This window comes from Carassius auratus, chromosome 1 (assembly GCF_003368295.1).
Source record: "Carassius auratus strain Wakin chromosome 1, ASM336829v1, whole genome shotgun sequence".
NCBI classification, from domain to species: Eukaryota; Metazoa; Chordata; class Actinopteri; order Cypriniformes; family Cyprinidae; genus Carassius; species Carassius auratus.
The window spans coordinates 17,621,382-17,738,242 of record NC_039243.1 but is presented as its reverse complement, the minus strand read 5'-3'; the positions used below and the strand labels follow the sequence as shown (position 1 = coordinate 17,738,242).

Sequence of the window (116,861 nt, the reverse complement as noted above, 5' to 3'; positions counted from 1 at the left end):
TTCAGTGAAAGGTAAATATTTAGTTTTTCTTCACAATATTCGTGCACTGTATGCTCCTTCTTAAATAATTAGCTTGATACTAAAATCTTACACAAGGGGGCAGCAAAGCTAATGTAAATACATTTTGAGGTAATTGACCAAATTTTTTAAAAACACATTTAAGTACATGTTTGTTTTAATTATTTACATTATTATTCATTTTGTTTATTTATAGACACTGAATTTCAAAAATAAAGCTAGGTTAATATTAGTAAAGAGTGTGACATCTAGCCCAGGTGTCCCCTTTATATACATTATAAATCTATATGTTGCATTCGATTAAGTTATACAAGTGTGCTCGGTATCTGTATAATTATTTGTTTAAAATAAAAGGTCATACATGTTTCAGTATGTTTTTTCTCTTCATTTTATTCAGGTAATAAAATAGTTTGTTCTGATGGCACTAAAGTTGCAGAAATTTTTCTTTTGCCCACTTTAAGAAGCAGAGAGAATATTCTATGCTGAACTTCGAAAGTAAAAGAAGAAGAGACAGAACAGGCCGTGTTGTCATCATTTGTCAGGGCCAAACTGTTATTGTTCCACGTGTTTTAAAATGACATCCAGTTTTCTCGAAACTCCGCCTTTCAACACAGCGCAACGAGACACTATTGGTCAGACGCGCTGTCAATCAAACAAAGATGGTCGTGCCTTCTAGTTTTGTACTGTATGGTCTTTGATTTGAGTGACATCACCAGTTCCGTCCCAACGCGGAAATGTGCAATATTTGTTATCATAATATAGGATCTGTTGTCTGGCATGTAGCAGACATATGATGAACCCTAGCAGTAATGTAAGTGACTGAATATGCTGCTGTGAAGTTTTTTCCGAAACTTTGTGATTATGGCGTTTTGTTTGAGAAGTTTTGAGCCCGTTCGACCTTAGTGTATATTTACTGACACGGACCTAGAACACGCCAAAACTTCAACCTCAGACGGACCTGTCCGATTCAGGGAGAAATTATGGACTGGAGGCATTTGCTGCTGCTGTTGCTTTGCTTCGCTGGAATAGTGTCACAGGTAAATACGGGGAAATTGATCTCATGTGTTTACCACTTTATGTTGCTGGTCACCACAGGGAATGCACGGGGACAGGGATATGTGTCGATCTATTTTTGGATAAGCAGAGGCGGGGTGCTCTGGGGTTCTTGGAATGGTAATTAAAAAGTAATAAATAAAACAAGAAAAATAAAACATGAATTACAGATTATTATTCGTTATTAATATATTATTTTATTATAATTAATAAAGTAATATAGTATATAGAGAATGATAATGAATAATGCGTGCGAGTGATTCATTTTGGCGAATCGATTCATTAGGATGGTTTGAACGAACCTATTAAAAACCGATTCACAGATTCTTTAGGTACCCTCCGCAGCGTTTAATATTCATTTTGTAGTGAAATTGTTGGTGTTTTAATTTTAGATTATCAAAGGATTACTGTAGTACTGTAGGTTGCATCTGTATTAAATATGTGGTAACTATGCCATTTTTTAGGAAATTGCATATTTGGTAAATATTTGTAATGATATGGTAATATTGAAAAGTACAATTATATAATAATAAAATTACTATTATTTTTTTCATGATCTTCTTTAGCACATTATACTACCCTCACAGTTTTATACCTAAACAAAACTGTCCAGTACAGTAACGTTACAGTGACTCGTTTCGAACGGGTCATTAAAAATAATCGGTTCAAAAGACCGACTCTTTCATTAGTTGACAGATTCAAGCAACATGTATGTTAAAGCTGGAAATACGAGTCTAATTTTTTCAAAGCTCATTTCAGTTTGAGTTTTTACAATAGTGTCACATTACCCGAAACTGACCACGAGACATGCATATGCGAGCGCTTAATAGGCTTTGTACTGGAGAGCTCGCGCAGTCCATGACGTATTGTTCCCAGAGCGCGCGCCTGTGTGTGTTATTACTGTGAATGTGTGAGAAAAGAGTGTTCAGTCAGTGTTAGGTTAGGTGATGCTATTAGATCATTTCTTTGAATCACCTACTGGCCCATGTGTTATAATGCTTGACCTGAGGTTATAGCACTGTTCTTTTATGCCCTCAGGATGAATAATTTTAAATTCAAACTATTGTATCCCCTAAAATAAATAATGATTGTATGCCTCAATGATATAACAGCTTAATGTTGTCATCCTACAAGTAAATTTGATACCTTTTGTACTGCTGTTTTTTAGTGGATCAAGGCAGTTTTGCAATGTTTCTGCAAGTTCTACAGTGAACTTTATTACAATACAGGGTGGACATGGACTCTGTGGGTCAGATAGAAATCTTACTGTAATGAACTAAATATGTGACTAGATTAAAAAATGATATTCAGAACCATGACAAACAGTTGAGTGATATTGACTCATTCAGAGTTGTTCATCCACATCTTCTCAGTCATATATTGTCAGGCAGTTTTTTGGTAAATATAGGAGTGGTGTTAAGAAGGATATCCTGGTTAATAGCCGTTGACTGTCAACCATGCTCTCTAACACAAACACACATGATCCTCCGAAGCTATAGTAGTGAGAACCTCATATGTTTTTTTTCTTTGTAAATAACATATTTGCTATACCCTCCCCCTGAATCTAACTCTTATAGACATGTTGGAGTTCAGACATATTAGATATAAAGCTAAATGTGATTAAAAAAAACACACACACACACACGCACGCACTCAGTCTCAAGAGAACACACACTGTGGATATTTCTGGATACATATCAGGTAGCGATTAGTTTAAAATAATTTGATATCTGCAGTGTGGAGTGTGAAATAATGTTTTACTGGTTTCTCTTTCAGTGTGAGGGAGGAAGTTCAGTTTCTCTCCCAGAATCTCTGCTCTTTGTTTCTACACTGGATGGAAGTCTGCATGCCGTCAGTAAACAGACAGGAGACATTAAATGGACGCTGAAAGAAGGTGTGTGTGTCTGTGTATGTGCATTATGAAAAATCATGATAGAAAGAATATTATTATATTGTAGTGCTGTTTTGTATAATTAAGAGAAATGTTTAAAGGGGAAAAAATATTCCATTATATATTTTTAAGAGTAGTGTAATTGAAGAATTAATATCTGCCAAACAACTTTAACCATTTTACTCTCTCTCTCTTAGATCCCATCATACAGGTTCCCACTTATTTCCAAGAGTAAGTGTTTAACAGCTTCAGAAACTGAATGAATGTACACTACCATTTGGGCTCATTAAGATAAAAAAATAAAAATAAAATTAAAGTCTCTTTTGCTCACCAAAAAATATGTTAGATATATTAGACCAGTAAATTTGTAAAATAGTATTTCTATTTTAAATAAACTTTTTTTTTTCTATTTCACTTTAAATTTAAAATATATTTAAAATTTGATTGCAAAAGTTAATTTTTCATCTACCATTACTGGTTTTCAGTGTCACATTCATTTTGAAATAAGTTATGCTTAATATTTAAAATATAACACGAAACCATCACACATTGTTTTCAGCATTCTTTGATGAATAGAAAATTCAGATAACACAGCATTTATTTGAAATAGAAATCTTTTTTAAAATTATAAATCCTGTTATTGTCAATTTTGATCCGCATAATGCATCTTTGCTGAAATAAGTAGTAAATATAATATAAAATAAAATATTAATACATAAAAAAATCTAACACATCTTACTAGGGTCAGTGTCTTGATCTTTAATGAATCTGTGATAACTTGCTTTTTCTCTGAATCAACATTTATTAATGACATCGCTATTGTATACTATTACTAAACCCAATTTAGTTAATGTTTTAAAATTGCACTCAGGTCTCACACCATTCTGGTATGTAATGCCCACTCTTTGTGATCCAACTTTAAAGTTATCTGTTTCCTCTTGAAGGCCAGGCTTTTTGCCAGATCCCAATGATGGCAGTCTGTATGTACTCGGTGGCAAGCGCAAAGAGGGTCTGATGGTGAGTCTCATACGCAGGGGTGCGAGTGTGTTTGCCAGAGTTACAGCTCAGTCAGTTTTATGAATCTTCTCTGCAGAAACTCCCGTTCACTATTCCAGAACTGGTCCAGTCTTCTCCCTGCAGGAGCTCCGATGGGGTGCTCTACACAGGTAATGTCAAACACATTTGTATTTGCTCGTAATGTTTTTGGTGAAATCTGTGTTTGATATCTGCATTTTGTGGTAACGATGGTTTTCTAGGGACATTTATATGAAAAAAAATGTGATTTCTTGTCCAGTGTGATCTTTTAAAGTTTATGGAAATTAATAAAAGCTTAAAAGTCATGGACATACTTGTTTGACTGAGCAGTGGGAACCATGATAGCATGTTCATAAAATGATCTGTGAAAAGCTCCAAGAGTACACTCTTATTTATTGTTCTATGTATATTTTCCCAGGTAAAAAACAGGATACTTGGTTTGTGGTTGATCCTCAGACAGGAGAAAAACAGACGAGTCTGAGCACCTCCTCTTCAAACTCCATTTGCCCCTCTGCCCCTCTGCTGTTCATTGGTCGCACAGGTCCGAACACATATACATAAACCTTGTCTTTGAATCATTCCTGAATTGCATGTGTATATATAATACACACACACTCACACACATATAAAGTAATACTTTCATTCAGTAAGAATGTGTTTAATTGATCAAAAGTAACAGTAAAGACAAAAATTATAAAATAAAAATATCCGAATATTTTTTTTTAAATGTTAAGCGGCACAACACTAATAAGAAATGTTTGTTGAGCATCAGATCAGCATATTAGAAGGATCATGTGACACTGAAGAATGCTGAAAATTCAGCTTAATTTAATCACAGAAATAAATTACATTTTAAAATATATCAAAATATTTTATATTAAAAATAGAAATAATCTATAAATATACATGTTTAATAATAAATAAATAAATGCAGCATTGGTAAGCATTATATTTTTTCTAAAACTTTTAAAAAATCGTATTGACCGCACACTTTTGATTGGTTGTAATGCATGTTTCCCTGTGTATGTCTGCAGAATATATGATCACCATGTATGATACAAAGACTCAGGAGCTCCGCTGGAATGCCACCTACAATGACTACTCAGCGCCTCTCTATGATGACAAAAAATATGAGTATAGTAGGTTCCCTATCAGGCATGCACTGGCCAGTCTATTGAATCTGTGAATTTGTAAGTATTTTAGGGGTATTTTTCAATTTCATCAAATTTGCATGTGTCTATGTATCACAGAGATGTCACACTTTGCATCCAGTGGGGACGGCCTGGTGGTTACTGTCGATCGGGACTCTGGTGAGGTCTTGTGGATGCAGAAGTTTGATTCTCCAGTGGCGGGGTTTTACTTGTGGAGTCAGGACAGTCTGCGGCGAGCTCCTCATCTCACAGTCGCAACAGAAACCCTGCGTTATCTGACCTTCACTGCAGAAAACACACAGTCCCACACCATGAAGTGGGCCTACCAGTTCACAAAAGAGAACCACAGCACTAAGACTCAGCTAGTGTAAGACAGTTTTACAGTTTTTTTCTTTAAGGGATAATTCACCTAAAAAAAAAATCTTAAACTTATAAATCTTATAAATCTTATAAATCATTAACTCACCACTATGCAACAAGTCAATTGACTACCTTATTATAAAGTATTATTTTATAGTAATATAGTGTGTGTATATTTTGATAGTCCTACTCTCTATGTTGGCAAGACGGACTCTCATCTGTATGCTTCTACCTCTCTTGTGCATCAAGGTGTGGCAATTGTGGTAAGTTCTGCTCTCCAGTATTCAAAACCAATCGTAAAATTGACTTCTGATTAACCTTATCCTGTTTCCATATCAGCCAAAAGGTCTCACTCTTGCACGCATCGAGGGGCCAATCACAGCTGGCGTCACAATGGGTAATGGGCGGCCCGAGTGTGAGATTACACCCAGCACTGATGTGAAATATCCACCGGGAAGCAGCAGCTCCCTGCAGAATCAGTGGCTGCTGATTGGTATGGCCAGCTCTTCAATGCATTTATTTTTGTATCGCTCACATGCATACTTAAATATGTGTAATTCAAGATAAATACAAATGCAATGCTGCAACACCCACAGTTTAAGTTCTAGCTCACAAGTTTCAGGACTGAGGTTTGAATATTTGAGAATAATAATACCCTCCATCACCTGAAACCATTGGCCTATGCTCATAAAACTGTTGGCCTAAAGTAGCGATGTTTATCTGTAAATGGATATGTAACGATAAAAACTCCACATACATCGGGAAGAAGGAGGCGGGAACTGGCGCACAATCAAAACATAATTTTAATATTCAAAATAAATACAAAACAGCGCGTCAGCCCCTCACGGCGACTGACGCGCACAAATAAAAAGCAAACACATAAACTAATGTCCCAGGCCTGGTCCTCTCTCGTCCTTCACTATAGTCGATCCAGTTTTATATCCTTCCATCTCCTACGTGGGACTCGATACCGACGGTGGGGCGCAGGTGTAACTCATCTCCAATCACTACACCTGGCCTCACTCCTCGTTCCCACGCCTCTCGGCCCCGCCCCACTCGCCACAGGATAATGATGTCATTTTATTCATTCAAAAACATATATTCATTATATTAATTATATAAAAATGTAAGTTTAATTAAAAACAATCAATATATCACACATAATTAATCAAAAATATATTATATTATATTATATTATATTATTTGTTACTACCTTTAATGTTAATTTAGTCAATATCTCTCTCTCTCTGTGTGTGTGTGTGTGTGTGTGTGTGTGCGAGTAGGTCACCATGAAGTCCCTCCTTCGGCTCACACCACAATGTTGAGAGATTTCCCAGAGAATCTGCAGCGCTCTGGTGATGTCATCCCACCTCAAGGTTCTGGTTCTTCTTTCCGTCCTGCCTCTCACCCTGTGAGTCCAATGCACAGTTGACTCCGAAATGAAAAAGTCTGTCATTTATTCACCCTCATGTTGTTCAAAGCCTGCATTATTTAACCTGCATTATGTTATTGCTTTTGTGAAAAACACATAAAGTGATATTTTGTATAATGTTTGCACTGCTATTTTCCAAAAACTGTCAAAAAGGTAATAATGCCATAAAAATACCATAAGAAGCAATCTATACATAAAGGTATCAATAAAGTAACCTATGTAACTTTTGCTTTATATTCCAATTCATAATGTTAATTTGAGAGCTGTACTGTACATCCTTAAATTAAATTGTTAAATAAATTGTGATTTTGAAGACTGATTGGCTGTAGGCCAATGAAAATCACATAGCATAAACTTGTCATCTTTTGTTCACAGTTGCCACCGGTAACAAAGCCCAGCACTTCCCCCGTGTTGCCAGACTCCTTGACCTCTGACCCCATGACCGTGCTGGTGATAACACTGCTGCTGGGAGCCTGGATTGCCTTCCTGCTAACACACAAAAGGGTGTGTAGTAGAGAGTGTGTTTTGAATGAATTAGTATCAGTATCAGTGTTCCTCTAAAGTAGCCTTCTGATGTTAATGAGTATATAATTTATTTGTTTATTAATTTGTTTATTATTAGTAGTGACACCATCTTAGGTGGATAAATATATAGGTGGATAATATTTATTATATACTTATATGTGTATGTACATCTATAAATATGCGGGAAGTCGTGGCCTAGTAGAGTTTGACTCCTACCCCTAAGGTTTTGGGTTCAAGTCTCGGGTGGCAATACCATGACTTAGGTGACCTTGAGCAGGGCACTGAACCCCCAGCTGCTCCCCGGGCGCCGCAGCATACATGGCTCCCCACTGCTCCGGGTGTGTGTTCATGGTGTGTGTGTGCACTTTGGATGGGTTAAATGCAGAGCACAAATTCTGAGTATGGTTCAACATACTTGGCTGTATGTCACGTCACTTTCACATAAGTGTGTATATAATATAAATAAACAAGTATAAAACTTCTCGTTCTTTTCTTTTCGATAAGCCTGTCAGAAAATCCCAGAGATCTGAAGAGCCAGTGGACTCTAACCCCCTGCCGGTGTTGACCAATCAGAGCGCTGCCACAGAGCCCAACACTCCGTCCTCAACCTCATCCTTTAACAACAACAGCCATTCAGAGAAGACTAGTTCTGTTGCATCCAATCAAACTCAGCCATTCTCAAGCAAAGACTCCGCCCCAATCACAACAGCTGCTCAATCACAAAGTACGGAAACTATTCTATATCTATATCAACTATTGAACCTTATTCATGAAACACAAAAACAAATTTCTGTGCAAAACCTATTAAATTCAAACTATTCTTAAAGGGGGGGTGAAATGCTATTTCATGCATACTGAGTTTTTTACACTGTTAAAGAGTTGGATTCCCATGCTAAACATGGACAAAGTTTCAAAAATTAAGTTGTACGTTTGAAGGAGTATTTCTGTTCCAAAAATACTCTTTCCAGTGTGTCACAAGTTTCGGAAAGTTTTTTTCGAGTATGGCTCTGTGTGACGTTAGATGGAGCAGAATTTCCTTATATGGGTCCTGAGGCACTTCTCCCGGAAGAGCGCGCGCTCCCGTATAGAAGAGCACTGAGATGCTGAGCACAGACAATCACTGATCAGAGCGAGAGCGTCGCGAAATGTCACAAAAGAAGTGTGTTTTTGGTTGCCAGGGCAAGACAACCCTGCACAGATAACCAAAGAAAAAACAGCATTAAGGGACCAGTGGATGGAGTTTATTTTTACAGAGCATCAACAGAGTTGTGCAAGTGTTTTTGTTTGTTCCCTGCATTTCGAAGATGCTTGTTTTACAAAGAAGGCCCAGTTTGACGACGGATTTGCGTATCGTTTATTTCTTAAGGATGATGCAATCCCAAGGAAAAAGGGTCACGATCGTGTGTTGGAACCGCAGGTGGTGAGTAAAACTGCTTCAAATATCTCTGCCTCCTTGTTAGTGCGTCCGCCTCCCATCGGAGACCCGGGTTCGAGCCCCGCTCGGTGCGAGTCGTTGCTGCTGCTGCTCTCGTTCAGTTTCAGCCTCGGGATCTGATTCTGGATCATAAATAAATGGCTGAATCTGACTGTAAGCCATGGTTTGTTTTGGATGATGGTTTTTCCCTCACGGTAATGTCACAGCTTCCAAACGCTCTCAACGCAAAAGCCAACTGGCGCTCGTGATTCTTTAGCTCCGCCCACACGTCACGCCTCCAGTCGGTCGTGTTTTTCCCGGGAAAAATCGGTACAGACTATCTTTCTCTTATGAATATAATAAAACTAAAGACTTTTTGGAGTTATGAAGGATGCAGTACTACTCTATAGGTACTCAAGATTAACAGGATATTGAGTGAAAACGAGCATTTCACCCCCCCTTTAAGTAAATTATTGCTTTTTTTATGCATTTCATGAATGAGGCCTATTGTTCTTTCCTTTTATCTAAAATAAGCAGTTTATTTCATTTACAAATCAGAATGTATGTAATTCACTATAATTTAAGCCTTTGTGTTTTTTAAATTGTGTGTAACTCATATTCTTCAGGTGAACAGCCTGACGTTTTGGAAGTTGGAAAAATCTCTTTCAGTCCTGTTGAGGTGTTGGGCCATGGGACAGAGGGAACCTTTGTGTTCCGGTGGGTTATTATGAAAAGTGATGCTAGTTTTTCACTGGTTTGTTTGGTTTGGTTGGTTGTTCTTTATCCTTAATTCACCACTGTTATGGATGCAGGGGTCATTTTGACGGTCGGCGTGTGGCAGTAAAGCGTATCCTTCCAGAGTGCGTGGAGTTTGCAGAGCGAGAGGTTCAGCTCCTCCGAGAATCAGACGAGCATCCAAATGTCATCCGTTACTTCTGCACAGAGCGGGACAGACAGTTCACTTACATTGCCATAGAGCTATGTGCCGCTACACTCCAGCAGGTGTGTTTTAGTGAGTGTGTGTGTTTGTAGAAACACAACAGTGCTTTTGAATGTGGTATTCATTTGCTTTCTGTTTTTCACTGTTTTATCATGATTTTTAAAGTTGGTCTACATTGGGGCAGGAACATCAGAATTTTATAATTAGAATTGAAAATTCAGCCAGTGTCTTAAAACCATGGAGTGTTTTTGTTTTTGTTAGTTTTTTGTTATATTAGTATTATTAGACTATTATTATAGTATTCATTAATATGTTGAATTTTTTTTTTTCATTTTTCATTTTATTTTAGTTTTTGTTTGTTGCTTTTATTAGTTTTTTTACTTTATTTTTATTTCACTTAACATTCTACTGAAAGTGTTTCTAATTAATAATAATAATTAATCTAATATTTATATTTTATTTTATTTCAGCTTTATTTCAATTAACGAAAACACTTTTAAAGTTTTAGTTTTAACAATAACAACATTGAAACCATGTAGCCACAACAAAAATTTGTCTTTAATCCCATGCAGTTTTTTTTTGTGTTATTAATAAACGTTCTTGAAATTAATCTTATTTTCATTTCAGTTTTAGTAATGTTAATACTTTAAAAATGTCTAATATTTATATTTTTCAATTTATTTCAGCTTTATTTCAGTTAACAAAAATGCTTTTTAAAGTTTCAATTTGACTTAACAATAACAAAACGTAATTAGATTTATGTTTAAAACAAACTGCCAATCCAACTTAAAATACACTTATATTCAAGATTCATTCTCTGACAAATATGCAAAACACTTCACATGTTACAGATTTGACAACACATTTTAAAGATTTCTACTGACAAGCAAGACAATAACTGTGATCACAAATAGACTTTGTGCACTACTAATACAACTGTATTTTTGTACATTTTTAGTATTCAATTTCATCTGTATAATAATAATCACAACTGATTTGTTTCCATGCACTCTGATTGAGTTTTTCTGTTTGGTATGCAGTATGTGGAGGACCCAAGCTGTCCTTATTCAGACCTGAACCCAGTGTCCCTGCTGGACCAGACCATGTGTGGCCTTAATCACCTGCACTCCCTCAACATCGGTGAGTCACTGTTGCCATAGCAACGATTTCAATCATAACTTCCTTCCTGTAACTTCTTAAAATTGCATCACAGTTGCACATGGTAGTGTTGCATTGCACAAATGTTTATTAAGTGCCATCAAAGTAATTGGATAGTGACAGTACATATGCATGCAAGCAGACGGACTCACCTTCATTTGTAATGTGTTCCTCTCGTGCTCAGTTCACAGGGATTTAAAGCCACGTAATATTTTGCTCTCTCTCCCGGGGGCACTGGGTCGAGTCCGGGCGGTGATCTCAGATTTCGGCTTGTGCAAGAAGCTTCCAGATGGTCGCCATAGTTTCAGCCTACGCTCTGGAATACCAGGAACCGAAGGCTGGATTGCCCCTGAATTACTCATAAATGCTCCAAAAGGGAACCCTGTACGACCATACAAACACACACACACACACACACACGTCACAAGTTCAGTTTAAAAAACAGATACTGTTGTCTACCGAATTTTAAAAACTTGCTAAATAAGATATATTCTGTATAAGTTTGTCTCATTTTCCCTCTATTTTTCTGTCTTTAGACAAGTGCTGTGGATATATTTTCGGCCGGATGTGTGTTTTATTATGTGACGTCCAAAGGACAGCATCCGTTTGGTGACACTCTACGGCGTCAAGCTAATATCCTCTCTGGAATCTATAACCTTGACCACTTTATGGAGGATATACATGGTTTGTGCATGCATGATTTTGAAGTATATGGATGTGCACTTTCCGTTTGTAGAAGTGTCCGGTTTTGTTTAAACACTGTTATGACTGACTTAAAGGGATAGTACATCCAAAAATAAAAATCACACAGTATCATTAATTAAATATTCTTAGCGTTAACTAATATAATTATGTTGTTTGGCTAGTTCCTACTGATAAATAAGATCTAAAATCTTTTTAATGAGTAACAGTTTTCAAAATACGATTGTTTGAACACTATTTGGCATTTTAACTAATAACTGTGTTGCTTGGCTGATTAACAAGTGTGAATGAATAAATCAGATCTTAAAGTTTTTGATACTAGTAAAGCATGAAAATACCATAGTATGTTTGCAGATATTTAAACATGCTAATGTAACATATTTGTTTATCTGAAAAACAATTATACAGTCAGTTATTCTCTTTTGAAAATGTGCGTTCTGGCCCGGAATGTCGGTCTTTGTTTTGGTTTGTGAAACCCGCCCACTGCCAGTTTACCCAGTTGTATTTCGGCACCCCGGGTTGCCAGTTGGCGAAAAAACACAGTGTATTTCTTTTCATTCAAACACTCATATTTGAATAGCTTCTTAACGTTTTCTGGCTGTTTTGGTGTTTGTAGAGGATGTGATTGGCAGAGATCTGATTGAGCGGATGATCAGTCCTGAACCAGAGACGCGTCCTTCAGCAGCGTCCATCCTCAAGCATCCCTTCTTTTGGAGCCCAGAGAAACAGCTGCAGTTCTTTCAGGTGTGTGTTTTTGTGTGTTCATTGTGTACAGTGAGAAAGTGCAATGCTGAAGTTGTTCTTTTGGCTCTAGGATGTCAGTGACAGAATAGAGAAGGAGCCAGCAGACAGCGGTATAGTGACCCGTCTGGAGAACTCGGGCAGATCTGTTGTAAGAACCAACTGGAGGATGCACATATCAGCACCACTGCAGGCTGGTAAGCACTGCTACCACTGTACTTTTCTTTGACAGAAATATTGAAAAAAAGTGGAATGTTTTAAATGTATATAAAATGACAAATGTTTCAATTCATGTTCATGCATGTCTATATATTTGCATGCCTAATATAAAACTATTTCAATCTGGCAGATCTTAGAAGATTTCGTACCTATAAAGGAAACTCTGTGAGAGATCTACTTAGAGCACTGAGAAATAAAGTAAGTGTTTAGAACTTTTATGTTTTTATGTCAATAATCGCATAAAAAAACAATTCATATTGCACTGATAATATATTATAATATACACTATCATTCAAAAGGGGTCCGTAAGATTTAAAAAATATTTTCTTGAAAGAAGTTTCTTATCAAAATGTAAAAAAATCGTTTAAACAGTAAAAACAGTAATATTTTGTAATGATATTACAATGTAAAATAACAGTTTTCTGTTTTTATATATTTTAAAATGTCATATTTCTGTGAATTTTCACTTTTGATGTTTAATATGTGTTAATTTCTTAAAAAAAAAAAAAAATCAGTCTGACCCAGACTTTTGAATATAATATAATATAATATAATATAATATAATATAATATAATATAATATAATATAATATAATATAATATAATATAATATAATATAATATAATATAATATAATATAATATAATGCCTAACCTGTCTTCTAATGTTTTTAACAGAAACATCATTATCATGAGCTCCCACCAGAGGTTCAAACTGCTCTCGGTGAAGTCCCTGATGGCTTCGTGGCATATTTTACCTCCCGTTTCCCCCGGTTACTGCTTCACACGCATTCAGCGCTTAGCATCTGTGCCCCCGAGAGACTCTTTCACCCATACTACCACCATCCATAGAGACGTGCTTGTTTGTTCCTACACTGGAGTGGAGAGGAAAAGTAAGATCCTTAAGGAAATGGAGAACTTGACGACTCAACTAAACACTGTCGATGTATAATCCTGCACTTCAGAACTGTGAGCACATTTCGTTGCAAGAGCACTGATGACAGATTTTACCTAAACATTTGCTGAGCGAAATTTACCCAGGTTTTTTATGTCTATGCTTTTACAGAAAAAGGTTTTATAGGTCAGATTAACCAGATGAGTTACTGAGTGTATTAATGGGCTTTTACAGAGCTGCCATTGTTGCTGCTGGTTTTATGATGTGAACCAAAGAGCAAAGAAATAATAAGGCCATATTTTCCACCAATAAATTGGCAGATGTTCTACCATTTCTGTCAGTTTTATTTTAATTCTGACATTTAACACAGAAGATTACTGAATTGCCAGCCAACTACTTATATTCTTAATAAGTAGAAAATTAAATGATATTATTTTTATATTAAGGACATTTTTATAGGATAGTTCACCACACAATTCTGTCATCTGTCAACTGTATTTTCATCCACATGCTGTTCCAAACTCATGACTTACTTTCATCCATGGAACACAAAAAGAGAAAGTATTAAAGTTTCTAAATGGGGTGGAAATATTCTCTTTAGATATCATAAATGTGGTTTATTTTGTGCAGGATGTTCCAGGTGTTCTGAAGCCATTCAGTAGCTTTATGTGAGATTATGACTGAGAAAAAAAAACACTGAGTACCGAGAGTACCCTACGCAATTGCATGGTTTGCATTATGCCTTAACGCGCTACTGGTTAAGCTTAAAGAATGATAAAAGCCAGCACTACATCCATTGATATCTGCAGAAATATGAAGATCTTTGATAATTAGGACTAAAAACTAAAAATGCTAATTTATTATATTAGTTCATTTGTACACCAAGTGTACATGTATATGTATTTGTGTGATTCGGATAAATTGGGACTGGGGTTGGGATTTTTTTTCTTTGGTTTTGCTTTGTGTGGCTTGAATTGCAGCTTTGTGCTACATTTATGGATCTTTTACAGTCCATCACACATTGCAAGCATCTCCATCTCTCAGTGTTACAGCTTCAAAACATTAATATTGTGTTTCCTTGAAGTATTTTACAGCCTGCTGTACACTAGTTGGATACTTCTAGTTTAAAAACAAAATGATTTATATATATATATATATATATATATATATATATATATATATATATATATAAATTAAGCAGTGAGGATTTTTGCCACTGGAAATTCACTCAAATCACTGAATGTGGCAATACTAGTGCCTTTGTTTTTCTACCCATTGATGATTACATTTATACTGATTGTTTTGCCAAAAATATCTTTGTATCTATTTGTAACAGTGGCACAGATCCAACAACTGTAATACTTGATTCAGATTAATGTTGTTGCAGATGTGTTTGTTGTGGATTTCTATTAAACAATGGGAAAAAAAAAGATCCTTTCAGGTGGTATTAACATTATGTGTTACAAGGTATTACAATGTACTTCAAAAAATATCATGCTATTACCATTGTGTATGCGCACAGACATGTTAGTACCATGCATCTACAAAACACTTCAGTTATATAATCTTGCTTTGTTTTGAGCGCCAAAATAAATGAAGTGTACTTTTACATTTTTGATTGAGTTTATTTTTATATATTATTTTACTCTTATTTGCACATGTTGTCTTAAAGAAACATAAGCTTAAGGTCCATATGCTTGTGACATCAAGTCATTTCTATAAATCAGCAAACAAGCAATATGTTTGGATTTGTTAAGAATTTTAAAGATTTTGTCTCTTCTGCTCACCGAGGCTGCTTTTATTTGTTTAAAAAAGTACAATAAAAACAGTAATATTGTTAAATATTACAATTTACATTAAAATTTATTAGTAATAGTCTATTTTAATATCTTTTAAAATGTAATTTACTTCTGTGATGGCAAAGCTGTTTTGTTATATAAATGTATCAGCGGTCACTTGAAATCAAGTTAAGGCAACCTGACAAAAGTTTTAAACTACTAAATGATACTAAATGCACTTTTACAAGTACTTTGAATTGAATGTGTTGGCAGGGTGTGTACACAACCGCCCTATGATAAAAATCCACAGTGTGTTTTTTTTTTTATCTACTAAAATCTTCTGCAGGAAAGTAATGGGAGTTACCAGATCAAGGTGTTTTTACACCATGATACCTAATTGGTTGATGTAATAGTGATGTTAGGTTTAGGGGTGAGGTTGGGTTAAGGGGGATAATTTAGATTGCATGATTCAGAAACACCCAGCAGTTTGAAAACACCCACATGGTGATAAACGTCCACTTTTGCTCTGCAGAGACCCAAGTCTCAAATTTTTACCCATTTGTCAAATCAAAGCCGATCTCAGATGCCTGTCTTTGTGACATCACAAAACAGGCCCCTCCCACGATAGTTTGATTGACAGTGGCGTTTCAGCAGACTGGACTGGTGTCTCAACCTTAGAGCCCTCCCTGAGTGAGCGGTCACCAGTCCGCCATTGTTTCACCGCTGGAGCAGATGCAGACAAGAATGACTCCTAAGGGATTGAGGCATTCTATTGTTGGATGTAATAAACAGCAGTCATAATTTACTCCCGATATCTATGTAACTGAAGACGCAGTGGATTACGTTTGTTTCTTAAAGAAATGCACACCAGATTTGCCAAAATGTTCACGTGAAACATTCGTGGTCCAGCTTCACCTACAGAAGGGAGTATAAAGGGTTTAAATAAATCTTTTTAAATTGCCTTTCCTAGTGTGCTAATTAGTAAGTCACAGATCAATGGCTAAAGTAAACGGTCTCTCTGAGAGCCACTGGAAGAGAGGGGCGGGGTTAGAAGAGCTCATTAACATTTAAAGGAAAATGCTACAAAACTGCCTGCTCTGTCTGAAGAGAGCGGTTTTTGACAAGGTAAAAAAAAAGTGGCTTTAGATTACCATTGAGAAATTTTAACCACGCTGTTACAGATTTTTAAGAGCCTAAAAAATAAAAATAAAAAAGTCCCAAATTTCTGAACAGTAGTGCAGATTACCTTAGAAAACTCGACATGAAACTAAGTTAGACACCATTTCCAAAATACTAAAACAAAACCGACGAAATTGAAATGATTGAATGAACAATGTTTCTTGTTGACTTAAAGCATTTTCAAGACGCTCATATTTAAACTCAATTATAAACTTGTATTTATCATTAACAGTATCTAACAAACAAAATTTCTCTAAAACAATCTTTATTTTGGAATACCAAGTTATTTCAAATATTCTCTTACACATTAAAAGATTAAACTCCAAAAGCTTTTATACAAAGAACAGACAAGTTCTAAAACATTAAAACATGTACAAGAGCATTCACATGATACAGAGAGCTGGCATGGTCAAACTCCAACCCCAAAAAACAAGTGACAGTAAGAGTACACAACAGATAGAACTGTACAAGTTTTGCTGCTGCAATATTTAAGGGCCCTCAAACTCAAGCAGAGTTGGTGGTGAACACAAAGTTATATAGTTTGTGATGTCAGTGGGTTAGCGGGCAGATGTAGCGGCTGTGGCAGTGCTTTTGCAGGCCATGAGCTTCTCCACCATGTTGCGAGCGTAGCGTAAACGGCTGGCCAACTCTTTGCAGCATCCGAACTCCTCGATTAAGGTCATCTTATAGGTGTAGAACTCTCGCTTCTCGTTGATGTACGTCACTGCTCCCATCAGGGGACACAAAATAAGCTTAGTGTGGTCCTGGAGGGCACAAAGAGAAAATGGTGAGTTCACGGTTTCAGTTTGGATACTTCTGTATTTTGTTTAACATCAAAAGTGTCCAGATGCAGTACTTCCTCCATTTAAGACATGGCAGTTTCTCACCTGGAAGAAGTTGATCTGCACAGTTCCGTTGCTCAGGTGTAGCACGATGGCACTCTTTGTGCGGAACCAGTGGCGGAGGTAAGGCAGCCGGGTCAGTTCATCACCATCACGGGGTGTTATGTTCGCCCCAGCCTTCAGCAAGTGCTCGCTCATGTAATTCCTGAAGTACTTGAGAAGTGTAATCTAAACCAATAAAAGAAAGAGACTTCAGCAATCCTGGATTACAGAAAACTTTGTTCCACTATTTCCAGCATAAACAGACCTTTTTAGAGAGCGAAGAAGGGTAGGAACGAACACTGAGGTAGGATTCTAATGAGTTGCGGTCAATATATTGTAGACTGTCACCATCAGTGTACATGATCAAACGTGTGGAATCATTGAACAGAACGCCTACGCTGTTATCACACAGCTGGTAACCTATAAAGGGCAAAAATACATTAGCATATGGACAATATTTTTAGACCGCATGTAAGTAACGGTTTCTGAATGAAACTTGCACAAAATAAATAACTAAACATTAAAGCACTTTTTCCATCCTGTGTGTTCCAGAAAACAATCTTCACTTACTAGAAAACTGCTGCAAAATATCAGTTATATAAAGAGCAGAGTCCTGCACGTGGGACGGATGAACAGCTTATATTTGATGTAACTGGTGGAATATTTATGTTGTCATTTGTGGTGTTTAATTCAACAGGGCATTTTTTAGATATTTGCTGATAAACAGCTGCTTTCAAATGGTTCTGAGCTTTCTGGGTTGAGTGATGTCTACAGTGAGACATCGTGATGGACAATGACATCACGATGGGGAGCAGGCTTAGGGGTGTGGCCGAAGCGTGAATACATATGCAGAAAAGGTCCTTTTCTTGGTCCTACGCCTTCCACAGAATATATAAAATACATTTAGGCCACTTAACTTAATGATTGCTATCAGGATGTGAAGAGACTTTAAACCAACATAAAAAAATGTTTCTGAAGCCAATCACCGAATGCACCTTTAACAGTATTGTGTTCTCAGGTAATAAATTCAACAAGTCACAGTAAAGTTCTTCAGCAATGAGCCACTTCTTCATTTCAACCAAACAAGTTTTAAATGTTTCTACTTTACATGACAAAGTAAAGTTTATCCTGCTTACATGTTTGTATGTTTTAGTTTTTACACAAAAAAAAATTTTCATTGGAGAAATGCTAATGATACGGTTTAGAGGGAATAAAGAGTTAGAACAGTTTTTGTGGTATATTTCAGTTACTGAGATTTTAGTGCAACATTAAATTCAAATATTAAATACTGGCTTGAGTATATCAGTGTCAGCATGGGGTCTTACCAAGGCCATATTTGTCAGAGTAGTCGACCCATTTACTAATCCAGAAGACAGGAATACAAGCAGGGTCCTCGGTTTCCTCTATAAAGGGAACGATCAATCATTGCAATGTGCTTGTCAATAGTTTTGAACATGTACACCAACTGACCATATTTTCGTGGCTTTGTGTAAATGCACAAAGTATAGTTATACAGATTTTTGCCATCACAGTAGCTCCAATTCCCATTAAAATACAGCAACATCCCTTATGTTCCAAGATGCAAAAGAATCCATGTGGTTACCTTGTCTGATGAAGTCTCTCTCAGATGGCCTGGCGGTGTTGAGACTGGCCAGCTGTTGCAGCAAGTCACTTAGATGACATTCAGGTGGTTCAGCTCCATCCCTGCGCAAAATTTATTGACAAATTCATTAAATACAAATATATTTCCCCTAACCCTACATTTATAACGGACGCAAGCCTGAGTAATGTATATTAAAAATCATGGTTTTAATACTACTGGCAAAAATGTGCGTTCAAAACTAGATTTAAAGAGGCAACAGTTTGCCAACATCTACACCAGGGTTCCTCAGATCTTGCCCTGGAGGTTTAGCTCAAACCCTGATCAAACTCACCTACTTGTGATTTTCTAATGATGCTGAAGACATCGATTAGCATGCTAGGGTGTTTGATTAAGGTTAGAGCTAAACTCTGTAGGCAAGTGGATATCGTGGGCCAGATTTGAGAATCCCTGATCTACACAGATAAAACAACTAACCTCTGCTGAGGATCTTCCCTTTGGGGCTGCTCCATTTTCCCCATTTTCTCAATTGGACTGTCTGTTCCTTAACACCCAGAAGTTTACATGCAACATGAAAGGGTTTAAAATGTAATTTTTCATATTTCTGAGTGTCAATATTCAATGAAGCAGGGAAACACTGAAATCCAACATAGCTATTTAAGTAAAGTAAACTAAATACTACAAGAAACCATTTTTTAAAAAGTGGATTTATCTACACACATACCTTTATTAAGTGACGAGAGGGGTTTGCGAAGGAGGGCGGGATCCAGACTGGATGGGGCGATGGAGAACCTGGGAGGTACAGTGAGACAGGAAGTAGGCAACCGCAGAGGCGCATAACCGGAGGTGAAAAACTCATCGGCCAGCAGCTCGGACACAGAAGGTCTGAGTGTAGGTTCAGCATGCAGCATCCGACGAATCAGAGCAGCAGCAACTGGATTAATATGCTAAAGACACACACAAAAAATAAATAATAATAAATAATAATTTAATATGCAACCAATCTGGTTTTCACACTGAAGGAGGAAATTCTTTTTTCACTTTAGTTGCATTAAACTTTCCACAACCAAAAGCTAAAAAATCTAGCAAGTTAGTCACAATGAAACATTTCAAGGTTAAATCATTTAATGAAAAATAAGCCCAGACAAATATTCACAATAATATTTATACCATACATTTAGAAAATAGGATTTAATTTCATGCCAACTCTTTGAATCACATATACTTACTCTTGGAACAGTGTACTCATTCTTCTTGATTCTAATGTAGGTCTCCTTAAGACAGGACGTCTCAAATGGTGGCTTTCCAACCAGCAGTGTGTATCTGATTGATACATGACCATCAGCAATCATACATGCTCATTTATAAAAATGAATCATTATGCAATAACGAAATTCCATTAGAGAACTAGTGTTTTCTGAAAATCAAATGCTTCCATAGTTAATTAATCCAACAATGGACTTACAGAATGCATCCCAGTGACCAAACGTCTACTTCAAAGCTGTGGCCTTTCTTGCAGAGCACCTCTGGGGCAATATAGTTTGGAGTGCCGCACAGTGTCTTCTTTCTCTCTCCATCAAACTCGATCTTTGTGGCCAAACCAAAGTCCCCTAAAGAGAGAGAAATGGGACCAGCAGTCTTGATTAAAAGAGGTCTGGGATGAAATAAAAAGGCAAAGGACAATCATTGTTTGCATACCGATTTTCACATCCATGTCATCACTGAGGAACAGATTTCCAAGTTTAAGATCACGGTGGATGACCCGGTTGTTGTGCAAGTACTGACAACCCAGAATAGTGTGACGCATGAAGTATCTGGCCTCAGGCTCCGTCACGGCCTTCCTCCGCTTGTGCAATTCAAGGAGAGACTGTAAGGAAATAAAACAAATGAAGCACCAAAATCTAGAGAAAGTGGGAACTTCAAACAACTTTTATTACTCTACTTACACACACACACACAAAAAAAAAAAAAAAAAAAAAAAATTATAATATTATATATATATATATATATATATATATATATATATATATATATATATATATATATATATATATATATATATATATATATAGTAATAATTTCACCAAGAAACCCCTAGTACTAAAAAAAAAAAACTTCCTATTTTTCTGAATTTATTTTTCTGTGGTGGTATTCGATGATTAATGGAGTTTACAGAATCTAAGCATAAAATACACAAAGATGCATAAAAACTGCAAGTGAGGAAAGAAAAATATTGCTGACTGTAGTTTGTTTCACCAATATGTCCGATAAACAGAAAATCAACTGACGTCACATCCTCCAGTTTAAAATCCACTGACAGACAGCGTCAGGGAGAAAGTAACGTCAGAACCACTCTTATTTTAAATAGATCTCGTACAATATATAACAAGAAATAAACAATTGAGCCTAATGAAAACAGTAAGTACCTATTAATTTTAATTTAATGAAATGAGTTAGCTTCAAGCACTGTTGTACATTATCATCCAGTAACAGGAATAGCGACCGTTGACGGTCTGTTTTCAAATCGGTATCCTTGATCTTACCCGTCTCCGACAGATTTCCAGCACCACGTACACGAAGTCGTCATCCTCAAAAAACCCGTGAAATCCCACGACGTGTTGGTTATCGAGACTCTTGTGAATGGCGATTTCTGTGCTCATCTTCTCTTTCTGGTGCGGCTTCAGTAGCATCGACTTCGGCACCACTTTCCCTGCGAAAACCTCCTTTGTGTCCATATCTGTGATTTCGTAGCATTTCGCAAATCCTCCTTTCCCCAGAAAGCGACCTCGCATGTATCTCTTCCTGGTTCTGGGATCCACTAGAATATCAGGAATCTCTTTGAGAGGAGCAGATTTGGGGTCGACGTGAGCCGATGGCTTCGCCGTCTTTGCGATTCCAGCGCTCATCGTTGAACACTTTACAGGACGATTTAAATAGAATAAGGAACCCTAAAGTCCTGAAAAATTTAATAACCGAGGCGAAGTTCCTTGCTTCTTTATCCTGAAACAGCACGCAATTCACCAGTCATCCACATCCGCTGCGAACCACCAAAAACTACATTCAAACAATAACTCCAAAGTGAAAACCCACAGTAGCTTATCTAAAAGATATGTATTCACCTCCCCGAGGCACGCATTGGTAGTATTTCGCGGATAAGAACGAAATTAAACGGGCATAAATGAAGTGCGTCGGCCCGCTGCTCGGATGGGAATGCAGTGAGTCGCTGCTAGTTTTTGAATTGTGCTCGGTTCGTTGTCTCCGCCTCTGATTGGCTGCTGCGATTTAAATTCTGACCAAACACAGCGAAGCATCATGTGACTCGTCGTGCAAGTTCTGAAAAACTTTATTTATGTCTTTGGATTTTAAACTTTAGGAAGCATTGGACAATGCAAAATAGCTTTCGTATTCAATTATATTTTATGATTTTATGAGATAAGTCTCTTTTAAATAAGGCCAACTCTATTATTTAAAGCCCAGTAATTTGTAATAATTAAAGTATGAGATACTTAAATGTAGCTATCTACATTAAAATGTTAATACTTAATTGTGGAAAATATAAACTGATTATAAATTATGTAAATAATTTCCTCTTGACGTATTTTGTGCATTGTTTTATTTGTTTAAATATGCCACGTGCACTTTTGGGTTTGTATACACTTCATTCATGAACATGTGTTTAAATTAACTACAGTTTTTCTTCTAGCCAGTTATCCCACTTGTTTTTAATACTTTTCTGTGTAACTTTGTGCATTGGTGTGTGTGCAAATGGTCATATGAGAGCACATTTTAGATTGTCAAACGAGAAAAATACAAGTGTACAAGTGTGTTGTGTGAGTATAAAGGACAGAAAGCGAGATAAACAGAAAGTCTGCCCTTTTAACACAAAACTAAAACAGGGTTACAAGGTCAGTGAGCAGTAATAAACAATGTTATATTAAATTATTGGACAATTACTAGTGTTTATTTAATGTCTTGTTCAGTCACATGGTATTCAATTAATTCTCACTTAAAATTAATAGCGTTCTTCTAAATATATAAATATGAAAAATAAGATAATGAAAATGTATTTTTTCATTTAATCAAATCATTAAAGAGAAGACATGACTTGGATAAGCTGCGTAGATGTTTCTGAGAGTATCTTGGTCTTTGTCAGTTCTGTGAAGTGTTCACTAATAAGGTTGTTTACTGTTTTTCATGACAGCATTCCTCACGACTTTCTCCTGTCTAGTCCATTCACAAATGCACGCATGCACTCACCATTTCCCGATTAAAACACTACAAGTGTCTCTCTGAAAGGTTGTCATGGCAATTAGATAATTTTAGAATATAGAAAAAGATGGGTTACATGGTCGCAGTGAGAAAGGAAGTACTTAATGATTGCATAAAACACGTAAGCCTCCTTGAAAGCTGAATAAGTTATGCATAGGCTATATTAAACAGTTCCAAAATACATCAACCTTACATTAGCCTACACTGTCTATGATCATAGCTGCCATAGATATTTAGTGACAGATCAAAGTTTTTACCATAAATGTTAACATTTGTGTTTAATTTTGCAACCATCGTGGTTTTTACTTTTGTGTTTGTGCGTAGTTTATCCTCATTGTGGACATGCCTGTAGAACTGATAATATTATTTCTGCTCACTGTCCTGTTAAGAAAGAAATACTTCATGAAATTATGGAATGTTTTTAAGAGGTGAGGAAGAAGTAGAGAAAGGAGAATGTGTTCAGATGGAAGGTGCGGTTTTTACTCATTATCTGCATTGAAAATTTCAGGAAACTGGGGTTGATAAATAAGCAACAACAAAAAATGTATCTGCCACAAACTGTTTTCATGAATTGCCAAACTCACACAACCGGCCACTATAATGCATTGCTTTGCATTTTTATTTTACATTTCATGTTTTTAAGGAATAGTTTACCCAAAAATAAAAGTTTAATTAAAATGTACTCACCTTCAGGCCATCCAAGGAGAAATGTAGCATTACTTCACTTGCACCAATCCTCTGCAGTAATTGGGTGCCATCAGAAAGAAGAGTCTAAACAGCTGATAAAAACATCCCAATAATCCACAAGTAATCCACATGTCTCCAGTCCAAACTGTGTTTTTGCAAGAAACAAATTGTTTAATTTTATTTTTAATTGCTTCTGGCTAAAATACATGATCTCTATGCATAATATAGCTTTCTCTAGTGAAAAGAGAAACATGCAAGTTCTAAACAAATTCATTGGGTTTTGATGTGAGATGACAACAGATGGATTTTTCCACTGGATGTAGTGTTATTATGGATTATGGCCTGAAGCATAGGTTTAAAGTTAAAAATGACTTGATGGATTTGTTTCTCACAAACATGCAACTTCACTCCACAATATATTAATTGATGGACTGAGTCATTTATTTTCTGAGGAAAGGTCAAGACATTAATCTCATGTAACAAAATCCTTAACATGTTCTATAAATCTGATGTACAGACTGATTTTGGGTGTTGGGATAGGTAGGTTTATTGATGCCACTTATTTAATAGCCTAAGTAGGTCACATTTGGTGTTACCTTTTATAAGGTAATGAGTAGCTATTGATTAGAACATAATTTGCATTTATTCACTAATAAAACTATACTTTGATTCTCTTTTAAAGAGAGATTAAATGTAAATGTAAATGTATCATCATGGTACAGGCCCCAGATGTGGAGGAAAAGGTCAGAGAGGGAAGAGAGGGGTATGCAGCAAAACATTTTAAGGATGTCCCAGACTCTCAGCTTTACTTTGACTGCCAACTCTTCTCAGATTCAAATTTGTATCCTATTTTCAGCAAAAAAACATGGTTAAACTGAAAGAGAGTCTCAGACAAGTACAAATAAAGATGGTGAGATTTATGTATTATTTTCTTTCTCTGTCTTGTAATATGTATTTTTTTATTATTCTGAATAAATTATGATTAATGTAACCTTGTAGCTCAAACAATAGAGTGTGACACTAGCAATTTCAAGGTCATCGTTTTGATTCCTAGAGAATGCGTGAACGCAATGATAACATTTAAAAGCAGTGTAAGTTGCTTTGGATAAAAGCGTTTACCAAATGCATGACTGTAAATTAATTCTGTGTTCTGCAACAGCCATGGTAATACATGTTTGTGAATGTGTTTTTTGTTTTAGATCAGTCACCTCTTCTGCCATCATTAGCTTCACTCATTCAAGCTCTTCAAGAGTTGTAGAACTCAGTAAACTTAAAAGCGAATCTTATTCCTTATGTTTTCTTGAGTGCAGGATGCTCTGCTGTCCAAGTATGGATGGGCCATTCTCTCAGAACGCAGTGTGCAACGACACGTTACACGCAGTGTTAGGTGTGTCTCGTTGTTGGCTTGTTTGTTGCTCCACCCCTGGAGATCAACAAAGAGTCAGTGTGTCAGTGACCCAAGAGGGAAGGTGATAAAGCATAATGTTTATGTTAAACACCTGTGTCTATTAACTTTTTTAATGTATCATTCATCTGAAATATTTAAACAAAACAAATTATTTACTTGCTTTTTTCAGGGTAGTGAACACTCTTCCACTGGCCTCTGCTAAGCAGAACATTCGGACTCTTGCAGCTGCAGAGGGTGAAAAAGGTGCTCTAATTGGTTGGACAGAATCTAAAACCCTCATTATATGGTGATGAATTTGGCAAAATTGAGTTTAAAATATATTTGAAAGTGTCTTTTTTTTTTTTTTTTTTTTTTACTGTATCCGCCCTATGTATCCTTTAAGCAATAATTCACCCCAAAATTAATATTTGCTGTAAATGTACTCACTTCCAGGCCATCCAAGATTGTGTGGGTAAGTGATGTAATGCTAATTTCTCCAAATCTGTCCCAGTGAAGAAACAAACTCATTTATACCTTTAATGGCCTGAGAGTGAGTAAATTGTCAGCAGATTTTCATGGCTGAAATATTCTTTTAAACTGTATAGAATTGTTTTGTGGTGTGGTACTAAAGACTAAGCATAATTTAGAGTCAATTTTGTTTGTGTTTTCACTGCGAATTTCAGGAACATGAAACCAGGCCAGCTGCTTTAGACTATACCTGGAAAATACTTTAACCATGACAAACTGCATGAAGTGATATTCTTACAGAGTAAGTGAGTGTATTACTCTTGTGTCAGTGAGTGTGTAAAAGAATGAGTATGTGCCAGTGAATACAGTGATAAACGCTTTCTTTCCTGCAGGGTGTGCTGTGTGTGTTACTTCAGAATTCAGGAAATGTGTGTGATAAAGAGAACAATGAATGCATCTCTTTTTACTCTGATTAACACAAATCCTCTCACTGGCAAACACATCACACTAACCTCTATCAACTATCCTGATCAAGACAAACAGCAAGACTAAAAGCAATAAATGTACTAATGTAAGAATAAATTAAAAGTACATTTTAATCAGAACATATTTGTCTCTTTATCTAGGTTAAAAGATGGTGATATCTTGGGCTCTGGTCTTGTTGGTGTTTTTTTGAGTCTGGTCATCTTGCTGTTTGGGATTTCAGAAGAAGTGTGGCTAAAGTTATCAGTGTGCTGCATGAGTTGTGTCGACTGACCCGCTGGGCAGGACCGGACACACTGCTGACTGGACATCTAAAAGGGGATGTTTGTTTCATTATAAATCTACATGAACAGACCATACATCTCTACATGTTAATAAAATAAAAATGTGTTCGTTAAATAATAAACATTATAAATGTTGCACATGCTGTTTGTGCATCACCAGACAAATATATGTACTGTTTGAATGTGATATGTAAAATATTTTACAAAATAAATATAAATCTGTGCATCGACTTAAACAATTTTAATGTAGGCCTATTTAATGTTAAGATTTTAGCTGAATGTCAAACTATGAATTTTTATTATCCCCGACTAGTATTTAACGAAACATAATCTTATTTATCTGAAAATCAGATGTGGGACGTGTGCGTTTACACACAACATACCGCATTAATAAAGAGAAAAATAACTACTCTTATAGTTGACACGTTTGAGCATGGTCATTGACGATTGAATTTCTTTTATTGTACTGATGTGCTAACCTGAAAGATAGTTTATATATCAATAGTAAAGTTAAACATTTACTAATGTTACAATCATAGATTTTTTTTCTTCTTACTTTCAAATAGAATCGATTCGAGAACTAATTTTGGATTCAGAGTGTCGCGCACGCGCAGTGGCAGTCTCGTGCATTGTGGGAGCGGATTGAGAAATATGGCGGCGCGCATCATTGCCCGGTGTGTCCGATCACTGAACCACCGTGCTGTATATTCCAATCGTATCAATACTGCCGCGACATTAACAGCAGCTCCGCTCACCCATGGCCGAACATTTTCATATCTGACTACTGGACACAAATCTCCGCTGGCTCAGGTTTGTGTTATTGACTCGTGACATCCAATGACCTACCCGTGTCTTTAGTTAGAATGACTTCTGCCTCATTTCGCTTCATTTCAGTATATTAACTATATGCAGCCACAAAATAGGTTTGAACCAAATTAGTTGCATTTACCATTAAGGGAAATGTTTCTAATTTAACTTTAGTTGTATTATGTTTATCATGTTGCTGAATCATTAGACTGGTCTTGTCTGGAATATGTTTTGTTTTTTTAAGTATCTCTTTTGCAGTAATCAGTTCTGGTTTTTATGATTACAATGGTTTATATACATGTATATAATATACATGCAAAATTGTATGTATACCTCTTTGATCATTTGAAAGTGTGTATTTTTAGTTGTCTATATATTCTATGTACTGTGTGTGTATCATATATTTGCTTCATCATTCTATGACATTTAACAAATATATGATTTACTTTTTACCTCATCATAATACTCATGTATCATTGGCTATTACTGAACCGAACCTCAAGTACAGTGCTGTTATTGTTAGCTAAATATGTTAAAATTTAAAACATAAATATTAATTAAAACCTCAAATTTAAAAAATAGATACAAATGTTGCATTGGCAACAATGTGAAATGAATGAGTTTTAAGATGAAGTACTAATATTACTAAAACTGAATAAATAAAGCTAAATAGAAAATCCAATTCAAAGGACTATAAATAATACTAAAATAATACTGTTCCAATTATCTGTCCGAAATAATCTTTGTAAAAATGCATTTCCTAGGATGCTTTGTTTTCTTTTGTAGATCTCTAGCAGCTCATTTCAGGTCTTGCAGTGGAGGCAGTATGGTGACTTGCCCCCATTAACTCTAGAGACTATCCATGACCGTGTCCTCTACGTCCTGAAGCTCTATGACAAGATCAGCCCTGAGAAGGTAATATCCATCAGTTTGATTAGAAAGGCAACATGTTTGACTGAAATATTTCAAATTATCTTCAAATGTACAACATTCAGCGTATTAACTGTTTGATGATAATTTAAAAGTATTTTACTGGATAGCTTCAGGCTACATCTCACTTCATGAAGGATTTGGGATTGGACAGTTTAGACCAGGTGGAGATCATCATGGCCATGGAAGATGAATTTGGTATGTAATTGCATTTAATAGTTTATATTCTAATTGCTTAATTTTTATGTATTATTTGAATGTATTCATGGTTCTTTATGTGTATTAAGATTTATAAAGAGATTTTTATACTTGATTATGGATGTATATCTAGTACCCAGTTGATAAAGTGTTTGCTTTCATGTACAGGTTTTGAAATCCCAGATGCTGAAGCAGAGAAGTTGATGACACCACAAGAGATTGTTCAGTACATTGCAGACAAGAAGGATGTTTATGAATGAGCATAAATAATCATTATGAGTGTAATTACTATTCAGATCTTCTGAAAATTTGTGTCTCTTAAGGTGAACTTTATGCTTATGGATGCTTATGTTTCTGCTGTTCTTCTTTCTTCTTTTTGTATTTAAACGCGTGGTTAAATTGGTGTTCATAATAATGTGGGTCTGCAGCATACTCTGCTAGACACATGCATAAACTCCTCTTTCAAACAATAAGAGTGTGCAAATAATGTGAATAATTCATGTGAATTGTACAAAATAAAGACTTTAAATCAGTTTAAAGAACCTTATTTATGTCTTCAGATCTATGTTATGAATCTGCCAATGTGATCAGTCTGTTCATCAATATATCACGGGTTTGTTTTTTGACAGTTTCTTTGTTTTAGAAAATAATCCCCCCCCCCCCCTTTAAAAAAAATCACATTTTGTTGCTTTGCAGTCTGAAATGAAGACAGACACAGTTTTTGTTTCATCCAGCTGTATTTACTCAGTGCAACTTATAGTATCCAGTGAAATATATAACAGCAACATGCCCCAAAAAATAAAAAAACAGAATCAATGAGTTCCAAGATCACAAGATCCTTCATTCTAATATGCTAACATTCTAATATTTGTTGGTCAAGAAATATATTATTATCAATGTTGAAAACTGTTCTACTGCTTAATATTTTTGTAGAAAGTGTGATGCATTTTTCTCAGGATATTTAGATGAATAGAGGGTTTAAAACTGGGGCATCTCTGGCCTAATGGTTAGAGAGTTGGACTTGTACCCTGAAGGTTGCAGGTTCGAGTCTTGGTGCTGGCAGGAGTTGGGGGAGGAGGTTAACGAACAGCGCTCTCTTCCACCCTCAATACCCATGGCTGAAGTGCCCTTGAGCAAGGCACTGAACCCCCAGTTGCTCCCCAGGTGCTGGATCTATAGCTGCCCACTGCTCCTGGTGTGTGTTCACTTCTCACTGTCTCACTGCTGTGTGTGTGCACTTGGATGGGTTGAGCACCAATTCCGAATATGGGTTACCATACTTGGCTAATGTCACGACTTTCACTAAAATGAAATAAATATATTTTGTTATAAATGTATGTCACTTTTGATCAATGGAATATGTTCTGAATAAAAGAAAAATTAAGAAAAACTTATATTTAGGATTGGCTGTATTTGGTTTGTTACAGCACTGCCTACAAGAAAGACTTTTCCATAGTTGGAGCCAAAAGAGTTTATCAGGTTATATTTGGAAACAGTTCTTAATCTTTATCCCCTGAATTTAACGCTAACAAAACTAATACAATCTTCCAATATAACCTTTGAATGACATCAAATAACATTAGGCTGTTGACATTTATTGCAGTGTGGGCTTAAAATAGTGATACGTTGACATTTTTGTTCACATTTGAACATGGATTCCTTTAATGCCATTTCTAAAGTTTGCTGTATATCCTTCAAAATCTGAAATACATGAAATATTACACAGTCAAATAATCTGCCTGTGAAGCAAAATTCAGTGAGAATTAATGTACATCAAAATTTAGGATTCCAGCAAAACTATTAGATGAGAGAAGAACTTGGTTGATGTTATGTTCAAAAGGGTTTAGATTTAAAATGCACTCCTATATTATGGACTTAAATAAGCCAGTGTTTCCTTTTCAGGTGTAATAAATCCTTTGCCCTCCCTCTGTGTTTATGTGTGTGTTAGTATGTCAGTGTACTTCTGCAACGTACCTCTTGCTGTGATGATGAGAAGGGACGCTTCAGGCATTTCTTTTGTGTGTTTGTGAATGTCAGGATTTCTGTGCATTAGGAAAAGGTTAGGCAAAGTTTTAAATGAAGTGAAAGCTTAATTTGAAATGAAATTATGAAATTTAAAATGAAACGTTTTAGTTTTATTTAATGTCAGAATAACTTTTTAGTTTTTACTTGGCTTCACAAATACAACTCCAAGGGAGAAACTGGTTTGGCCTTGAAGGACTGTCTAAAAATCGGAGCCATTTAACCTATCCTCACATAAACTGTGGTAGGATATTGCTTGGTTTATTTGCATTCGATGCCCAAGTGCTGTCTAAAAAAGTATTGATTTTGAGACACAGACACTGTGCTAGCGATCTCTGAATGACCTTCTATGTTAATCTATTTTCTAGTCGGAATTGACAGCACAAGCTTGTCAGGGGAGCGCAAACAAACACTCTCTCTGTTTTCTCTCACACAAACAACCCAGGCTATTAACCTAATCAGGGAATCTCCTCTGTCCCCTTAACTTTAAACCGCTTCCGTCCCATTTTCCCTGTTAAAAAGATGCCTAATCGTAATCATATGTCTGCGCAGACCCTTCTCGTGCCTGTAAGCGAGCTCGCGCGCTCACAGCAACGCACATGCACGCGCGAAACCCACAAAGTGAGCTGCGGTCGGTTTCTACGACGGACAGAAGGATGAACTTAACTCTTCTATAAAGGTCTTAAAAAAATAAAGAAACCTGATATTAATCGTCGTTACAGATACTTTTAAATAGTATAAGTATTGTTTACATCATATTTTAGGGTTGTTGAATATTCTTTATGGAATTAACTGTGAGAACGGATACCTTCCTGGAATGTTTTGGCTCTCAAAATGCGTCGTTTTGTGTATCTTCTCTTATTTATTTTCGCTCCAGGTAAGACGACCATTTCATTCATACGCGAAGAGATATTTGCATGCCAAACACATTATTGTGGGTTGGCCATTCTACATTCTTTAGAAGATTAGCATTTAATATAGTTTTTAAATAATTTATATTGTGATTAATCTAGACTTAAAATTGACCAGTGGGCCTAATTTTAACATGGTGCTGAATTTTACACACAAAACATAAAACTGTTAAAGTACAAAAGTAATGATACCTCCATCGTAGTGAAAATCATGACCTAACTAAAAATCTGTAATAATTCTTAATATGTGGTATTACGGTGACATTGATGGTGTTTTTCTGTAGGTAACACACTGCTGAACTTGAGGCAAGGCTGTGGAGAAAAAATTATTGGAGAGAGATCCGGCTCAATTCGTTACTCTTTACACCCAAACAGACTTTTATTTAACAGAATTACCAGCGACAGCACGGAAAAACTGTTGGACATTACCTGCACATGGATTATTGATGCACATAAAAATCAGACTTTTTGGATAGACGTCATTTCTGTCGAGGAAGGTGCTCATATTGGAATTAAATTCGGGGATGGCAATACACTGACCTATGAAAGAGAAGAGCGGGCGCAGTTCTCTGGCACTGGGAGAACCATCATTGAATTGAGCTTGAGAAGGACTGATGAAACCTTTGCCACATTACATCTGAGTAAGTCACTTAAAACAACGCCATGTTTTTAGATATGGGCCCATCTTAATAACATCTTTGGACATGCATAATTCCAATACCACACTTCCACACACGGTATGTCATAGTACAAATTCCACAACATAGAATGATTTCTGAAGAATCTTGTGACACTGAAGACTAGAGTAATGTCTGCTGAAAATTCAGGTTTGCCATCACAGAAATACATTAAATTTAAAAATAAGCTGAAATAGAATAGAATAGTTATTTTAAATTGTATAAATAAAATTAAATAATTTAAATAATATTTCATAATTTTACCGTTTTGCTGGAATCTTGTGTCTTGAATAATCTCATAATTCCAGTTTCCATTCATTTTTGTGTGTGTGTTTTTCTCAGGATGGAACACGTCAGAGGACAGTCACACTCTTGCTTTGATTCCTTACACCCGCTCTCATGCAGTGTCTCCCTCTCCAAATGTTTCAAATGATGTAACCTACACCCCTGACATTCCAGTGAGCAGCAATGCAGCCCCTAAAACACACTCTCTCAGGGGTGAGAGTATACAGCATAGCGGAGGTGTGTCTGACCTGGATGATAAGAACAGACCTCTCTTTCCGCAGGAAATCAGCAACAATGGAAAGGAAACGGCTGGAGCCTGGATCTCTGACCTTCCACTCACTGGCACACATTCATATTCTGATACACAAACCAGCTCTGCCCTTGACACACACGTGAACACGCTCGCAATGTTGTCCACCGAACCTTTTTTGGCTCAGTCTTCTACTGAAATCCAGTTACCACTGCTGTCTGTACAAACTGCACCCCGACAAGCAACAGATGTAGCTGCAACAAGTGCAATTTTAGCCACAAACGATGTTGCACACACTGAATTAGATAGAGGAAGTTCACATAACATGCACACACATGCACACAAATTGCACAAAATTAACTCCAAAACAAGTCAAAGAGGTGATCCAAGTTCATTGTTTCGGACTTCCAGCTTTATGACGGTAAATTCACATTATATTCAGCCATTCAACGAAACTTCTAAACAAAAATACTTCCTTAGAGACAGTTCTCACAAGGCTAAAGCAACCACAGTGATGGCCCCAAATAAAGATGTGTTAACAATATCAGAGAACAATTGGACGAGTCAATCTGATTCAGTTTTTTGGATTTCAAGCACAAGTTCAGATGATAAACAGCCTATATCATCAGAGACGGACAGGACGGATCGCTCTCCAAGGTCAATTAATCCAGATCAAAACATTACTGATCAAACAATCTATGATGATTCAGTACTTACTACTAGTGCGCCTACAACGGTATCAAAGTTTCCAGATGTTAATCAAACCAACACATTAGCAATTTCTGATAGTGACCTGGCTGAATACTCGGGTTACTCCACGTCTCCAAGTGAGCCACCAATAAATGTTACCAGTGAGAATGAGCCAGCCACATCAGACGAGTTCATGCACACTTCACGGAACACACTTGCAACTCCAACTATAACTTCTCTGGAAGCATCAACCACCCACCTGTCACACACCATCCAAATTCAGCAAGATACAAGCACCCAAGAAATCAGCTCTGCATCTTTGTCAATCTCTTACCGGACTTCACATAACAATAACAAAACCAGTGCCTTCACCACGTTCCCAAACACAATCCCTCCAGACCTGACCCCTACTAAGAGTCCTAGCACACCAGAAGGGGACAAGGGTCTACTACCATCCGAAAGTTATTGCCTCGGTCTTGCATGCACCCCGTATTTACCATCTACAGTGAGAGGCAAACAAGAAATCCCCATCACCAGCTCCCCATCTATCTCTTTGTCCAGTCCTCAGATGAGCCCTAATGTGACTTCTGACCTCATGGTGGAAGATAGCACTACACTGAGATTTGAGAACCGCACTGATTTAAAGGAATCTGGTGTGTCCCCATCACAAGTCCAGAATACCAACACAAAATCAAGTTTGCATACTGAATCCCCTATTTACACATCTACACCCCAGTATTCACCTCCATCTTCTGAAAACACACAGAGCAATGTAGGATTTTCCGATATAAGTGATATAGTTGAGATTAGTAGTGGTAGAAGTTATCTGAGTCCTACTCAGACTAGTGCGACAAGGTCAGAGATGACTATTGGCTTATCTCCTTTTAATGATATACATACTGGATCAACAGAAATCAGTAATGGCTTTACTGCCCACACTACTGTCACATTGAGGACTTCATCTGACATCACAACTCCTTACATCTCAAAGGCCAGTACAGCTGATGGTGGCATTCAAACCAGCACATCTATTAGTATGACAACTCCACATTGGAAAAGCAGTCAGACCTCTGTGGTTCTTCCACCTTCAATAACTACCCAGCAGATGAACCCACACGCTACTTTGTTCCAGGTCCAGACACACTTTCCAGTGCATAAACCAAGCACTATCAGACCTGCCCAACATATGACCACAAGATCTTATCATATTCAAACAAAAGCACACATAGTATCTACACAAGGAGTCACTCAGACAACTTGGATCCATTCTACTGCATCCAGCTTTGACAGGAAGTGGCCACATGGACGGCATTATTTTATAGTGAAGGACCAGCCAGCAACCATCAAGGGTGAGATACAAATCTGTCACATTTGCTTCTTTGAGACCTATAATTTCCAGAGATATAAACCTAAACTTTAACATTTCCTGAAAAATATCTGTGTTTCTGTTTTTTTTTTTTCTAGAGAAAACATTTCAAGTACTCTTACAGATTGTCCTGGAAAGAGATTATGTCCCTAGTATGAGGTTACATGAGGTAAATCGATTTGTATTACTTTACATACTACTATTCAAAAGTCTGTGGTTGATACATTTAAAAAGAAAATGTTTTTGAATGTTAGTGTACACATACTCATGTCTTCTGATGGTTGATGGTCATATGATTGCCATTGCAATGATCTAAATAGCCATCCATGCCTGCAGGTGGAGACATTCCTGCAGATCCTTTCTGGATTTCAGTATCAACATGTGAACTGGCACAGGTAAAACACTTTGCTGACATATACCGTATATTTGTAATTGATCTTTTTCAATATATGCATTAAAGTCACTTTTGGTTAGCTAAGAGACTAGACATTGCTGTTATTATTGATGAAATTCATCATTCAGTCAGTACTTGGGAAGAAGTTGTTGGTGCATATGAATGAATTTTTCTTTTATGTGTAATCAATCATGTCCTTAATAATTGTTTGCATTTTAAGTATGTGATCCCTAGAGAACCACAATTGAATTGCAGAGTTTGTGAGATTGTGATTTTAATGAAATGTTAATGCAAAATGAAACTAAAGATAAAACATCTTCTTTGAAAACATTATGAATAATTATATTATTATTATTATTATATAAAAAATATTATTATTATAACAATCAAAACATTACACATTTTAGGTTTCAAATCTCATGGAGTTATAAAACGTATTATGTAGTAATATTAGGTATTATATAATTTAGGTAGCTAAATCTAAAATCTACCTGAAAACCTGATCTAATATCTAAATAGATGACGTGTTAAATATATATATATATATATATATATAATGTTTTTTTTTGTTTTTTGTTTTTTTACAAATGAATTTTTTTTTACCATTACTTTTGATCAATTTAATTTGTCATTGCTGAATAAAATATTCATTTCCTTTAAAAAAAAAATAATAATTTGGTTTTGTGATGGTTGTTTTCATAAGTGGTCCAGTTCTGCAAACAGTAGTCCAGTTCCAAACAGTGGAAGCGCTGTCCTGGCTGGGAAGGGTGGAGTCTATGTTACAGCAGGCGGGGTTAAACCCACTCCCAAAGAAAGGAATATTTGTGGGTGGAGTTAGAGTGAAGAATATCACTGTGGGAGGTGAGTGTTGAACAAGATCTTAACCAGTGACAACTATCTTATAAATGTTTCACATTTAATTCTATCTGAACCAATCAGAACACCCATCATACCCTAATATGTTTTCTTTCTTTCCCTCTCAGGCTTGCAGACAGATGTTTGTGAATGGCTGTTTGAATGTCTATCTGGGTTCCAGTGTGTTTCCTCAAAGGGCAATGCCACCTGTACATCTGTGTGCCACTCTGAATACTGTAAACATCAGGGAATCTGTGTCCATCGCCTCGGGCAAAAGCCTGTCTGTCAGTAAGTTACATGTACAGTTACAAGCAGAGTAGTTTAAAATAGCAGATTTCTGACTCGCGGCATAAAACCTGGTCCTAATTGCAATGTATTTTGGTCAAGACCTGCTCATTTATACAAGAAAAAACCATAGAGTTTCCAGAAGGACTGATTAGCCCTGTAAAGCCAGACATATGAAATAATAGTTAGAAAAAAATGCAATATGGTGCAACTGCTGAAATTGTAATATTTTTTAAATGTAGGGAGCAAAACATATAATGCAATGCAATACAATGATGAATGAGAAATGAATGTTTTTCTAAAACATGATGGATAATCAAGTAAACCTAAGTTGTATCAGTCCATTAAGGGTTAACAATATAAAATGTGTTTTTTACTTCATTAAAATCATAAGATTTCACAGTAAAAAAGACAATTTTACCAGGACGTGAAGAAAAATGGTTATAAAAGCCAAGGTCTTCTTCTTGTTAAAAAAAGATTGTGTACAACAGGAAAGTTCATGTTGGTAATTTAGGGGCCTTAACCAAGCTGTCTTTTTCTGAAGGTGTCCTGTTGGGGAGGATTACTGGTTTATGGGTCAGCGTTGTGACTTCCGCATGACCCGGCTGCGTTTGGTGGGCGTGTGCTTTGGTGTACTGGTTGCTGTTGCAGCAGTCATGGCTCTTCTCTCTTATCTCACGGTGCGCCGTTTTAAAACCATGCTAATGCAAGCCAAAGTGGAACAAACACGCAGCAGGTATCACATGTTCAATCATTTAAACACACACTCTCATATACTCTCTGAAGTAGGCTGATTTTGTTATTGGAAATAGTTTGAAGGAAACTGTTGGCCAGTTAAAACAAACCATGGGTTGTGATAGTGCTTCTAAAAGCGGCACAGGGAGGGACGGGGTCAAATGATCACACGTAAAAATTCTCTTATATGTGAATTTGATTAATTTGTTACATTTTCTTTTGTTTCTGTGGACACAGTTATCGCAGATTTAATCACTTTGATGAGCTTTCGGCTCGTTTTTGGGGAAGGTCCTGGACAGGTTCTCAGGACTCGTTGGACAACCCTGCCTACACCCGCTCTGATGAGTTATTACACTTGCGAGCACTAGACCGTACCTGCTGTTACCATGATGATACTCTTTCTGTGGTATCCACATACCACGGTAGTGGAACACACCTCAACACCATCTATCCTCATGGGTAAGATATTATTATAGCATATTATTGAATCAATTATACCACAAATATCACACTACTGTTCAGACATTTGGTGTTGGTATGTTTTTTATTTTTAAGAAGAAGTCTCTTATGCTCACCATGGATGTATTTATTTGATTTAAAAAAGTTTGAACGGCAGTGTAAAAAGTACTATAGTATTACCATAATTGTGAAGTTGTTTATATTATTTTTCCATGTATGCTTGGGCTTACAGTTCTCAGTATGGTTGGGATCTCAGCAACTGCAGCTTGGCGGATGGTGTGGTGGATTCTGGGAAGGCTAGTGACCTGTCAGTCTGTAGCTGGCCGATCGAGCCGATTCAGTGGACACCATTCCCTTTGCTGCAGCAGCTCAACAGGAATACCACCACGGTAAGACATACCCAAAAGTCTCTGGGCTTCATTTGTAAAATGTTGTGTATAAACTGTCCTACATTTGATCTTAAGAGCATTTATCAAATCTGAGTAAGAAACTCTCTTTCAAATGTGAAATTCAGAAATCGCAAATGATCTTGAAATTGTGCGCAGCTAAATGATATCAGATCGCTGCCTTGTAAACATCACCTAATTAATGTCATTGACATATAATAAAGTACAAGTCAACGTCCCAATCGTTTACTTGAGAATTATAAGCGGCAAGAATTGCTTAGTTTTCCAGATACCTGCAGTACTCCAACTCTCTGCCACAAGGAAAAGTGTCTACATCTGCTTAGACCCTGACATGGCATTAAACAATTTTCCATGTCAAACTATTCATATTTTTGTAAATATGAATATTAGCGTGTATTTTAGGGAACACACACTCTAGATCACATCTGTGTGTACACACGTTTTATAAATGAGGCCCTCTATATCTATATTCTTGTAACTGATTAAAGGGGTCATATGATGCTTTTTTAAAGATCATTATTTTGTGTATTTGGTGTAATTAAATATGTTGACATGCTTTAATGCTCAAAAAACACATTCTTTTTCAAATACTGTACATTATTGTTGGTCCTCTATGCCCCGCCACTCTCAAACGAGTCATTTCTACAAAGTCCTTCCTTCCGGCAAGCGCAGTCTGCTCTGATTGGCCAAGTGACCCAGTGCATTGTGATTGGCCGAACACCACAAGCATTCATCAGAAATGTAATGCCCCTTTCCATAATCAGGATGTTAATCTATAAAAGTAAATTTAAAGACAGTTAATAATGTCCTTAGTTTTACCATCAGTTCAAGCCGAAAGGGGAACAGAGTCGATTAAGACAGCTGACTCCACTGTGTGACCCTGTCTCTCTCTCTCTCTCTCTCTCTCTCTCTCTCTCTCTCTCTCTCTCTCTCTCTCTGTCACACACGCAATGCGCAAAACTTGAACATTTGAACATTCAATAGCAAATACTTAACCTAATAACAAAACATACTTACAGTAGCTGATTCAGAAGCACCAGATTGTCGTAGCAAAATCAGAATTACCCCCTCTCCTAGGTTCACGAAATGGTCGTGCATAAAATGTTTTACTGTTCTGGTATAAGTAATCTTAAAGATTCCTAAAATACATCTACTTTTCGGAAGGCCAAATAAAGTGTTTTTGCTTTCACTTAGATACACACAGCACCTCACTGACATGGCTGCTTCAACACTAACTGCGTTTACTGAAACCATGCCTTCTTTCTTTCTGTGAACATTTGTTAGGCATTACCGTTATGGGGGGCGTGGCAGAGTCTTAACTTTGATAAAGAATATCTCTTTGGATTTGGGACTTTAGACTTTACAGATCTTCTTAAGGCACCAAGACCTTGTAAAAATTGAAATCGCACCATATCACCCCTTAAACACATAACTGTTCTTCATGTCCAGGTGAAAGTGTCTCGTCCTCGCTCTTACTGTGAAGGCATGGAACTTGTGGATTTAGAGAAGAGTTGGACAGCTTAATGGACCCTCTTAGAAAACCTGACAGGCTCTGGCCAAGTGTGAGAATATTTCATCTGTTTAAGGAAGACCATTGTTGTGCCAAACATACATACAGCCAATCTAATAAAATCTCTTTTAACTGGAAAAAGACTTTTTACCAGTGTACACTATCATTTGAACAGTTTAGTGATTATTTATTTATTTATTATTATTGCAAATTAATACTTAAAGGTGATATAGGTGATTGTCTTCAGAAAATGTTTTTGTTATACTAGTTGAAAGTCTCTTCATATCCCAATAGCAATCATTAAGTTAATTGGTTTAAATTTATTTATTTGTATTTATATATTCTGTGAAAGGCGTAGGACCAAGAAATGTACGTTCAATCAAAACGCTCTGTCCGAGCATTGTCAATGTATGTATCTGCATATCTCTGCGCACCCTGTTCAACAACCCGGTCTTCCTTCTTGGTATTGTAGTACTCTTGCTGGTTAATTACACGTGACGTAGCCAAGCGGTTCCCAATTCCAGGGTTCCCAATTCCAGTGCTCCCAATTCCAGTGCTCGTGCACATATTTTGCATGTCCCACTTAATTAAAACCCCCGATTCAAATTACCAACTCGTTAGATGTGAGCTACGTGAATGAACTGTGTTCCGATCATATGATCCGTACACTGTGTTCATTGCTTCCTACTCCCTGAGCAGGGATTTACTTCACTTCGGAACATGGACTGGAATTGGGAACCACTGATGTAGCTTATTGTAGAAGGTTGTCTCTGGTATTCTGGTCTGTGAGCATAAATGCATTTAGGGGACGTGGATTTGGACAGCGATTGCAGGGAGGGTGGGATGTTGCTTTCAGTGCAATCAGGCTAAATTGCACTATTTGCACTTTAATTATTAATTAATAAGGGGGCAATCGTGGCCTAATGCTCAGAGAGTCTGACTTGTAACCCAAAGGTTGCAGGTTCAAATCTCAAGTCCAGCAGGGATTATAGGTGGGGGAAGCACTGAGCCCCCATCTGATCCTCGAGTGCTGCATTGGCTGTCCGCTGCTCCGTGTGTGTGTGTTTGTTCAGTTCTCACTACTGTGTGTGTGTGCAGATCAAAAAAAATTTTTTCCAGGTTTCCACAAAAATATTAAGCAGCACAACTGTTTTAACATTGAAAATAATAAAAAAAAGTAGGAATTGATAGAAAATTCTATAATAATTCAGAAGGGTTTTTTGTTTGTGAATAAAAAATACTCCTGCTCTGTCTTCCAAAAATGTGACAGCAAACCTGGTGTTAGCAAAAACTAACACACCAAATAACAGAGGTAGAAAGATGCCATTTTCTGACTGGGTAACAAGTTAACAAGAGGTCAAGGCTCAGTCCCGTGACCCAGACACTAATGTCACCATCCTGTTCTGCATTGAGTCTAAACACAAACCACTTAACCCTGTTGCCCCAGGCCATCTGTCCTATCAATCGTTTTGTCAGTTAATTTTTATTAAGATTATTTGTTAAATCACCAAATCCAATAGAGCACATAAAATGTACAGTAAGGACTAAATGCAAATTGCTACAATAGGACCATGACAATTTCTCTTTTGAGGTAAATAATAACTTGCAATAATTGTTACCATATATTGGCACACATTGAAAGCTTAACAATACTAGTTTGTATGTATTTGCTTTCACAAAAGGAAAGGAACACAATGAGCCAAAACCATATATCACACCATAAAAAAAATAAGTTTTAGTACTGTCTGGAATTAACTTATTTGCTGATGAAAGTGACATGACGTGAAGGCCAAGTATGGAAACCCATACTTGGAATTTGTGCTTTGCATTTAAACCATCCAAGTGCACACACACAGCAGTGAGTAGTGAACACACACACACACACACACACACACTGTGGATACACACCCGGGGCAGTGGGCACTGGCAGCCATGTTTGCTGCAAGGCCAAGGGAGCCATAGGGGGTTCGGTGTTTTCGTGGGTGTTGAGTGTGAATTAACACACTGTTTATTTACTCCCCCCACTCACAATTCTTCTCATAAGGATCTAGAAATGACGGATGAACCAATTTCATATTTACCAGTTCTCAGAAGCGGAAGTCTTTTCTTGTTCCCATTTACTTTTTTAGCAGATATAATCTTCACTCAGACCTGTCTTTGTTTTACACCGGAGTTGTTTTTCTTGTCACAGTACCACTTTGAGATATATATGAGGACTCTTTTACATCGTTTTGCACATGTGAATTCTCATTCCCAGAACTCTGCTCATGCACTGGGCTTTTACTAGGATTTACTAAGTTTAATTTATAATTCTGCGACGGCACGACTCCATTTTCCGGTTTGACTGAATTTTGTCCATGTGCCTTTGCAAACACAAAACTTTTCTCGGTGCGCAACGAGTTCTGTATGCGCGGAAGCTCTCTTTCCGACTTCACCGAGTTCTGCGTGGTGTAAACATGAGGATTTGCAAAGTTGTTATTAGTGATGACGGCGTTATGAAAATGTGCAAAACCATGGCCAGAGCCTATGGAGTTGTGCGCGAGCGCGTGCGTAGCTGTTGGTGGTCCGCGTCCCAGAGCGTAAAGCTGGAGGTCGTTTCCGTGACGGGCCGGAGAAGGTTCGCGAGACCGGGAGTCTGACGAGCGGCTTTGACTCTGCCTCCAGCGGTAGCGGGAACGGTAGCTGGTCGAGCGCCGATGCTGCAGGGAATGTGTGCTGCTTTGGAGTGATCGTTGTGAGCGCGCTCTCAACACACGGTGTGTATCAATGAACAGGTGCACGGTCAGGACGCCTACAGTCTCCGCTATGATGAAGGAAAGAGCGCCGCAGTAGAAGCTCCAGCCGTACCAGTGACTGCGCTTGGATTCGCTCTGGTTGGGGTCGCCAGCGTTGGATGAGATGTACACTATAATGCCAATGATGTTGCTGAGACCTAAAAAAAAAAAAAAAAAAAGAAGTCTCGTAGGGTTTCCTCCGAATAAAACGTGCATCCTATGGAATCTTATGTAAATTATATAGCCTTAACATTGCTTTTTTAATTATACAAATGCAAAAAATGAGTATTCAGGCTATTTTCCAACTCGTTGACAAAATTTGTCTTCAATTTCATTTTCCAGAATCATGAAGTTGCCAAAGTCACCAAACAGAATACTTTATCTTGGCACCAATTCTGTAGTTTTGTATATGAACCATTGCCGGTATCTTTGAATGGAGCCCCTTTTATGCCACATAAAAAAGTCTAAATTATGCGATACCATACCAAGTTATAATTATGACATAAAAAGTCCTATACAAATTTGTCAATGTCAATTTCAACATTTCATTTCAAGAATTTATTTTCAAATAATGTTTACTTTCTATCACATAATTGGGACTTACATAATTGTACATATTTCTTAGAAAAAAACAAGACATAGTTATGACATAAGAAGTCTATTTTGAGATACTAAGTTATAATTATGAAATTAAAAGTTTGTTTATTATGACTACAAAGTCAACATTTTGAAATAAAAAGGACAAGTATGGGGGAAATTGTTGGAAAATATGGGAAACTAATCATAACCATGACATTAAAGGTCAAAATTATAACATAAAAGTAAAAAAAGAATGACAACATTTATATCATGATTTCAACCCATTATTAACTTTTTGTAATGATTATGACATTTATCTAATATTTTTTTGGCACAATCTTAACTTTTTCTTATAATTTCCTCTTTCTGACATAATTCAGCTTTTTTATCTCATAGGCCATAAATTTGACTCTTTGTGTTCTAATTATGACTTCTTTTGTCATAAATATGATTTACTAAAGCATGATTACATCCATTTCATTTTCTTAAGAAAAGTTAATAAATGTTGTTACAGTGCCACCTACTGGTAAAGACTAAAACGTTACAAATAATGTAAAATCTGCTTTGCTATGATCAAACAAGTTTACTCAACCTTATACTGGGCAGCTACTCAAGTGCTTCACCCTGTGACTGCTGTTTGCAGATAATTAATGATTCATTAATGATACATTTGAAAACATCTATGGTACATAGCCATTTAAATAATCAGGTAAAAGTCTATGTGCAGGGACATACCAGCTGAGACAAAAAAGATGCCTGCACACAGGATGACGTTGTGTCGGCTTTTGTAGAACTCACTGGCGGCTACACACACTCCACCAATGAACAGCAGTCCCACACTCATTATAGGGAAAAGACTAGAGGCGCGCACAGCACCTGTCACACAAACACAGCAAAACATTACAACTAATCTCTAATAGTTTAGTCTGTAAATAAGTGTCTCTGATATAAAGTAATTTGCTGGGATTTATCTAAGTATGTATATGTATATATCTCTACAAAACCAAATAGCAGCAATATTTTCTAAACAAATATTTTTCAAATATTCTTTTACAGTTTATATTATATACTCCAATACTCAATGACTCTCGAATGAAATTCAGTACTTTTACACACTTTTCCAAAATGCGTAGAGACCCGGTTTTAACGTGACAATAACTCTAGTAATATGGGATTAACTTGGAAACTATGGAGTTTGCAAGTGCTGCTTTTCACTGTGAGTTAAAAATATTTATTGTGTGTGCTTGACCTGAATGTGAAACATTTGTAGATACTCACGCAGGAGATACTCTGCAGCATCTTGTTCATATTCTGCATCCTCTAGAAAATGATCAATGTTCTTACAAACCCCTTTAAATATGCCTGTAAGAAACACCAGACATGTTCACAATCACACATGCCTCAGTTAATGGCCAATGCCATTTTCCACATGATTGGACTAATGCTATCAAATCATTAACAATATCAATATTCTCCCGTCTAATTAGACATTCTCAAAACACAGACAGGCAAACACTATTTTTCTTTCAAATGGGTAACACATTTCCTCTTTCTCTAAGTGTCATTCCACATATCAAACACAATATGGGCCAGAATAACTATTATTAAAGATCTAAAGCTAAATATACAAGCTAATTAAAGTGGCATTCATTTTAAAGTGGGCTTCCATTGCTTTCTTTTGTGTTGTTGTTGTATAGTCACTACATGGGTGTGTGTGTGTGTGTGAAGTAGATGCCACAATCATGTGCATGCATCTGTATGTTTATTAGCTGTATTTCTGTTGTTTGTATAATTGATGTTATAGAGAACACCAATTGTAGAGAAAGTGTATGGTTTGTGCCAACTACCTTTCATGACTGTCTACTAAATATCTCATACACTCTCCTGCATTCACACACGTAAAGTGAACGCTGCCACTTTGATGCCCTTTTAACAGAGTGAATGCTTCATTACACTTTCCATTAAAAGAATTGACTTTGAACTGATATAGGTCAGAGAGGGTGTGACAGATGGGTCGAAACTAGAGGAACGTGTATCGTGCAAGAAAGTAAAAATAATTCAATCAATAATCAGAAAAATAAATCATCCCACAGGGTTTGATTCGCCTCCAACTTATAAGCATTTATAGTCATCTGACCAACAAGCATGAAAAAAAGTCATGTGTGGTAATGACAGCGATAGTAAGCTCATTGTAAGATATATACTATTAGAGTGAATGTTTACTATATTCACAAGCAATTCAAGGTAGGCCTATTTTAAAGATGAAAAATAACAACAACAAACACATGGTAAAACTATTGTTCAAAGAAAACGATTGCAAGGCAATTTTGTATACCTTTTTGTAAAATAGCTATTTTTACCTAATTTAACCCATAAAAAAGTTTTCTTAGAATGAATTAATGTATTTAGGTTGATTTGGTAATGTTATAGCCTATTTTTGAATACTTTGTTAATTGAAATGTTTAGGTTTACATTATCATTTTTATCCCAGTAACATTAAATCTCAACCAAGTGAGAAGGCCATTTTAGAACATTTATGTCATTTATTTCATTAATTCATAGTATATTTTCTTATATATATATAGTTCATATATAATACCTTCCATGCAGCACTGTCTCCAGAGCCCCGAGTGCGTGAGAACCTCTTCATTCTTTCGGTTGGTGTCATTGTCGTTGACGCTTTTGGTCCTGCAGACTCCACGCGAGTACAGCCAGTAGTCGGTGCCCACCGCGATGGTCATCAGGCTGAAGGCTGCGAAAGCCCCCGCCGTGGTGAGGAGCATCTGCACTCCACGGTTACACACCTTCATCCTGGCATCAGTGTACAATCAGGCCCACGAGCGGCTTATCCACATGGAAATGCATTGGTGTTGATGAACTCTCACGTGTTAGCGACCTTGTCAGTGAAGTTTGCGAGAAGTTTTGGCGCGCGTTCTTCATGCCGTGCGCTTTCACGCGTAAAGTAAGAGCGATTGGGGTCTATCTCCTTCATGAAAGTAAATCCTCATTTCAACGCTCCAAACTTACCTTATACATCAAAAATCAACTCCAAGCAAAACTTTCTCCCAGAAGTCATTGCGGTGAATTCAGGTTTTCTCGTTATTCCTTCTGATAAGACCAGTATGCCCATGACTGATCTGGGTGCATTCCGACAGATCATGGTGAGGTGGATTTGATTGAGGCTCTGATGGATCTCTGCTCCTCACTGTGGATGTAAATCACCGCCTCTCACTTTGCGCTCGATAGTGTAGTGATCAGCACAGATAAACTTACGCAACACAACATTGTGTTAAATAACAAATTTGTCATTTTCATAAGGTCGTTTACAAATACTCAGAAGCGGAAGTGACAATATCCATGACAATATAAATGGGACACTGACTGTTGCTATTATGACATATATGTGTTTTTTTTTGTGCATATAAAATGTAAAATGAACAGTGTAAAGTCTAAATGTACCCTATGTTTCATAATCTACAGTTCCTGCTTTATATAATACTTTGATTCTCAGGGAACTGTTTGTATCCGAGTGACTTACTGCAATGACTGATACATTATATTTAACAGGAAAAACACAGTTGCTATATTTACATTTAGAAAGTTAATTCAGTAGTGTGCACGGCATAATTGTCAATTATATTTTTAAGCATTTTCCCAAATCAGCATTTTAAAATTAATATGAAAATATTATCCTTTCCAGTTTGTAGTTGGTCCCCACTAAAATCAGAATCAGAAATGACAAAAACATATTTGAAATACTAGCATGAATATTACGGGAGATATGCCCCCTATGGCAGTCCAGTAATATCTGTGGCAAAGTAAAAGGGAAAGTTCACCCAAAAATTATAATTACTCCATGATTTACTCACCCTTAAGCTGTGTATATGACTTTCTTCTTTCAGATAAATACAATCAGTTATGTAAAAAATAAAATTATTATGGCAGTGAATTGGGGTGTGAAGCGACACATTTGTGTAAGAAAGATTTCCATATTTAACATTTTATAAACCGCAATTCAATGGCGATTCATGATTCCTGGAGCCACATGGAGTACATATTTTTATGATGGATCGATGCACTTTATTTTGCTTCAACCACCATTCACTGCCATTACTGCATTAGTCTAAAAGAAGAACATCATATACACCTAGGATGGCTTAAGGGTGAGTCATTTTGTTGGGTGAAATATACCTTTTTAATAGAAAAACATCCTGAAATTTTCAGGTACACATTATTCAGTTTTCTTGTGAATGGGTCAATAACCATATGGACCTTGCAACCTCACAACACAAACTTACAAAAACGATGAACACACAGTTAGGCATTTGAAAAAGCTTTAATAATACACATAGCATAAATAAATAACATGCAAAATATCTCTGCCATCACCAGCGATAGCCCTCCCCATAGCCAACCACTGCTGCTGTCTGGATGTGAATGTCATTGTTGACATGCATCTGTCTTGCATAGTATAAAACATGTTTTGGGGGGGATTGATTTTTGTACAGGAAGCCCTTTAAAGCCATGATAAAAACTGTCATTCATCATTAAAATATGATATATTAAAACATGAAACTAAAATATTGACAGGGCCAGGGGTTTACAATATTTTAACGATTTTGGAGCTCAGTTAAGTGAGGGGAATTCACTATCGTAAATATATCTGTTGTAATTACACGAGAATTTGTTGCTGCCGCAAAGCAATTCACCCTTTTTGCGGAATTTCATACCTATTCATCAAACTTACACCCCCCTCAAATGATTAAGGGGAAAATGGAAAAGAAACAGAAGCCATTTACCTTATTATATGTCAGTGAACCTTCAGAATGATTTTGAAACTGATGTTTCAAGGTAAAAAAAAAGAAAAGAAAAACTAAATACATTGTTGTTTTAAGATAACAGCTTTTCTATCCTTCTTTCCGACGTTCACATCTTTATAGTTCAGGCTACAGGTCTTTCAATAACATTTTCCTCCATATACACTATACAATAAACATTATACAAGATATTTTATACATTATCCCCATTTTCCAGTTATCACCTCAGGAAAAGCAGATACTTATCACTGTTTACATGATCACACAATGTGTTTTCGTTTGGAAGACTAGAATACTTATATTTCTATTTCATATATCTTATTACATAATAAAACGTAAATGAATAGAAATGTTCACACACCATAACCCTTATTAAGATCTATGCTACAACAGATCCAACCATTACTGACACACTTGGTTAATAAGGTAACACCGAGTTTAAGAGCAAGGGCTCTACCAGGCATGCATAGGGTAGACTAAAACTCCTTGTGGAGTCTGTTTAACACAGACACATGGCACGTTATGCTTTACTGCAGATTCTCCCACAAAAATATATGCCACATTAGGGTTTCAGTTGTTTGTTATAGTTCTTCAGCTCATAAAGTATGAATCACATTCTCTGCAGCCAGTGATATGCAACCCCAGATGCCAATTCAGTCAGCACTAACACACTTTGTCAAGGATTGCAACGGCATGCTCCTGTCATCGGGTCATGAATACAATGAAAAGAAATGCTGAGACTTAATTCTTTAAACATAGTAAAGTTTGAAAGTGCATTATAAAAGCTTCCAGTCGGTGTTTGTCTCATCATTCCGGTCGGTAAAGTCTCATCATTTTGCAAATCAGAAGTCTGCATTATCAAACGACTGCACTTTTTTGTGCTCTTAAAGATTTGTCTCTCCTAATTCATTATTCCTTTTTTCATAAGCATATTTTCATCTATTTCATGTCATTTGATGCTACAATTACTGCTTTCTGAATTAAACAGTTACAGAATGTTTATTTCTTAGACTGTTTTTAACCATAAAATAGGCATTATGCATACTTCTCTGTAAAAATCCAATTCTGCAACATAAGGGGAAAAAAATAATGAATTCTTTGATAAATCATAATTATGACACGAAAAGTCAAAATTTACATATTAAGTCATTATTGCATAAAAAGTAGACATTGAGACATTAAAAAGTCATAATTATGAGGAAAAAAGTCAAAATGACGACATAGCTCAAAATTCTGACATAAAAAGTTGAAATTGGGAGTCGACAATGAGACAAAGTAAAACTTGTAAAATTAAATAGATGAAAAGTCCTAATTATTATGTTAAAAAGTTGAAAATAGGACACAAAAAGTCCTAATTCTGACAAATATTACTTTGACTTTTAAGGTCATAATTATGAATCATGTCATAATTACTTCTTTTATCTCACAAATATTACTTAGTCATAACGAGCACAGAATTTCAAAAAATAAATAAATAAATAAAATCTCTTCAAAATCATTGTGATGCCTTCTCAAATTAGCTCATTAACTGATTTAAGACTTCTTTAATTTCAGACTTCCATTGATCTGCAATATACCTAATACACTTAATAAACCAAACGGATATGTAAAACAAAGGCAAACTATCAACATATTTCTGGGACTACTAACATGAACCGTTTTCATGTAAAAATGTTGATTTTCAAAGCTTTGTCTATGTGCTTTTGAGTTGCATGTCAGTTCTAAATCAAGCCTGGTGGCCTATGTATTTCCTTCAAGTTATCATAAATAATGCATTTTTAAGAGAATCTCATGAAAAGAAGCCACAATGCTGAGAGAAAACTAAATGCCACATGAATGTCATTATTTTACTATTTTGCTGTAATGCTAATTCTAATGCAAGCTTGTGCTGAAATCTCAGACCACGCCGGAAGATAGCAACCATTTATGTGAACATTTAGCAATATATTCTTGAGGATATTTTCTTATCTAACCACTTACTCATGCACAGGAACTTGACTTTGAATTGATACCAAAATACCTTACTAATTTAAACCAGATTTTAACTTCAAAGTTGCGTAAGGCTTAATTAGCTCTGGAAAAAGCCATTAGTGCTGCATGTTTTTAGGCTAATTCATTTAGAAATGAGGGGCTGCTGGAAAAAGCTGACTGAGTATATGGAGAGAATGTGTAAAGAAAGAGCTAGGATAATTCTCATGGAGATGAAAAGACAAGACATTCTCATGGAGACTATGAATACACTCTTATAACCGTTCTCTCTCCTCTGTTGATTTCAAATCAGAGTTTCTGAGGCTTTGGTTGTGACTGAGTCTAATCCTGATTTGGTTCTGTATGATCCTTCTGAGTTTGCGACTTTTTAAGTGGAGAGAGAGGACAACCAAGATACACAGGGACAAGATAATGCTTTCTGGGTAATAAAAGTGCCTTCTGCTCTCATACCTGAATGGAGCAATCGTTTTGAATTTGCTGTTAAACCTGAATGACAAACTCAGGGTTGGTGTAGGAGAAACCTTGGAATTCATTTTGGTCCAGATTCATAATGAAGAGTTTATCCGTTGGTGTCAGCTCAACCACCATCTTGGTAAACTCCTTGTCGAAATTACCTGTGTCACGTTGATTTTTCTGAAAGAACAAAAAAGGAAGAGAGTTATGAATATGAGGGTAACCTGAATGCAAGGTAAAAGATTAAGTTTCTTAACCATTTACACATTTTTTTTTAAAAAAATGATGTGTTTTACCATTTCGTAACAATATAATACAGTAGGGCTCTACGTTAACATTAAAAAAACCTACCGTTCAAAAATGTTGGGTTGGTAAGATTTAAAAAAGCTTTTTATCAAAAATACAGTAAAACATTTTTTTAAAATATATATATATATTACAGGTAAAATTATTTTCTATTTGAATATGTTTTAAATTTGTATTTATTAATGTAACTACAAAGCTAAAATACAGATTGGTCAATGTTGTAAAAAGTACAATATTATACCATACAAAAATATGTATTTACAAAATGGCTTTTTTTTAAACATCACTAACATCTTAAAACTTTTCCATATATATATTTAGCATGTTGCATTATGTATCACTTGTGCTAGACAATAATTCTAGTAGAAATGCAGTTAAAATTAGGTTTCAAATTCAACATAAAATATCAATTTGCAACCTTTTTTATTTTTACAATGCTATGTGTTTTTGAGATAATCATGATAATCAACAAGAAAAAACTGTCCATCAGAAATTGCATGAAAACTGTAAATCCAACAGCCCACAAGGCCTTCGTGATATCAGTCATTTCAGATGTGAAGCAATTTGATGATGGATTAGAAAAGCACTTTGGAAAAATATAACCAGAAACAAGTATTTAAAAAAGCAAATAAGGTTCTATTGTGATTTTATGTTGACTTTAAGGCAAATGTCTGTCATTTTAATCACATACAAACGGTGAGTTAACACACACACACACACACAAAACATCACAGAGCATAACTAGAAGTCAGAAACAGCGAAAAAGACCAAGAGGAAGCTGTAAAGAGGAACCCACAGCTTGAAGTTACACCAGAATCAAAAACTCAAGACAAAAGGGTTTAAAAGAACTACATGTTTTGATTGCCATTCTGGAAGAGGCTGAATTAAACCACAAATAACATTGAGGGACAATACAGAGCAGAGCAGACTGGACCATAAACATCTAAAACACACCCATCAGAATGAGATGGACGTTCGGACATTAAAGTCCAACCACCAACTGCAGACAAACAGCTCAAAGTTCTGCTAAACACACAAACCAGGAACAGAGAGACAGCAAAGGCCTTTTCATTCAAGACAAAGTCCTACCTTCTGCTAGAGGCCCAAACCAGCTCAAGAATAAGGGCCCTGGAGAGAAGTACCTCTTGAGAGTCAGGTCCCTGTACCTACTCAATAACTGCTCCATCATGTCCTCATGACCCAGAAGACCCACAGTTTGATCACACAAGCAAAACACTCCTTTTGGATGATTGGTATTGGTTACATTATAATAATAAAACATATGTCTGAGTTCAAAAGTTGGTTGATAGCTGCTTATTTTTGAATTACATGAATTGTGGAGATGTATTTTTTTTTAGTAACTTTTCAAATAAATAACACTATCGATATTTAGGGTTCAAAAACTATTCCCTGCTGGTTTGTAGCTGGTAGCCTGATTATCTTCTATATACTCAAAATGCATTATTATACTACCATTAAAAAGTTTGGGGTCATTAAGTTTTTGTTTATGAATTAATATTTTATTTGGTAGGATGCATTAAATTGATCAAAAGTGAAGAAACCAGAAGAACTGTGGGAATATATGTCCAGGACACTTTAAACAACCTACCTGCACAATGTGGAAGAGTACCTATCTATTTATGACATCATTTTCTTCAAGCATACTCATGACATTGCCACAGTTCTTCTGGATTGAGTCTGTCTCAGTTTCTTCATGTTATTCCAGACAGACTGATTGATGATAATGAGATCAGATCTCTGTGTGGAGCACTGGCTACTGTCAGACTCCTTGTGCAAACAAAAATCTCACTGGATTATTACAATTAATGGCAAAAATAATGTTTGCAAATGTAAACTGATACTTCACTGACACACTACAGCAAAAGATATAAAATAACTGGTTTAAAACCATTTTTTGGTTGGTGAAAATAATGGCCTAAGACTTTCGCCCAGTACTGTATATTTACCAGAAAAGCAGCTGTGTAAATGAAATGAAATACTGTCATCTAGAAATTACAGTACATATGAACTATATTTAACTAGTCCTAAAATATCAGTATTCAGAGACTACATTTCGGCACTGTTTGTGTATGCAAGCATAAACAAAGAGAAGGAAAATATACAGAAATCATTCATTTATTCCAAATACATATTCATATATTTTCCTCTGTAAAACAGTCTGTCCACAGTTTCACAGTAATGTGATCAAAACACTTCCAGGCACAGGTAACAAGTCAAAAAAGAAAAAAGAAAAAATCATACATCACAGATTTGGCAGATTAATGTCATAAAAAGATATGTTCCTCGTAAGTAGTTACATCATCATCATATCTGGAATTCAGTTGTTGTAGTCATATCACTATCATTTCCAGTTAGTTTAAGGATGTGGTTATGCTTATCCAAGCAGCACTGGTGGGAAAACAACATGCTGCATGACCAGTTCCTAAACTTTAATCTCTGACTTGGCACAGTTTCACATGTACGACACCCAAACGAAAAAAGAAAAAGTACTAAAATGCGGTGACCCAATAAACATCCTGATCAATAAACCGTAGTCTATGGTGGATGGTTTATGCTTGTGCGAGTGTGTGAGCGGGACACAGAAAGATTTGGCAGCTATATTTGATATTAATAAAGATATGTTTCATCAGAGACAATGAGTCAATGACCTCTTAAAGGGATAGTTCACCCAAAAATCTAAATTTGATGTTTATCTGCTTACCCCCAGGGTATCTGAGATGTAGATGACTTTGTTTCTTCAGTAGAACATTAATTATGATTTTTAACTCCAGCCGTTGCAGTCTCTCAGTCGTACAATGGATGGCAATGGTAACAGAATCTATGAGAGTAAAAAAGACAAACCCAAATTAAACCCTATGGCTCATGATGATAGATTGATATGTAAAGACACTAAAAGGTCGGTCTGTGCAAAAACTCAACAGTATTTATAACGGTTTTTTTAACCTCAGATTCACGCTGTGTCTGAACTGTTAGAACTTTTGTGAATGCACTTCTGAGCAGCAGGTCCCTGAGAGATATCATCTTCTTCTACTTGCTTTATGGCGGATCGCAGACTTATAAGTGCATTACCGCCACCTATCTCTCAAGTGGACCATTGTCACTCCTAATTGAGATTGTAGATAGAGTGTCTATGGTCCATTTGAGAGATAGGTGGCGGTAATGCACTTATAAGTCTGCGATCTGCCATAAAGCAAGCAAGAAGAAGAATATGTCTCACACGCTTGCTGCTAACAGTTCAGACATTGCGCCAATCAAAGGTAAAAAAAAAACTATGAATACTGTTCAGTTTCTTGCACAGACCGATCGTTTTGTGTCTTTACACATCAATCTATCATCTTGAGCCGCAGGGTTTAATTTGGATTTGTCTGTGCATGTTTTTTTTTTTATTCTCATAGATTCTGTTACCATTGCCATCCATTGTACGAGAGACTGCAACGGCTGAAGTCATAATTAGTGTTTTACTGAAGAAACAAAGTCACTTACATCTTGGATGCCCTGAGGGTAAGCAGATGCATTTTTGGATGAACTATCCCTTTAAAACCTCTAGGGCATGTGTAGGTAACATTTCACCCCAAAATGAAAACAAAAATGATAGGAAACATTTATAATAAATAAAATTAAGCATATTTTTAAAACCATTACAATGTTTCTGCATTGAGACATTATCATATTTTTCGTCTGATTCTCAGTAAATTGTCATTATAGTATTGTAATTATGACAATAATGTCAGTAAAAAAAAAATAAAAATCTACATTTATTTTATTATTATTATTAAGGGGTGAAATGTGACCAGGACACTTGATTTATCCAGAAACTCTTGTTTTTGTTGTTGTTGTTGATTTTTTTAAAACCAATAACAACACAGTCTATGATATAACAAGAATCAAATAGTGAAAATCTCGCAAAGCTGTGTCTCTTTAGAGGTTAATTCACAAAGTTAGTCAATCTCTTTCCTAGATCCTTTTAATCAAATAAGAAATAGTAAACAGAAAGGAACAATCTGGATTGAAATTACCTCCATTCCTCCACCAATCTGGTTGAACTCTCTTATTGGCTCATCCAGGCTATGTGATTTCAAGACGTGTAATCTTATTGGTCCCTATTTTGAGTTTGGCTAAAACTGGCTACTTGGATTTCACAGATGCAAAATTTGTATTAATGAACGAGAAGCCCTGAAATTCTTCTTGGTCCAGGTTTTGAATCACTTCTTGGTCAGGAGGGGTCAGGACGGGAGGATGGCGGGTGAAAAAATTATCAAAGTTCTCTGCGTCTCGACCGCACTGTAGAGAAGACGAGAGAAGAGAGATATGGGATGGGAAAATGATGGTATGCCATGAGCAAACAAACAAGGAGTTAATGACAAATGAAAGCCTCAAATATGAAAAAAAAAAAAAAATCTAAATTGTGTTAATAGTAACAGTAATGACAGAAAATGATGAGCACATACCTATATTGCATAACTAAAATACGTGCACATATTGGGAGTAGGGCTTGGCGATATGGCCAAAATAATTTTCACAAATATTGATAGTTATTGCGATAAATTTTAAATCTTTGTTTTTGTACAGACCTTCAACTGTGGTTTTAACTACTCTTTATGGTCAGAACATGACAAACACCACATTTTTTTAATTCTTTACACTTTCCCAGTCATTTTTCCTTAACAAATTAAATATCATAATAAAAAAATTATTTCTTAGATTCTGCATGTTCTAATGAATGACGTTGTTTCAGATCATGAAACAGGTTTGTGTTACCTGACTTTGTAACATCTGTAAAAACATCTGTAAAAAACATACAGTCTCATTTTTATGTAGTAAATTGAATTATTCGGACTGTTTTGAGTTTTATTAAAATAAACTATTGGTCTTCCATAGCAGCATACATTTAAATCATGATAACAGTTAAAACCACACATATAGCACCTTAATACCATGGTAAGAATGTAACTATATGGTTTCTAGGTATTTGTTTGAAAAACAGTAGTCTAAATACATTAAAACACACATTTAAAAGCTAAAGCTTAAATTGAGAAAAAATTATAATGTTCTATTACTCCTTTAATACATTTAATATGTCTAAATGTCTAAATGATGGGAAAACCTCTGACTATCATTGCACACTGTTTCTCCTGTTTTAAATCTAGTTTAAATCATTAATTTGTGTTCTTCCCTGAATGTAGACACTACACAATGGATCTCCCAGTGCTTTTTAGTGTCACATGACTGAGACTCATCAGCGAGTAAACGCATCTTCTCTAGTAGCTTGCTCTTCGCAGCCGTTCGAACTTTGATGATCCATGTGGCGTGGTTCAAATGAGTAGCGTGGTTTCATTCTGCCTTTGGTGCACAAACATTATATCAAACATTTACCAAACTCTTGTTATCGTTTTATCGAGGAAGATTATATCGCGAAAATAATAATCGCCCAGCCCTAATTGGCAGTCAAACGTTTACAAACACCTTTGTGCTCTCATTTGAGTAAAACATTCCATGCACATCATTTTCTGTGTTGGAAACATATTCCTGATGCTGCTAATTGTTTTACTATCACAAAATATACATTTAGTTTTCAGGTGAGGCAGCATTCAGTAAAAAATGTTACCTGTGGAACTGAACAATTCCAAGTATTAAAAAGAAGTGAGCGGATGAAGAGGGACTGTGAAGGGATTGTGAGAAAATAATCAGGGATCTGTATCCAAACCACTTACCTGTTACTGTAACGGGTGAGATCATATTATAAATATTTCAATGTTTATCCTTTGAATTCACCTCACACACATTCTGAATGCAGAATTATGTGGGGGCGGGGACTACTAAAACTTGGCCAATCAGGCCATAGTCAAATGTATTATCAGAAATACATCTTCAGATTTTTTAACCTGACTCAGGCAGCATTGTTACATGGTCATCTGTACATAAAGACTTAGTGTGAAGAGTTATTAATTAAAATATATATAAATAAATTATATATAAAAAGAAAAATACAATGCAATCTCTGTTAACTGCAGGGGCTCAGGAATGATCTGAAAAGTGGGAGACAGACTGAAATATAATTTGAAATCTTCAAAACAACAACTTTACCACTATTGTTACTTTATTACTTAGACATTGTTGCAGCTGTGAAATACCAAAGATGACTTCTGTTCTGTTCTTCAGTGGTAAAGTGCACATGCCAGTATGGTATTACGTTTGTCTTTTTTATTAAACCAAACAAAACTGATTATAATGCATTTAAAAATAAAAGATTGCAAATAAAAAAAATCTTGCTAAGAATAAAAAAAAAAAAAAAATGACAGAAAGTCTGAAAAACTCACTGAGACAATATACTGTATGGTTTGTATGTTTTTCATGAATTTTGGGGTATTTTCATAAGAATAAAGATATTCATATGAGAAATGCTAAGCAGGTGCAACATTTAGCCAAAGTCACAAATAATACATTTCTGCCTCAAAATACAAGATCACAATTGGAAGATATTACAAACACTAGATGTTTGGTGGACAGGTATGGATATATAATGAATTTGTCAAAAGAGTTCACATAATGTAAGTTTTTCTAGCAAGACGTTTGATAATAGAAGGGTAAATGTACATTAGGATTAAACTGACATGGCTGAGAAAAGCTGTGACGAATGGGCAGGAAGAAGAGGGGCTGATTTTAAAATTCATTTTTGTTTTTAAATACATTTTAATTAAGTAAATGTTTTAATCATTTTAAAAATTGTAAAATTGCTTGTTTTATTTCTGTTATTTTTCTTCATGATTATTTTACTTTCTTTTATGTAAAGCACTTTGAATTACCATTGTGTACGAAATGTGCTAAATAAATAAACTTGCCTTGATTGTACGGATTATACTGTAAATCCTGAGTCCGTAAAAGCAGGTTGGTACAATCTGTTAGGCCATTATAGCATGCGATTAGCCCCTGTCATACTTAACGCATTCTTGACTTAGAGAGACTGATCTGAAATTAAAATTTAAAATAACAAATTGTAGATTTCGTTAGGTCATTAGATATTAAGCACTCATGTTAAAACACACCCTCTTCATGCCACAACTGGGACCGTGCAGTGGGTGTGGCCAAAATATTGTAGAAGAGTGAGCCAATAGAAACAGGCCTTTCATTCTGGTGCATTGTTACCGCCCACTGAGATGCAGTTTCACTTGCAAGCAAAGATTTTAGACTCGCAAAAAATGACAAGCATAACAGAGAGCGAAATAACTGCATAGAATATTTATTTGCAATGACAAGAGTTTTGTTATCAATTACTTTATTTTTTAATTAAAACATTATTAGCAAGAACTTAATTTTTTTAAATTACAGTTTGATCAGTTTTGCTCTCAAACATAGGACTTTTGATTGAATAAAAAAGACAAAGTAACTCCATATGCCAAAACCAGCACAGCTGGGGTCATGAATATGAATTCAAGTGATGTTGGCACATGAGCAGTGGCTTACCATTATTCACCTTCACATTGTTCAGCCAAAGCAGCTAGTCGGCCTTGAAACAGCGTGTGTACTGTTTTATTGTTGAAAATTGTTTTATATGTCTTTAAAATTAATACCATTTATACAGTTTAGTGTGGTTTAAGTGTCCAAATACATTCTGAGGTCACTCTATATCCACATCCTGAGTTAACCCGCACAATCCACACAGATAAAAACACTTAAATTCTTAAAATGCTCCATTATTGTAGTCTGCAGCGTTTGTGTGTCTTAACCTGAAAGCAAACCTTTTACTGCCTCACATATTTGTGTTTTCATAATCTTTGCGGTTTAACAGCAGAGCATGATGTGACGCGTTACTTCCTGCACTGAGCAGTTTGGAACCACAGCATCTTGCCCACATTCACCAAATCTTCTCCGAAAATTAGGACACTTCAACATGGAAATATTTTCTGCATATATTATTATTTGTATTTCACTGCAACTGAAATACAATGTGCTAGGAGAAAGAAGTGTAAAAAGGATGCACTCACCTGGCTGATACACACACACACACACACACTTGCATTTGTGGTTTACAGGGACTCTCCGTAGGCGTAATAGGTTTTATACTGTACAAACTGTATTTTTTTATAGCCCCACACACACACAAACACACAGCTGCATTATTACTTACTGCTTTGGGTTTGAAGGGGGGTTGAACTTCCTTGCTTTGCAGTTTTTCCCAGTCCATGTAGCGGAAGAAAGCGTGTTCCTTAATGTCTCGTTCTCCCTCTGGTCCACAGCCCAGGCGCTTCCCTGGATGCTTGGTCATCAGCTGCAAATGTATCAGTGTTTTTTTAATGTATGCAAGCATAGACAAAAATGTCTAAATTGTGTATTTGTATGTGTATTTGCCTACCCCCTTGCATATGGCCACTGCTTCTTTGGACATGGATTTCGGGTAAGACACATGATGCTCCATGATGGACTGGAAAAGCTCATCTTCATCCTCACCATCAAAAGGGGGCTAGAGGAAGCACATCGGCACCATTGCATCTATCACAACTTCATAATGACTTCTGAAAATGGCTCATCCAATCTGAATTTAGACCCAGAACGATAACGTAGCATTAGTTTACCTGTCCTGCCAGCATTTCATACAGTAGAACTCCATACGCCCACCAGTCGACAGACTTGCCATACGGCTGATATGCAATGATCTGTAACACAGGAGAACATATATGCCTTGTGCATAGACTCACTGTAATTAATATAACACAACCATATGTCCGCACACACACCTCTGGGGCAATGTAGTCTGGAGTGCCACAGAAGGTTTTGGTTGTGGCCCCATCAAACATGTTCTCTTTGCACATTCCAAAATCTGCAATCTTAATGTGGCCTTCAGCATCCAGCATCACATTATCCAGCTTCAGATCTCTGCAGAAAACCAGGGAGCAACAACACTTAAAGTACATGTATATTAGTAAATATTTGCTCTGACAACATTTTGAGTATGATAAATAAATAATGCTATGCATCATGAAACACGAGATTTGATTTCATTATTTTTAGATTATTCCTAAAAAATTAACTGGAGTGACAATTTACTGCACAGTGCATAATCAATGCATAATACTCTGTGTATTATTATAATAGATTGTTCAATTCTGGTTTTGTGGTGTTCTAATTTCTTCACTGTGCCAAACTAGTTTGCACTCAGGATACATTCACAAACAAATATTTCACCTGTATATAATCCCCTTTGAATGAAGAAAGAACAAGCCGATGGCAATTTCTGCAGCATAGAACCTGATGGTATAAAACAAAGAGAATTAAAACCAGTTGAATTACTGATCTGACGTATTAATTCATCTAAAAAACAGTAGTATTGCTGGTTGGCATGAACATTAATTCTTAAAACCTGACACATCAAGAACCCAAACTGATGACTGATAATTGCTTTTATAAAACATCAGATATAGTTATATAATGTACACAAAACATTTGGGTTCGGTAAGATTTTGTACCGTTTCTGAAAGACACTGTGAAAAATATTTTACCATTTAAAATTACTGTTTGCGATTTTAATAAATATTAATATGTAATGTATTTCTGTGATGGCAAAGCTGAATTCCGAACTGCCATTTAATCCAGTTAAATGTATAATTATAACATTGAAATAAACAGTTTTGCGTTTGTTTTTAGGAATGAATACATACACAGCATGGGGTTCCTTAAATTTGCCCACTTGTTGTATTTGATACATCAAATCTCCACCGTTGATAAACTCCATCACAAAGTAGAGACGATCCTACAAACAATGACACCACACTTGATCATGGGTTTATCATGTATATCTGTAGAGTACGGCAGTGTAAAGAGAGCGTGTGATGTGTACCATGGTCTGAAAGCACGAGTGGAGGTGGGTGAGGAAGGGCGGTTTGCCAGAGAGAGCGAGAACTCTCTTCTCCACCATAGTGCATTCCACATCATCGTCCTGAATGACCACATCCTTCTTCAAGATCTTCACTGCATACAGCTCATCTGAGCCTTTACGTTCGGCAAGCATCACCTGCAGAAAAACAGAGTAAAGGAGAATGTTTATTGTGATACTGACATAGGGATAGCACTAAAAATTATTTAATAATTAATTAGTAATTGTTAAATGTAAAAATAATTTATTGCAGTATGTTTAATTTATTTGATAATTGATTTACATCATTAACATTTTTGTTAAATATCCCATAAGTATATAATTTGTAAATAAATGTGGTGTTAACTTTCAATCATTCAATCATTTTCAATCGTTAATTTTCAATCATTTACTGATAAATGAGAGTATGGCTATAGAATATTGAATACAAACACTTTTTATTTCCAAACTTCTGACTATTTTTTAAAAAGAACAGAATTTTAATCACTTTTAGAAATAATAAAAATACACTTCCATTCACCAGATTTTTCTATATTTTTGTAGTAAGTCTCTTATGCTCACCAAGACTGCATATATTTGCTTGTTAATAAGGTAAAATGTTATATAATACAGTGAAACATTGTTGCAGTTTAAAATAACTGTTTTCTATTTGAATATATCTGAAAATCTCATTTATTCCTGTGACTGAAAGCTGAATTTTCAGTATCATTATTTCAGTCTTCAATGTTACATGATCCTTCAGAAGACATTATAATATGCTTATTTGCTGCTCAAGAAACATTTCTTATTATTTTCAGTGTTGAAAACAGTTGTGCCGCTTCATATTTTTGTCTTTGATGAATAGAAAGCTCAAAAGAACAGCATTTATTTGAAAAAGAAATCCTATATCTATTCTCCTATTCTCACTTTTGTTCAGTGAGTGCTCAAAACAAGTATACACTTCTTTCAAAAAAATCAATAAATAAAATCTCAATCTCAAAAGGTAACATGCTAGTTTCACCAGCCCTTTTACTAACACGACTGTTTGTGTAAATGAGAATGTGTTCATCATGAATGAATGGTGTGTCTTACTTTGCCAAAGCTGCCTTTGCCCAGCACCATGATGAAGTTGAAGTCTGAGAGCTTCATGCGGTCTTTGTTGCCATTAGCATCATATTTAGAGATGTCATTCTTTGAAGAGCCATCTGTATTCTTAGTGCCAGGCCCAATCTTTGCTCTCTGGAAAATAATAATAAAAAAAAAAGTCAAAAATAATCTGAATATTGTCGAAAAGGGAAGCAAGCTAAAAGTAAAAAAAATGTGTCAACACAAAGGAAAAGGGACGTGGATTTCACCTCAAATTTCTGCCGCAGTTCTTCATTACCCTCCTCTCCATCGGCAGGAACTGGAACATTGAAATACTCCCCTTCCTCTTGGCCTAGCAACTTAAACCTACAATCCAAACAGATGAAGATGATGGTCTGAATCCTCCAGCACTGAAGTCTCGTTTGCAGGTGGAGCCTTATATCTGGTAGTGCTTACCAACTGCTGACACCTTGTTTCTGCAGCTCAGAGATGCCAAAAGACATCGACCCCATGAAGTCATTTCTGCTGGTCAGATCCCAATCCCACACCTCCACTGATAAACGCCTGTCTTTATCTGTATCTTTGAGGTTACTATGGTAAGTAACACAAAGAGGGAAACAGCCATTGCACATGTGAAACATCCACACAAATGAATGCACTTGATTGCAGTTACGTTTATTTGACACTCACAAGTTGAAGTGTTCGTCCCAGGTAGGATTGAGGGAGCACTTGATGGTTTTTGTCTTCTGCTTGCTCTCGTTCTTTGGGTCTGGAACTAATTTAAGCTTCACATATGGATCCGACAGACCGTTTGGATCCATTGGCACCAAGTTACGAGCCTCCTTGACTAGAAATTAAATTACAGAAAAACATTACATGAAATCATATTCAAAAACATCAACTGGAGCACCTAAATGTGCAATTTGCAGTTCAAAGCAACTAAACCAGTGTTACTTTAGTCTTATTTATTTACTATTTAAATATTTATTAATATATTGATTTAGCTTTTATTTTCATATTTTAGATTTAATTTTAAGTTTTAATAAATGTTGTTTGCTTTCGTCATTTTTAGTGTTGCTTTAAATAATTTTGTTTACTTTTTCTATTATTTATATTTCTATATTTACTTAATAAAGAAAAATTGCCTTTGGAAAAAACAAACAAAGTTAAAGCTAAATAGAAATAAAAAAACAAATAAAAATTACAAAAACGTAAAGACATTTTCATATATAATATATATATAGTTAGGTTATTATCTATATATCTATAGATCTATATATATATATATATATATATATATATATATATATATATATATATATATATTTAGGGTATTATATATATATATATAGTTAAGTTATTATCTGCGATTGTTTTTCAGATAATTCGAAAGAATCTGTAAGTTTGCTATAAATTAACAGCAAAGTGTATGAAACTCCTTTCTATATACTCAGCGCTCTAAATGCAGCTCCGAGAGCTGATGGATGGGTGAACTGGTGTGTGGGTGTGTGTGAATGGGATGTGGGGCGATCGTTGACGGATTGATCTCATGTTTCCAGAGGATGCAGTTTCTGCCCAAGGCAAAAAGAGCTGAGAAAAACACAGACTCGTTCAGAACACTTTGTTGCCAAGCTGTGCGTGTGTGTTTTTTTAATCGAGTAATCAAATTTGGCATAGAAAGACCTAGAAATCCTCTTAAGCTAAGCCAAAAACATTGCAAACATCAATTTTATTGCAACATTTCCATGCAATACTCTTGTTGTACTGATCTGCACTAACATGCATAATGAACATTGGCCATATTTGCTTAAAGTGTTAGATATACAAAAACCAGCACAGCTATGGGTTCTCTAGTTTCTGAACAAAGCCCCTTCTCATTACTCCAGTCTTTGTATTCAAGTCCAGAAAGATGAGAAAATTATGATCAGAGCACTTGTTTGAAAAAGCTACCGACTGATTAAAATCACACAAATGACACTGTGAAATCCCTCGCATGGAGCATAAACAGTTTCGATTTTTCTTAGATGTGTATCTCATTAAAACCAATACAACATTTATTGATCCATGTTGGGACCATTAAATTAAAGAATATATTAATATATGTTAGGGCCCAGTTTCACAGAAAAGGCTCATCTTAAGCCAGGACAAAACCTTAGTTAAATTAGAATAATTTAATAATAATTTCAAATGCATTTAAAAACATACATGGATGTCCCTTAAGTGTAACTTTTAATCAATTAAATATTTGTACTATATTTTACTTCAGTTCTATTAAGTTAATATTGTGAGTTTTTGGTACTAAATAATATGTGCAATAATTATAATCCATGAATAGCCATTAAAAATATAACATTTTCTAATATGCTTATTAATTATGTTATAATTAGTGTACTAAAACAGAGAAACAAAATAATAATTCCAGTGCAAAGAAGCGAATTAGAGGCATTTGTTCACTAGAAAAATAATATTTATATTTAATGCCATGTTTTAACCACTAGATATATATATATATATATATATATATATATATATATATATATATATATATATATATATATATATATATATATATATATATATATATATATATATATATATATATATATATATTCAGCTCTACTCTAGTTGCTCTTAAGAGTATTGCCGGTCGTAATTGCTTACTTATTTTCTTAGATTTTGCTTTTGAATGTATATTTAGACATGATCAACTTTCAGTTTTTTTAATGTTACATTTAAAAATGTGAATTACTCACATCCCAGTGTTATTCACATATGTGTACAGCATAACTATTTATTACATAAGGCAAGCAAATACAAAATTTTATGCAATAAACAAAAGTTTAAAATAACGTTTAAAAAAAACACAAGGCAACCAATTACATTCAGTGAAAATCTGTATTCCTTGAATGGGCAGAATTCACTGAAACTCATTCAACCTCATACAGGGAGAGAAATATTGTAGAAAAACTAAATTGTTTTTAATACGACAAATAGCATCTGGTTATGGCTGCTATTAAGGTGTTTCTCATGTTCTCTTAATGCAATTATAGTATAACTATAACGCGCTTCACAAAATACTAATTCCAGTCAGATTTCAACCAATACATTTTAAAAATAAATTATGTAATTTCTCCAACATTCTGGCGAGTGTGCTTGAGAAACACTGAAATGAATGGGCTTGAACGCAGGAACTATGTATTTAGTGGCTGCTGCCTTCTGCGATGTGACTGTAGGCGTATAAAATATAGGTGAATATAACAGTGACAGAGTCGCTAGGAAGGCTCATTTAATGGGAACGGTTCGGCAGGTAGGCGTACAGCTGTGACAGGCAGACACACATAACAGTGTCCTATATGGAAAGATATTACCCCATCTGCAGTTATCCATCTTCACCTGTACAAGTAAACGCTAAGCATCAGCAGCTAATGAGGCACATTGGAGTAATGTCAATTCCACTCTTTGACTGATTAGCTAGAGAAGCTTTCAATCTAGAACTAGTGGACCAATGATGATGCTTAAAGGGGTCAGATTTCAAGTTTTCCCTTCTCTTTGGAGTGTTACAAGCTGTTCGTGAATAGATAAGATCCTTAAAGTTGCAAAGACTAAAGTCTTAAACCCAAAGAGATATTCTTTATAAAAGTTAAGACTCGTCCACACACTCCTAAAACGCCTCGTTTAACCGATATCTACGTTACTGTGCAGGAAGATTTGCATAACACCGCCCAGATGTGTACACAAAGAAAGAAGGTGGTTCAAACCGTATATTCAGATTTGTGCAGCGCGAGGACTACGGAGGACTGTTTCCTGAGAGAGTAGCCTACAATGCCGGTGTCCTGACAAATAATGCTGACTCACAGCCTGTAAATACGCTTTCATATTTAAAGGATTTGCCATTGATGATTCAAACATAAGTTTTGAGAAATGGAAGCTTTAGCCTAAGTTCTGCCAGGAAGACTCAATCACTTCGTCACTAATTACCTTCATCATTATCCAATCACGTCTTTATACTCCTGTATAAAAGATCGTACTTACACATGTTTGAGTTCGCAGATGCCAACGTGACAACAACCACAGATTCCGACGCGATTGTACTTGCTCAAGCTGTTGTGTTTATTCATCTCCTTGCTGTAATTAAGTTCGTGCCCCGCAAACTATCTAGAGTTTGACGTTCCTCTAAGATGCACACGGGATCGTTGGCTTAGCTCCGTGTCGCGGCGATCATCTGCAGTCGTTTGTGTTGGATGATTTACAAGCTTTTCTCGGCAGAGGATGTGAACATTGGCGGAGTTCCGTGTGCTTCCAGGCCAGGGTTGCCAGGTTCTCAAAACCGCCAGTTACTACTATTTTAAAAAAAAAAAAAAAAAAAAAAAAAAAAAAATAGCCCAATCGCGTTCAAAAGGGATTTATCGGTAGAATTCACATTCTAGGGGCTATATATAACACTATTGGGGTCACCTCAAACCCAGGACAGAAAAGGCAACCCACAAAAAAAAAAAAAAAAAAAAAAAAAAAACGGTCTTGGCAACGCTGGTGCTTTCCGAGAAGTCGCGTCAGTGCTGCTTGGGTCTCAACACCTGAAAAGACTTTGGTCTCAGTCAACAAATATTCATCTGTACGCTCACGTGAACCTGCAGCAATGAAGTTTCTCCGGAGCAGCAGACAGAATTAAGGCTGCCAGTCTCTTCGGCATCTCGCCTCCATCACTTCACAAGTCTACAGCATTATAAGTATCATTTTGTTCTATGCACTTGCGGCGCCTGGGCATTAATTTATTCTCTGCAAGGATTTATACTTGCACGTTCAAATAAAACACTGTGCGTTTCGTGCTTGTTTATTGACTTGCACAGCATAATTAAGATGTTGATCATAGTGCATGCAATTTTCTGAATTTCTTCGTAATGAGGCACTTTAAGGCTCATCATAAACGCTACAATCTTTATACTGATAAAGATTTTTCGCATTTCTTAAAAAAAAAAAAAAAAAAAAAAAAAAAAAAACTCTGTCTAGCACACTTGAGATTCGCTGTTTTAATTCTATGCTTTAATATTTGTTTATTCAGTCTTTCATTTGCGTTATTCCTGAAAGTTCATACTCTAATGGGATTCTATGGTTGCAGATGCAGGGAACCGCTGCTCTCACCTCATCTTTACATGGCTTACTCTTGGGCTAGTGAATTATGAACACCGGATCTACCAAGCTGATGCGTATATGGACCCTTCTTTTGAGTCGTAGGTAAGATTCGGCTCAATGCTCCGTCAGCAGGCATATAACTCCACTTGACACGAGTTGCTGATGACCTTATTTCAGAGTAGTGACATATCTCCAGTTTAAACCGAATATTAATTAGCAGGCATGGTTTGTTTGCACTCCTGGTCTCCGTCTCAAGGCGCGGTCACACTAGACTTTAAACATGCGAAATTATTTCGAACGCCACTGCGAATATGGGCGGGAGCAAGATAAAACCGTCTCCCCTCAATTATCACAAGATGGATTATTATGTTTGCTAGCACTGTGTCTTTTGCAACGGCGTCGAAAGCGTTTTATTATATTGTAACGTTACTCTGTATCTCTCTATAAATATATACACCCTAAGGGGAGGAGGGGGAGAAGAAAGAGAAAAAAAAAAAAAAAAAAAAATATATATATATATAAAACGTTGTCATTCCAATGTATCACCTGTTCCCGTCGACACTACAAACCATGCAGCTTTTCTTTTATAAATCTTTTAATGTATTATAAACTAGGACGCTGTGCAACAGCTAAAGTATATAGCGCTTCCTTTTTGAATTTTTGTACAGAGGCCATGCAGCAATGTATCGCTCTTCTACTGGTCCACATCCTCACGTTATGCAAATTCCCTGGTCAGAGTTCACCAAACTTGAACTCTGGAACGCAGCGAAATGCAAAATTTTTCGCATAAGCTTGCGTTTCCGGTCCGACGCTTTCGCATGCGTATGAATGGAAGTCAATGGAGAGAAAAGTGCAGTGTGACCGCCCATCACCCATAACTAACTAACGGCCGGAGGGGCGCGTTAAGTAGGTTCTGCTCATGCTGTCAAACTGACGTCATCAGAAAATTATTCGTTACAGGGTGGAAATATTCAGAATTTGATAAGATTGCTAAGACAAACAATGTTTAATTGTTTACACCAAGATTAGCAATGTGTGCTAGTAAGTCAATTCGATTTATGCGTATTTTAAACTTAACCTCTGATACCTCAACTTAATATTATAAAAAAAAAAAAAAAAAAAATTGGGGAGTGACAGTTAAGGGGTTAAGCTACAATCAAGGCTTGTTTATATTCGCGCATCTACTGGTGTTGGTTCATCACTCTTATTCGGCTGTTGCGGCTTTCACTTTACACTTTTAAACTTTCAGACATCTCGGTTACGTATGTAACCTTGGTTCCCTGAATAGGGAACGAGATGCTGCGGTGACGTCACCACGTATGGGAACACCTCTGGTGTGACGAATGTCTGAAGCCCTATACCATCCCGCCAATCCTATTGGCCAAATGGCGCATAGCACCACCCTGCGCATGCGCACGCATGATATACCTGGGTGCAGCGCGCCATTTCGCTCAGATTTCATGACTGAAGATGAAGAGTTATCAAGGTACGGAACGGCCAGAACCGCAGCATCTCGTTCCCTATTCAGGGAACCAAGGTTACATACGTAACCGAGATGTTCCCTATCATAGGTCACTTCGATGCTGCGGTGACGTCACCACGTATGGGAACGATATACCAAAACGCCTGACGTACCTGATAACTGAGATCAGAGGAAGCATCTGCTCAAGCGGAGAGAACCCGGGAGCCAGGAGCCATCCTCACATCCAGACTGTAGGACTTGATAAAAAATGCTCGGTGAGGACCATCCTGCCGCAGCACAGATATCATCCATAGAAGATCCACTGAGAAAAGCTTGAGAAGAAGCCACAGCTCAAGTGGAATGAGCCTCAATTCCTAAGGGCGAAGCGAGTCCGCGCGCCTCATAGGCCAAAGAAATTGCCTCCACCAGCCAATGGGACATGCGCTGCTTTGTAACCGCATGGCCCTTACTTTATGTCCAAAACAGACAAACAGCTGGTCAGATTCATGCCAAGGGGCTGTACGATCCACATAAGTCTTTAAGCTCTCACAGGGCAAAGACTTAGATCTCTTGATCCAGCCTCAGCAGGTGAAAAAGCTTCCAGGAACACTTACTGAAAGCGAAAGAGGTTAGATGCGACCTAGGAACATAGTTAGGCCTGGGCCGCAGCAGCACCTTCACAGAGCCCGGTGCAAATTCCATGCATGAGGGTGAAACAGAAAGAGCCTGTAAATCCCCAACTCTCTTGAGGGAGGATAAAGCCATGAGAAGAAATGTCTTCAGTGTCAAGAATTTATACGATACGGGCTCCAAGGGCTCAAACGGATGCCCTGATAAACCTAGCAACACAAAGGATAAACCCCATGAAGGACCTCGAACAGGGCGGAAAGGCCTCAGCCGTCGCGCACGCTGTATGCAACGAGAAACTAATGGATGACGCCCCATAGAGGCACCGCCTAAGTATTCGTGGTAAGCTGAAATGGCTGCCACGTAAAACTTAAAAGTGGCTGGTGTTACGCCATCCGAAAAACAATCCTGGAGGAACTCCAGCACTGAAGCCACTGGGCAGTAAACTGGATCCACATTACGATTGCCACACCAGGCTGTAATCAGTCTCCACTTGAAAGCATATAAGCGTCTCGTAGAAGCTGCTCTAGAATTCAATATAGTCTCAGCGGTTCCAACAGAAAGACCGGGACATACTAATGCACTCCGCTCAGTGGCCACGCCCACAGTTTCCACAGATCCGGCCTCGGGTGCCAAATCAGCCCCTGTGCTTGTGATAATAAATCTTGCCTGAGGGGAATCTCCACGGAGAGCCCGCTAGCAGACTGATAGATCCGCAAACCACGGCTGCGTGTGCCATCGCGGAGCCACCAGCAGCAGCTGTTCCACTCTGTCCCGCCGTATTCTGCATAATACCGCTGGGATCAAATGAATCGGAGGAAAGCATACAGACTGGTCCTGGGCCAGCTGTGAGCTAATGCATCCACACCCAGGGGCGATGGGGGGCATAGGGAGAACCATAGCGGGCAATGCGTAGTCATGTTAGACGCAAATAAATCCACTTTCGCTTTGCCGAATACCCACCATAAAAGATTCACCGTCTGGAGGTGTAATCTCCATTCTCCCTGTTCCAGAGCCTGTCTGGATAGCATATCCGCTCCGAAGTTCAAACGTCCAGGGACATGAACAACTCGGATCGACAGAAATTTTCTCTGAGACCAGAGAAGAACATGTCTCGCCAGCCTGCACAGGGGGCGAGAGCGTAATCCTTCCTAATGATTCAGGTATGAGACAAACGCTGTGTTGTCTGATCTGAGCAGCACAAGACGGCCGATCAGCAGATTCGCGAATTACTGGAGAGCCAGAAAACTGCCAGTAATTCCAACCGGTTTATATACCAACCGCGTTGTGCAGCTGTCCACACTCCATGGGCTGATAGCCCTTGACAAACAGCTCCCCAACCGGTCAAAGACGCATCCGTCGTGACGGTCTCTGGGAAAGCTCAATCCCCAGCCGAACCCCGGTAGGAGAAACTCGGTTGGCATCCATAGTTTTAACGACATCACACAACTCCGTGTCACCGAAATCGTCGGATGCGGAAGACAACGGGGTGAAATATTTCGTCTTTCCGCCCACTTTTCCACTGAAAAGGGGCGCATGTGAAGTAACCCCAGACAAATTACGGGGAATGCCGCTGTCAATCGTACAAGTGGTTAACAGATGGACGCCCTGGAGCCGCAACGGGGCCAGAGCTACATCCATGCATTGAGAAGTACGGGGTCTACGACTTCTATAGCCCCTTTGCTCAGCAGAGTTGACATCTCCTGTCACAACACTGCTATTACCATCAGTCTACCACCGTGGAAAGAATTCAGCGGAAAGAGGCGGGCCTCTAAAAAGCGAATTGGTGTATCCGTGACAATTGTGCGTAACACCCATTGAGAAATGCCGGGCAAGCGTTACACGCGACCCAAAACGATACTAGCAGTTTCTCAAATTTCCGCTTTCTGCAACGTTGTCATACACAATGTCCGTGCACGGAAAAGCCTGCGGCATTCGTGCACAGGGGAAGTGTATGCATAAGAGCTATTGCGTCCCGTTGTGTATAATCCTGAACGTGTCTACGGCAGGAATTAGACCAACGAATTGAACATCAAGCTCTGCCGCTAACTAAAACGGCGGCTGTGCGAGCCGTCATAAATGGGTCGTCTGTGTAAGACCCTAGAATCACCCCTCAAAATCTGAAAGCTGGATTGCGCAGTGTCTGAGGGATTATTAGTTATTATTTATGCCTGGCGTCACAGCCCGATCCAATGCTGCTCGAAGCGCTGTTTGCTGCGAGACAGCCAATGTCAGAGCGTAGGGACTGCAGTGAGTGTGTTGGATGCGCATTAGCGGTCCAACAGCACTCTATAGTGGAGGGCACAGTCCCTGGCGAACATGAAGTAAAGCGCATGCGTAAACTCGCTGCGTTTCGTTGTGTATAATCCTGAAGCGTATCCACGGCAGGATTTAATTCACCAAGATAAAAATCGGGCCACGTCGCCATTGCGAGAACGTGGCGGCTGTATGAGCAGTCATAAACTGGCCATCTTTGCCAGCCTTTTGTACCGCCCCTCAAACTCTGAAGGCTGGATTGTGCAGAGTGTCTGAGGGGGTGCTCAAATGATAACTCAATCCAATGATGCTCGAGGTGCCTTAGCTGCGAGACAGTCAATGTTAGAGCATGGGGACTGCAGTGAGAGGGTTGGATGTGCATTAGCAGTCCAACAGCACTCTCTAGTGGAGGGCACAGACCCTGGCAAACATAGAAGGAAAGCGCAAGCGTCAAACTCGCCGCGTTTCGTTGTGTATAATCCTGAAGCGTGTTCACGGCAGGATTTAATCCAACAAGATGACAGTAGGCCACGCCGCTAGCGAGAACGTGGCAGCTGTGTGAGCCATCATAACTGGCCATATTCGCCAGTCTCTCGTGGCGTCCCTCAGACTCTGAAGGCTGAATAGTGCAGAGTGTCTGAGGGGGCGCTCAAATGATAGCTCAATCCAATGATGCTCGAGGTGCCTTTGCTGCGAGACAGTCAATGTTAGAGCGTGGGGACTGCAGTGAGAGGGTTGGATGTGCATTAGCAGTCCAACAGCACTCTCTAGTGGAGGGCACAGACCCTGGCAAACATGAAGTAAGGCGCATGCGTCAAACTCGCTGCGTTTCATTGTGTATAATCCTGAAGCGTGTTCACGGCAGGATTTAATACAACAAGAAAACATTAGGCCACGCCGCTAGCGAGAACGCGGCAGCTGTGTGAGCCGTCATAAACTGGCCATATTTTCCAGCCTCTTGTGGCGTCCCTCAGACTCTGAAGGCTGAATAGTGCAGAGTGTCTGAGGGGGCGCTCCAATAACAGCTCAGTTCAGTGACGCTCGAAGTGCTTGTGCTGCGAGACAGTCAATGTTAGAGCGTGGGGACTGCAGTGAGAGGGTTGGATGTGCATTAGCAGTCCAACAGCACTCTTCAGTGGAGGGCACAGACCCCGGCAAACATAGAAGGAAATGCATGCGTCAAACTCGCTGCGTTTCGTTGTGTATAATCCTGAAGCGTGTCCACGGCAGGATTTAAACCAACAAGATAAACATAAGGCCACGCCGCTAGCGAAAACGCGGCAGCTGTGTGAGCCGTCATAAACTGGCCAAATTCGCCAGTCTCTTGTGCCGTCCCTCAAACTCTGAAGACGAATTGTGCAGTGTCTGAGGGGCGCTCAAATAACAGCTCAGTTCAGTGACGCTCGAAGTGCTTGTGCTGCGAGACAGTCAATGTTAGAGCGTGGGGGAGAACGAGAGGCTTCTCGTAAAGAACCGTAATAAGAGAATGAAATTTTTCCCGAAATAGACACGACTCGATACGTCTAGACGAGACTAGGTCGCGGCGGAGTTAGGCGCGATCCGTTCGGCTAGAGAGGTAGTCAAACGGCATCGCTATATAATAGCATGTCACTAAATCGTGGCAAAAACCCGCGCCGTTCGTGATATGCGCCGATAAGGCTGCTTCCAGGACCTCGAACCTCTTGGTGGAGGTCCGTGAGAAGGGTAGTTTATCCACCGCGTGGATAGCCACATATTAGCACACTGAGAAAAGGGGAAGCGCGTTTCTCCTATCCGCTCGGAGGGAGAGAACCGCTTATGCCGGTCAGAGCCTACTCTGAGTAGAAGCTGCGGTAGACAACATAGTATAAAGCAAACTGCTCTGATTAACGCGCTCGAGTAGGGGAGAGCGAGCAAGTGGAAAAATCCAGTGCATCACTGTACTCATAGTCAAGCCGCACATATCGCCCCTAACCAACACCTCGTGCGGGGCCTCGGCGACCGCAGAAGCGAACGGTGGGGGTTAGACGCGAGGCGACTGAGAAATAGACTCCAGAGCGCGGATTACTTTCTTATTTTACCATAGCCGTAGGCTATCACAGAGAGAACATGAGAGAGGCTGCAAACGAATCTCTCATGAGTGCCTCCCTGTGATAAACCCATATACGGCTCTTACCTTTCGTTGACTCATCGCGTCCGCGAAAGAGGAGTTAACACTGCTCGAAGAAAATCGCTGGAGAACGCGAGATGATAGGGCACAGATGATTCGCTATTCCTGAAGGAATGAAATCTGAGCGAAATGGCGCGCTGCACCCAGGTATATCATGCGTGCGCATGCGCAGGGTGGTGCTATGCGCCATTTGGCCAATAGGATTGGCGGGATGGTATAGGGCTTCAGACATTCGTCACACCAGAGGTGTTCCCATACGTGGTGACGTCACCGCAGCATCGAAGTGACCTATGATAGGGAACAGCTGTGCCCTCAGCCAACCCGGATTCTTCAGTCTGCCCTCCGTTAGCAGATATTATACTAAACGAAGTGCTACGTCAGCTGGAAATCACATTTCTAAGGCGTCGCTCCCTCTACAATCAAGCCTACACGTTTGCATGGTCCGCTTCTAATGTTTTTCCTTCCAATTTTTGCGTTCCTATTCTAATTTCGACCGTTGCTCCTTTCTTGTCCAAAAAAAAAAAAAAAAAAAAAAAAAAAAAAAAAAAAAAAAAAAAAAAAAAATCGCAATCTTAATTTCTCTATTCGCAGACTCCTTGCCAGCATCTAATCCACGCTAAATTTTATAATCAAATTTTCAAGCCTTTTGGTTATTCAGTTCTATTACTACTTGAGGGGTTAGCTAAATCTTCCAACAAATTAAAGACAAATGTCTGCCTATTACCCTGCCCATATTGCAAAATGAATTACTTCCATTTGCTACGGCCTTCCTTCAAAGTACCTCAATATTCTTCTGGAGGCAGTGTTTATCTGCTTTCTACAGGTTATGCTTCCAGGGGAATTCACTTCAAACCAATCAATGTGATCCTGCTCGCGGCATTTCCTTCAGATCTATGATTCGGACCAAAAATTCTTCACACTCTCCTCAAGCACTCAAAAACCGATGTGCAAGGTTCTGGTGTCACCTTAACAATTCTAAAATCAATAATCCTGTCCCTTCTCTGCATGGTGAAATTTCTTAAAAATCCGACCTAGAATTTCTAAAACGCACCAGCTCTATTTTTCCTAACTGAGCCCCCTTTCCAAGGCTGTTTAGAACTCACTTAACCACTGTTCTCAAAGCTGCAGTCTATCTACTGGCCATTCATTCAGAATTGGGGCAGCTACTTCAGCAGCTGAATGAGGGATCTCTACATCAGCTGTTAAGATCATGGGCAGATGGTCTTCCGAAGCATTTGAATCATACATCAGACCTGATTCAAAACCATTATTGAAGCTCAGCAAGCTCTCCTGTAACTAATCAGGTAAATTCATGCAATTACTGGTGGTGGTGTTACTATATCTGTATGGTCTTTCAAGGCCTGTCTGTGTCTGCCTATCGTGACTATTTCTGTACGGTCTATCGAGACCTGTCCGTGTCCGGCTATCATGGCTATTTTTCTGTATGGTCTATCAAGGCCTGTCCCATGTCTGCCTATTGTGGCTATCTGTGTCTGGCCTATCGTGGCTATTTCTGTACGGTCTATCGAGACCTGTCCGTGTCCGGCTATCATGGCTATTTTTCTGTACGGTCTATCAAGGCCTGTCCCATGTCTGCCTATTGTGGCTATCTGTGTCTGGCCTATCGTGGCTATTTCTGTACGGTCTATCGAGACCTGTCCGTGTCCGGCTATCATGGCTATTTTTCTGTATGGTCTATCAAGGCCTGTCCCATGTCTGCCTATTGTGGCTGTCTGTGTCTGCCTATCGTGGCTATTTCTGTACGGTCTATCGAGACCTGTCCGTGTCCGGCTATCATGGCTATTTTTCTGTACGGTCTATGAAGGCCTGTCCCATGTCTGCCTATTGTGGCTATCTGTGTCTGGCCTATCCTGGCTATTTCTGTACGGTCTATCGAGGCCTATCTGTGTCTGGCTATAATGGCTATTTCTGTACGGCCTATCGAGGCCTGTCCGTGTCTGCCTATCGTGGCTGTCTGTGTCTGGCCTATCGTGGCTATTTCTGTACGGCCTATCAAGGCCTGTCCGTGTCCGGCCATCATGGCTATTTTTCTGTATGGTCTATTGAGGCCTGTCCTGTGTCTGCCTATTGTGGCTATTTCTGTACGGCCTATTGAGGCCTGTCTGCGTCTGCCATTGTGGCTGTCTGCGTCTGGCCTATCGTGGCTATTTATGTACGGCCTATCGAGGTCTGTCTGCGTCTGCCTATCGTGGCTAATCATGGTCTATCGAGGCCTGTCTTGCGTCTGCCTATCGTGGCTGTCTGCGTCTGGCCTATTGTGGCTATTTATGTACGGTCTATCGAGGCCTGTCTGTGTTGGCTATCATGGCTATTTCTGTACGGTCTATCGAGGCCTGTCCGTGTCTGCCTATCGTGGCTGTCTGCGTCTGGCCTATTGTGGCTATTTCCGTTGGTCTATCGAGGCCTGTCCGTGTCTGGCTATCATGGCTATTTTTCTGTATGGTCTATCAAGGCCTATCTGTGTCTGGCCATCATGGCTATTTCTGTACGGTCTATCAAGGCCTGTCTGCGTCTGCCTATTGTGGCTGTCTGTGTCTGGCCTATCGTGGCTATTTATGTATGGTCTATCGAGGCCTGTCTGTGTCTGGCTATCATGGCTATTTTTCTGTACGGTCTATCGAGGCTGTCTGTGTTCTGCCTATCATGGCTATTCTGTATGGTCTATCGAGGCCTGTCTGCGTCTGCCTATCGTGGCTGTCTGCGTCTGGCCTATCGTGGCTATTTCTGTTGGTCTATTGAGGCCTGTCTGTGTCTGCCTATCGTGGCTGTCTGCGTGAGGCCTATCGTGGCTATTTATGTTGGTCTATCGGGGCCTGTCTGTGTCTGCCTATCGTGGCTGTCTGCGTCTGGCCTATCGTGGCTATTTATGTACGGTCTATTGGGGCCTGTCTGTGTCTGCCTATCGTGGCTGTCTGCGTCTGGCCTATCGGGCTATTTATGTTCGGCCAATTGGGGCCTGTCCGCGTTTGCCTATCGTGGCTGTCTGCGTCTGGCCTATCGTGGCTATTTATGTTCGGCCTATCGAGGCCTGTCCGTGTCTGCCTATCGTGGCTATTTCTGTTGGTCTATCGAGGCCTGTCTGTGTCTGCCTATCGTGGCTATTTCTGTTGGTCTATCGAGGCCTGTCCGTGTCTGCCTATCGTGGCTATTTCTGTTGGTCTATCGAGGCCTGTCTGTGTCTGCCTATCGTGGCATTTCTGTTGGTCTATCGAGGCCTGTCTGTGTCTGCCTATCGTGGCTATTTCTGTTGGTCTATCGAGGCCTGTCTGTGTCTGCCTATCGTGGCTATTTCTGTTGGTCTATCGAGGCCTGTCTGTGTCTGCCTATCATGTCTGTGTCTGCCTATCGTGGCTATTTCTGTTGGTCTATCGAGGCCTGTCTGTGTCTGCCTATCGTGGCTATTTCTGTTGGTCTATCGAGGCCTGTCTGTGTCTGCCTATCATGTCTGTGTCTGCCTATCATGGCTGTTTCTGTTGGTATATTGAGGCCTGTCTTTGTCTGCCTATCGTGGCTATTTCTGTTGGTCTAACGAGGCCTGTCCATGCCTGCCTATCGTGGCTGTCTGTGTCCTGCCTATCGTTGCTGTCTGTGTCTGGCCTATTTCTGTAAAACTTAAGAAGTTTAATCTAACGTCATTATACTGGTCATGCTAACTCTCTTTCTATTTCTTCCAGGAACCTTAGGATTCACAACTGGTGGGTATACTTCATCTACTTTTTTTGGGGGGGAAGGCTGGCCCCGTCTGGAGGTCTCATAATCCACCTAATTTTGGGGGTCTGCTGCGCCCCTGCCTTCGTCTTCAGGCAGGAAATGCAGATTCGCTACCCTCGGATTACGAACCATGGACGGGGCCTTCCGCCAAAGAAATTTATAATTGTGCTCGCTGAGCTGTCAATAAATGTATGCTTCGTACATTCCTCTATCTCCCGAGTCTTTCTGGTAGAAATGGAAGCTTTAGCCTAAGTTCTGCCAGGAAGACTCAATCACTTCGTCACTAATTACCTTCATCATTATCCAATCACGTCTTTATACTCCTGTATAAAAGATCGTACTTACACATGTTTGAGTTCGCAGATGCCAACGTGACAACAACCTCCACCCTCCCCACCACCACCAGGATGGTCCTGTCCTTACCTTCCAGGGGGGGTCTGCTGCGCCCCTGCCTTCGTCTTCAGGCAGGAAATGCAGATTCGCTACCCTCGGATTACGAACCATGGACGGGGCCTTCCGCCAAAGAAATTTATAATTGTGCTCGCTGAGCTGTCAATAAATGTATGCTTCGTACATTCCTCTATCTCCCGAGTCTTTCTGGTAGAACTGTAGTGTAGCGCTTGTTGTTGGTAGGTTCTCCGATCATAAATGTAGACATGGTTTTATGTTTACATGGCGTGATACAACGCAATGCAAATAAAGACAGTATAAGTCATTATAATCAGTAATTATGTCCCCACTGGATGCTACAAATGCCTCATTTGCAATGGGTTTTATTGGTTTTGTCTCGACATGCTGGGAGACAGCATCACAGTATGTTAAGTGGCATAACATTTTCGTCACACGCTTGAGGCATTTGGCCAATCATAACGCACTGGATAGCTGGCCAATCAGAGTACACCTCACTTTTCAGAACGATGAGCTTTGTAAAAATCGATGCATTTCAAAAATGAACAAAAAACTGTTCTTTTTAGCAACATCATATGACCCGTTTAAATCCGCCATACTTTACATGAAACTCTAACCAAAACATTTGGAAAAGCAAGCGCAGAACATGGAAACAAGAGCAAAGGGAAAACAGCATAAGCATACAAAAAATACAAATATGAGAGGAAAGTGCACAAAAAACAACCTATTTCAGTTTTTTGCAATATGATTTCAAATGTGTTTAAACTTTGGTTTCACATTTAATAATTTTTATCTGTGAATGCAATACTTTCTGTGGAAAATTGATCCCATACACATCCTCCTACGCTGTAATGAATACAGTGAGCAACTGGAAACAAGCAAACGCGTCCTGCTTGGAGTATGTATTAACATCATAAACTGAAAGCAATCTTTCCCTGGATTACTTTTCAAACATTTTAAAATAGATCATCCAAGTCTAATATGATTCAGTGGGCTGTTCTAAAAGACACTGAATGGGCTGCCAGTTTCCCATCCCTGCTGTAGGGTGTTGTGAATCCCTAAAATGGCTAAATCTGAGATCATTACAAGTCAGTGGAATGTCTCCACTATTTTATATAAATATGAGTGTGTGAGTGAGAACTCACCGGTCACGGTGAGAACATTATTTGTGATACTAGCACTGAGATGCAGCCGTCCTCTCCTCTCGGTGTGGTCTGTTCCACACAGGCTGGGAACATTTTCCACGCATCGTTTATGAATATTCATCATACAAGCTGCAGAAAACCACACATAATTAGATTGACAGCATTACACATGCAGCATTTGTTTCTCACTCACTACTTACTAAGAAATGCCCAAACAATCACCGCAGACACCATGACACACACACACACACACACACACAACCACAATCACGTTCAGACACACAAAGAACTAAAACGTGCACAGAACGCTTAATAAACAAATGTATATACTGCATATGAAGTAGTTTAAAGATCCAAAAACTATATATTTTCATATATGCCCAAATTTATGGTATTTTACAGTATAGAATATTTATATTTACGTTTAGGCATTCAAACTTTAATTGTCTTTTAATTAGTTACACATAAGTAAAAACACATAAGTAAGAGGATTTATAGTCTCATACATAATGCAAATTTACATTTCTTGCATCATTTCCAAAGGATCAAAGAGATAAGTAGATCAAACAGTTCATTATGTAATGCATGGTCATAACCAGCAGAGGTCTGTATGAGAGATTTCATTGTTCAGTGTGTGTGTGTGTGTGTGTGTGTGTGTGTGTGTGTGTGTGGGTTTAGACTCACTGTCGCATTTCATCCCCTGGTGTATTAGCCCGTACAGTAGAGATCCACAGTGGTCACAGAATGTGGGGCTGGAGTATGTGTGTACCTTGAACTTATGCTTACTGCGAGGGTCCTGTGACACAACAAAAACATATTTATTTTCAAATTAAGAGACTACCTCAACAATGATCTCTGATTCATAAAAAAAAGCCAGATAAAAATGCTTTGCAATGCCACAGTTCATTCCAGCTCAAGTATAACTAATACCTGTTCAATTTCTGAGAACATTTGAATGAAAATTCACATAAATCACCCATTCAATCCTATAGGAAGTTCAATAAACTTGAGTTTAGAGAAAGGTCAGCTGCACCCACATATTGAAAAAGTAAGCACTGCAACTGATAGCAAAATACACCAGAAGGAATAAAAAAAATAAAAAAATTGCAGTGAATATGTGAAATGGTGTGATAAATTCCTACAGCTAGGGGGCGCCAATGTAGAGACCCAAATAAATAATGTACTGCAGAGATTACTATTAGAAATAAAATGCAGCTACAGAAGTGATTCCCCCAAGTGCAAATTTAACAAAATCAAGTTAATTATTCAGCAGCTGACACTGACTTCAAGCTTTTGTAAAGGAGTCAATGGTCGAGGGGGTCAAGAATCAAAGCTTTCCTACACATCAGCATCACACAACAGAGATTCAACAAATTCACTTGTGAAGTACAGTATCATTCACAGAAAACCAACATAATTGGCTGCAAAGCAGAAACAAAGCACAACACAGGAAATGCGCATGTGCGCCTGCTTTTACACATATAGGGAGGAAGCGCGGTTATAAATAGAGATTAGAGAAGAGAAAACTGATGTCTCTGCCTGTTTGCTTGTGAATATATAATGCAAGCAAACACAAGAGGAACATGATTAGTGTTAGGCTTCATTAAACAGTACATAATCAGTTACCACTGAATAAATATTTAAACTGCTCACCAAGCAGGGTATATACATGAATAAGTGTGTGAGTGAGTATGTGTACTGCTTAGTCACAGGAAGAAGTTTCTTTCAACTGAAAAGGAAGTGTTTTTCACTATCAGAAAAGATTTCGCAAGAGAAGCCAGAAAGGGGGTGGATGAGGGTGGCTTTACTTACATCTGATGCTGGGCCCTTGTCTGCCCCAGGGCAGGAGAAAGCAACAAACTCATGGCAGCGTTTGTGGACCACAAAACCGCATACTGGGGAGATAGAGAGAGAAAGAGAGAAAGAAAGAGAACTTCATTAAAACATATGTACATCATTGTATTAGATGGCAAAATATCAACTAGATATCAATTAAATAGCATCCTATTTTACAAAAGCACAGCATTGGCAAACTTTTAAGAAAGTGTGTTAGGTTTTAATGATAAAACAACAGATATACTGTACAGAATAAATACAGCAAGTATTTTCAGGTTGTCAAATGTTAGTGTAACAGGTTGATAGGAAATGTGACAAACTACACTGCTCTGTTAGTGCTGAGTAAAGCTGAGCCATTTGTTTGCAGATGCCACGTGGTTTGATATTTTGTGATCTAATGCAGTCACACTCAGATATATTTAAGTGCATCTCAATACTTCTTGGAGTAACTGTTTATTTCCCAACTGATATTTTTAAGGAGTTACATCTTCAGAGCTTGAGATAGAGGACATTTGTGCTTCTGGCTGCTAAAATGAATCATAGTTCTTTTAGCATTACTTATAATATTATAGTTTTAAAATAAGCTCTATTTGTATATTTTCCATTTTTAACAATTTCATTATACAAGTTTGTCATTTTATTCTTTTTAATAATATTTATATTTAGCTTTTTTTATTTAGACATTTTAATTTAAAATTATGGTCAATTAAAGTTATTTTTATCTGTATATTTTTTACTTAAGTTTAAATATTTATATATTTATATAAATATTACATTTGAATATTTCTAAGTTCTAATATTTCAATTAACAATAAAAGTTAACACTGACTTGAATCTAAGTAGTTTAAAGGGGGGTGAAATGCTCGTTTTCACTCAATATCCTGTTGATCTTGAGTACATATAGAGTAGTACTGCATCCTTCATAAATCCAAAAAGTCTTTAGTTTTATTATATTCATAAGAGAAAGATAGTCTGTACCGATTTTTCCCGGAAAAACACGACCGGCTGGAGGCGTGACGTGTGGGCGGAGCTAAAGAATCACAAGCGCGAATAGGCTTTTGCGTTGAGATCATGTGGAAGCTGTGACATTACCGTGAGGGAAAACCCATCATCCAAAACAAACCATGGCTTACAGTCAGATTCAGCCGTTTATTTATGATCCAGAATCAGATCCAGAGGCTGAAACTGAACGAGAGCAGCAGCAGCAACGACTCGCTCCGAGCGGGGCTCGAACCCGGGTCTCTGGCATGGGAGGGGACGCACTAACAAGGAGGCAGAGATATTTGAAGCAGTTTTACTCACCGCCTGCGGTTCCAACACACGATCGTGACCCTTTTTCGTTGGGATTGCATCATCCTTAAGAAATAAACGATACTCAAATCCGTCGTCAAACTGGGTCTTGTGAACAAGCATCTTCGAAATGCAGGGAACAAACAAAAACACTTGCACAACTTCGTTGATGCTCTTTAAAAATAAACTCCATCCACTGGTCCCTTAATGCTGTTTTTTTTTTGGTAATCTGTGCAGGGTTGTCTTGCCCTGGCAACCAAAAACACACTTCTTTTGTGACTTTTCGCGACGCTCTCGCTCTGATCAGTGAAATGTCTGTGCTATACGGGAGATCGAGCTCTACCTGGAGAAGTGCCTTAGGACCCATATAAGGAAATTCCGCTCCATCTAACGTCACACAGAGCCATACTCGAAAAAAACTTTCCGAAACTTGTGACAAACCGGAAGGAGTATAAGGTGTACCCTAGTGATTCAGGACAGGCTAAAAACACGGTTCGGGAAATTGATTCATGGTGTACTCTCTTATTATATACATTTTGTACATTTTGAACACAAAAAATGTTACGGACCGCAGCTCTGATTGGTTGTTTTTTACCAGGAGCGGTGTATTTCTGTAAATGGCAATAGGACCACTGGGAGGAGCCAGAGGAGCTTGATTTTTTCACAGATTATCTGTCTCATATTGGTAGCACTTTATTTTACAGTCCTGTTTCTCATGTATATACTATATGTACTTATTATAGTAATTACAATAACTATGTAATAACTAGGTACTAACCCTGAACCTACCCCTACCCCATGTAGTTACCTTGTGTTACCAGAACTTTCTTAGATAAATACATTGTAAGTTCACTATAAGTACATGTTAGTACACGTACTGTAAAATAAAGTGCAACATAAATTATATTAATATTATAACTTATTATTATTAGAATAAATGTAAGGAAATAATGAAACTTAGAAATGTTGATTTGGCAACTAGCTTAAAATAATTTAAAGTTGCAGTAGGTAACTTTTGTAAAAATTTATTTTTTTACATATTTGTTAAACCTGTGATTATGTCCTGACATTGCAAGTCTATTTCAATTAACTATAAAAGTTAATAGTAACAACACTGACATGAATCTAAGTAGTTTGAGAAGCATGTCACAGGTTTATTTCTACACAATACGCTAAATCTACACATTAGCAAAATGTGAAACCACTCTATCAGCAAGTTAAATGTACTCATACTTCATCATGTACATGTTGAGTCTTAATGGATTATATGCATTGAACCTGAGCCAAGAATTTTGTCTTCCGGCTTATATTTGCCTAATCACCCAATTTGACTGTTATTTGATCATAAACCTCACAACCTAAAGCTAGAACCAAATGTTCAGAAAATCTAATACTCTCTTTATGTTTTCAAGTCACCAAAACCCCAAATTCTGTGGTAAATCCAAACATGAAAAGCAACAGCAATGGCTGAAACTCTGCAGTATGGTCGCTCTCCAGGAGCAGGGTTGGAGAACCCTGTTGAAGACATTTGTTGATACAGCATTTTACTACCAAACTCACAATGGTTGATACCCAAAAAGGCAGACATAGAACAATTAGGTATCGTTCTATTCGGTATACCGTTCCAAATCTAACGAGACCAGTCTTGTTTCAGACAAACTATTCATAAATTCTAATTAGGAATGTCAAATTTGTATGACTTTTGACCAGTAGGTGGTGATGTGCTGAAACTACTTATATTACCTCAGGTAAATACTTGTTGTAACACATACCAAGCTTTGTCAGAATTCGCTTTTCTGCCGTTGCGGAGATGTAGCCTCATGTAAATTTATGCACAAACTTCAAATTCATTAATACATGTTACATAAATGGTTTGGTATATCAAAAAGCTTTAGATAACTTTTTTTGCTAGAATGCTCAGAAGATAATCTGAGCAAATTCTGGTTACATTTGGCCCATTGTCTAGGACACGTTCAAAAAAGCTGATTTTTTTTTTTACAAAAAGTTGCAAAAAATCTTGACCCGTATAAATTTTATTTTTGGTATGCATTCAACTCTGTATGAGAACAGCAAACAGAGAAAAATAATTTTGCTTTTAGACCTTATGGTTAAAAAGATATTGCAAATTTGGCCTATTGGTGGTGGAAATTTTTGGCAGCTTTTTGCAAGCATTGTCTGAAGATGATCTGAGCCAATTTTGATCAAATTCAGACAAACCGCCTAGGATGAGTTTGAAAAGGTAGATTGTTCAAATAATTAAAAATTGCGAAGGAAAAATCTTGACCAGTAGAAATTTTATTTTAGGTATACATTTGGCATAAGACAAGGAATCAGAAGAAAAAACTATTTTGCTTCTAGACCTTACGGTTAAAACGTCATAAATGAGAAATAGGAGTTCAAATTTGGCCTATTGGTAGCGCTCGAAAGGTTGAGATAGAGACTCTAGATTTGCTATGGTTGATATTGAGACTGTTCTCTATCTGTGTGCCAAACTGTCCCGTAAGTGGTTCTATGGGCTGCCATAGACTACAAGAGCAGAAGACAAAGAATAAGAAAACAAATGTATGCAATAGATGCCTAAGCACCTTCAGTGCTTGGTCCCTAAATATGTTCATATTTGCCACAGTTATTGATGGGGGTTAAATAAAGGGTGACATTCACACCTAAATCTATGTATACAAATAAAACTAGCATTATGTCAAAAATAACATAACACACTAAACATTTCAACAATGCACATGTTTCCGTGTGAGTTCAGTGTGACTGGAACACCTTGAAAGTCTGGCAGTGTATGATCTTCAGTCGTTTATGATGGACAGTTTTCGTATTTATGATGCCCAGTGATCTGTTCAGATTTTAAAAGTCATGTAGTGTATTCTAGCCTTTACTTGTACGGTTACAATATCTAAAATCTGTGAATCAAGATAAATTTACTCGAGATGCAACACTGATTAAGATATTTAGCATATCTTTCATACAAGTGTATTTTGTCTTATTCACTAACAGTTGTTTTTCCCCTTCTGTTTCAGGCACAAACAAGTTAAAGATAAGATAAGTGAACAAATCTGCCAGTGCAGGAAAAACAAAATACACTTGTCAAAAAGTCTAAATATCACATGCAGTGTTACTTCAAGTAAAATTATCTTGTTAATGGATTTTGGGAAGAGTAGTTTGTTAGAAGGACTCTAACTTGTAGACATACACACACACACACACATATATATATATAGACACACACACACACATTTTTTTAACTATTAGGAGGAAGCTCTTAAAGATTTAGTGATTTAGTGTGTCATTAATAACCCCAGTCATATTTCACCACAACATCAAAGAAAAGTGAAAGTCTCTACATTAATTAAGATTCATAAATATTGTAACAAATGTATTGCTCAATGTTAATTTATGCTTGTTGATGCATCAACTAAGGTCAACTAAGGAAGGTTTTTGAAAGTGTTATCTAGAAGCCTATTTGGTAACACTTTACAAAAAAAGGTTCCATTTGTTACCATTAGATTATGAATGAACAATAAAAAAACACTTCAAGCATTTATAAAATCTTAATTTTAAAATGATTAAAATCAAAAGCTGTATCCGTCAATATTATTTAATAGACTTCTTGCCTATATTAAAGCATACTTTTCAGTAAATATGCTAAACGAATTGTAAAGTTGACTGACAAAAAACTGGCATGACTTGATAGCCTTAAGGAAACAACGATCAGATAAGCACAAACACACACACACCCACACACTCCCACAAAAATTTTTACAGGCCCTTAGACTTTACTCACTGGGATCTAGCATTCATTATTAACTGGACTATTAAATATGTATTGTTGACAAATTATTTATGAGGTTGATAACTCAATGGCAACTGTTGCAATCTGTGATTTCACTGCGAATCTCTTTCACAAAGATGATTTTTCTTTATGTATGTATTTATCTACCTATATATCTATTTCACACACATTTAGTGTAAGTTTTAGCCTTCTGAACAGCTGGCCGAACTTAACAGAACTTAAAAATATATACATGAGTAGATGTGAGGGAGGGAGCCGCAGTCTGGCATGCACTGACATTATGCATAAATTCCTGTAGTTGGAATTACATAAATGAGAAAGCAACGACGGTTGAGTCACAGCAGATAACTGAAGCTAAAGGATCTCCCCTTCACATGTAAACAGTCTATTATATTCGGCACACCCTTCCCCTTTTCTTGAGAAGCATTCCAGGACATTCCCTCTGTAATCTGCCAGCTGTTGCCTAGCAACAAGACCTAAGGGTTAAAGAGTGTGGAACTGTTCTCTGCATTAAATGCCAAGTTTGTAGTCTGCCTCAGTTTAACTCTTCACAATATCACAATTACACACATATAGAGAAGAGTGGGGTAAGATGTGTCAAAGGGTAAAATGTGCAGCTGTCTTTATCTGGCAAAACTTACACAATTTTTGTCATGTGATTATATACAGTTGCATTCCAAAAGTCTGGGGTTGGTAAGATTTGTTTTTATGTTTTTGAAACCAGTCTCTTATGCTTCTCAAGACTGGATTTGTTTTATCAAAATATATAGTAAAAACAGTAATATCAAGAATTGTTAGGCTATAAAAATTCAAAATAAAATTTCTATTTTATTATATTTTTAAATGTAATTTATTCCTGTGATGGTAAAGGTGGTAAAGACACTCCAGTCTACAGTGTTACCCCCATGATCCTTCAGAATTTATTTTAAGATGGTAAACTTAAACATTTCTGAAAACAGCTGCCTATTATTTTGTGGAAACTGTGATGCACTTTTTTTTAGGATTCTTTGTTGAACAGAAAATTCAAATCAACAGCATTTATTTGAAATAGAATCTTTTGTGACATTAGCATCATATATGGGGCGGTTTCCCGGACAGAGATTAAGTCCTAGTACTAGACTAAAACAACCCTTTAAATCATATTAACAGAAATCTGCTTTCTCTGTCATGGTTTTAAGTAGTTTTAAACTTAGTCTTGTCCAGAATTCAATAAGCTGATTTCCCGGAGGAAGACTAGAGCTACGTACTTCAGGACTAAATTGAGCCTTAAAGTATACCTATCAGGAGGTAGGTTTAACTACAGATTAACGTTGTGTTTCCAGTCTATATATATATATATATAAGAAGTCTGTGGAAATAAATATGCACTATTAATCATTTTGATCCTTTATTAATAAATAAATAAATAAAATCTTTCTCCTATAATGCCTGATGAGTTTGGAGAATACCTGACAAGAGATCAGAGACCATTAGGACCATTCAGATTCCCAGCTCCATGTTGATACTATTTCTCTTCAGTTTTCTATAGGCTTCAGGTCAGGGAACTGGGACAGCCAATGCAGAACCTTTATTTTGTGTTCAGTGACCCATTTTTGTGTTGATTTTGATGGTCTTTTCAGATACTTTTTCTGTTGGAAGATCCAACCAAGGCTTTCTGACCCCAAGACTCAACCATTTTCTGCAATTACCCAGCTGTGATCCTGGGAGAGTCTTTGGCACTCACTCAAACTATCTTCCTTAAGTTGCATCGAGTACAAATGCAGACAATATAATGTAGGCAGATTTGTAACATTTCCTGTTGATTGGAACTCCTTCATTGTTGTCATAATGGTAGAAATGGAAATGTTCAATGCTTTAGATTAGATTTTTAGATTTTCTATTTTGTGCTATTTTCCTGACTTCATATTTTAAAAAGGTTAAAGAATCTGTTGCTGCACATCAAAACTATGTTCTTTGTTTTTTTCTCATAGTGGTGGATGATAAGGAAATTTGGCCCTAATGTTACCTCATATTTATATTCCTGTGAATCAGGAAGTTATGGCTGGATAATCCCATGTTTCTAGTAAACCTGGCGTGCTAACAAATGTAAATATGAATGGGAATGTAGATCTTCAGAGATTTGAATCATAATTTCTAGGACAACAAATAATTGTGCCTAATTTGCATTATAGAAAAAATACTTTAATAATATGATTTTAAGGAAAAGTTAAATAAAAAAAATATATATTTATTTTGAAAGATCAAAAGGATAAATAATACAGATTTCCTTTTCATAACTTTTTTTTCTTCATGCCTTTTCATTTGCTTTTAAAAGTACTTTTTTTTTTTTTTTTTTTTTTTTTTTACAAAGCATGTAAAATGAGGCAAATTTCACCAAAGACATCTGAGGTGGTGCTCTGAAAAAAAAGTACAACCATTCAAGTACAAACAACTGGTTTATATTCACGTATTTATGTAAAATGCAAACCGTTTAAGTATTCCCAATAATTACTTGCCCACTGACATCACACATTTCTCCCTGACCTCCCTACTTGTTATAGAAGTATATTTATATTGTTCAATGTTATAGGAGCTTAAAATATAATATGGCATATTAGCTTTCTCTCAAACTTTGTTTCTGACCAGAGATGACTGAAGTGGCACAGCTTAGGCAGTTCACACCTACGCATTTGTGCACTTTTATGATAAGACACAAGTTCCAACCATGACATGTTTGACGTGTTTTCTTTGGAAGCTAAGCAAGTTTAGACCTGCAAAGCATTAAGAAGTTCGACCTTTGGTGCATCTCAAACCCTAAATATGGCACAGCAGTTATAGAAAAACTGCTCTTGCATTAGGCAGACTAATATGGCATCATAGGCATCATGAACTACTCAAGCTTGCAAACTAAGCCTGAATTGAATTGAATTGAATTGATGGTTGCTAGAATGCTCTAGGATTGTCCTTAGATTTGGCTCAGGTCCCACATTTGCACAAAAAAAGTGATGAAAAAATGCTTTTTAACATATATAACAAGGGACACTTTTGAATGCTCAGAGAAACATTTTTATAACGTAATGGGAACAGTGGAAAAACATTCTTAGAACATATTTTTGTTATCTGCGTTGCAGATCTACTCCCATAGCAGGACAATACAATTCTATATGCAAGTAATAGAATGCATTTAACTCAACCATGTGCACTGTTAGGATAAAAGAATAAACAGGCTAAACAGGCAAAGTTTAAAAAGGAAGAGAAAAGCTTCCCTTATATTTTTGGGTTTATGTCAAAGGCTATGCATTCAATTGAATGAGACTTCAAATTATGTTGGTGCACAATCACCTGTCTTTTGATAGAAGCAAGCCAGATTATGTTGATCTGAACACGAATAGGTTGCATGACATACTCTCATTTTGAAAACTATGCTTTGGTAATAAAATAAGACCCAGACTACATTAAAAACAGGCAGAGCAGTACAATTATTAAAAAGTGATTGCAGTGGCGCATGAAAACGAGAGCTGAAGAAACATCACCTGACACCGGAAGCTTTAATAGCAAAAGCGAAAAGGATTATTTTGGATTTGTGACAAATAAATTCTGCAAGGAGTGGATGCAAAGTAAATAATATTTCTTGCAATGTTGACAGCTTCGTTAATTATAATGGGTTTTTTTTACAGGGGTCCATAGCACAAATGGGTGCTTGAAACAGTGTAAAACTTGCAGTGACAGCTCCAGTGATTAAAACGGAATCTGAGTGTTCTAGTATTGTTTTCTGTGTATAATATATTCAATATTTACATAACGTGTTGTTTATCATGCTGCAAGCGGGACAATACAAGTTAATCATTTAGGCGATGCTTTTTCTACAAGACAGATTTGACATTGCATCAAACATCATACAAAAACAAACTAAATTGTGTTTAAAATCAGCTTTGAAATTGAGAACACTTAACTTCAGTGTTGTTTTGCAATCACTACTAATGAAAGGAATTACAGTGAACACAAACTACGTACAAATGGCAGAAACAGGCCTTCAGACATATTCATTATAAAATCTCTTAAATCCCACAGCTATGCATCTTAATTAGAGTCAAGGTCCCTATTAATTATATCTTTGCATTCAATTATTGCCCTCCAGTCATTACCGATGTGTTATTACAGAAGGTTCATGCAGTCAGTGATGACCGGCTTCTGTAACAAAGCCTGCTATCAGTTTGTCTGTTCCTTTAAAACTCTCAAAGCAACCTCAATGTTCATGCAGTCACCATCATAACATTTCCAAACATTGCATCCAGTGTCCCAATAGGGCAGAGGTCATGCACATTTAGTTGTAATGTTACTGTAAACTAAATGTTACCGTCTACCTTGCAGTCATTGTCTGTTGAGTGGCAGCATTTTTTGATCGGACAAGCTTCATTAGACAAATGAGTGAATAGAACAAACTGAACCTTAGCCATAACTATAGACCAGAACATTATAGAGACTTAATGGAATATGCTGACTTGGGCTAGTAAGCAACCACATATTAAAAAGAACACCTTAGTAACCACATAACAATGCCCTGGCAACCACTCACAGCTTTTAATAATTGTGCACAGGAAAACAGTTCTACTAGTAATTCGTTTAATTTACAACCTAATGTTTTCAGTTGCCAAAAAAAAAAAAAATACAACTTCCAACTAATTTCATTTACGTTTTAATTAATTTTACTTAGAAAAGAATTGCTTAAGGCTTGAACAGCTCTGGTCCCAACCACTAGAATATGGAAATAACATGTACTGTACAGAAATTACGTAAGAATCCATGTGTTATGGAAAACTGATCAAATTACTGAGTTTATGATATGTAAACATCAAAAAAGAACAAAATCAACTTAATTAAAAGGGAAAACAAGTTTTCATAATCCATTGACGGATAATTGTTCTTGTTTTAAGCATAAACTCACTTACTTTTGTTAAAATTGTCAATATTAAATTTTACACATTTGCATCTCAAGTAAATATATCTTGATTTAAGGATGATTAGATAATAAAAAAAATACTGAGGAAGACAAACATGCAATGGTATGACTACGAATATATGACTTTCTGTTCAGAATAAAGACCTTTTTAAGGTCTTAAATTGTGGAAAGGTGGTTTGACTTTTTAAGACCCACAGAAATTCTGTTAAAAGGACATTTTTTGGCTTTTAGCTTGCACTTATTTTTGCTCATGGATCTTTTACTTAACAAAGATTTTTGATTCAACTGAAAGTATATAGAAATAAAACCTCTAAACTTACATATAAATGCTATGAAATAAATTGATAACATAATAACATAAATGAATAACAATGAAAGCAACAGCTATTTTTTTTTCTCAAACACATCTCATTTTGCCACTGTTCCATCTTGTTCAAGCTTGTGTAATTTAATATGGACCTACTGTACCTGTTTGGGTTTATAGATTTACATGCACGCAGCTGCACAACAAGTACACGTTTTGCAGTGGTAGAAAGATCAGTCATGTATGTATTATGTAATATGATGGCATTACAAAAAGTACTATATTTGGCTATACCTGCAACAATGGCATTATTTTAAGCATTTCGTACAATTTCAAACATATTATTTTATTGTGGTTTTTCGAACAGTATCATTTACTCCAACCTCTTGTTTGCATTCTCAGCCTCTCTATGCACCACCTCACTCTCGTCACTTCAATCTCCAGTGCCGGTATTTGCCAGTAAAATGAAATGGTAAAAATAGCTGTTGTGCTGGAATCAGACTGATCTCTTTGTTACCTGAAGCAGGTCAGGGACACACAGCTCTTACAGATCACTCTTCCCTATTATTTTTTACTTCTACCAATACTAAATACTTACAAGCAAAATAAAAAATAATAAAAAGAGTTAAAGATGAAAAAAGTATTATGTATTAGATGTAAATATGTTATTCTTGTCCATTTTAATGTTAATTTACCTGGTAATATTTGCATTATTAATTTAAAGTTTCCCTATTATGCCATTTTTAAGATTCCTAATATTGTTTTGGGAGTCTCCTACAATAGGACTACATGCAAGCAAGGTCAAAAAAATGCTTTCATTTTCTCAAAATATGCATTTAATATCGCCTCACTTTCCAGCGATTCTAAAACGATTTGTTCGAAGCAGTTCAAAGATTCAGTCTCTATAAACCCTTCCTTGCCGTGAGCCTGCTCTGCTCTGATTGGTCAGATGGCCTGGCCTGTTGTGATTGGTCTACAGCAGGGGTGGGGAATGTTGATCCTGGAGGGCCACTGTCCTGCAGAGTTTAGCTCCAACCCTGAAAAAAAAATACCTACCAGTATCTCGAAGACCTTGATTAGCTTGTTCAGGTGAGTTTGATTAGGGTTGGAGCTAAACGCTACAGGGACACAGGCCCTCCAGGTTCAACGTTCCCCACCCCGGTCTACGGCAGCACGTTTCGGAAACGATACGCCAATTTCAATAGTTCTGTATTTTAAATGCTCTATAGAAAATATAAACATTTTCTGGTCCAAGTAAACAGGACACTGATCCATCTTTCAACAGCAAGCGTTTTGTGAATCCCGCATTGAACTCCACGAGATTAGAGAAGCAGTCGTCAGTAGAATGTCGTGTTTGTTGTTGTCTGTTGCGTTGTTTGCGGCCGGCCAACATAGAACATAGGTACAAATGTGTAAAGTGGGATTCTAATGACTAATGACTAATGACTCGTTTCATCTGTTCAGAGTCAATTCTTTATTTTGGGAGAAAATAACTTCATTAATCAGACTTACAACATTTCAGATTGTTTACATTTACATACAGTTACATTACACACTGCATGAAAGGCAATATTGGAAATGGCATAATAGGGGCACTTAAAAAAATAAATAAACATGAAATCGCTAGAACAGTGTTTCTGTCCTTTGTTGGGGTATTTCCCACTTAAAAGGTTGATTTGGTCAGTTTTTAGGAGTATACTATCATACAAATGGTCTCAAAGCTAACAGACATGGACTAAACGTAACAAAACTCTATTTATTTACTCAGATTTATTATTACTTAAATACAGAAGTGTAATTTTGGGAATAGCAGGCTGTTATCTGTTCAGTCTGTACATATGCAACATTACCAAGATGGAGGTCTGATGATCTATGATCTGTTTAATCAGTCTTTATGTCTTTTACACTTGCATTTATATGTGTGTCAAGTAAATGATAAACATAAACTGTTAACATATCGCTGCATCAGCAACAGCCCTGGCCGGCCCTCACTATAAATATATCAACAGAGCCAATATGTCCTACTTCATAAACATAAAAACTGCAACAAATGTATGCAATTTTTTTTATGGTTATGCATTTCAGCAATTATTTACAAATAGCATCATGCCAACATACTGTACAAAATGGCGTTAGATGATGTAAAACAGAGCAAAGATTTAAAGTTGGCAGGCTTTCAGATACATGAGATGATGCCAGAGGAATGAACTATAAGAAAATTAATGATTCAATTTCCCCAAGTGTAAAATAAATAAATAATAATAATTCACAATATTAGAGATTGCAAAGATAAAGAGCCATGGAAGAGAGATGTTGCTCTAAGTTTGATAAAATATGTTAATCAATTCCATAAATGTAGAATTTGTTGGAGACCATGTGGAGGCAGGGAACATGGGAACGAGGTGTTATTTCCGCAGATAAGCCAAGCAGTCCATTTGTGCAGAACTCATTGTGCTAAAACACGTAGATGACAAACTAACTACTGTGATCGGAGTTAAAAATCACAAAACGTCTTTTCACGTCTTTCTTATTTTGAAACGAGGACAGAATCAGGTGAGCCAAATGTTTTGGAAACCCTTAAATATTTATTTGAAGCATTTTAACATGTTTTGCTTTGATAAAGATTTGCTGAAATTACACATTTCCATAGAACAGATGGAGAAAATCCACACCAGGATTTACAGGTTTCCTTTTTATTCTGACAGGTGAGGAATCTTGATTTGTTAATTACCTTAAACCTAATTGCCTAGCCCACATGTACTGTAACTGAACTTTGATTTGGTCCAAATCCTTTGCGTCTTACGTATTTAGTTTCACCTGTGCTAGACGAAGCAGTTCAATACAGCATAGTGGCTAAAGTACGTTTGGATCATTTGAGTGTTTTATTTATTCACAACTAGCCCTGTTTTCACCTGTATATTTGCTGTCTTAGTAAGTAGCACTGTAATGCAGTTATTGTGGATGGTGAGTTTTTAACGTCCCATTAATGATCTGAGTAGGAGGTGATGTGTTAAGGATAATGCTGCCAAATGCCAGTATAATGGCAGTAAGGGCTCTGACATTCATGGCAACTGTGCCTGAATATTGTATTTCGTATCTGAATGTTCACTTTGTAGTTCACATGGGGAAATTGTCACCAAAGGACAAACTCGATGCCAAGCTAAGAGGCAAAAGTTCAATTCACTTACAAATGTTTTTCTGTAGCAGTGCTTTTGTGTGGAATGGAAATAATGGTGGAATTGTGCAAACAGCTTTTGCTGCAGAAACATTAAGGTATGTGCTTATAGAGAAACAAACTATTATTATTTGGCGTATAGACTATGACAACCCCATATTGTGAGAAAACGTAATTATTTTCGCAATAATTTGTACGATGTGATCCATACAAAAAAAATGAAGTAATAAGATAATATAAACTAATAAAATAAACCTAATTGTACGAGAGGAAATTGTACAATTTCATATGAATTAACAACTTAACTGGCCAAAACGTAGAACTGTGCATGTTGGCTGTGACAACTAACCCCAGCTTTCCCTCCCAAAGTCAGACAACTATCACTGGCAATTTCTTCATCTCACCACTAGAAAACCAAAAAGATCCTCTGTATTTCTTTCTCAAACACACGCAAATGAAATGAAAGAACAAAACTTTGTCCTATTTGCAACACTGCTTGCATTCAAAGGGCAAGCAGCTCTAATGTATGGTCTCAGATGATGCTAACCCTGAAACAACATACAGACCTACCAAATTTTGCTACAAATGAGATCATATAAAAGTGCATCATATAATAATTTCTGTTGATAGTGTTCATTGTCTGTATGACTATGTCTTTAATTAATTTTCCCGAAAATTTCTGCCATATGCACATAAACTGACAGTCACCACTGATAAGCTACTACTAAATATTGTAGAAAATTTATTTTTTGTAAAGCTGCTTTGCAATGATTTGTATCGTAGAAAGCGCTATAAAAATAAACTTGAATTGAATTGAATGTGACAGTAAATAAACAATTGCAGTCATTGAAAATGAACAGACTCAAATTTCTATAGGGGGCCAAAGAGTTTTACCTTGACACTGGAAGCCTTGCTTGCCGAACCCCCTGCAAAAGAGACGAGACTGTGTGAGAAGAGTACAGCATAGAAACCAAATTCAGGATGCATTCCTCTGCGCTCAGCAGGAAGACGCGCAGGCGCGCGCCATATTCCGCAAAATCGCCAAATCCATCTCTAGGAAGATGGTGATGATGGCTTAATCATGACGCGAGGAATTTCTCGTTATAGACAGTTAACATTTGTCCGTACTATAACAAGAGAAGAGGTTAAATAAACGTGCTGTAATTGCATAAACATATAAGTACACTGAAATCGGCTGTCTTGTAGAGATGCAGCACTGCGTTGGACTCTTTTCTTTTCCGTCTGCGCTCGGCGTCTTTGTGTTGACACCACTGCGGATGTCTGAGAGCGTTCAAACGCTTTGCTGTTTTTCCTGTCACGAGCATCAAGTGTGTCACCTGTGCCCTTCGCAGCCGTTTACATACGACACCACCTTTGCGTCCTCCACAATACTCACCAGATGAAGTCGGTGCAGTGGCTGCAGAAGGTCGGCTGCTTGAAGAAGCGCGCGATGAACTTGTGGTTCTTCACTTCGTGTACGTTCTTCTGCCTCAGCGCGCCCTGCCTGGCGAAGCCTCGCGCGCCCCCCGCGCCCTCCGCATCCGCTGGGTCGGCCATGATGGGGACAGAATGAATGTAGTGGGTAGAAATCTCCTCGACTTGTAGTCTGCTCCGTTTTACAGGGTCTTGCTCGGCTTTCGCTTCGCTTCCCGGTTGGTCGGCACGCGCGCGCGCACACGCATGCCTCTCCCCAGCTGACTGTGGCGAGCAGCGGTGCTTCAGTGATCCTGTAACCACGCCCCCTTCGTTGAATGACTGTTGTGGTTGAGAGAAATATTTTGGTCGCCGAGCCTAACAGAGAATCTAAAATATTTTCCAAAGAAACTGTCATCAATAGTGTGGCTTATCGAGCGTCAGAGGCACACAGTACTTGTGGATTTGGCGCACTGCAAATGTTTACCATAGTAGCTTTCTGTGGTACGTGGTTATTATGCATCTCTGTCATAACATAATAAACGAAAATAACTAGTTCTCATAGTTAGCAATAAATAGTCCTATATTTTACGGTAAAATGCTATAATGATGAGACATGAAATATAAATCTACTTCCATAGGCGGAGTTTGGGGGGTTATCTTTGAGTTTGTATTATCTTTGTAATATGCTAGTGTTTTGAATAAGTACTTTTTGGGCTAAATTTATTATTTAAGCCCCATATCCTCACGAGTGGACTCTCTTTTAGTTACTTTCCAACTTTAGCAATTTAACAAATATTCGTTGTTTTCTTTAAAAACTTGCAAATAAAAATGCGGTGGACTGAGTCATTTCTGGCTGAACTGGACAGGTGATTTGAAGCGATGCGCCCTTAACAAAAAGTAGTATACTTCAAGTTTATTTTATTAAGTACACTTAAGTAGTTCAAGTATATTTTTAAGTATACTTTATGTAGCAAGTATACAATTATCAGCGTTCTAGTAGTATACTTGTAAGTGTAATGTTTCAATACTCCTTGGGACAAAATTGGCCCACTTTCTAGTATATAAAAGTATACTTTTAAGTATACTTTAAGTATAACAGTAGCAAATTTTGAGCACACAACTAGTTGACCTCTATGTTTGTAGTTTGTACTGCAATAATACTAAAAGTTAACTTATAGGTATACTGATAGTTTACTAATTAAATACTTTGTACTGTACACTTAGAAGTATAGTCTCTGTAAACTAGTTTAGTAGTTTTATACTGCAAGTATACTCATAAGTGAACTTAACTTTAGATCATATTTTAAGTATACTACTATGTCCCTATTTAGGTTTTAATTTGTATATATTTTGTTATATGAATATCTGAACATACAAAACATCCAAAGAAAGAATAGGGTATCTGCTTATAAACAACAACAAAATATATATATATATATATTTCAGCTTCATGCATTCTTTTTTTGTTGAAGAAAAGAAATTCACACTTTAACACTTTAATGTGGGTATTAAGTTTCATTAAAAAAATTATAATAACATTTTCAACAAAAAGCTGAAAAAAGACTATGAACTGGATTCAGAATGATAATCAAAACGTAGATGGAGTCGATCAACACCCCAAAGCTTGACTGTAATTAGTATCTCTTTATCGGTCGACATTTTATTCCATAATGTTAGAGTTTTGATGCTGTTTCATGTCAGATGATCGTGGTAGATTACATGTGTTAATATCTGTTGTTTCTTTTTTTGTTCTTCACTTGTCTTTTTTTTTGTGGAAATTCTGTAAAGAAGATGTGTACTAGCACCCTCTACCATATAATAATGAAAACACAGATTCTAGGAGTATACATGGAGACGCCAGCCCGATCAATTGTATTTTTTTCTAACGGTGGAAACAACTTAAAATATGCAGTAATTTTTTTTTATCATAAAAGTAAGAGTAATACACCATTCTGAAGGTTAAAGGGTCTAGTTTTATTTTTGTGCACTCACAATATAAACAAAACTTTGTGCTTTTATAAAATAAAGAAAACAAACGCTTTATGGCATCTCTGTCTTGAACAGGAGTGCTTTATGCGCAATGATGAACCTAAACTCAGTGAACTGCCACACAGACATGATAAAAAAAAATTAATAATAATAAATTATATATATTAGCTTTAAATTACTACTTTAAAACGAAATAATTCAAATTGAAATTTGTTAAATATATGTTTTCCGATTTTTATGTTGCTCTGTTCTGAATACCTTAAAATTGAAAGGTCTTGCTGCAAAGCAATTTTGTCTGATATGTGAATTGTTTATTATCCTATATTATTATTATTATTATCATTCAGCAAATGCTTTAAAAACCGATTTAAAAATACTTTATTGCATTCCAGACGCTGTTTAAGTTCTTTTCACTATAAATTTTATGGGTACCTTGAATGTAAAATATTGTCATGAATTTGTTGTAGTTCCATTTGTAACACTCAACAATTAATTGTTGCTGGCTAACCCGATCTCATGATGAAATATAGCACTATTTTCTGCTTTCTATTTGGCATAATATGTATATGCAGAAATTGACTTTGGCATTCAAAAGACTGATAAATTCATAATTAATGGCATGGCTGGTTCAGTCGACAGAAATGCGGGACACACGGGCCTATAATAACTGCTGAAAAGTGTGTGTGGCCTATCTCAGGTCAGTCTAAGTCCTCATGGTATGCATAGTCATCTTAAAGTTTCTGAAGAGTAATAGCTGATGCTATAGCACATTTCACAAGATCCACTTCAGCTGTCACTAGACGAGGGTGAATAAGCCTTGCGTATGTGCTTTAACTAAATACTGCATCATGCTCCACACTCAAGGCCACCCTTATGAAAAATAATTTTATTCAAGTGCGCTATTAGTATACTTCTTCTAAAATAGGAAAGTATGCTTTAAATTAACTTTTTATGTACTTCTCAGAAATGGGCTTTATGTACTCCTCATAAATATACTTAAAATTACATTTAGGTATACTTGGCTTATACTTACAAAAGTCTAAATATATTTGAAACTCCACCTATGTCTCCTTATCTGTTCGATTAAGTCAGGGTCTCCAACCTCGGTCATGGAGTGTCCTGCAGGGTTTAGCTCCAAGCCTCCAACCCTATTCAAACACAACCGAACCAGCTAATCAAGATCTTTTATGGAACTTGAAACTCCCAGGCAGGTGTGTTGTGGCAAGTTGGAGCTAAATTCTGCATTCCATTTTTATCCAGTGCACAGTAGAAACAGCTTCAGTATTTTGTCTGAAAACCAGCTGTTTCTAATTGTTTTAAGCATATTTGTAGCTCATACAATATAGAGCATGCAACACCAGGGAGTTTGACTCCTATAATTTGTGATTTGACAAAGTGTAAACCTTAAAACGTTGAATAAAAGCTTCTGCTAAATGCATAAATGTAAACATGCTTTATAAAAACGTGTATCCCAAAAACTGTGTAATCTTACATCAAATACAAAAAGCACTGTTGTTCTTTAGTCATGATGAAACCTCAAGAAATCTTATACTTTATTCAGAGACCAGTCTTGTTTGAAAGGGCTCTCCAAATGGATTAGACTGTGTGGCAATTCTGAGAAGCCCTTAAAGACATCTCAAGTATCTATCTATCTATATATATATATATATATATATATATATATATATATATATATTACAGTTAGTGAGAACTTGTTTCAGAAAAAAAATGGCACTCAAACCTGTAATTTTCTCATTTCTTAATAACAGTAGCAAATTGCTCTGTGTGCATGTGTATACAAATAACCTCATATGTGTAGAAGGAGTGGTAACGTTTAGTTTCTGTGGAAGACTATTTGCATTCTTGAGAACATTTGATCTTTGCTTGGCTTTTAAACTGATGACTTAGTAGTTTTCAGATCATTTTTCCTTGCACTTTTAAAGTTTCTTTTGAAGGAGTAGAGGAAACACAGTGTGGTTAACACCCAGTGGTCTATGATCTGAACTGATTCAAACCCCATTACTGGTGACCCATGAATAAGACTTCACTAAAATCACCACTGAGAAAGAGACTTAACTCCAGGCACCACCAAGGGGACTGTCCTTGCAATTACCATTCAAGAGCAAAGCATAAAATGTCTAAATAAGGAACATTTCAGGCCTGCTACTCCTTCTTTTTTTCCCCCTTTAATTTACATCAATTCATCCATTTAGCAGATGCTTTGCCACAACATAAAAGATTAATTCCCGGAGACCGGTTAGTTGTCAAACTGGGCTGTGGTTTTGAAACAAAGGTCAGATTACACACCAAAACAATAATATTAATATATATCAATAAATAATAATTCAGTTGATGAGGCTTTTCCTTACATCACCCAACCTGGCATCATTGTTTAATGTTATCTGAGTCTGAGATACTCTGCTTGTGATGGCCATCTGTAGAATGTTCTTCCAAGAAATAAAATGCTCAAGCAGTATGTACACTAAACCACTAAGGGTCACTGGTGAGTTTATTGATAAGGACATAGTCTGTTATTGCATTATTATAACAATATTTAGATATTATATGCAATATTTAGTCAAAGGTTACAATTTATTCTTTGACAACAATATGCATGCCCCTCACCATTCACCACTATACCAAAACCTTTTTCTTTGAATCACTTGCATTGCCAACAAAAGCATTTGATACAGTCATCCACCATCTGTTGAGCTCCATAATGACACAAATCATTGCACAAAATTACATGCTTGGTTTATTGGTTTCATTGGGAACAGGCAGGTTATATTGTGTGAACATTAATAACAGGTAAATAACATGTAAAAAACTAAACAAGCAAAAAAAAAAAAAAAAAAAAAAAACATCCTGATGTGGCCTTCACCACCTCACCAGTATTTTGACTCATCAGTTACAAACTCACAGTCTGAAATTACATAACTTCATTTTAAATTAACAATCTTAATCATCCAACAGGTGGCGCCAAAGGCAAAAATACTACTCAAAAGTTGTCAGTATAATGAAGTGAAGTGACATTCAGCCAAGTATGGTGACCTATACTCAGAATTTGTGCTCTGCATTTAACCCATCCAAAGTGCACACACACGGAGAAGTGGGTAGCCATTTATGCTGGCAATACCTCAGTCATGGTATTGCCAGCCCGAGACTCAAACCCACAACCCTAGGGTTAGGAATCAAACTCTCTCAACCACTAGGCCATGACTTCCCCTTAATCACGACTTTAATGTGATTTCTGGAAATAGAGATTTAAAAACAAATAGTTTAAAATACTATCAGGACTATCAAAATAGATCTAAAAGCTTTAAAATGACTGTGCAATGAAAACACTGTTTAACTTAAAAACTTTTTTTGCCATGTCAGATATTTTATTGACGTATTAGGCCTATTTCAAAACATATTGAAAAAAAAACAAATAAACTAATAAGTAAATAAACTAATATAAAATGTTTAATTCATAACCTAGAAAAATGAGACAATTTGATAGAATGTTACAGCAGCTTTAAATTATTTATTTATCATTATGCATCATTATGTGCTATGTACGTATTTTTTAGACAGCAAAGCCATATAGCCAAAGAGAGAAAGAGAAAGCCAAAGAGAGAAATCTACAATATAGAAACAACATGCTAAGAACAAAAGAATAAGTCTAAAATAATATGACATGAACAAAATAAAGTCATCAGAAATTCATTATTTCTATATGTTTTACTGTGAAGGCTCATTGTCACATACATTAGTATTTGATTCAGTTTAATGGTATTTACTTAAATAATAGAAAATGGCTGAACTTATGTGAAATGATGATACTGGAGATTAACAGTTTTTCATTACAGATAACTTCGTATTGTCACAGCTCACATTACACAAACATATTCTACTAACAGCACAAGGCCTGGGATGTTAATATTTGTTGTGCTAATAATGTACCTCAAACCATATGCATTCTCAGTTGTGTTATTGTTCTGAACACATCATGTCAAATAGTCTAAGTAACAATGGTTTCAATTGGTTGCTGAGACAACATTTCTCATTTTCATTTAAAGGTTCGACTCTACTAAAGCATAAAAATACCATAATATGTTTGCAGATATTTCAGAAACATGCTAATTTAACATACTGTACAGTATGTGTTTATCTGAAAAACAATGCTACAGTCAGTTATTCTCCTTTGAAAATGTCTGGAATGCTGGTCTCTGTTTTGGTCTGTGAAACCAGCCCACTGCCAGCTTACTGAGTTGAATTTCGGCCCCCCGGGTTGCCAGTTGGTGGGAAGCACAGTGTATTTCATTTCAGTCATAGGAGCTGACAAAAATGATTGGGTCAGTGTGTTTGTTATTGTTGGTTGTTTGACGTGTTGGTCATGGGCGGGGCCTTGGCCAGTGAAAGCTGGCATGAAGTCCAGACCTTTAGCTATCAGTCTAAAGGTTGATTTATTCTTCTGCATTGGACCTACGCCATAGCCTTTATGCCGTAGGCTATGAATCAGTTTTTTTATTGATACTTCTGTGTCGTTGTCCACATTGACATGCAGTACACAATCAAACTGCTAGAATGCAGTGTTCACAGTGATGTTGCTGGTGTAACCTGCAGTATCATGACTAAAGCCAAAGAAGAAGCGGCTCGTCAGAGAAGCATTATAGCCGTGACGGCGGCAAATAAATATCAAATCATTAAATCATTATTTAAAACTACAAAAAGGAGACTACCACGGAACATGAGAAGATGACATTATTTCAATCTCCTCAAAGACTTGTACCATGGCTATTGATGTATAATGCTGTGTGGTATAATAAATGATAAGTCTATGCTTTGTTTTATTTTATATAAGAAGGTGTAATATTCAAATATCTTAAAGTGCACATAAACACACACAAAACTCAATCACATATGGGGGGGGGGGGGGGTTTGAGGGTTCTAGCAGACCAATATCAGCGCTTGCTGTCCGTGTAGAATTGATGAGCTGTTACACTTCTGGAGAGGTGCACATAAGGTTATGTCTAATCTCAGCCTCAGATGTCATGCCCACGGACTGTTGGCTAAACGTCTGATGCATATGGGACACAAAAGTGGAAACACTTCAGGAATGTCAAAGTTTTTCAAAAGTATGTGAAATATTTAAAGTTCGGGGCATAGAATCTTAAAAATATGTCAGAGAGTTTTACAGAGTCTGTTATTATTGCAACATTTCCAAGGCGCGAAACATGACGATTAAAGAAACAAACTGTGATTGGCTGTTGGACATGTCGGTCAAACGGCCTCATGGGCGGGCCTTGGCCAATGAAAGCCTGCCATGAATTCCAGACCTTCGGCCTGGCTATGTTAGACTAGGTTATGCCGTACTACACATAACCTATGGAGTTGGTTCAATGCAGAAGTATAAATAAGGCTATTAAAGGTCTGGCTATGCAAGACCAAGTCTGAGGAGGAAGGACCAGGTGAAAAAAATCCCACTTCAATATTTTAAATTTGGAATTCAATATCTAGTTCAACCACTCATTGTCAAGCCTACGTACAGCACCTTTAAGTTTTTTCAATTAAAGGTACAGGTTGTAGGACCTGCCACGAGAGGGCGCACTACCAAAACAATAATAATCGCGTGGTTTTGATGATGCTAAGAAATAGCGTGGAATGATGGGATTTGTTGTCTTCTTCCCAACCGCTGACGGCCATCAGTCAGACGGAAAGATAAATCATGGATTCAACAGATGTTTTATAATGTTGTGTTTGATGTCATCATTTTATTATATGGAATTAGACCCGAGTAATGGAAGTTTTACAACTAAATGTTTAGTCATAGATGTTAGAATATTTGTCCAATTTGATCGTGTTATAACAGCACAGTTTCAAGTGTTCAAATCAATAATAATAAATGTTATTTTTAACTAACCAATATCTTTTGCAATAATGATTGATTAATATTTCTGTAAATAAAAACTGTATTTATTTACATTGTCAGGTGAAATGAGCAGGGTAAATAAAGCAGTAAATAACCAAATGCAATAACACTGCACCTACATAAACTTTAGTCATTGAAACACAAAAATTGGGCATACATAGCAAACGAGTTCAACGATTTGCGCGAGTAGATTACAAACAAAGTCAATGCAAAGACGTGATCAGACTATGGATCAAACGTGTCCTTGCGCGGATCTAGAGACGAGATGCCCTGTGTTTGCATGTATGCCCCATAATACTAATCTTGTTGATCGTTATAATAGCATAAGTGGGAGCTGTCCTTGTCGACAGAACCAGCGGCAGACGGTAAACAGTAATTATGTTCCATTATGTTCCACACCACTTCCGCATTTGTTCGCGACACTGTTGTTATGTGGTTTCTACGTCAGAAAAGGTGGAAACAAAGGGTAACTAACGTCATTGACAGGCGACTGCACTGCCCCGTGTCACTGTTTAGAATGGGAATTAGTTGAAAACATTACAGATATTGTAAGTAATCAGCTGGACAAAATATATAACACTAGCCTAGTGGTTTTTGGATATTTTATTGCAAATATCTTACAAATTGTACTTTTAAGTTTCAGCTTTATTTTAATGAACATATTTAGTTTTGTTTTTAAGTTAATGATAACACTGTACAGTAGGCCTACAAATAAAAGAAAATCAGAAAATGCATCATAAAGACATTGAGTTTTGATATTTGGGTTAGTCTTGCTTCATCATTCATCTTTTTGTAGGGCAGCTTTCAGGTTGCTCCAGAACTCTCTTCTCTTTTCCTCGTCTTCGGGCCACTCCAGATACGTCCTGGAGTTCATAATCTTCCGTAGCTTGCAGAAACGTTTGGGAATGGTCTCCTTCTCGATTGGCTCAAGGAGAACCAGGACGGCAGAGTCATTGTGTTCATCGACTATGCGGAAATGTGAGAAGTCCAGCTCATATCGGCACCATTCGCTGGTAACAAAGTGCTCAGACAGAACAAAAAGAGTCCGATGGCTTTTTTCAATCGAGTCGATGATGTTGTCCACGATCCAGCGGCCCGGCTGGAAGTCCCGTTTGTGCAAACACAAGGCAAATGGAGGATGAGCGCTCTCCAGCTCTGGAACAAGGATCTCCTCGACCCACTCAGCGTCATGTTGACTGTAGGATACAAAAGCGTCGTAGCGGAGCTCTTCGGCCAGTTGACCAACTGCAGGTTTTCGTTTCGCTTGAATCCATGCTTTGGTCATCTGCAGGTACCATATAATGTGAAACTTATAGCAGGTGACAACAATTAGTCCAAGGACTATGATGATCAATGAACAAAGCACTAAGACAGCAGGGATCATGTAACACTCGAAAACTGACAAACTGACACTGTCAACAGCATCACCTCTGAGAGTGAATGGAGTGTCACACACATAATTGTGAAGACCATCCCTTATCGTGATGAAATGGTTAACATCATGTCTGAAGAAAGATACAAACTCACAGGAGCATACAAAATTATTGTTACTCGCTTCTAAATATTGTAAGGATTTAAATCTCTTCAAATCACTGCCATTAAACATTCGCAAGGCATTCCTTTGGATAAGCAGGTTCTGCAGCCTTGGAAATAATTCCCCATGTGGCAGTTTCATAAATCGGTTGCCTGTCAGTATAAGCATAGTAAGTTGGGGAAATCTTTGGTTGAATACCATCAGATCATTTTCACTGAGATCCAGGGCCGTCAAGCTAGAAGGCAGGCAAGGGGTCATCTTACGTAGCTTTGTGCTGGAAAGATTCAGAAACCTGAGAGTCGCTGGCCAGCTACAGCTTTCTGGCATAGAAACAAAACTATTATGACTTAAATCTAAATATCTGAGACTCTTAAGCTTAGTGGCCAATCGAGAAATCAGTCCAAGAGATTTTAAAATGTTCTGGCTCACATTAAGAGTGTTGAGGTTTTGATATGCACCATAATCTGTATATAAGGTAGGTTCAATTGTCAGGTCTGAAAGGAGATTCTGGCTAAGGTCCAAATATTCAAGATTTTTTAACAGTGGGGTAGTTTGCCGTGGAATAACAAACACTGTGCCATTAATAACGGACACCTTATGGAGATGCACCAGTAGAAATCCTAACTGCATCATGCTACTAAACTTAAAAAAACCTTGGATCTCGAGATTACGTATGTAGGCTGTATGCAAGTTTTCATAATGTGTATACGAAGCTTTTTGCCACCACCCTTGGCCAATCAAATGCACATTTTCAAGACCAATATATGACAAAGAAGAACCATCCATGACCATTAATAAAGAGGTCATTGCTTCATCAGTTGTGGTGCTATTTTGGAAACTCAAGCTTTTAGTTCCACCTTCTCTTGCCGCTTTAAAGGGTTCTGTCGAAATGTTTGTTTTGAGTACAGCATCATTGATTATCAGCAGAGTTTCAGGGTGGGAGACATCTTGAAGAACCTCAGAGACTAATTCTGGATCATTCTGAAATAGATTCTGAAGGTTTAAAGAGACTAAACCAATGGGACGGGCTGCCTTTAAACTCCCATTCTCATAGGACTTCAGATTACTGGCAATGAACGTCATCTCGTCCAGATGAGTGAGCCCATCTAAGCCATTTTTGTATACCTCCCTCAGTGAAGGACTACCTACTCGCAGTGTCCTTAGGTTAAGGAGAGACTGGAAGATTGGAGCAGGTCCCAAGGTGGGATATGGGTTTCCTGCAAGGTTCAGTTGCTGAAGAGAGTTTAGCTCGTGGAACCAAGAAGAAGACAGATTTTTCAGGTTGTTTAAGGACAGATCAAGAACTTCCAGTTTATGTTGAGATTTAAAAGCATCTTTGTGAATAAACTTGAGCTTGTTCTTATGCAAGTTTAGAGTTTTCAGCTCACTGTATGGGCTGAGATCATTCATGTGTATAGACTTAATTTGATTGAAAGACAGGTCAAGGCCAAGGGCATTCGCTGGAACTTTTGGGACCTGTTGGAGATGATTTGATGAACAATTGCAGAAATATTGCTGGTCACAAACACATGTCCTGGAGTAGTGAAAGCCTTGTGCCAAAATTAATATAAAAATAGTTATAGACTCCTCCGTTCCCAAGAGTCGCATCCTGTAAAAAAATTAATTAAATGAATGATTTTATTCAGTAAGTATGCATTAAAAACTAATCAAAAGTCATAGTTTTTACTTGAATTTTGCACTGCATGGTGTGATTTATTGGAAATGCCCATAAAATTAATGGATAATGTCTTACAAAAACATTATTTCAATTAAAGACTGTTCATTCCAACGTTCTATTCATCAAAGAATCCTGAAATTCTGAAACTTCATCATAGTTTCCACAAACATTATTAAGCAGCACAATTGTTTTCAACATTGACACCAATAAGAATGGTTTTGTGAGCAATAAATCAGTTTATTAGAATCATTTCTGGAAAATGTGACATTGGAGTATTGTCTACTGAAAATTCAGCTTGGCCATCACGGACAAAAACGTAGCAAAACCAAAAGGAGAAACAGAAGTTCTCAATTTCTGATCCAAAAACTGTCAGTCAATCAATGCACATTATACCAAATTTTGTACAATCGCAAGTTTATGTTTGCAGTCTTAAAACATGTTGCATATTAAAGTACTACCAGTCTAGCATTTTTCAAGACAGAAAAAGTTAAATTTGATTACCTGCCCACCATTATTGTGTCTGATACTCTACTGTATGCAAACTGCAGGTTGCCAGTTGTCATAATAGGAGAAAACAAAAAGAAATCAAACATGCTATGTGAGTCACAGGAGGAAGTAAAACTCAATAGCCTGATTGAAACTTTCAAAATTGTCTGTTTTAACAGGAACAGAAATTTTAGGGCACCATCCAGTCTCAGAGCATGTGTAAACATATTTACAAGCTACCAGCTTAATATGGCTGTTGGGTAATAATTTTCAAAGGTTCAATAGTACACAACTCTATTACTTGAGTGAAAATACAGATACTGGACAAAGATTACTCCATTAAAAGTGAAGGTTGTAAAGACAGATTTTTACTTCAGTAAAAGTACAGAAATACTTGGTTTTAAAAGTACTTAAGTAATAAATTAAATGTCATTTTTATGTCAATGCACTGTTTTATTATTGTTAATACTTGCAATACCTTATGCCTCTGAATCAATGTACAATAGATTACATCAATTGAATACACAGACTAGCTTGCAGTATCTTTGAAATGAAGAGCTTTTAGAATGTTAAAAACCTATATAAACCAAAAAGTGAGCTGACCAAAAAAAATCAATATATTTAAAAGATATATTTAACATCCTATAAATAATCACTTTTGTGGGGTTACGTGAAGTGATTTCCTAGCATTGCACACTGCCTAGTTGCTTCTGTGGGGGTGGGAGCAACTAGTCAGTGTTCAAAAAATTCAAGGAAATCACGTAACCCTACAAAAGTGATTACTTAAAGGCTGTCTAAAAAAACTTTTAGAGAAGAAACAAATCACCCACTGACGTGCAAAGCTGCTGTAGTAACGACTTTCTACTTGGAGGACTTTGATAAAAATGTAGTGGTATAACAAGTAAGATATTTCTCTTTCAATCATAGTGAAGTTAAAGTCCCAAGTTTCCAGGAAAAATAATACTCAAGCAAACTACATATACTCAGAAAGTGTACTTAGGTACAGCAATCAAGTAAATGTACTTACTGTCCACCTCTGATCATTTTTCATACTGTTTCAAATGTCTTACATGGCTTTTATGCAAATAGTTTTGTGACTATTTCGGATATGTTTGTTTTTGCTTCACTAACAACTGCATTAGAATAAAGGATTTGAAAAGAGGAAGTTAGCCTTTTCAAGTAAGGCGTGCTTTTACTTTACCACTATAGCATTAAACATCTCTTGTGGTTTTTGCAGGGTACACCCAGTGCTCTTCATAACCAGCTTTAATTCAAGACATTGAAATGTACATTAAAAGTATATAAAAGTAAGACTAGAGTCCTGTGGTGAAATACTGAGATCCTCATGTTTAAGAATATATTAGAGATGTGATCTGACTTGATAGGTTGGCATATATCTTTATAACAGTTTTTTTGCGTTGTTATGACAGGATATTAAATGTCAAAAGCCTTCTATTTTTGATTTTAGCAGTTGTTCTGTTGAAAGACAATCTAAAATTGCAAGAGGACTCCTCCCTTTTGTCACCGGTAAGTGTAAGGTGAAAAGAGGCACAAGCCTATATCAGACAAACACATTTCAAATTTCTTATGTGGCTACTTTCCTAATATTGATCCAGTTGATTTGAACTGCTAATGGCACAACATATAACCATCAAAACCCTCTTGGATTGTTAAAACAGAATAAAGAAATTCCTTATTTTGGCATAAAATATTACTTTTGAACCTGCTTTACTCTAAATGGTCAGAAAGTCTAGTTTATTGCTAAAAATTAAATATTTTCAATGTGTATAATATTGTACGGGTCATTGGTATTTTTAGAAATGTTTGCAAGTATAATGGAAATGCCACAATATGTACAATATTGCCACCTTAATCCATCTAGCTGTCTGTCTGTCTGTCTATCTATCTATCTATCTATCTATCTATCTATCTATCTATCTATCTATCTATCTATCTATCTATCTATGACAGAGACAGCTCTTCTGGATTGATGCACCAACAGAACTGTCAGGATGGATGAAACATTTAAACAGCTACACATTACAATGACGCAGAAATGTAAGATCCTTAAGAATCTGTCAGATTGTTGCATAAATAAAAAAAACAACCTCGCGCACGTCACTTGTATCTAAATGTGTCATTTTTCCACCCCCATTTATTCCCTTTTCCAGTTTGTTCTTGCCACATATGGTGTTCTTGTGCTCACAGCTGCTGTCTACATGCTGAGACGCAGCAGGAAGCAGGAACATGAAACAGCATCTGCCTCCTCATAAACTACAAATGGAAAGTTTAGGGTTAAGAAAACAATAAATTATTTATGAACACTACATGAGTAGAACGTGGTTAATGGAGCTCATGTTTCTAGATGTCACTGGCCAGATGGTATTTTTCTTTATCATGCACACAGATAGTCATAATAATAAAAAAGTGAAGTCATATTGAAATGGAAGTAGCGACCGATCTTTTCTTCCATATTGTGACTTACATCCGAGTGTAACTTAATAATAGTGTAACATAATAGTGTGGCTAAACCCCGCCTCCGCAGAAGAAGATCAATTCCTGCTGCTACGTCACTGTCTGTTTAGCCCCGCCCACCGATTAGCACACGTGGGTAAATAACAAGAGAGGCAAATACAGGTCCAAATCAAATGGTAAAAAATGGTTCTGAAGACAACAAGACGCTGTACAGTGCCAAGATGTGGAAAAACACAATCTTCGCATTGCCTTCCTTTTGATCCCAAAATTAGGAAACCATTAATTAACTTAATTTTTTATATAGATCCAGACCACGTCATCAAGAACTCAGTCCATTGTTAAATTAACTTTTACCGCGGATTCATTTATAGACAAAGCACTATTCCACGCAGGATTTTCAGAAAGATTAAAACTAAAAGACGATGCTGTGCTGACTATATTGGATTCTGACAGTAATGTTGCACCACACAGCATGAGTGTGAATACATTTTTTTTATTATGTGATCACTATTGCTTTGTCTGTTATTACAGATCATTTGATATGTACTGAGTATTTATGTGTTTTTGATCTAAATCACTGCAACGTTTATCAATGTTGTAATTGTGTATCTTTCACATCAAATCTCACATCACTTGTCACTTGTCACATGTCACTTGTCACTAAATTCTTCTAAAATGTTACTAACAATATATTTCTGCCTCATCACTTGACCAAAATCTACACTGCATCGCAGTCAGATGTTCTTACAAACACTCAGTGGTGATTGATAGTGATTTGAAGTAAATGTGTTGTATTAATTGTCATGTGCAGCTTGAAGCCAATTGTAGCTATAATTTCTCTGTTACCCAAATATGATTATATTTCATGAAGTATGTTATCAAAAGAAATCACATAAAGTCATATGATTTTTAAATATAATAATATTATTTATTTCAGGATCAGAGGGATGTGGGTGGGCAAGCCATGTAATGCCAGAGTAAAGTGATGCCATGACATCCACAATCCCACAAATTAGTGTAAAGGCAATACTTCCACTGCCTGAATGTAAGCTTTTCAATATTTCAAGATTTCCTGATGCACTAGCGACTTTATGTACCTACGCGAGTCGTGAAAATTATAAATGCATCTAAGAATTATTGCATTGTTGGATTTCAAATCAGTAGGGGTTGAGGCATCAAGAGTAACAAGCTGTTTTATGGATGGTAACTGCAATATTATTACTGAAATCTTCTTAGTTATTAGTTACACTACTAGTTACTGCAAAAAGTTATATTATTACAGTAACTAGAAGCCTAACTAGTAAGTTACTGCCCAACACTGTTCAAAAATACATGCAGAAGTTTACATTGATGGCCACCATAGACTGTATAAAGGTGGGCATACAGAACTTGTAATATGCAAAACTGTTAGCAAATCATAGCAGTGAGCGTTTACTTTTACAATCCGCCACACTTACTCAGACAGAGCATTCTGATGAGGGGGTCAAACATGACAGAAAATAGCCTATTACTTCTAATTTTTATGTTTGTTTGTTTTTTATGTAAAATTTTTGATATCAGTGGAGTGGAGTTCAGAGAACAGTACAAAATAAGGCAGTTCATGACCCCTTGAAGCCTTCTAATTTATTTGCCAGTAGAGTGCACTGTACGCTTATCATGTACATTTCCTGGAAGCGTTTTGCTTTATCTGTTGTAAAGGCAAATTGTGCGGTTATTTTAACAGCTGTTGTGTTTTAGGTTAGTGAAACTAGCAGGTCAGATGGGGACGTTTTCCTGTAAAATGAAATGTTCAGAAATGATTTCAGAAAAAAAAAAAAAACAGTTCTGTTGTAACATGAGTTTCTGCTTTTTGTTTCGTGATGATCATGTTAGTTAATCGCGATCAGGTGTCATTCTGAAAGTGAAGCTTCGTTTAAGTCTAATTGTTTTGAATAGTTTACAATAATCCATTATTATACTAATCAACACATAAACGAAATACTACCTATTATTCCTCAGCAGTCTAATCTGTTACTGCCATATGATTGGTTTCCACTTTTACACAAGGTATACTATGCAGTTATGTCATCTATGTGTCTCTGACTGCCACAGGAATTTTTTTTTTTTTTCAAATGTTTACACCTGGACTTGATGAGCCATATACCTGTGTCAGCTAAAGTGAAACTGAAATGAAAAAGCACCTGTGTGCACCTATTGTGGGATGTGGTGAATCTTTTTTTCCTGTAAATATAGGGTAGCAGTAAACTCAGCTGTAGTAAATTCTCTCTTGGTGAATGCTCAGGCAGTTGATGTCAGTGACAAAAGAGCGGACCTTTTTGGATTTTGGGGCTCATCTCAAAGGTGAAACTCCTTCAGGTGAAAATACATCCTTCGATTCATCTGCAGTAGAGTGCAAGGTACATTTTTATTTTCTTATGAAACCTGCAAACAAAACATGCAAATTATAGCTAAGATTCAAATATATTTATTAATACTACTGACTGATTGATAACTAATTGTGTTTCAGGCAAACATATTTGTTAAAGATATTTTAAAACTGGAAATTGATTTGAGAAGTGTTTTCTAAGATGTAAAAATTAGCTGAACTGAATATATGATGGATTATTCTGCTATGCCAGTATAGTTTATCAGATATTTTTAGAGATTATCTGGTTACTAGAAGAGACAGAAGTAATCTTACAGATCTATAGAGAGAACAGTTAATCATAGCCTATAGTCAGAAATGTACTGTATGTATTTATTGAATTACACATTATTATTATTATTATTATTATTATTATTATCATTATTATTATTAGGGTCATAACCATAGTAGTCTTTCAAGTGGATATGATATGTTTCCCCAATATTCAAAATAGTGGTTGATCATTATAGGATTTTTTGATGACTGCTATATTATAAAATGCTATAAAATATTAACTTATATGTGTGATGTTGTGTGTTTACGTTAGCGTCATTTCGTTTTCCAAGTCTATGGAAAAAAGGTAATTGTATTTCGTAGATGTGAAGCTTATAGGAAATAGGCCTTAGGTTTGCTTAGGCTTACCGTCTTAATAAAAATAAACCAGGTCTAAAACCTGATTGGCTATTTCATCCATTAAACTTTCGTAAGACGAGATGACTTGTTGAATATCACGTGATTTAAAGTAAACCAAAGCGCCTGAAACGAAAGTGAAACAAAAGTGCTAAAAGATGAATTAAAATACATACTCGTGAATATAAACTGCAGATGCTTGATTATAATAAGCTTTTTTTCATGGGCATTGTATGCTTTATCACCAAGATCTTCGCCATTTTGAAGGTTATAGCTACATAGAGAGAGAGAGAGACGGAGAAAGAGAGTGAGAGAGAGATATAGAGAGAGCGCTGACAAAATCCAACCCCGTTCCTAATATAGTATTTTATTTTTCACATTGCATATTGAGAGCAGAGGGTTGTGTAAATGAAAGAACGCGTGCATACATTGAGGCATAGGCTACCCTTCATCCACCCATCGCCAGTTCTTGGAAGAGATCCTCCAGCTATTCATATGCCAGAGGCGAGACCGCCTAGACTTTCGGTTTTGCTATCTGAAATGGTCAGCCTACGAGAAGAATGATGATTTACTAAAAATGTACCATCGCAGGAAATCTTGGCACAGTTCTGGAGAAGTTTTGGGTTAGTCAACATCAAACTGCATTTGCGGTAAGGAGACTAGTGGTTATTTCATCTGAGACCGGAATGGAGTTCTGTTTTATACCTTTAATTTCACCGTGACGTTATTCATGTATTAGACACTGCTTTATGGAAACCGTTTCGGTAGTTTAATTCTGAAAAGTGTAGGTAGACAATTGATATCTGAAATAGTTTCACTTGTTGCAGGAGAACCGTTTTGATATCATGTGATGTCTGGCAGATCGAGAAAACATGTATGTGCTGGTATTTCAGAGAAGGCAGGGGGCTTCGCTTTGCTTGAAACCTTTTGTCTGTAAAGAACATAAAATCAAGACTTTCAAAGGATTACATAGCCAACCACAGGACGCTAGACGGAGTTATTAGTCATTAATGTGTTTAAATTATCAAATGTATTGATATCAATTATTTTAATATTTACAAATATTTTGGTATGAATTTTATATGGATATTGATTTTAGAGTATTTTACGCGTGAGGGAAATAATCTTTCTTTGTCGCTGACCCTTATGTGAAAGATGATTTTTAAGCTAAGTAAAATGAGAAGTTTCAAAATGTATTCTTAATGTCATCATTGTATTCATGTTTTTTTTTTTTTTAAAGGAGTGTATAAAAGGGAGTGTAACCAATAACCATCAACTAGTAGCTACTAATATACTTGCACTTTGAAACAGTAAACCGCCCTCAGTGTATATAATTATTATTTTTAATCATCAGATCTTAAAACGTAATTTTAGGCGTTTTGTTGTTGTTGTTTCAATTAATTAATTTTATTTCCTTAGGGTTACTCCATATGACCTGTACAAAATGTGCCTTTTCATAATAGTCATTCAAAATGTTATATGACACTAAGACATGAGGGTCCACAGGGGTCTTGTATGTTTTATGGTTTTCTTATCACAGGGCAACAAAATAGCATTTTGTATGTCAGTTACACCACTAACTTTAAGTTTTTTGCACAAAAGCATATATTAATAATATTTTAAAACACAAAGATGTTTTACAAAGATGTTTTTTGAGCTTCATGTTCATATGAATAGTAAGCTCTCTGTTTTTTAGTGAAGAATTTAATTAAAGCCGAGCACACTTGAAATCAACGTGCTTTCTCTCACACACTCACAGACTTTTTAGAATGTGCCCAGGCAAGAGCTGTTTCCACCTCTTGATGTAAGAACTCTTTGTTTCTTTGAACAGACGGCACACAATCATTCATCCATGCTTTGGGACCATGGAGGGATGGTATGAGTGGGCCCTAAATCAGAATGGTCCAGCATAATGACACTGACCATACAGTTGCACGACAGGGCCCATCCAAGCCAGCCGAGTGCCCCAAACCCTCCTCTGTTTCATCAACACACTTTCACCCCTTTCGGGACCAGAAGGAATGTGAACTCATCACACAGACTGTGGATTACCTGACCCACAGTGGATTTTATTGGGGTCCTTTGGACGTAGACGAAGCTCATACACGACTGGCCAGACTTCCTCTTGGGACGTTCCTGATCCGGGACAGCATGCAGGCGAATGTTTTCTTCACTCTCAGCTATCGGGCTTCCGAGGGCCCGACCAGTGTGCGATTGCTGATAAAGGATGGAAGTTTCAGTTTAGCAGGCAGTAAACATACATTCCCTTGTCTTTTTGGCCTGCTACGATACTATATTGCGTCCCCGAAAAAGAGTCTGAGTATGCCGTATCGTGGAGATGTGCCGCAGAGCCTACAAGAACTGGCGAGAAGAGCGGTGGTACAGAGTTTTGGGAAAGATAGTATTCAACAACTGCCTGTGAGCAAGAAACTTAAAGAATTTCTGTGGTTGTACCCTTTTAGTATATGAATGTGTGTAGTCTATATGAAGATATTACAGATGCTGCAGCTCTTTAACATAGCACAATTTATTGGGACACTCATCTCAAAGTACATTTCATAAGGCATTGTCACAGTTGAAATTCAGTGAAATTTCATGGGCAAAAATATGTCCTTTGTTCATTTTCAATAGTGTAGCGACGCATGAAGTTACTTTAAAACCAAGTAATTTTATTTCAGTCACACTGCAGCTTTGTGCAACCAACTTGAAGTCGGTTCTGCAACAAGCTCCCATTACCCTTACTTCTATTGAAATGACTGGATAATGCTCACAAAACTCCTCCTATAGGATTCTGTGCTCTTCATCGACTCAACTAGTACATGTATTTATGTGTGTAGTGATTGTTTGGACTCAGATATTAAAACATGCACTACAAAACAATACAAATGCGGCAAGATCATGACAACACCACTACTGGCCTTCAATTTCTTTAAAGCAATAGCTGGTACTTGAGTTAGAGTGGCCAGCGTTAGAGTTTGTATTTGTGTAAATGGTTTGACACTTAGTTACTTTTACATAGTTTTGTCTGTCTTTATATATGAATGTAAACCACTGACCACCTGGTACTGTTGATATCGCTATCAGTATGACATTTTGGATTGTTTTTATATACTGGTACGTATTTACAATATATAGGCTATACATTTTGTAGCATGTATTGTATGACAACATCATTCTGCTGTGCAGAAATACACATTTCACCTAGTGAGACATGCAGTAATGGTTTGATTTGTTTAGGATTGCTTTTTATTAATAAAGATAAATTATTTAATGTGATTTGAAGTTGTTGTCATCTCTCTCTCTGACGATTTCTCTTTCACTTCTTTTGTACAATAACGGATACGTTTCTTATAATATGATGCAACCCCCCAAAAGAGAAAAAAAGAATCAGTAACCTCTCACATATTAACTTTACAGAAACGACCCCATCTAGGGGAAAATGTGAGTTACATAGGCTGTACATCAGTCTCTGAATTTTTTAAGCAACTATATATTTTTACTCTCTTTAGCTGTTTCATTTTACACTGTAACCAATTATTATTATTATTTTTTTTTTATGAAATTATCTTGTGATATTGCATATTTAAAATAACTGTGGTCATGTTGTGAATTTGCCTGGTCACAGCAGAGGAAGTACAAGAACAAAACAGATTAAAAAGCACAAACCATATACACCAAAACATCCATAGACCACAGATGTGCAGAGAGATCCTCAGAGGCAGGGGCTAATATGTAAAATAGGGGCAATGTTATAAATAAATAAATAAATGAATAGGTCAAAAGTTTGGATGCATTACTATTTTATATTTTTGCAAGAAGTCATTTATGGTCATCAAGCCTGCATTTACTTGATCAAAATTTTAATATACTTTTCAAAATATATTTTATATTTTATTCCAATCTAACTTTTGTAACAATATACATTATCGTTTAAAAGCTTGAGGTCAGTATTTTCTTTCTTTTTTTGGAAAGACATTCGTTTTTATTTAGGAAGGATTTGTTAAATTGATAGAAACAGTGGTAGTAAAGACTGATATTGTTAGAAAACATCTCTATTTTGATCAAATGCTGTTCTTTTTATTTACCAATGAACCCCTAATTTTATTTTACTTTTTATTATTATTGTTCAAAATAAATAAATAAATAAATACATACATACATACATACAGTACATACATACAAATGTAAATAATAATCCTAAAAAATTTGCAGCACAGCTGTGGAGCAAAAATCACCAAGTACAACATGATCCTGGATCAACATTACTGTCCAGAAATATATATTTAACCCAGTCCCTACCCCAAAACATAACCCTACCCATAAATTATTCCTAAAATCAGTGTGAAATGATAACTGATTAACAAGGGTGTGGAAACACCTGACCCCAATCATAAACCTAAAACAGATATTTCCTGAAAAGTTATCACTCAATTTTGATGACAAAGATGTGGATCCAGGAACATGCTGTACTTGGTGAAACCAGGGGCCTGTACCATGATGGTAGCTGAACAAATTCAGAGTTACAGGATTAGTTTTGAATTGACAAAACCAAACCTCTCCAATTGGGCTTTGTTTGTACCATGATGCTGGTCATCAACTTTCTTTATCAACTCAGGCTTTGACATGAATGTGTGACATCACTGGTGAAAAGCCAGTCACGAGCCTTTGATTTACTTCTCGCGAGAGACCCAGCGAGATTCAAAACTACATTTATAATAACTGTTAAACTAAAATTGCTTGTGTAGATAAATAATAATAATAATAATAATAATAATATAAATCATAAAATGACTCCGTAATTATCATTAAAGCCAGACTTTTTTATTTTTATTTTTATTTTATTTTTTAGCATTAGTGACCTTTAATTTGGAGCAAGA

General features: G+C 37.0%; 8 protein-coding genes and 1 long non-coding RNA gene across 12 annotated transcripts; 4 read left to right on the top strand and 5 right to left on the bottom strand.

Annotated features, from left to right (window-relative positions):
- The first annotated feature begins 701 nt into the window (after positions 1-701).
- ern2 (endoplasmic reticulum to nucleus signaling 2) lies at positions 702-15,140 on the top strand. Its single transcript, XM_026259658.1, has 22 exons — positions 702-1,055; positions 2,848-2,965; positions 3,160-3,193; positions 3,907-3,979; positions 4,056-4,128; positions 4,416-4,538; positions 5,032-5,136; positions 5,248-5,515; positions 5,693-5,771; positions 5,848-6,001; positions 6,792-6,919; positions 7,316-7,444; positions 7,970-8,189; positions 9,506-9,596; positions 9,692-9,881; positions 10,860-10,959; positions 11,162-11,361; positions 11,514-11,661; positions 12,296-12,423; positions 12,494-12,617; positions 12,770-12,837; positions 13,315-15,140. Exons 1-22 carry the CDS (start codon positions 999-1,001, stop codon positions 13,486-13,488), a joined length of 2,784 nt encoding a protein of 927 aa, XP_026115443.1. The 5' UTR covers positions 702-998; the 3' UTR covers positions 13,489-15,140.
- A 1,596-nt stretch (positions 15,141-16,736) lies between these two features.
- Positions 16,737-22,225, bottom strand: LOC113093854 (serine/threonine-protein kinase PLK1-like). Its single transcript, XM_026259448.1, has 11 exons — positions 21,516-22,225; positions 20,671-20,839; positions 20,438-20,582; positions 20,202-20,295; positions 19,697-19,919; positions 19,450-19,516; positions 18,976-19,076; positions 18,698-18,775; positions 17,638-17,792; positions 17,376-17,558; positions 16,737-17,252 (listed from the first exon to the last, which is right to left on the bottom strand). The coding sequence occupies exons 1-11, from the start codon at positions 21,876-21,878 to the stop codon at positions 17,046-17,048; spliced, it is 1,785 nt and encodes a 594-aa protein (XP_026115233.1). The 5' UTR covers positions 21,879-22,225; the 3' UTR covers positions 16,737-17,045.
- A 4,935-nt stretch (positions 22,226-27,160) lies between these two features.
- On the top strand, positions 27,161-29,032 carry LOC113093925 (acyl carrier protein, mitochondrial-like). The gene is made up of 4 exons (XM_026259565.1): positions 27,161-27,360; positions 28,144-28,272; positions 28,398-28,485; positions 28,654-29,032. The coding sequence occupies exons 1-4, from the start codon at positions 27,202-27,204 to the stop codon at positions 28,743-28,745; spliced, it is 468 nt and encodes a 155-aa protein (XP_026115350.1). The 5' UTR covers positions 27,161-27,201; the 3' UTR covers positions 28,746-29,032.
- A 670-nt stretch (positions 29,033-29,702) lies between these two features.
- On the bottom strand, positions 29,703-32,524 carry LOC113093798 (uncharacterized). Its single transcript, XR_003287910.1, has 3 exons — positions 32,360-32,524; positions 30,460-30,527; positions 29,703-29,787 (listed from the first exon to the last, which is right to left on the bottom strand). It is a non-coding gene; the product is annotated as an uncharacterized LOC113093798 (long non-coding RNA).
- LOC113093692 (uncharacterized) lies at positions 30,571-39,472 on the top strand. The gene is made up of 11 exons (XM_026259297.1): positions 30,571-31,384; positions 31,703-32,059; positions 32,438-34,669; positions 34,785-34,855; positions 35,023-35,081; positions 35,784-35,941; positions 36,064-36,223; positions 36,765-36,956; positions 37,193-37,414; positions 37,647-37,803; positions 39,271-39,472. The coding sequence occupies exons 1-11, from the start codon at positions 31,342-31,344 to the stop codon at positions 39,343-39,345; spliced, it is 3,726 nt and encodes a 1,241-aa protein (XP_026115082.1). The 5' UTR covers positions 30,571-31,341; the 3' UTR covers positions 39,346-39,472.
- Positions 39,473-40,448: 976 nt separating this feature from the next.
- On the bottom strand, positions 40,449-46,220 carry LOC113093564 (voltage-dependent calcium channel gamma-3 subunit-like). Its single transcript, XM_026259282.1, has 4 exons — positions 45,284-46,220; positions 43,963-44,046; positions 43,420-43,560; positions 40,449-42,263 (listed from the first exon to the last, which is right to left on the bottom strand). Exons 1-4 carry the CDS (start codon positions 45,492-45,494, stop codon positions 41,494-41,496), a joined length of 1,206 nt encoding a protein of 401 aa, XP_026115067.1. The 5' UTR covers positions 45,495-46,220; the 3' UTR covers positions 40,449-41,493.
- A 2,762-nt stretch (positions 46,221-48,982) lies between these two features.
- LOC113093357 (protein kinase C beta type-like) lies at positions 48,983-95,180 on the bottom strand. 2 transcript variants are annotated; one of them, XM_026259223.1, is made up of 17 exons: positions 94,855-95,180; positions 94,353-94,384; positions 79,925-80,007; positions 78,797-78,908; positions 78,113-78,241; positions 61,894-62,050; positions 61,660-61,794; positions 61,473-61,569; positions 61,210-61,356; positions 60,103-60,276; positions 59,924-60,015; positions 59,451-59,513; positions 59,003-59,141; positions 58,841-58,921; positions 58,621-58,728; positions 58,396-58,536; positions 48,983-50,123 (listed from the first exon to the last, which is right to left on the bottom strand). In XM_026259223.1, the coding sequence occupies exons 1-17, from the start codon at positions 95,013-95,015 to the stop codon at positions 49,971-49,973; spliced, it is 2,004 nt and encodes a 667-aa protein (XP_026115008.1). In that variant the 5' UTR covers positions 95,016-95,180; the 3' UTR covers positions 48,983-49,970. The 2 variants fall into 2 exon arrangements, with proteins under 2 accessions (XP_026115008.1, XP_026114973.1); XM_026259188.1 differs by lacking the exon at positions 48,983-50,123 and adding an exon at positions 52,370-54,551 and having other exon boundaries at positions 94,855-95,176.
- An 8,212-nt stretch (positions 95,181-103,392) lies between these two features.
- LOC113093059 (toll-like receptor 2 type-2) lies at positions 103,393-107,577 on the bottom strand. Of its 2 annotated transcripts, none has more exons than XM_026258986.1 (2): positions 107,503-107,577; positions 103,393-105,920 (listed from the first exon to the last, which is right to left on the bottom strand). In XM_026258986.1, exons 1-2 carry the CDS (start codon positions 107,517-107,519, stop codon positions 103,556-103,558), a joined length of 2,382 nt encoding a protein of 793 aa, XP_026114771.1. In that variant the 5' UTR covers positions 107,520-107,577; the 3' UTR covers positions 103,393-103,555. The 2 variants fall into 2 exon arrangements, with proteins under 2 accessions (XP_026114771.1, XP_026114714.1); XM_026258929.1 differs by lacking the exon at positions 107,503-107,577 and adding an exon at positions 106,491-106,740.
- Positions 107,578-111,193: 3,616 nt separating this feature from the next.
- LOC113093186 (suppressor of cytokine signaling 1-like) lies at positions 111,194-115,260 on the top strand. Of its 2 annotated transcripts, none has more exons than XM_026259103.1 (2): positions 111,194-111,346; positions 113,816-115,260. In XM_026259103.1, the coding sequence occupies exon 2, from the start codon at positions 113,884-113,886 to the stop codon at positions 114,451-114,453; it is 570 nt and encodes a 189-aa protein (XP_026114888.1). In that variant the 5' UTR covers positions 111,194-111,346; positions 113,816-113,883; the 3' UTR covers positions 114,454-115,260. The 2 variants fall into 2 exon arrangements, with proteins under 2 accessions (XP_026114888.1, XP_026114839.1); XM_026259054.1 differs by lacking the exon at positions 111,194-111,346 and adding an exon at positions 112,110-112,634.
- The last annotated feature ends 1,601 nt before the right edge of the window (positions 115,261-116,861 follow it).

Bases quoted from the DNA above. Each gene is read 5' to 3' on its own strand.
- ern2 (XM_026259658.1), top strand. From the start codon at position 999: ATGGACTGGAGGCATTTGCTGCTGCTGTTGCTTTGCTTCGCTGGAATA. The intron at 4,539-5,031 runs GTCCGAACACAT...GTATGTCTGCAG, and splicing joins GCTGTTCATTGGTCGCACAG to AATATATGATCACCATGTAT. The intron at 6,920-7,315 runs GTGAGTCCAATG...TTTTGTTCACAG, and splicing joins TCCGTCCTGCCTCTCACCCT to TTGCCACCGGTAACAAAGCC.
- LOC113093854 (XM_026259448.1), bottom strand. From the start codon at position 21,878: ATGAGCGCTGGAATCGCAAAGACGGCGAAGCCATCGGCTCACGTCGAC. The intron at 20,583-20,670 runs GTATGCAAACAA...CTCTCTCTTTAG, and splicing joins TGACATGGATGTGAAAATCG to GGGACTTTGGTTTGGCCACA. The intron at 19,920-20,201 runs GTAAGTATATGT...GTGTGTCTTTAG, and splicing joins ATGAGTACACTGTTCCAAGA to CATATTAATCCAGTTGCTGC.
- LOC113093925 (XM_026259565.1), top strand. From the start codon at position 27,202: ATGGCGGCGCGCATCATTGCCCGGTGTGTCCGATCACTGAACCACCGT. The intron at 27,361-28,143 runs GTTTGTGTTATT...TTTCTTTTGTAG, and splicing joins ACAAATCTCCGCTGGCTCAG to ATCTCTAGCAGCTCATTTCA. The intron at 28,486-28,653 runs GTATGTAATTGC...TTTCATGTACAG, and splicing joins GGCCATGGAAGATGAATTTG to GTTTTGAAATCCCAGATGCT.
- LOC113093692 (XM_026259297.1), top strand. From the start codon at position 31,342: ATGCGTCGTTTTGTGTATCTTCTCTTATTTATTTTCGCTCCAG. The intron at 35,082-35,783 runs GTAAAACACTTT...TGTTTTCATAAG, and splicing joins CAACATGTGAACTGGCACAG to TGGTCCAGTTCTGCAAACAG. The intron at 35,942-36,063 runs GTGAGTGTTGAA...TTTCCCTCTCAG, and splicing joins GAAGAATATCACTGTGGGAG to GCTTGCAGACAGATGTTTGT.
- LOC113093564 (XM_026259282.1), bottom strand. From the start codon at position 45,494: ATGAAGGTGTGTAACCGTGGAGTGCAGATGCTCCTCACCACGGCGGGG. The intron at 43,561-43,962 runs GTGAGTATCTAC...TTTGTGTGACAG, and splicing joins TGCTGCAGAGTATCTCCTGC to GTGCTGTGCGCGCCTCTAGT. The intron at 42,264-43,419 runs GTATGTCCCTGC...TTTTTTTTTTAG, and splicing joins CATCTTTTTTGTCTCAGCTG to GTCTCAGCAACATCATTGGC.
- LOC113093357 (XM_026259188.1), bottom strand. From the start codon at position 95,015: ATGGCCGACCCAGCGGATGCGGAGGGCGCGGGGGGCGCGCGAGGCTTC. The intron at 62,051-78,112 runs GTGAGTTCTCAC...TTTAATTTCTAG, and splicing joins TAATGTTCTCACCGTGACCG to TCAAGGAGGCTCGTAACTTG. The intron at 59,514-59,923 runs GTATGTATTCAT...TTATACCATCAG, and splicing joins TTTAAGGAACCCCATGCTGT to GTTCTATGCTGCAGAAATTG.
- LOC113093059 (XM_026258929.1), bottom strand. From the start codon at position 106,702: ATGTTTACACATGCTCTGAGACTGGATGGTGCCCTAAAATTTCTGTTC. The intron at 105,921-106,490 runs GTAATCAAATTT...ATTTTTTTACAG, and splicing joins GACACAATAATGGTGGGCAG to GATGCGACTCTTGGGAACGG.
- LOC113093186 (XM_026259103.1), top strand. From the start codon at position 113,884: ATGGTCCAGCATAATGACACTGACCATACAGTTGCACGACAGGGCCCA.